Raw genomic sequence first — 129,234 nt, 5'->3', positions numbered from 1 at the left:
TCTTCGTGTCCTTTCTCGAGGACCTGGAAAAATGGGAGAGAAGAAGAAACATGTCTTGCTACACGGAGCTCCGTTCCTCTCATCCGTGCTTCCTGTCAGTTACTGGAGAAGTGCTGGCTCTGCTTCACAAACTAGCTCGGGCTCCCACCAACCACGACGGTATGAGCTCTTCCAGGGTCTTCCATTCCTACCCAGGAATTTAGCCAAATCCCACAAAGTCAGGGAGCGCCCCCGCAAGTCCCCTCACTGGGCCATTGTGAACCCTGGGCCAGGGAGATCAGGAGCAGGCAAGAGTTGCAGGGCGTGGCTTCCCTGTGCTTCAGAGTGTCTCTTGGGCTGGGGAGGTGGAAGGTCGCCAGACAGCCTCAGCCAGGCCTCAGCGACCTCCTTCCCCCATGTTCTGAGAGCAATGCTGCCTCTGACAGCGGTCAGCAACTTGACCCAATAGCTGGCTAAGGTTCTATTCCCACCTACCCTGGCTAGGTGTCCATTCAGCTCAGTCTCCATTACCTGCTGGGCCCTGTGACAAAGAAGCGGTGGTGGCCCCACTGGGCCACCTTTCAGTGAACTCTGGGAGCACAGTGGGAGGAAGGGGAATAAACTGAAGGCTGAGACGGCTGTGAACCTGCCTTGCACACTCATTTCCGCATTGACCCAGGTGCTGTGGATGCTGGTTCATGAAAAGGAGGCCTGTCTCTGCGGGTGGGTGTCCATTTGCTGCCCCCGCCCCTGGCTCCCTTCTTTGCCCTTCTTGGCTTTGTCCTGCATCCTGGAAGGCTCCAGGCTCTCTTGCCCTCTGACTTTCCAGTTGGACTTGGTTGGTGGGAGGTGCTGGCAGGAGATGGGGGTGTGTGGAGAGTGGCTGGGGTATTCCTCCCCCGCCTCCTTCTCTCCTGCGGTGCTCCTTGCGGCTCCCCTCATGGGGCTCTGTTGACACCCAGCAAAAGGGGTACTTTTGGCCTCAGGGTGATGACAGCTTCCTGATGTCGCCAGTCTCTGCGTGCCTCAACAGCCCCGGTTTGTACACTTAACCCCACCCACCCTCTTTAATGAAGTGTCTCCTTTATTAAAGCCTCTTCATTTAAATGTGGGGTGAACTCTGTCTCCTGTCCTGCCCCTGACGGATACAATGCCAGGCCCCCTCCTCTGATGGGGAAGCTGGCGAGGCCTATAAGTGAGGGTCTGGGCTGCCAGCCCACGCTGCACAAGGAGAAACAGTGTCCACTTTTGGCCATCAGACTCGCATTAACATTTGGCCTCTCCTGGACTCCCGTGGAACCACAGGCCCTGTCCCTTCACCTGCAGTGACCCAAAATAGGATGAATGAAAGATGCGCTGGGGGCGAGAGGTCTGCTTTTTCCTCGTGGCTGTCTGGCCTGGGCTGATCACACCCACCTTGTGAGCCTCAGCTTCCTGCTGAGGATGCCGCAGGCAGAAGAGGTGACTGGATGGGTTCTAAGGAGACAGGTCCAGGTGCCAAAGGGGAGGACAGGACAGGAGCAGACTGGCCGGGCCCACAGGGGAACAGACAGACTCCAGGGGCCAACCCAGAGGCAGGAGACTTATTCATGGCAGACGGTGAGCAGAAGTGGCACACCTGATGGGTGCTGGGCATCTTGGCAGGGGTGAGGGGCTGGAAGCCAGCATAGTTCACCTGTGAAAGAGCCAGAAATATCCTCCCCACCCTACTCCCCGCACCTCCACGCTTCAGTTCCAGATGTCAGCCTCCCACTGGGTTCCCACGGGAGCAAGCATCCAGGCCATCAGGAGACGACGCAGCCTGGAGGACAGAGAGCCGGGGTTTGGGAGCTGGCAGGGCTGGGGTCAAACCCTGTCCGTGCCCTTGCACTAGTCGCTGTCCTTGTTACAGACGGGTCTAATGGTGGGGGCAGGGGTCTTTGTGAAGCACTTTCCACGAATCCTCATGGAATCCGCATGCACCACGTCATAGAGGGAGAGACCTGGCCCAGAGAGGTTAAGCAACCTGCCCAAATCACCTGGCTAATGAGCCGTGGGACTAGGATTGGGCTCCCAGTCACTACCCACAACCAGGCTCTGTGGGCTCCCAGGGCTGGTTGGAGCGTTGAACCAATGTCATACTTGGAATTTCCTTAGCCTAGTGCCTAGCCTAGTGCACAGCTTCTCTCTCCTTCTCCATGCCTCCCGTGCACTTAGATCACTCGCCTGCCACAAAACCTTCAACTCTCTCACTTACCACGTAAAACCAATAGCCACGGGTCCTGGCTAGGCCTATCAGTCCAGTGCAGTTTCTTGCCATCCCTGCCCTCACTCCCTCCTCTCCGGAGCCAGCTATGGTCTCTCAGGCCTCCGGGATGCCCCCAATCCCTGCTGGGCTCACCAACTCCCACTGAGCCTTCGCTACTCAGCTCTGTTTCACTGAGCCTTCCTGCCAGCCCACCCAGCCTCCTGTTCTTGGCTCCCTCCGCCTCCTGGGCTCACCCCCGCCACATCCACGGTACGCTGGCCGGTCACGGTCCACTCGTCCAGCTGCCCCACTAGATGCAGAGCTTCTTCAGGCCAGGGCTGCCCCTCATCCCTCTCTACATGCCATTCTTGGAACCAGACAGGGCCTGCCACCAGCAAGTACCCCACACACAGAAAGACCCCACAAACAGCTCTGAAGAAAATGAATGAGTGGTCAAGCCTAAGAGCCCTTTTCCTTCCCGCGGGTCTCAGTGCTGGGCTTTCTGCCTGGGACTGTCTTCTGCAGAGCAGGGGGACGCCTTCAAGGGCCCCAGGTGCAGTAAGCAGCCGGGGCTGGTGAGGACCCAGAGAGGGGGAAACCTCCTCAAGCTGATAATGAGTCTGGCCCTAGAGCTTTGGGAGGAAAGGCAGAGAAAGGGAGAGAATTTCCATCCTAGGGCGGCCAATTCTGTGGGCAACGCTCTGCTCACCCATACCCCAGTCGCAGCGCCTCCCTGCCCGCTGGAGAACCCTAGGCTAACTTTTGCAACCTCCCTTGATGACGCCACTTCTAAGCTTTCATTGTTGACATCGGAGCTGTGCAGAAGTGCTTTTTTAAAGAGATTTTTGTTGTTGGGTGGGGGTTTTTTTTAGGCGTTTTTTTACCCCTGTCAGTGCATCTAGAGAGTTTTTGACAAGTCTTTGCAAGAATAAAATTGTTTTGGAAAGGAGGAGAAGAAGGAGAAAGAGTGAGAGAGAGGGAGAGGAAGGGGGGGGGGACGAGTCATAAACTGCTGCAACTTCAAGGCTCTGAAAAATTGTCCAATCCAGTTTCTTTTTTCTTTTTTTGGCAAATAAAAAACTGAGGCTCTTAAACAGGAAATAACTGGCCAGCTTCTCCTCAGTCAGCTGGTGACAGAGCCAAGGCCCCAACCCAGCCTTCAGGATACACAGGGCGCTTGACCGTTCGGCCAGATGGTCAGGTGGGCTGATGGGGGCGTGTTGGAGTCACACAGCCCTTGAGTCCACCCCTCCCTCTGGAGTTTGCAGCAGGTGAGGGCAGGAGGCGAGGACATCATGTCCCTCCACACCAATAACCAGGTCAGGGTCAACAGCGTGCAGCGAAAATCATACTTCTCCCTCTCTGTCCCGCCTCCCCACTTTACGAGTCCCTCCTCATCAAGAAGGGCCCACCCTATGGCACAGAGCCTGAGGTGCACCTGCTCTCTGAGGAAAGAAAGAAGGTTAAGAACAGAGAGCTCTCAAGTTTCAGCCAAGGTGTGGGCTGTAATGGGAGCTGTCTTTTGCCAGGAGGTAATGGCTGTGAATCAGACCGCGCTGGATGGAAATTCTGCTGCGTTTTGTAGTCCATTTGGTCTTATTGCTTGTTCAGCTTCTTAATGCATTAATGATAAAACATCAGGGTGAATATGTATTCCAAAAAAAATTACAATTAATCAATACTGCACTTATTCTATTTGGCTGCTGCTAAGTAGTAAACAGGAGTTAGGCAGGCTCCACAGGCAAGAGGCTCGCCTCCATCTCAAGGCCTTTCCCAGCAGAGGGAGGATCCCAGGAAGGAAGCAGCCAGCCCCAAGGCCATGTGGCCAGGTGGCCAGGTACATGCTCAGGTCTTCTAGGGAGGACCAACATGGTGGGCTGGTGCGAAAGGCCAGGCCCTGCCTCAGCTGCCTGCCCTCTACACTCTCCGGCCTTAGGTGAATGCCCCTCCCTGTCTGCCTGCAATTTCCTCACCTGTGAAATGGGGCTAGGGCGTGCCTCACACTGCCAGGGGAGGGGTTAACAAAAACTCTGGGATGCGGGAGGTGTTTGATTAATATGGGTGTCATTGTAAGAATTAAGCGGGTTAATAGGTGTCCAGCGCTCACACAGTGCTGGCCGTGGTTAACGCTCCATGTATGTTGGTTATTACCATTTTCATTCACACCCCTGCCACCCCAGCCTCTTAGGATCCCAAAGCATTGTCTTCAGCAAGAGTTGCTTGCCTGGTTTCAGCAAGGACTTCTAGTCCAAGTCTTAGCTCTTCATTTTACAGATAATGAAATTAAAGCCCAGAGAGGTAAAGTGATTCGCCCAAAGTCACACAGTTGACTAGAGTCAGAGTCCAGTCTTCCCATCCCTGAACTTCAATTTCTGACCACCCCTGACCTAAGTGATCTGGGGTGGCAAAAAATGGGTCTCCGTGAATAGGATATTCTGCCAATATTTGTTCAACTTTGATTCAGGGGAGGGGTTGGGCTCTGTGGTGAGAAAGAAGATCATTAGCAGGAACCCAGTTTGCACCTCCCACGCAGCTAAACCAGAGCCCTCTGTTTAAGGAGACCCGCCTGCCTTGGGAGGCAGTTTAGAGACCTTCAGCGTTTCTCCAGCATTTCCTCAACAGGTTCTTACAGAGTGACCACCTGTGTCAGCACCAGGCCGCTGCCCCACGTCCCGGGGGAGCACACCTTTACCCCAAGCAGCTTCTCAAAAGATTCTTTTCACACACATGCTGCTTGGTGTCTTCGCTCCCTGAAAATCCTGTGAATGCAACTTATTTACCCATTCCGCTCCACCTCAAGCACCTCTTACAGCCTGGCTCCCGGCCTTGCTGGCATGATCTGTCTCTTCACCCCGCCCGACCCCTGGGCAGCTGCTCCTCCCTATTACATAAGACAAAAGCACATGATCCAATGACACTTCCATTGACCAGGCTGTTCTCAGGTCAATACAAGGTGTTCTGGAACATTCAGTGAAGTCAGCAGCCCCAGGGGGTGTCCCAGTTACAGTGGTGGACACTTGATAGCTGTTCAACAAACCCTTCTTGCTAGATGTCCCTCAAATGGCTAGAGGCTGGATCCGTGTCCCTCTGTCCCTTCTTCTTGTTTCCTCCTTCACGTGACACACTGTGTTGTCTTAGTTCTCTCTTCACAACAGTCCCCAGTTGGTCCATGTCCAACCAAGGGTCTTTCATCTCCCTTCCCACTGCTGTCCACAACGGGGGTGAGGGGACGAGAGTGTCACAGCATCAAGTTCCCCAACGCCACCAGCCAAGGGCCAGAGGAGGAGTGAGTGGGGGACCAGTCAGACTGGCGTGCATTCCACACTAAGCCCAGCTGTGACCACTATATTGGCCACTTCCCTCTGTACCTGCCAGGGCCCAGCTCCTCACCTCGCCTACAAGATGGACCGTGGGTCCCAGCCACTCTGGAACTGGTCGCAAGACCAGGATGGAGTTTTTTTGTTTTTTTTTTTTTAAGATTTTATTTTTCCTTTTTCTCCCCAAAGCCCCCCAGCATATAGTTGTGTATTTTTTTAGTTGTGGGTCCTTCTAGTTCTGGCATGTGGGATGCCGCCTCAGCGTGGCTTGATAAGCGGTGCCTTGTCTGCGCCCAGGATTCGAACTGGCGAAACCCTGGGCCACCCGCAGCAGGAGCGCACGAACTTAACCACTTGGCCATGGGGCCAGCCCCAAGGATGGAGTTTAAACTGCCCATGGGCCTTATGAGAAAACTTGGTGCTTGGTGGCTGGGTGCTGCCCTCAGGGCTCAGCAGTGTTCTCTTCTGGGTGTGGCCACGCCCTCCCAGGGGTGAGCCACCCAGCTCAGCCACAGGGCTCAGTCTTGCCGTGCTGCAAGGGCCCAGCTCACTGCAGCCAAATCCATTTGCAGAGGAGGGGCTGTCAGAGGCCCGATTCGTCTTCTCACTGCCGCGCAGCCTCCTGCATCAAAGTCTCCGCTCCCTTCCAGAGGAGTTTTGCTTTTAGCTTTATTGTGGTGGTTGAACAACTTGGGAAATCTGAATTCCGTTGACACATTTATGATCCTCTTGCCTTTCAGGCCGTGGAGAAAATCCATCTCATAGAAGCAGGTTCCTCCTGAGCTCTGGGCCTCTTGAAGGACAAAGACTCCACCTTGCTGGATGGGAAAGGGGAGAGTCACTGGCAAAAGGGTACCGATGAGGAGTGCACTGGTCTTTGGGCTCCTCTTCCTCTTGGCTCTTCACTGAGAGAGCGACTGCCCAGTAAGGTCCCTCATCACGGAGGGAGCAACTGCCCAGTACTGTCCCCTCTCACTGAGGGAGTTACTGCCCCGTCCGGCCCCTGCAGTTGCTCTTTGGGGCACTTTGTTCCCCTCAGTCACCACCATCAAAGGCGTTTTTTCCAAGAGCTTTCTAAGGGTTGCAAAAATGTTCCAAGGGCTGGAAAAAACCATTGGCTACCCAATGCAAAAAAGAAAACTTTATCTGAAATTAAAATTAAACAGCTACAAAATCTACCATTTTGTTGGCTAGTCAACCGCAACTCAACTCGTGTAGTATTTTCCCATGTAAAATATGTGGGGTGCGGACATGTTGTATATAATGTGGGTTGAGCCCCTAAGATCAGGAGGCTGTGTTAGCCAGTGTCTTTTGAGGAAACAGAACCCAGGCCAAGTAGTTGAAGTGAGAGGCTGAATGTGGGGAGGGGCTGTGCAAAGGCCAGAAGGGCTGCAGGGGAACAGGAGAGGGGCAGGCCACCCAGAGTGTAGCTGCAGCTGGAAGCCACCACCCACCCTTGGGCTGGAGGGGTCAAAAGAGGAGAGGATGTTCCCAGACCTGGGTCTAGGGGCCACCTGACAGGACCTGGAACCACAGTGGGAGGGCCCATAGTAGGTCGGGGCTTAAATCATGAAGGAAATGCAGCCATTGCCCGAGACGCCCCTGAAAGCAGGGGAGGTGGAGAGAAGTCCCCTGCCTTCTCCTTTTTCTCCCCCTCCAGTCTCTCACCAGGGCCTCCCATTTAGCTCCGCCTTGTTGGAACCAGTACCAGGAGCTCCTGGGACACGAATTTGCAGGGCTCATCCCCTATGGTACAGAGAAGAACGGGCAGGGAATGACTGGAGAACAAACAGGCAAATGGCCCTGACCATTGTTTGAGGGAGGTTGACAAGCAGGAGCGCGCTTGTAAGAGGGTGACGAAGGTCATCGGGGACTCACGTGCTGGTTCTATACGGAGAGGAAAGGAGCTGTGAACGGTAGCTGAGCATAGATCTTCAGGGCTCAGTCTTGGGAAGACTTCCTTTGGGAGTGTGCAGAGAGGAAGTGGGCTGCCTTAGGAGGCAGTGAAGGATGGAGCCCAGAGGAGGGGCCAGGTCAGATGACCTCACAGGCCCATTTCCTCCCTGAGGTCATGGTCCTGTGCTCTTCTGTCATAATGCTGAGAGCCGAGCCATGCAGCGCTGGCTAGACTGGAATGATATCACATGCAATGGTGAGAGGTTTCTGCTGTGATAACGGTACATAACGAACAGCCAGTGACTCAGTGGCTTTGACAACAACCACTGACTGTGCCCACAGTGTGCTGGTCAGCCGTGGTTTGGCTGCCCTTGGCTGGGCTCAGCTGTATCTGGATAGATCAGGCTGAACTCTAGGCCTCAGGTGGGGATCAGGTCTCCTCCATGGGTCTTTATGCTGAGGCTCAAGCTGAGAGTCAACGGCTTCATGAGCATGCTTTCTGTGTGGCAGAGAGTGGAAGCTCCAAGAGGACTGGCAGAAATGTGCCCTGCCACTTAGGGCTTCAGCTCAGAACAGCACATCTTTCCTTCCATCCTCACTCCATGGGCCAACGCAAGTCACATGGCCAAGGCCAAAGTCAAGCGTAGAAGATCCGCCCATAGAAAGGTTACATCGAGGGAAGGAAGGGACAATTTCAGGGAAAATAATACAATCTATCACAGATAATGAGAATCTCTCACAGTAATGTGACAGTATAGCGTAGTGGTTAAAGACATAAACTGATATGGGTTTCAGTTCCAGCTCTGCTACTCCTTGGCAAAACGACCTTGGACAAACTCTCTGGGCCTCAGTTTCCCCATCCAGAAAATGGAAACAGTAATATGCAGACCTTCCAGTGTGCTTGTGAGGGTGGGCTGAGAAGACAGATATAAGATGCTAAGCTGGATGCCTGGCATCTAGGAAGAACCTAAGAGATGCTGGCTGCTGTGTTGTTAGGAAGAATCTATTGAAAATTGTGCCTTCTGGGGACAAAGCATGCAGCAAGGTGAGGGAAGAAACATTTCAGGGAAATAATTTGAAAATCTCTGCATGGTAGGCTCATGGAAAAAGGAAATAGCTCTGTAACTGAGTCATCCACTGAGCTCTGGGAACAGAAAGCCTGCAGGCTGGCACTGTTCTCCACTGCAGGGTTGACAGCTTGTTGGAGAGGGGATGGCACAGGGCGGGGGGGAGATTTCCTCTCCCAATCGCTTGCTCTGGCTCACCTGCAGCCCCATGCATGCAAAGGTCCAATTTCTCAAACAGCTTCGGCTGGCTTGTGGAAATGTTGGGTCCCAGGAACTGGGCCACTCTGCAATTTGAGGATTTAAATATATGTAGAGGCTTCGTCTTTTCTTCTAAAGAATGATACAAAGCCCTCCAAAAATGCATCATCCTGCATCATTTGTTATTGTCGTGTCTACCCAAATAAAGCCCTAAGCTATTGAAAGGGAGAAAATAAATAATAGGAAAAGAGATTAGCAAAAACCAGATGATTCAGTCAGCAGTTCCACCGGTTATGAGATGCCGTTGGTTGGGTGCTGGAGACAGGGTATGGGTTTGTGAGTGCCCACGTGGCCCAGCGGTTAGGGCATATCTTTTGGAGTCAGATTGCCTGAGTTCAAATCCCATCTCTGCTTCCCGGATATGTGACTCTGAATAAATGAGCCCCAAGGATTCAGAACCCTCATCAGTTAAAAAGGGCGATGATAGCTCCTAACTCACAGGTTACTGCAAGATTGGCGTGAAATACTGTGGCTCCTGAAGCACTTGCTATGCTGTAGCCGCACGGGTTGTTTTTCTTTGTGAGTGCTCAACAAGGGTGATAAGCACTCCATCAGCCAAGGTCAAGAATTTTATTCCCACTTGGGAAACAGTGTTTGCTTTGAGCGGGGACCAGGAAGGATGGGGGAGGCACGCAGAGGAAAACACCACTGCAAGGCAAATTGCCTGGCGGCACTGGTCTACAGACCCTCAGCTTTGGAGGCTCAGCACTTCAATTTGTGAATGGATCTGTTGCAGGTTGGGTTCCTCAAAAGCAGACTCTGAGATGAGGATTCATATGGAAGCAATTTATTAGGGACTGATTTATTAGCAAGTGTTTCCTGGAAAAACTGGTGGGGGAGTGGGGATGTGGGACTAAGAAGCAAGACTGAGCCAGGAGGGTGAGTGTGGCTCAGTCCCCATAGAGACAAGGCATGTCATACCTCAGAGTATCTCCATCAAGTTGAAAGGAAGTGCAGCATTTAACAGTCTTTGGTCAAGGTGTCCCCAAGATGATGCGAATTCCCAGGCATTTCCAGCTCTTCATGCACACAGGCAAAGTGGGTTTTGGCAGCCTGAGATCCGTCCTCAGGTGCTGGCTGTTGGAGAGAAAGCACAAGGGGTGCCAGTGCACACAGACATGGTAGGGGGATCCAAGGGGTTTGGGAAGAGCATTAACAGCAACTAGTACAACATCCAAAGGGGTTCGGGTGCCGGAGACGGCTCATGCAAATCAAACTCCCAACAGATGGCCACGTCTGCAGAGAGAACCAGAACCAGCAGGTGCTCCAGGTTCTCATGTCCGAGGATCAACCCATGTTGTCCGGGGATGAAAGCCTGTCATAAACAGTGCAGGGGGAGGATGCACTCAGCTAGGGAGGGAGGGGGTGGTTTGGCTGCATTCATAATGGCTGAGTCCTGGAGTTTCACGGGCGGTAAGAAAAGGATGGGGGTTTCATGGGTCAGGATCCCGCCTTGCCCTCACAGAGCGGGGAAATGAACTCTCCCGGCATCGCCAGCCGCGGTGGCGGGGAGGAAGAAGCATCCTGCACTTGGAAGCCGGAGGAGTCAAATCCTGGCTCTTTCAGGTACCAGCCGTGTAACTTTGAGCAAAGTACCCAGCCTCTCAGAGCCTCATCAGCTACGATCTGGCTGAAATGACTGTCATCCCACTCTTTGTGGAGTGGTTTCAGAACCAGCGTCCCAGACCTCTCCCTTCCAGAGCTGAGAGATTACTGCTCTCTCCAAGGGGACTGTCACTCAGAAAAGAATGTGTAACTATTACTATTGCCCATGTTTTCTTCAGGGCTAGCCTCCCCTATTTTGAGGCTCGCCGTCCCCTTTCTTTTTGAGGAAACGGGGTCTGTCTCAAGCAGCTCCTAAGTGAGTCCTCCTTGAATCACCACTGCTCTGAGCCAGGCTGCTGGCCCCTCTCCTCGGCCGTCTCCCTAATGCAACCACCAGCTCTCTGCCTTCGTTCCCTGAGTGCCACCAACAGGAGGCTGCTGTGTGTCACGGAATTTTGCTCAAGGCTCGGGACCATTGAAGGGGGATCAGGACAGAGCACAGGACAGGTGACAACTTTCAAGGCGGTCCTAGAGATCCTGTGCTGAAAGCTGCCAGCCTCCTCCCCTGGGGCTTTCCCTGGCCCTCTGTCTCCCCAGGACTCTCCCCGCTCAGCCCTGCTGAGCCCCTCTTTTGAGAGCGTGTCTCCAGGGACACTCCCCAGCCTGCTGCCTGCCACGCTGGCTGTCCCAGGACAGGTCTCAGGGCCTGCCACCTGCCATGTGGCCTCTGCAGCTCCCCTGCTGCACTGTGTCTACCCCTGTCCTTCTGGTCTGGGCACAGGGCCCTCATTTTCCTCAACCATAAAGAAAGAAAAATAGAGAGCTCCCCCAATTTTTCCTTTTTGTTTTTGTTTTTTAACAAAAACGCAGCACAGCCCAAGAGGCTGAGGGACTTTTTTCCAAGAAATCTGGCTCAAACAGCAGCTTGGTTTTAGCAAAATCGTTCTTTCCTGTCCCTCGATCATTTCTACCATCCCCACCAGCCCCCATGGGTCCCACTTCCCAGCTCCCACCGCTCTCCCCACCCCCACCACACACACACTGACTCGTCCTCCTCCAGCTCTTGAATTCCTCCAATCGAATCAAGTCTGGGCTGGAGGCCTCCTGCCTCTTTAAGGTGACTTGGCATTTCTCTGTGTGGATCCATTTTGCTGGCTTTATGGTTTAACTGGCAGAGGGATGTCTTATTTCCTTATCTCTGAATTCTTCCAGGCACATCTCTGTGGCCTCGCCCTCACCCCACCCCACCCATGGGTACCTGCAGAGCTTATCCGCAGAATCAGCAGCCGTGCTCCCCACTCCCACTGCTCTCCTGCTTTCGGATGCTGCCCCTACGCTTTCCCCCGTCCATCACCTGCAAGGCTCCGGGATGCTCTGAGATATTTTTAAACATTTGTGTTACAGTAAGCGTGCATGTTCATTGCAGAAGAAAAATAGAAAATATAGATGAGCAAATACAAAAATCAGTCTTAATCCGCCATGCAGAAATTGCCTCTGCTAACATTTTGGTAAATATTCTCCCAGGTTTTATTTTCCATGAATATACATGCATATTAATCGGGACTCTGTTGGTTGCAGTGATAGAAACTCAACTCAAACCCCTTGTCACGGGCTGAATTTTGTCCACCTCCACCTCCCAATTCATATGTCGAAGTCCTAACTGCCAGTAGCTGGGATGTGACAATATTTGGAGACAGGACCTTTAGAGAGGTAATTAGGGTGGGCCCTAATCCAAACGACTGGTGTCCTTGTAAAAAGAGACCAGGACACAGACAAGCAGAGGAAGAAGACGATGTGAAGACACAGCCGGGAGAAGGGCGTCAGAGGAACCAACCCTGCCGACACCTGGATCTCAGACTTCCGGCCTCCGGAATTGTAAGAAAGTAAATTTCTGTTGTTGAATGCCCCCAGTCCGCAGTACTTTGTTATGGCAGCCCTAACGGACGAGTGCTCCCCTCACACCAGCTGCAGCCCAAGGGGCAATTTGTTTGAAGGATGGCACAGCTGCAGGAATAGCTTGGGTGATGCTGGGGAGCAGCTGGGCCGCATGGGACAACTGGAACCAGGGATTTGAAAGCCACCAGGAGCTCACGTCCTGTCTTCCCTCCTCCTTCCCTCTGGCTCTGTCCTCCCAGAGCCAGCTTCTTATACCCGGCGGGAAACTGCACCCCCGGCCCAGCTTACAGCTTCCCCACAAGGAGGGCTTTTGTCTCACTGCTGTTTACAGAATCCTAGGGAAGGGTTTTGACTCGCCTGGTCATTGCCTCCCCCCAACCCCCAAGGACAATAATAGGGACACAGCAATTAATTTGTTGAGCAACAACTCTGTGTTGGGCGCGGTGCTAAACTCTCTATTCATTTTGCCATTTAACTTGCTAAATTTGTGGGGTTATTATCATTATGATTACCACCTTCCAAGTGAGGAAACTGAGTCACAGAGCGGTCAGGGCATTTGCCTCAGGTCACTGTGATATTGCTGAGTCTGGAGTGGGGGTGGACAGTGAGGACAGCTAGAAGGCCCTCTCTAAACCAGGTCTACCCCAATTCCTGTAAATCTTGCCACACCCTTCAAGTGTTGTCCATGATGCAGCCACCTCGCCCAACAAAGTGTGCCTTCCAAGGTCTTGAGGAAAGGCCACAATGAATTCTGGCTGGGTGACTCCATTGTGCCTTTTATTTGAAGGTCACAGAGGTCAATACAAGAGAGGCCAGTAGGGTGGCAGCCGAACCCTGAATCGAGAGCGTGGAAACTCGGAGAGTCCAATCCACGTGCCGTCCCAAGCTGGCCTGCTCTGTGCTCCCACAAAGCTGGGTCCCCGAGTCCTCCGTGGGCTTTCCAGGAGGGAGAGGAACAGGCAGGAGCCTGCAGGTGATGCAGTGGGCTTGTTTTCCACCCCACCTTTCTCCTCTCCTCTCCTAGAGCTTATGGACTGGGGCGCTTGCTCAAAGGCTGGTGCCTGCTGTCCCACAGCCCAAGAGGCAGGCTCTCCCGGGGCCCTTTGCACACCCCGCTAGAAATGGCACCACCCGTAAGGATGCCCAGGCCTCCTGTGTTGGGCTGGCTGGAGCAAGGGGCATGGCTCCAGCTTGGGAAATGACACAGTGAACTGGCATCTCATGGATTCACTATGCCTGTCTTGGAGGTCATCCCATGCAGGATGCCACCAAGGGAAGACTTGCTTTGTTCATGTTTTCTTTCCAGCATTCAGGTTTAGGCCCATGGGATTTTGAGAGCCATTCAAGGTTGTACAGGACAGCAGGATCATCTTCCCAGCACTTCCATGCCACATTCGGGTTCTGCTGGTTGACCTCTGTCCCCAAAGGAATTATTCAGATTGTGTGACTGAGGAGCCGGGCTGAGTCGAGGGTGAGGCAGTGAGGCACTCCCCTTCAGTGCAGAATTTATGGGGTGCCCAAAACTCCGTAATCAAGAGAAACAGTATTCTTATGCAAAAAAATAAATAAATAAAATCAGCAAAGTATGGCCCACAGGCGTCTGCCTGTTTTAACATATAGTTTTATTAGGACACTGTGAGCTTACCCAGCGTGCAGCACTTGGAATCTATAATAATCGAGTCCACCAAAGAGAGAGGGAACTTCCCTGGGAAACCTCTGACTTGGGTGCTGTGTTAGTCAGGATTCCACAGAGAAACAGAACTACCAGGATTATAGATATGTAGAGAGACAGAAAGAGAGCTTATTTTAAGGAATTGGCTCACACCATCGTGGAGACTTGGCAAGTCCAAAATCTGCAGGGCAGGCTGGCAGGCTGGAGGCCCAGGGAGGAGTTGTCATTCAAGTCCAAAAGTGGTCCACTGGCAGAATTCCTCCTTCTTCTGGGGAGATCAGTCTTTTTCTATCAAGGTCTTCAACTGATTGAATGAGGCCCACCCACATTATGGAGGGCAATCTGCTTTACTCAAAGTCTGCTGATTTAAATGTTAATCTTGTCCATATCTGGAATAATGTTTGACCAAATATCTGGGTACTGTGGCCTGGCCAAATTGTCACAGAAAATTAACCATCACAGGTGCCTTCTAGTATTATTGAATTCGTGATTGCCACTGTATTTTCTCTAGGCATGCATTCTTTTTCTCCACAACAAGAGAAGAAAGCCCTGTATTTGAAGAGAAGAGGCTGTCTTTATACCTCTTTGCATGCTCTGGTGTTTTCTAGCACAGTACTTTGCACAAGGTAGACGCTAAACGTTTGTTATTTGAGGGGTAGCTATTAATACGGCTACTTTTTTGTCCTCAATATAACTTTTTCTTGGGGGGGGGGGCGGTCAAAGATTTGCAGGACTTTAGCAGGAAACTGGTTACTTTTCAAAATCCAAGCACAAAATACTTCAGATTCAAATATCAGAAAAAAATAGTCCTTTCAAGAATATTTTCTCTTGTTCTTCCAACTCGTGCTTTAAAATCAGCCCCCAGCCCTTGACCTTTGACGGACTCCGTAGACGAGGGATCCCAGCCCAGCGGTCTTCCTCCGTGGAGAGGAGGCACGATTCCTCTTACAATTGCTTTCTCGGAACCTTCGTTCTAATAGTAATGAAAATGATTGTTGTCAGATTAAGACACAAATTAATCCTGTCTGAACAACTTGATGTTATCATGTTTAATTTCAAATTTAATTATTTTGGTATTTAATTACAAAACAGTTAATTACTTTATTGTAATTATGTGTCTCTTTAAAGTAGAAAGAGGCCAAAAATCCCTGATAAGCGGCTACCCTGAGGCAGAGCCACTTGCCAGCTTATCTCCAACGTGTATCAGCCCTGCTTCTTGATTTTCCTGTGGTTTAAGCTTCTCTTTCAAGTCCTTTTCAATTTCTCACTTCCTATTTGTTCTCGGGCTCTTCTTCCCGGTCCTAGACCCAATATCCAAAGTCACTGCTTACATGGGTTTCTAGGACCCGGACTTCCGGAGCCTTTTTGTTTGACAATACCACCTTAAAGCAGCCACATCTACCCACCTCCACCTTCCCGGAACCAGGAGCTTGCACGTGATACTCTTCAGTCAGGGGCTGCAAACTTCAGTATTTTGAGCATCTCCCTGCCCATAGGCATCTAACGCTAGAATGGGGCCGGTCCCATCTGTTCAGGGTGGATGCTGCTCCTAGCTCTGCCACAGGCCCCAGCGGTGTCCTAGGGAAGATGTCAGCACGGCTGGTGTGGTGGAGGTTCTCTGGAGGCTCAGGGAACTAGCTATTTGTCTGGCATTTTAACCTTCTCACAACTGGTGCAACTTTACCAGACAGCCGGGCTCAGTCTGGTCCCTGCCCACAGGGCCAGGCAGGTTAGGAAGATGCAGGAAACAGGCCAAGGGTCACATGTGCCCGGGGATGATACGGCCAGGGAAGCAGCTTGGTGACTATCACAACCGGCAAGTTTTTTCCAGAGAAACCAAAAATCCAGATTTTTTTTTTTTAGTGAGAAAATCTCAGATTTTAAAATGTTGGGGGCCAACTCATTTTTTCTTTTTCAAACACCTGTGGATCAACCAAAATATAACCAGAGGCTGGAGCTGACCCCTGGGAAGCCCTCTCCCCGACTTGAAGTCATTGCCTCTCTATCCAGCATGGGGGTCCTATCTTCCCATCTTCTGTTTAAGGTGAGAATGGACTTCTGGCTTCCACTCAGGATGTAGAAAGTTGGGAAAACATCCCTCCCATCCTTACAACAAGAAAAAACTGAACATTATGCAAATTCACAACCTCCCTTGAACCCAGAAGAGAACTGAGGCCACAGAGTAAACAACTAACCCCAAATCTAAAGAAAGACAGGCCTCTCCAAGGAAAGACAGGAGGCGAGCACTTGCTTTCCTAGAACAGACAAAGCCAGACATCACACTAGCCAGAAGGAATGCCCCTGAAATTTGTATGACTTGCTAGAGATTAAGTGTGGGTCACGTGAGACTGTGGAGCCCCTGGGAGCCGCACACACAGGCACTCTGCACCCACTGGCATGCTTTTCTCCACCGACCTCGCAGGCGCTCATAAGAAACATAAGGAGCAGAGCAACAGTCCTGAGAGAGTGTCGCCCATGGTGCAGCTCTCAGGGAGGGGACAGCAGCTGCTGCAGGAAAGGCAAGCAGTCCTTCTTCCCTATGGAACAGCATGAAGCTGCTGGGGGAAGGGCAGCAATCTACTGAGCTCAGAGCACCATTGCAGCTGGAGGGAGAGGACAGGAAAAAATCTCTGCCCCTGAGGAAGAGGCAGAGAAACATCCCAGACACAGACTGTGAAAGGCTCCTACAGCTGGGGGCAGTGCGGAGTCACTAAGACGGCCTCACTCCTGAGGGGCAGGGACACAGTGCCAGCCTAAGGCTGAGGCTGATCCAAAAAAAACGCCCCTTCCCCCACCCACATGCTATGACTGGGCCAAGAAGTGTCAAGTACAAAGTGACAGCATCCATTGCAAAGAGAGGGGCAAAAGCATGGAGAGACATCGTCTCTGAGGTGCCGGTGCAAAGGAAATACTGCAGCTGAAGGTGGAGCAGACAGTCAGAAAAAGCTTCTGGAAACAATTCAAACACCCTGCAACTGGGGAATGGATAAACAAACTGTGGTACATTGTACAATAGGATACTAAACAGCAATATAAAGGACTGGACTACTGACCCACTGGATAACGTGGAAGAATCTCACGCACACAGGGCTAATTCCTACACACTGTAGGATTCCATTCATACGACATTTGTGCAGAGGCAAAACTATAGGAATAGAAAACGGATCAGTGGTTGCCAGAAGCTGGGGGTGGGGGTGGGGATTAACAACAGGAACAGGGAAATTCCGGGGGCCATAGACTTCTTTATGGTGACTGTGGTAGAGGTTCCAGGACTCTACTTTTCTCAAGACTTGCAGACCTGTACATTAGAAAGGGAGAATTTTACTCTGCATAAATTATACCTTAATAAAATAAATGGGAAAGAATGAGGATCATAAAACTATCAGATCAAGCATCAATCCATTTTTTTGGATCATCTTTTAAGTTGGCTATCCTATCCTAAGAAAAGGACAACTTGGGGCTGACCTGGTGGTGAGTGGTTAAGTCCATGTGCTCCACTTCAGGGGCCTGGGGTTCGCCAGTTCAGATCCTGGGTGGGGACCTAGCACTGCTCATCAAGCCATGCTGAGGTGGCGTCCCACACAGAAGAACCAGAAGAACCTACAGCTAGGGTATACAACTATGTACTGGGCTGCTGTGGGGAGGGAAAAAAAAAGTAAAACAATAGCAAAGGATGGGCTCATGAACTGGTCAGTCTCCTTGTAACTAAACCACAGGAACTCAACTCACCCTAGCTCAGGGCCAAGGGGGAATTTGATGAGAGGACTGTCTGTATCTCTCAAAGACTGGCAGCTGTGTACCAGGGACAAAGGGAACCAGGGTCTCATTTCTGTCCCTCATCTCCCTCTCACCTTTGGGACATTCTCTCTCGCTGCACACTGGCTTCCAAACATGGCCACCAGCAGCTCCCGGCCTCACTTTTCACAGCTTCACCAACAAAGAGGAACGACATCCCTTATTCTAATTCCTGTTTAAAAAATCCCAGGAGGCACTCTGATTGGCCCAGCTGAGGTCAGTCAACAGTGGCCCAGGGGAAGAGATCCTGTGACTGTCAACTTCCATTCCACATGGTTGGAGTGGAGAAGGACCAGATGCTCCCTCCAAAAGGGGAAGTGCTAAGCAGACAAAATAATTGCCCATTGCAGCTCATTGCCATTTTATTGCAATAATTTTTTTGTTGTTGTTCTCCAAATGAGGTTGGAGTTCCCCTTCTGGCTTTAGTTCATTTTAGTTTTGTCAAATGAACAAGTGACTGTTGTGAGTCTGCTCTGGGCTGAGAGGAAGAGGAACGAACCTCATCCCAAGCTAATGGGGGAGACGGAACACATAAACAGCTCATTGCAGAATCCTGTGATAAGCACTCAAAGAGCACAGTGGAGGGGGCCGCCTAACCAAGCCTGGGGTCTCAGACAAGATTTCCTGTAGGAGGCGATTCCATGGCACTTTGAAGGTCTAGTAAGAAGAGGAAGGGCCTTCCAAACAGAAGTGTAAGACCTGAATGAATACAAGGGAACTGCTCTCACCGTTGGTGTATTGTGAATCCCTCAATGGGGGATGTCAGGTCTTTTATGATAAAGATACAACACTTTACCTTTTTTTAAAGCACTTTATAGTTTTCAGAACACTTATAAATACACTTTTTTTTCCTCTCCAGAAGCCTTACCTGACAGAAACATTCCCAAGAATAGGGAAATAAGAACAAAACAAACTTCTGAGAAAAGGATGGATGAGTTTCTTCAACAGTGCTCAGCCCACACTGGAGCCCCCAGCTCCAGAGATAGGGTTGGCCTGTAGGTAAGGTGATCGCTCCAAGGTGGGGGTTTTGTAAGATGGTGGTGGAAACAGAAAGTGGCCGGGAACTTCCAACTTGCTAAGCAATGCCTCGTGGGACCTAGACTGGGCAGGGAAGGTAGAGGAGAAACTATAAGAAAAAGGAGGGTCAAGGAACTGGAGTTCTAATGAAGTTGAAGAACCAAAACCCTGGGAATAAGGGCACAAAGAGTTGGAGGGGTAGACATTGAAGTCTGAGATTGAGAGATTTCTGAGATTGTGTAGGTCTGAGAGGTGGCACACTCCACAGTATGGAGCCATGTCAGTGGTTTGCCAAAGGGGGGAGAGGATAGTAGTTATTGGAGGCGAAGAGGTCAAGGAGCTTTGAGACAAGACATTGGATGTACTTCAACATGAAAGCTGAAGCCATGAGGTTTATGGATTAGCTTGGACTGGAGGAAAAAAACAAGCTGCAGGTGCCATAGTCTTTAGGGAAAGAGAGGGAATGATCAGGCAGTTGGTGAAAGATGGCCACTGGGAGGGGAGAGCGAGGTAGAGCTCAATGACAGGAGTTTCAAGAAGGAGGCATTTGCTTGGGAATGGAAGAGCGCTGTCCAAGAGCAGCTGCAGAGTCAGTGGGAGACAGCCACCACTCCACTGGCCCCAAGGCCAGGTTGGATGGTGCCAACACAGAGAACATTTACTGAAGACCAGATACTGCCTGAATGTGCAGATTAGCTCAATGTCCATCAAAGTTGATAAATAAATGAAAAGCAATAGGATATATTGGAGTAAATGAGGAAGCCATTTGGTTTAAAACTAATTTGGCCTGACCTTGTTTTTCCAAAAGGGCCTGATGTGGCCTGTTGAGCATGCATTATACACCTGCTTTAAACATTTACAATGTCCCAAAGACAAGAATGATGCCTTTCAGGACAGGGATTGTATCTTCCCCATATCAGCATTTCCTTAAGGATAAGCACCTCTTCTTAGAAACTAAGGATTAATTACTGACCTGCTGTGCTCCCCTTGTGACCACTGTTCTGCTATGCTAGCAAAGCAAGCTCATGACTACTATAAAAGGGACATTCCTATCATATGCGATGTATGCTCTTTGTTTCAAGATGGTATATACCCATTCTGTACACCCCACTTCTTTGGTGCCCTTCCCTCCTTGGGGAAGGAAGGCGTTAGGCTGTAGTCCTCAGATGGGGCTCATAATAAACTCGCCCCAATTTTGATTTACAGATTGATTATAGATTATATGCAGCAACAAAGTGTAGCATTGTACCACTTTCCATGGATGAGATGGTATCAGGTAGTCCATAATAATCATTTTCTCAATTTAAGACTAACAATTTAAGACTTATTCTAATGTGTATTATATAAAGTATGTAACCAGCATATCAACATGGAGAATTCGTGGATATTATTGCTTAGAAGAGGCTAAAGTTTCAAATGGAGTCAATTTAAAGAAAAATATCAACTAAATAATAAAACAGACGGCACACAGGTACGGGGCAAAGTGTGAAGGTGGTGTGCAAATGCCCCAAATGTGGAAAAACCTGGAGTCTCTCACCTCCTCTCTCTGCACAACAACTCTGTGGGTTAGATACAGCCGTCCTTCTCACCTGTGTATTGGGACATCAAGGCTTGGGGTGGTGAAGTGACTTTCTTAAGAGCCAGAAAGCAGTACAGCTGGGGAAGCTGTGGCCTCATCCAACAGCCCTGGTGTCTAACCACTGTGACACTGTAGCTCCAGCTCACACTAAGAAAAGAAGTCCCAGGTCTCTGCTATAGAAGTTTCCCACAGTGTCTTCACAGCCTGTAATGAAACAAACAGAATCCTGGGCATTCCAAAGGGAGACTCCTGTCCTAGTCACACATCCTGTATCTTTTACACTGAAGTATTTTAGATGTCAGTTCAGTCTGATTTCTTCTAGAAAATATAAAAGAAAAGAAATCAACATCATTATATCAGACAGCTCATGTGCAGCCTCAGATTCTCTCAAGTGGCCACCAACACGCCCAGCCTCCGCCATGACAGACTCGGTAAGCAACTCAGTTCTGCCACCCGAGGCCTCTGTGCAAGTCTCTGGCTGCTCCCACTCTTCCCAACATGCCACTGAGAATGGGATCTGGCTTCCCCAGGCAATGCAACCCAGAAGCACCAGGGGATTAACTCCCTGCAGGGAGAACCTTGGCCGGTGAAAGACAAGAGATGAGAGGGAGCCAGCAGATAAATCCCCCCTCCATTCCTCCAGAATGGACTGTTTTGAGCCATGGTGTAAAGTCTGTTCAGAGACATCCCACATGGCAAAGTGACCAGCTGTGTCTCTTCTTGAAGCAAGGCCTGCCCAGCAATGTACCAGCTTGTATTTTCTCCCCATCCTTCCCGGTGCCACTTCCTCGCCCCTCACTCCTGCTGCCCTGGGATTGCACCTTCTAATAAAGCACGAGCACTTACGCCTTGCCTCACGCTCTCTATTCAAGGGAGTCTGGGCTATGTGAAACTAAGTAGGGTTTTTTCCCCCAGTTCTCATCCATAGCAATTTTAAAAGTCTATTTCAAAAGTACAGTGGGCTACTCCCCTCACCTCAAAAGACTGCCGAGGGGAACAGAATAACTCACTGGCAGAGGCTGGGAGGTGGACTGCCTGCTTGGGTAAAGGCAATAGGAGCAACCACTATGCTTCTGTGGATGCTCAGCATGTGGGTGAGGGATCCAGCTGGGAAGCCCACAGCCATCAAAAGTGCATAGAGATGGCAGCCGAACATGACCGTGCCAAGAGGAAAACAGCAGCCATGAACGCCACACAGCCTAGCCACCACTGGGTTCTGGCTTGCCCCGCCCTGCTTGCTAGGCTGTGGGCTAGCAGGAAGCCCCTGGGATATTCCCATCAGATGGAGGAGGGGCAGCACCTAGAGGAGAGGGAACTTTGAACTGCATCGTGATTGAATTCCTGGACTAGACTAACATTTTTATTTGATTAGACTGGTCTTTGCTGGAGTGGACTGAACTCAGTGTTCATGCTGCCAAGTGGGAATGAAAGCTCATTAAAGAAAGTACATGCAATTATTATTATTTTTTAAGTGCAGTTGGACTCTCCCAGGCCCCACTTTAATTTGGCCAGGAGCACTGTCCTTGAGTGGAAACCCTGAGGAGAGCCAACCAGACTCCAGCACTAGGACAAATGGGGTTTATGTTTCTGTGACTGGCATAACAAGGCTTGGGGTAAACTACCAAGAGGCTGTGCAATGGTCCAGCTGCAGAACCTGTCTACACGAGAGGCCAGCTGGCAGCTCCCAGCCACAGAGAGCATGGGAATGAAAGAAATGTCAGCACTTCAAGTATGTTTTTTAAATGTGCTTTACTGTTTATATTCATTGTGAACACAGTCTCAGTATCACATTTTGCTGGGTGTTGTATAAGTGGCATGTGTGTGCATGGTGTTTATGGGTACAAAGTAATGGTTAAGAGCTCAGGCTCTATGATCGGACAGAGCTGGCTGGAGACCCAGCTCTGTCACTCCCCAGCAATGTAAGTTTGGGCGAGTCTTCACCTTTCTAAGGCATGGCTTTCTCATCTGGAGAGTGAGGGTAAACATACCAACCTTACTGCGCTATTGTGAGAATCCACACTCCATCCTCAAGGTACCACCTTTACAATGCCTGCCACACCCACACCCTCCTTAGGCTGGGTATTCTCTGCTTCAGCCCTGCCCCAACTTAGATCCAGTCTCTGCCCAGCTCTGTACCCTCAGGGGTCTGTCCTTGTGGACTCTGTGTGGGCTGCTAGCCCGCTGGCCTCCCAGTGTCTTGGCCCATGGAAGGCACTGGCAGGAGATGAGACCTCGGGGGAGAGAGGCTAGGGAATTTCTCTCCTGTCCCTCCTCACTTTGGTGCCCTGACTCTGTCCCCACCTGGGTCCCCTTGGTGGCTCCAGCTGTCAGGGGGGCCTGGTTTCCTCCTTTAATCCTCCAGCTTTGGGTGGTAACAGCTGCCCCTGGGGCTCCTCTAGGGGGCTTCAGCATTCTTTAGGGCCCCATTTACCCTGTCACTGAGATCTGCGAGTGGTCCCTTCATCAAGTCTTGCCGTGGGGACCATCGAGGAAAATTCTTTTTCCTACCTAACCCTGAGTGATGCACTCCTGAATTACTGTTTAACTGGTGTTTTCTTCAGCAAACTCACATTTTAAGAATCTAATGGTTTGTTTATAAGAATTTTGTGTCTCCATGTCATTGTGGACTTGACATGCTGGTTTTACCCTTTCTAATACATGTTAAAATAAACACATAACTTTTAAAATAAAAGCGTTCATGTTCCGCCTAAAATAACCTCTGGTACCCCCATGGCCTGTGGAGTCCCCCTTGGGAAGGCCTGATCACTGGATGTGACTCTCTCAGCTCAGGGACACACGCTTTCTTGTCTGAATGCTGCCCTTAAAATAAGGACCCACGTCGGCACATGGCAGCAACTCCAGAATGGCAAACGCACACCATGTAGGAACATGTTCCCTCTTAAACTATCTATGCTTTTCACATAAAATACGACATATTATCCTGGTGCTAATAAAGGATGAATGCCTCCCATTGTGACAGCTCTCTTCACGAGAACGTCTTCTCTACCCCACAGAGAAAGGGCAAGGAGTTCACTTCGAAAAAGAAATGATCTGCAATCACTCCCAGTGCAAATGTAGTCTTTCTGAAGTCCGTCTGCAAATTGCAAGTATTTTAAAAATAAATTTGGTGGAATCTTGCTGGGATTTTGATACCAAGAGGCTGAATAGTTAAGACAGAGCATATCCCGCTTTGTTGAAAAATAGAATATGCCCAGAAAGCTGGGTTCAATGACTCAAGCACCCTTTCTCCTTCCTCCTGCCCCAGCTCCACCCCCCACACCTCCTGGCCATACACACACACACACACACGCACACTCCCACTTGCACCCTCACACACATGTGCCCACACAGGCACATTCGCACCCCCATGCTGCAGGCCCCACCTGCCCCTCCCGGCCCTCTGGCTTCTGGGAGCTTACTGCTCTCTGCACAAATTGCCTCGGGAACAAAGCAAGCTGGCCTGGGAGAGGATTCTGCCACATCTGCTGGAGCAGCGCCACTCGGGATCAAGCAAGGCTGACGACAAAACTTATTTTTAAAATTTCTTTTTACTATTTAAGTCACAGCGGATGAGGGGCTGAACTGAGATGCACAGGGGGTGCCCTATTGGGTGCCCTGTAATGTCAGCTTGGTTCTGGGAACAGAGGGAGGGAAAATGGCTTTAAGAAAAGAAACACACTTTGGTCATTGTAAATTTCTTTTTTTTTTTTTTTTCTGGTCTGAAGCAAGCCTGTCTTGTGTCCAAATGCCAGTCCCCACTATTCTCTGCAGTAGTGAAGACAGCCGTGCGGTGTGCTAATGCAGGAGAGACACGAGAAGCTCCTAGAAGCCCCGATGTCAGCTGGGCTTCCCTGGCCCTGCCAGACGGAGGTGAGAGGACCTCAGACCCCAAGTCCGCAGTAAGGGGGCAAGTGCCAGGTCCTCCATAGATCTCTGCACATTCACAGCACTTACCACCGGACCTTGCTCCTTCCCGCAGACCCTTCTGCCTCTGGAATCGAGGGTGCTGTTCCCTTCACCCCTCAGCTGCCAGATGCAAAACATCAGCCCTTTCACTAATTTCCGTAAAATAATCCACTCTTACCAGGTACGACTCTCCCCCACGTAATGTCCTCAATTTGCCCCCCACAGGGCATCAGGCAAAGGAGTGTTTTGCAGAAAGGCCCCAACTATTTATTACAACGGGAACCCTCAAGCCATCCATTCCAGTACCCCCAAAAAATACTGATTTTTCACATAAATAAAATCCTTAGAACAGAAATCCCTAGTTATATATAAAGTGAAAAGTGTAGATTCCTTATTGAAAACACCAGTCATTTATTTCAATAACCAAAGCAGCACCAAAAACATTCTCTATCAGTTTCCTGTGCCCTGTGAGTTTCTCCAGCAAAGTAGAGAGTTAAAGTGCCTTCTCTTTGAGGACAAAACACAGCAAAAGAATAAAAACAAACCAGCCACAACAACAATGCTTTGGACTGAATATGTATGGCCCCCTGAATTCAAATGTCGAAGCCCAAATGTGATGGTATTTGGAGGCGAGGCCTTTGGGAGGAAAGTACGTCACGTCACGAGGGGGGAGCCCTCATGATGGGATTAGTGTCCTTCTAAGAAGAGGAAGAGAATTTGCCCTTTCTCTCTCTGCCATGGGCGGACATAATGATAAGACGGCCATCTACACACCAAGAAGAGGTCCAAGAACCAAATCTGCCAGCATCACCTGGGTCTGGACTTCTCAGCCTCCAGAACCATGAGAAACAAATGTTCGTTGTTTAAGCCACTCAGTCTGTGGCAATTTGCTACAGCAGCCTGAGCTGCTGAGACAAATGACAACCCAAGCAGATGCTGTAGCGGGCACTCTTGAGTGCCTGAGCGAGTGATCAAGTTACAAAGAGTCAAAATGGCCAACTTTTGTGACTCACCTCTCAGGGTTTGCTGAGAAAAGCCTAGGGACTGGAGACAGAGACGGGAAGAACAGCTCCCCCACACAGGCCAGGACTTACCAGGCACCCTGCTCAGTCTTGTTTTAAAATGTAATCTATTTCCACCAAAGTAACACATACTCGTGTTTTAAAAGCCAAATAGTACCAGAAGGCCAGGAAGAAAAATTGTTTTCCCATTCCCGTGCCTCCTATCCCAAGTCCCAACTCTTTAGCAAATAGTTTCTTTATTTCCTCCATTTTTCTGAGCAAAAGGCTTATACTATTGTGTTGATTTTTCTGTTTTAGACACAATCTCACGCCTTCCTGCTTTGGGGGATGAGGGTTTTGGCACATACACCTTCTCCATACGTCTTTCCCTCCTGTGTCCTCCCCAAGCAATCATATCACATTTTTTGTTAAATCAATATTCAATGAATATATTATTTTTACTAAGTAAACGTGGGTCAAGCTGCTCCATGAAAGTACTATATTTCCTTTCACATATGACTTTTTTTTTTCCCTGGACTTATAATAATTGACCTTTTTTTCACTTGCATAATTTCACTAATTATCCCCACAAACCCTCCAGAAGAGATGTAAAATTCTCCTCAGTATATTCGAACACATCAGTTCCACCTCTATTTTGGAGATGTCCTTCCTGGGACCGTCCTTCCTCATGTTCCAGTCTGGGCTGCTGGCTCCCCATCCTTGCTGCTCAGTGGTCATCCCAGGGCTTCCCTCACCAAACCTTGAATTCCCTTTGTCTTTCTTCTGTGTTGAATCCATTTTCCGGATCCTATGGCTTCCTCTTTCTTTGTTAATTCCCTTATTTTGGTGTATCTCTACTAGCATCCAGACACTACCCTTGGTTCCTTGACTGGATATAGAGTTCTAAGCAGGAAATATGTTTTCTTCAGCATTTTTTGCAAGTCTTGTTCCCTTATCTTCTAGATTCCGACGTTGCTGAGATGATTAATCACTCTGACTCCCAATCCTTTGTGTGTGACCCTTAATCTGTTATTCCTGCTCCCACTCACCCAGAGGGGTTCTTCGGATCTGTTCTCTATCCCTGAAATATACAAATTTCATGAAAATGCGCTTTAGGTGGGGTCCTCTTCCCTTTCTAAAAAATTCAGTGTGCTGGGCAATTTCTGGGCTTGTTCAGCCTGGAAAATCATATACTTTAGTTCTGGGATATTTTAAAATATTGATTTCTCTGATAATTTTCTCTCCGTTTTCTTTGCTTTCCACGGAATACCTTTTATTTTCTATTGGGCCTCTTACATTGGCCTAGGGTTCCTTATTCCTCTTTCTGAGAGATTTCCTTGACTTTAGCCCCATCCCTTTTATTGCTTTTTTATTTACTTTTTTTTTAACTTTCAGCACCTCTACTGCCCTCTGAAGACTCTTGTCTTATGGATGCAGTGCCTTCTATCCCCTCAAGGGTGGGACATCATCTCTGTTTACTCAGTTCCTTTTCTTCTCCTGTTTGTTTTGATATTTACTTTCCTTGTTGAAGGTTCTTCTTGTGATCTCTGCATGTCCCTTTATATTAGGAAGGTGGCATCAAAGTTTGGCTGGAAGCTGTTTATGTGGGGATGGACTTACCAACTGGGGTTTCAGTGAGGATGATCAGGCAGAGGCCCTGCTGTACCTTTAGAAGACTCTCCAAAATTCAGCATTCTGGGTTTTTCTCTAGTTTCTGGCTGGGTAATGTATGCCTGGCAACCAGCATTCTGGGAGCCTATCTGAGAAAGAGAACTGAAGTGGAGGTGAGGCCTCACAATTTTACCGAATCTCATTTCTGTCCAGAGGCCCAGCTGGGCCTGGCATCTCAGAGTTGGGAGCTGCCCTGGATCAGTTTCTCCAGAGGGTAAACTCCAGGCTTCTCCTGGGGCGGGGAAGGGCGTGGGGTCAGGTTGTATGGGGCAGGGACTTCACTGCTCTTCAGACATACTTATCAGTTCTCTATTCTTCAGCTCCCCACCTACCCCACTTTCAGGGATAAATGGTCTTTTGATTCCCGAGGTTTTCCAGGTGTCTGCAGTGCGATGGGCTGGTTTCTTGTCAGCATCCCCCTTTGCATGCTTTTAACCGTAAAGTTGAGCACCAGTTAGGTTTTACGCTTCTCTTAGTCCTCACGCATGTGTATCCTATTTATTGTTTGACTGAAAGTCTGGTAGTTTCCCTGAATTGTCTCTCTGATCCATCCGCACAACCCTGGGAGGTAGGTACTAATGTTAACCACATTTAAAGAGCGACAAGGGAGCCTTCAAGTGGGTAGGCGATCTGTCAGGACACCCTGCTGTGGTCTGAACCCAGGCTGTCTGACCCCAGAGCCCTTGCCCTGAAGCACCATGTTAGGCAGCCTCCTGGGGGAGCAAAAGCAGAAGATGGGGGACAAGGCGTGACAGAACAGTGATCCTGGAAACTCCTCTGATGCCTGCCATTGGCTTAAGTCTTCTATTGGGTCTGGCGGTGAAAATTTGTTACACAGAAGTTTCCAAGGGGCAGCAGTGCCTCTGGAGGAGAGCTGTGGTTGATGAAGGCAGCAAACTTTGTGGCTAGTCCGGGCACTTCACGAGGTCTCTGGGTTTAAACACGACTTGAAAAAGGAAGTGTTCCAAGATCAGGGGTTTTCAAACTTACTCTACATTATAATCACCAGGGAGCCCTTAAAACTCTGGATGCCCAGGGCCCTCCCTCCCCAAACCGGTTAAATCAGAATCCCTAGGAGGGGCCTCAGGAATCTGCGGTTTGTAAAGCTCTCCAGGTGACTCCAAGGTGCAGCAAGTGTAGAACCAGTGCTGTCTTCACTAGGTCTATCCAGCTCCCAGGTGACGCTGCCGGTCCTGGGACCACTTCACATATATGCAGGACGTCAATGGCCCTGAGCAGGTTCAACCATAAAAAGTTCCTTCCTGGGAGGCAGCATCCAAGGTTGGCATTAAGGTGTGAATTTCAACTTCATGGTTAACTTCTTTTTCATAATTTCTATAAAAAATCATGTATTGCAAAAAGGGATATAAATTCTGCAACAGTTCTTCTAAATAGCATAAGGGGAATATTAATTAGCAAAGGTTTTATGCTTTTGGAGAGTGTAGATGTCACTGAAGACTTCACAAGGGAGGTGGGGGGGTGGTTTACACCTCACCTTAGGTTTACAACCTAAATAACCACTGAGCACCCCAGGTGTCCCCACTCTCAGAACATCCAGGGGCCACCACATCTCTCTGTGGCTCTGTGTCCACTCGACTCCCCCAGTCTCTTTCCTGCTGAGGCTCCTTCAAGAGCAACACAAAAATCCCTTCCCTCGGATAAGAAAGAATCATCTACTCTCTCCCCTAAAAGCACCTTCCTAATGCCCCAAACACAGATGTTCCCAAACAAAGACAGTACTGTTTCTTAAAGGAATTTTGATACGTTAAATATTCCTTCTTCATTAGACCATGAGGAGAAATCTAGATTTACAAAAATAATTATGTTTTTGTGAATTTCTATATGACGATTAATGAATTCCAAATGCACCCCAACGGGTTCAAGCATTCAGAGAATTTCTGAGGCTCTAAAATGACCTTTATTTACTTGTACCACCTTCCTTCCACCCCCACCTGGCCTCTCATATTCTCTCTGCTTTTCTCCACTAGCAGACACGGGTTTCACATATCAAAGAGAAAGAATAGTTCAAGAGGAAATCTGTACTGTTCTTATTTTATAAATTGGGTTTAATAATTCATCTAAAAGAGAATTTTTAGCAACAAGGTTTGCATATAAAAAGGGAACATGCCTTCCCTAAATAGGCGTCTGTTACTCTTGCTGCTGTGCTGAGTGGGGAGAAAAAAGGCCAGTCAAGTCCAAGCACATCTCTCAGATTTGCTAAGGACATCATGGTCTCTAGCCCGTCAGGCAAAGTGATTTTAGAGCAAGCTTTGCAAGGAGAGGAATTTAAACCACACCCTAAAAGTCTTCTCTTTGTCACTGCAGAAATCCACCTAGAGGTCATTGGGAGAAGTATGCACATTTCAAAAACTCTGCAGACTGTGGGTTTGTCCATTTCCTAGTCATAAAACGTCACCTGCCCAGACCCCCACTATTGCCTCAAATTCCAAACCAACAGCCTCTTGTAAGTCAGACAGTGTTGGGTTTAGGGGTCCGCAGGTCTCTACACGCACACACAAAGCTGTTTAGAATGTCAAGAAAATCAGTCATTCACACAACCGGGCTGCTCATGCGTGACAGGCTGACTTTAAATATTTGTCACCCCAACTTCCTGATATGGGGGGAGGGGAAGCTGGTAGAATGAAAGAGGAAGAAAATTAACAGAAACCTCTAATTGCCCAGGTTTGCTGCCTTGACTACGTCTGCAGTAGCTCTGCGGCAGGCAGCACCATCAATGTTTTCAGACCTGACAGTGGGTAAGTTGCCAGGGAGCGAAGGCGCAGCAAAAGAAGCAATTAATACCTCCTTTTTCATTGTATAGGCAGCATCTGTCTCCCTGCCTTAGAAAAAATAGTTTGAGAATTAACTTTCCTAGTTTCATTTTCCAAAATGCCCCTATTTTCCCACGTCCTCTGCAGAGTCCTGTTCAGGCAGGGGAGCATTTGAATAAATGGAATTTCCCAAATATTTCAAAAGTCTGCAATCATATAAAGTCTTTCTCCTGAAACCCAGCATATTCCAACAATGTTACCTCTGCCTTTTTGCTCTAAGGATGTAATTTGTTAATAAAGATTCTTTTGAGCAATGACACTCATAATTGGGAAAGAAATGGGCACATTCTCTCTACCTGGAGGTGTGCGGACCGAGCCCACCTTTCTTGAGGATATTTGATCCTTTGAAAAGCATGACATTCTTCTACCTGGCAATTTCACTGCTAGCCATTTGTCCTAAGAGAAGAGTCCTGGTGTGTTATTGCTGCATTTTGGTGTTCATAATTTATAATAGCAAAAATTAGGGAGCAACCTAAATGTCAAAAAAGTGATTAGTTGAATTATGGCAAATTCATACAATGAAATACTGTGCTGTTACGAAAAGGAGCTGCAGAAAAATATTTGATGATATAGGGAAATGTTTGCGATGTATCATTAGAGAATAAAACAGAATGCATATTATGATAGTTTTTAATTCTTTAAACAAATCAATTTTATTATAACATATATGCTTAGAAAAAATGGATTTTCAACAACGTATGGCATATGGTGCTGAGATCATGGAGGACTTAGTTTCTTCTTTGTGTTCTCCTGTATTTTCCTAATATAACACATCACTTACAGTCAGCAAAATAATAAACCGGAAACAAAGAATCAAATGTGTTCTCAAAATGTATGTATTGTTACATTCAAAATAAAAGATGCTACGACTCAGGGTAAAATGCAGGTGCTCTTTATTTGATAAAGTACCGTTTGAGAGATTCCACCTTGCCAGGCCAAAGTCAATGACTTTGATGCTTTCCGTGCCTTTGTGAGCTGCCTCTGGATTTTAAATGAACTGAAATGACGGTGTTTTAGATGGAGGGAGATGAAAAGGGTCCCTTAACCTGTGACTTTCAAACAAGGGCCTATGGGCTCTCACGTTTAAGAAATAGGGAGTGGTGGGGTTAAGATGGAGATTCTGGAGTCACACTGTCTCAGTTCAATAGCTGGGCGACTTAATCTCCCTCTGCTTCACTTCCTCATCCGGAAATTGAAGATAATAATAGAACCTACTTTCCTGGGTTGTCGTTGAGGGTGACCCGAGTGAATCCGCGTAAAGTGCTTACACTGGTGCCTGGGCACAGAGTAAACACTCAGTAAACGTTAGCTCTCATTACGAGCTGAAAGTCTCACCTCCTGCCTGGCAGAGGCGCCTGAAACCCCACAGCACGCTTTGCTCGGTTCAAGTTACTCAGCACCCCACGAAACGCAGAAGCGCTCCAACCCAAGCGCCGCGTGCGGACCCCGTTTGAAGCAGAAACAATGCGCGCGAGCACGCACGCAACCCGCTCCACGTGCACGCACGCGCGCACACTCGCTCCACGCGTGCGCCCACGCAGGTCTGTAGACCGCCCAGCCAGGCATCTCCTGTTGCCGTTCCTGCTTCGTCTCCACGAGCTGATATGAAATACTTCTTGCTCACGCAGCCGCTCGCTTCCCAAACCCTTTCTCAGGGTCACTGCCCAGCCTGGTAAAAGCCAGAAAAGATGGAGAGGAGCAAGGCGGGCAATGAGAGAGGAGGGGGTTAAGAAAGGGGCAGTGAGAGACGAAGTATCCTCCTTATATTGTCCCCACCCTCGCGATCCTTGCGCCAGCCCCTGTCCCCGGGCCAGCGCGCGCGAGCCGCCTCCGGGCCGCCCGTGCGCTCTGCCAGGGCGCCGCGCCTGTGCTTGGGAAGCCGGGGGCCAGACACCCGGCGTGCGACCTTCAGGAGCGACTGCATCGAATGACGCCGGTCCTCCTGCTTCCCGCCAGTGCGCAGCCACACCCGCAGGGGACCGCAATGGCAACCCGGTGCTCCATTTCCTGTCTCCCCCTGGACAGCAAAGTCAGCCCCAGGCACCATCCCCTAGGTCCTGGTCTCACTCGCGTGATTCAAGAAGGCCTTTTGGAAAGAGAACAGAATTCACCATTGAGAACGCTTATATGACAAAGCGATAATCGTTTTTGTTTTCCTGATGGAACTGTCAGGCACAAAAAAATTTTATGTAAGCTCAAGATGGCTTTCTCTCAGCAACCCAGAGCTCTTCAAGGTAAAACCAAAAATAATCTTAAAAGTTTTCTCTTGTGCATCTCATGGAAAATGTATTAAAATCCTGAACGCTAAAACTCCATTTTAGTTGTCATTATTAGGTGAATTTGACCAACTGGACAAACTTTGAAAAAAATAAAGATAACAGAAAAATCATCACTTAAGAATGTTAAAAGCCCTCTAAGTTTTTTGTAGCTGTTAGTCCTGAGTTTGAAATCCATTTTTTACCCTTTTTCTTCATCTTGGTTTTTTTTTTTTTTTAAATGCACACATTAGAGTCTCACAGATAATATGCTTTCCCTTTGGAGCTGATTTGACCCACTCTGCCTTTGACAAAACTTTTCTTTGCATTTCCCTTGTGTTCCCAACAGGTCTGTATATTAACAACATGCCTCATTTGGGGCACAGCAGCCTCATTAATTATGTCGGCAGAGAGCTGGCACTAGGACTCCTCAGAGCCTGATAATAATTCTTTCCTCCCTGCTGCCCTTGTTGCCTCTGAACCACCAGCCTACCATCGGCAGCCCCCTTTCCCTCTGCCTTACCCCCACCTCCACACCCCCCACAACTCCTGTGCTCCAGTCTGCCCACTTCTCAACTCTGCAAAGAACAGAATATGAGGTCCTAGAAGGATGACACAGTACAACTCTCCTAGTGTTGTTATTATTTGGCCTGAAAGAGATTTTCTGGGCCTACATCCCATCTCCTTCTGGCTCTCTTTGATCAATGTATGATGATGATGATGATAACAATGGTTACCACGTATTGAGTGCTTACTGTGTATCCTGTGCCTTAAAAAATGAGTGGGTTACCTCATTTAGTCCCTAAAACAACCCTAAAGGCAGCTATCATTACTAATACCATTTAACAGATGAGAAAAACTGAGGCTCAGTGAGTTACGGTCACAGGCCTGGGACTGGCAGGCCCGGTGATTGGACGTTGAAATGTCTGCTCTTGTAGGGCAGGCCATGGCATGGGGTGGCCCCCTCCCTCACCACACCCGGCAATATTGGCAAAAAGTGCCTGGGGCTCAGAGGTGTAAAATTTGTAGATCACTCTGAAAAGTTAGATAGCCAGTAATGTGGCTAAACGGAAGGTGGGGAAGCCATCTCTGAGAGTGTCAATTTGGCTGACACGGCCCAACAAATATCATTGTCAAAAGCAAAACGAAAGCCGTGATTATGTTTTTATTTTTAGTTTCCCAAGCTACCGTGAAAGTCTGCGATTCTAGCCCACAATTTCTCCTTCAAGCCTAACGTGCCTTGCCCGGTGACTAGGTACGTAGGGCACGATCAGTTGTTTTGGCAGATACTGCTCCTAATTTTAGTATTACACCGTGGTTCAGGCCATCGCGTTCCTTTCCCGACCACGTCTGGCATCTGGGTCGACATCCCCGGGAAAGCCCTTCACAGATTTGAGGGCATGTGGTGGCCGCCATATTGAAAGAACTCAGTGGTCGTGAGGAGTTCCTCGACCAACAGGAGGGCTCAGTCATTACTCAAAAACACTTAAAAAGTCTCAGCTTTATACCAAGCACTGAGCCGAGGCACTGCAGGTAAATATAGGTGGTCTCCATTCTAATTTTACTTAAAATTTGGTTTTTAAATAAATCAGAACATCTGGCTCGTGAAGCTGACCAAAACCAGGGATGAGGGACAATTTATATCCTGTTAAAGGAAGCTGACAGCAGGAAGGATCCAAATGCATTCCCAAGAGAGACGAGGAGACCCTAAGGATTGGATTTGTCATCAGTTACTAAAGATGAAGAAACTGTCTTGGGAGCAGATAGAACAGGTGGCTTGTCCATACCGCAGGGCAAGGCAAATGGCTTATCATCAATTACATTATTTTTTAGAGTTACCAATACTTGATATGGTTGATACGAAAAATTCAGACCCTCTAGAAATATAAAAAAGTGGCACTGGCCCTTTCACCGTACCCTACCCCACAGTCCCTCGAGGGATGACCACTGTCAGCAGTTTAGTGCTGCATCAAAGGAACCTAGTGCTTCTTTCCTGAATGTGACAAGAAAAAAAATCTCAAGGAATGTGGCCCAAAGGAAAACGGAGACCACAGAGCTCATGGAGTCTCAGCCAGGTGGGTTATAGGATCCTTCTGGTGGGGTAACTTATGCCTTATCCTTGACTTTTGCTGTCTGCATTGGAAGAAAAGCCTAAGAGGGCTACTACTTGCTTGTCGTATAGAATCCAGGACTCAGTGGCAGTCACCAGGCAAACTGTCATTCCATCTTCTGGACGATGTGTTAACAGGTTCTTGTTAGAAGCCAATTGTATTCATCCGGTTGCTGCCACGGTCAAGTCTTAGCCAACATTAATGTCTTTATGTTAAATGAACTTATCAAATTAGTGATGTGCAGAACCTTGGGGAATGGAACAGGTATGTTTTAAAGCGAGGAGGAGAAACTTGTGCTGGTGAATCAATGCCTGGGTAGAGACCTTGTAATAGGGGCTCTGGGCGGCTGGAATCCTGGAGGGGATTTGAAAAGGCAAGAAGGGGCCACGGTTCAAGAAATGGGCTGGGTTCAGGGCATAAACTTCACTCACTTTACAATTTGCCTTGGAGCTGACACAATAATTATAGAACGAAGTTAGATTTGGGTTAATTTTGATTGATTTATATGAGCACAGGTTTCTCCAGGAACTCCACCTCTACATACCCTGCTCCAGAACCTTGACCTTGAAGGAATTTGAACAGGGCTTGAAGGCTGGAGTAAGGAGGAGTGGCCATGCTGCCAGCAGACCCCCAATATCCATTTTGCCCTGCGTGGTCTGTTGTAGATGAGACTACATGCCCAGCCTCCCTTGTTCAGTGAGGCCACGTGACTAGATTCTGCCCAAGGGTCATGAGTGGGAGGGACGTGTGCAGTTTCTCTGTAGTGACCTCTGTTTTAGGCTGGCTTCCCCAGAAACAGACACTGACACCAAGATTGAAGTGCAAGTTGTTTAGTTGGGAAGGTGATTTCAGGAAGCATGAGGGGGAAGTGGGGAAATGTGTCAGTTGGGTCTTCTGAGAAGTAGGTGCCAAGGTGGCATTAAACATGCAAGGATGTTGTTAGAGGAACTGTCTCTGTGAGGGACAACGTGAAGGGAGCCAGACAAGACTGGGGGAGCCATCAGACCATCACGCAGGTCTGATCTTGAGTGAAGGAGAGAGAATGAGTTTTAGACAGTCAGCCAGTCTCAAGAAGGGTAGGCCAAGCCACCTGGGAATCCTTGAGCGAAGCCAGGGTAAATTGATAGTCCCTGATGCACCAAGTCATCGGCTGGGGGCAGCCCATGGGAGGCACGGCGTTGGCACAGATGCAGCCGGGGGCTTCAAAGGCAGCAGTCGGCCCTTGGTAACTGCACCCGCTCCAGCTGGAGGCGGGTCTGCTGGGCACATTCTCACACCACCACCGGCAGTGAGGTAGAGAGGAAGGAGGCATTGGAGTGCCCTGGGGAGCAGTGGGCAACTGAGGCGCACTCCTGCTGGGGCCCTCTGGGAGACTACAGAACCCTCCCCGCCCGAGGGGCATGGAAGGTAGGACATACCTGCCCACCCTCTCAGAACCGCTCATTTGCTGACTTTTGCTACAGCAGCTAAATAAGCATCATAACTAGCTGGGGTTTGACACCAAGCATGAATGTGCTAGAGACATTTTTAAAATTTCATTTTGAGAAAGCATATCCACTCACGTCTCATTGGAAGCTTTTCACCAGAGCTGCTAACAAACTGAATATATAACTGATTGGGGTTATGCTTCCCACCTCCCTACCTGCTGGAGAACTGGGAAAAGTGTGAAATGCTCCAAAAGTGAGAAATGCAGAGCAAGGGATTCTGGGAATAAACAGAACAATCCACCCCTCCCGCCTCTAAGCACACACTACTGAGCCCCTGATTATAATCGTTTCTCTTCTTTACAACTCTGTGAGAACTTATGGCCAAGAAAAAAAGACTAGAAGGAAATATACCATAGCAATAACTGGCTTTACTGTGGTGGTAGAATTATGGATATTTTCTTTTATTCCTTTTAACATTTTTCCATAATGAAATGAGATTTCACTTCTTTGAGTTAAATATTTATCTTAGGCTATTTTTTCTGCTTTTCTGTATACTTAAATACTTCCATAATAAAAATTATGTTTTAAATTTAAAAACAATTGTTCCTCTTACCCCTCCCACCTTTGTTACCTTAATATCCTCTGCTTTCTGGTCTTCCCTTCACTGCCTCATTCTCCTTGCCATCAAAAAATAAAAGATACCATCAGCTCCAAATCCTTCGTGGTTTGTTAGGACACTTATGATCTTGGGCAGGTGGCGAGCCTTGGTTGTTCCTGGCTAGGCAGTTCACTGAATCTAAGGGGTGATGGTGGTGCGGTCTCTCCTGGCAGATGAAATCTGGTCCGAGTTTACGGTCTGTCCTCTGAAAAAATGTCACTTCCTGCAGCAAAACCAACTAGCTAGTCATCAGATCTGCATCCTTTTCTCCCTGGGAACAGCAGCAGGGCGACATTTCCCAGATTCACTCGAAGTTCATCACATCCATGTAACAACTGCAGCCCGTGGAATCTGGGCGGATGTGGCGGCCCCCTATCCTGAGCTCAGGATGGAAAGAGCCTGAGTGTCTAATCACCACTTAGAAGGGAGGTGGCCACCCAGCAGGAATATCTATTCTGGACTTTACTTGGCAGAGAAATAACCTTCAACTGTGTTAAGCCACAGAAATGTGTATTTGTTATAGCAACAAGCCTACCACAATTAATATACTGTTAATCTCTCATCTGCTAAGCTGGCCTTATAACCATGCTCTGAATCCACATAAACCAAGGTGAATTTGACTGCAGAGAGCAGTGGAGCTCCGCTTTTTTCAAGACTTGCAACCTGGCTTCTCTTGCAATCATGCTACAATAGGAAGATGTTGTCCTTGATGTCCCCTATGAAATCTCATAACCTCCTCCAGGTCACTGTAACTTTCTCTAGTGGAAGCAGCTTTAGACAGGAGCCTAGGTTATTTGTCCCTAATTATCAGCAGGAGGATGCATGAATCCCTCAACCGCTATGGGCCTCAGAAAATATCCACTTCATTTTAGAGACAGGCAATCATAACAATACTAGTAGCTAACAGTGGTTGAGTGAGAGGCTGAGCACTTTGAACAGATTAACTCATTTAATCTGCACAGGTACCAAGGATGTGGGTGATATTATCACCATTTTGGAAATAAGAGAAACTGAGGCACAGAGAGATTAAAACATTGCCTAAGGCCACTGCTAGTAAATATCAGGTTCAAACATAAGCCATCTAATTCCAGGGCCAGAAACTAAATTCTCAGGATTCTAAAATGCTGATTTGCAGCAGAATGAAATCTTTCTGTGATTGCAATGCTCTTGGTCCTGGCCTTGTGATATGCCTGGACTTGGTCATTTCTTCATCCCCCAAGTGTGCCCCCATCCTGCTCTTGACATCCAACTTTCTCCTGTTGATGGCTCCTGCTATGGAAATGTACAACCTTGCAAGGGATGACACGATCTCCCTCTTCCTTGATCTCCCTAATCTGATTAGACACAAATTGTAATCTGCCTTGATTCAGAGAACTTCCCTTTGCCAGATTTACGTCCCCTGAGATCTCCCACACACAGGCCTTGATTTATGAGCACCAGACTCTTTCAGTCTTCTATAATTTTCTTTATTAAAACCATGCAATGCCAGCTCTCAAGCAAAAGAGAGCTGATGATAAAATCTTGCTTTCCTATGAATTCAGGGAACATCAGAGGTCGTGTGTTTCAAAGGCATAGTAAATCACCGTGACTTTACTCACCAGAATGACAATTAGAACATGACAACCAGACAAACCCTGGGCTTTGATAGGACACTTGGTTTAGTATTGAAATAAAATTATCCATTATGACTATTTTCCGTAATTCAGCATTTCTCTTACAAAATGCCTCATCTGCTCTGAATTTCTCCACCTGTAGTATGACCCACCTTCCTGGAACATAATGAGGATAAAAACATCTACCATTTATTAAGCACTCACTATGTTCCCAACGCTGTGTTGAACAAACACCGTCTACTTACCATTTCATCCCCATTTTAGAGATAAGGAAACTGATTCTCAGGGAAGTGAGGTTACCTGTCCAAGATGTGGCAGCAGGATAATGGCCCCCACGGATGTCTGTGTCCTAATTGCCAGAACCGTTGGCTATGTTCCCCTGCAGGGAAGAAGGGATATGGCGGATGTGATTAAGTTAAGGCCCTTGAGATGGGGAGATTATCTCGTGTGATCTAGTGGGCCCATTATCATCACAAGAGTCCTTATGAGGGAAAGAGCTAGGCAGAAGCATCAGAAAAGGAGGTGTGACAAGGGAGGCAGACGTCAGAGTGATGAAGGACCACGAGTCAAGGAATAGATGGGCGGCCTCTAGAAGCTGGAAAAGGCAAGGAAATGGATTCTTCCCTAGAGCTTCCAGAAGGAACACAGCCCTGTCAACCCATTTTAACTTATGACCTCCAGACTGTAAGATAATAAATTTCCATTGCTTGAAGCCACAGAGTTTGTGGTGACTTGTTACAGCAGCCGTCGGAAACTGCTGCACACGGTCCCGTGGATGCTGAGTGGCAGAGGCAGGAAGTGAGCGCTGCTCCCTGTGACTGCAGAGACCATGCTCTTTATTTGTAGGTTAAACAGGCTTGGAACTTAAATATAAGACTTTTAAAATATGATTTGCAAATCATATTTTATGATATTAAGAAACAAATATTAAGAAACAAAAATATGATATTAAGAAACAAAACGTAAAACCCAAAAGATTTTTTTAAAGCTAAAATATGAGATGTCCAAAATAATTCAATAGACCAAAGGAATAGACTGGAGGGCATAGAACTGGGGGCATCTTTATATGGTAAACTGGTACAATGATGAAGGTGCTACCACAAGGCATGGGAAAGGTTGGATTGTTTAGTTGAAGGTGACTAGAAACTGGAGTTTAAAAAAACAGTAATAAAGTATGTGCAATAAAGTAAAGCTGGAGCGTTACCTTACACCCTGAAAAGGAAGACTCCAGACTGATCAAAGTTCTAAATGTGAAAGGGAAGATAATAAAGCCAGTGGAGGAAAATGTATGTGGATATCTTCACGACCAAGAGATGTGCAACCATAAGACAAAAAAAAAATCAATAGATTGATTATATTAAGTAAAAAGATTTCTGTTCAATAGACAAATATGATAAACAGGTGTCATTCCGGGAAAATATATTTGCAACAATTAAAAAAGATAAAGAATTAATATTTGTATTCTATGAAGAATTCCTGCAAGTTAACAGGAAAAAGACAGAAACCTAATGGAGAATGAGCAAAGGATATGTATAGTCAATTCATAGATGAACTTCTCAAACTTATTAATAATCAGATAAATGCAATTAAAACAAGGGACATAAAATCATATTACACCCATCAGAATAGAGGAAAAATAGAAAGGTAATTAAGAATAAGGCTCAATGATGTTGTGAGGAGATGGGAAATTTTGTGCACAGCTGGTGGGAGGGGGAACTGGGATAATCATTCAGGAAACCTATCTGGTATATGCCCCAGGACCAGTGACCCCCCTCCTAGATAAATACCCCAAAGACCTGCTCATACAGGACTGCAAGGGGGCATTTATAAAGATGTGCACGTCTGTGTTGATTTGGTAGTACAGAGTTGGAGGCAATCTAAGGGCCCATCCTCAGGGGGAATGGATGAAGTGGTGTGGACGCACACCAGGGCAAGCTCTGCAAAAGTTAGCAACACACCAGCTGTATAGCCATGTGGATATATCTTAAAACATAGTGTTGAGTGAAAAAAGAAAGAAACACTGCCCAATATCATATACACAAATTAAAACGCAAAATGACACTATATATACTACAAGGGAACAGACTTATCCGAGGGCTTTTTTCAAACACAGTGAAGTGGATGCCCGGGGGAAGAAGGGGATAGAAGAAATCAGAGATAAAAATGAAAATAAATCAATGGAACAGGAGTGATGACTCCTACAGAGCAATGATGCTAATGTGCTACAACTTCAGATCTCTCCGCACCTAAAATAATACAAGTAATAGTTTAAAACAGGAGGACCCTTTTCTGCAATAAGCCGCGCCATCCTGCAGGAGCAGGTCCCCGTGGGGAACCACTTTTCCCTGTCAAGTTGGTTAGAAAATGTGAAGTGTTGACAGGTAGCTAATGTCATCTGATTCTCTAAAATACTCTGAGAGTTAGAAAGAAGAGAAACAGGGTAACTTGTATCTGGAAAAGTCCTCTTAAAGTAAATCCACTTAAAATTAAAACCAAAATGTCATTTCAAGGAGTGAAAAAAATTAGAATGGCATCCTTTTCAGCTTGAAAAGTGAAAAACTAAAAATTATGAAGGTATGCTTTGTCTCATATTTTACAAAATTGCATTTTCAATGCAATGCTGGTCTGCTTTATTACCAATGCTCAGAGCCAGCAGCTGTGCAATAAATATTTGTTGAATAAATGAATGAACAGATGATGACCAGCTCTTAGATAAAACAAAGAATGAATCTTTTTTCCCCAAGCTTTTCATTATTCTTTTTCTCAACTTTTAACTGATATAACTCTGTGAGATTTTTTGTTTTTACTGACTTTGCATGTGACGTTAGCAATTCTCCAACTTCACTTTTATCAACTTTGTGAAATCCTGCATCTTTGCAGATATTGTGATTTCTCTTCGCAATTGATCTGCGTTGTATTTGGCATAGACAGCGACATTTCAATGGGAATCAGTTTTGTAAGTGGTCTCTCAGAAGTGACTCTTTGATCATTGTGTTCCCTTCTGCTCGCCATGCAACCCTGTTCCTCTGAGAACTCAAATAAAGAATGCTTTGGTTACAAAGATGCTCTCTACTACGTCCACTTTGCAAATAAGAAATCTGAGGCTCACAGAGATTAAATGGCAGCCCAGGGTCTCATGGCTTGAAAGTGGCCAACCACAGAGAGCACGATGGGAGGGAGCAGGAAATGCTTTCACTGGTATGACCTTCAAGCATCTCTATCGGGGGTTTCTGTCATTGGTCCCATGTTCCAGAAGTGGTGCCATTGAGGCTCAGAGGGATTCATTGCCCATCCAGAATTTTAGTAAATAGAGTGAGATTTGAACCCAGGTCAATTTTGGATTTTCATTTCTGGCTGCTTCTTCCTCTGCCCTCTTCCCTGGTTTCTCAGTTCTTAATTCTCCACACACACCCCCCCCCCCCGCCCCCATTTTTTTTATTGTGGCAAAGTATATGTAACACAAAATTTACCATCTTAATTATTTTAAAGTGTTCAGTGGTATTAAATACATTAATAATGTATAACCATTACCACCATCTATCTCCATAAATCTTGTAAAACTGAAATTCTGTACCCATTAAATAACAACTTTCCATTCCTCCTCCTGTCCCATCCCCCAGCAACCACCATTCTACTTTCTGTCTCCATGATTTTGACTACTCTAAGTACCTCATAGTGGAACCATACAGTATTTGTCTTGTGACTGGCTTATTTCACTCAGCGTAATGTTCCCAAGGTTCACCCATGTTGTGGCATATGCCAGAATTTCCTTCCCTTTTAAGGCTGAATAATATCCCATTGTACGTTTATACCACATTTTGCTTATTCATTCATCCGTCAGTGGACACTTGGGTTGCCTCTACCTTGTGGCTATTGTGAATAACGCTGCTATGAACATGGGTGCACACATATCTCCTTAAGACTCTGCTCTCAATTATTTTGGGTCTATATCCAGAAGTGGAATTGCTGGGTCATATGGTAACCTTATTTTTAATTTTTTGAGGAACCTTCATAATGTTTTCCACAATGGCTGTACCATTTTACATTCCCACCAACAGTGCACAAGCATTTCAATTTCTCCACATCCTCACCAGCACTTGTTATTTTCTGATTTCTTTATAGCAGTCATCCTAATGGGTGTGAAGTGGTATCTCACTGTAGCTTTGATTTGTGTTTCCCGAATGATCAGTGATGTTGAGCATCTTCTCATGCACTTATTGGTCATTTGTGTATCTTCTTTGGAGAAATGTCTATTCAAGCCCTTTGTCCGTTTTTTGTTTTTTTGTTTTTTGGGTTTTTTTTAGGATTTTTTTTTTTCCTTTTTCTCCCCAAAGCCTCCCGGTACATAGTTGTATATTCTTCGTTGTGGGTCCTTCTAGTTGTGGCAAGTGGGATGCCGCCTCAGTGTGGTTTTGATGAGCAGTGCCATGTCCGCACCCAGGACCCGAACCAACGAAACACTGGGCCACCTGCAGTGGAGCGCGAGAACTTAACCACTCGGCCACGGGGCCAGCCCCCTTTGTCCACTTTTTAATCAGATTGTTTGGGGTTCTTTTTGTTGTCATTGAGTTTTAAGAATTCTCTATATATTCTAGATATTTGTCAGATATATGATTTATAAATATTTTCTTTCATTCTGTGGGCTGCCTTTTACTTTATTGATAATGACTTTTGATGCACAAAATTTTTAAATTTTCCTGAAATCCAGTTGTCTTCAACTCTTAATTCTTGTTCATGATCTCATTCCTGTCCTCTTCTCACCACCATTTCCTTTTCAGCTTTTTGGAAAGTTTGATTCAAGAAATCACGTGGTTGTAATCATCTCTCTGATGATCAGTCCTAGGCTGGTGTTTACAGAAAGTCATAAACTGTAACCACTATTATTACTAAGTCTTTTTATTTTGTTTAATTATTTTATTTTATTTTTTTTTTTTGAGGAAGATTAGCCCTGAGCTAACATCTGCTGCCAGTCCTCCTCTTTTTGCTGAGGAAGACTGGCCCTGAGCTAACATCCGTGCCCATCTTCCTCTACTTTATATGTGGGACGCCTGCCACAGCATGGCTTGATAAGTGGTGCATAGGTCCACACCTGGGATCTAAACCAGCAAACCTTGGGCTGCCAAAGTGGAACATGCAAAACTTAACCTCTATGCCACCGGGCTGGCCCACTAAGTCTTTACTAACCTTTGCGTGTGTTGTAGCCTGGGTCCTCCCCGCTCCAAAAGCAGACCCTGAGTTGACAACTTGGGTCCTGGTGGTTTATATGGGAGGTGACTCCAGGGAGCAGGAGTGAGGGAGAGTGAGACAGGGAAAGAGGAAAAACCACTAGGAAATTGTCATATTGAGGTCATCACTATGAGCAACTGGAGTTAGAGACTCCACTGGGACATTCTTAGGAGCTTTGAGGATGCTTCTCAGAATTGTCCCCATAGGTAGAAGCATTTATCCATTAGCTCCCACCCCTGTGGATGGCAACTCTCCTGCATGTCTGGGCTGTGCATGGTGGGTGCTGTGAGACGACCTCCAGATTCCCCCGCAGAGATGAAGGTTTATACCCCCAGCTGCTGAGAGGGCTGCCTGAAGCTGGCCCTCAGCTATCAACCCTCCTGGAGATGCCTCGGGGGAAGAAAACTGCCTCATCCAAGGACGTGCTTCCTTCCGAGGAAGCCCACACACTGTCAACACTGGGATATACAGACCTGATCCATCTCCCTAAATCGGGCAACTCTGCAGGGCCGTCCCAGTTCCAGAGCATCTGGAGGAGTCAGCTCAGGGCTTCCTTGGGACTGCATCACAGCCAACTTCTTCCCCTGCCCACACCTGCCTCCGTAACCTCCCTTCCTCAGGAGTTGATGCCCAAAGCAGTCCCTAATAAGCATCCTGCATGCTACTCTACTTCCAGGGAGGCAGGCCTATCATAGCATGTGTACATGCCACATTTGCACCCCTTCCCCTTGGGATAAGGAAAGCCACAGAGAAGGAATTAGAGAACATGTGGCTTGTGGAGAAATGCTAGAAGCCCAAAGTACCAAGGGGACTTGAAGCTCACCCAGGTCTGTTCACCACGGCTGTGACTGCAGGCGAGGCTGGGAGGGCGAGAGGCAGGGCCATCTGATATCACATGAACGGAGCTGATTCCAAACCCATTAGACAAATCTGGGCCTTGCCCTACTGAAGCTTAGTGATGGTGATAATCTATTATCATTATTTTTGAGCACCTCAATGTGCCCAGATGAAATGATGTTGATGGAAAAGAAAAGTGGAAAGTTATGATTTCAAGAACAGTCATGATGAGAACAGACATATGCTAAGAACATATTGGCCACTGAACCAAAAAAAAAAGGAAAAGTCCTGTGCCTTTTGTAAATCCAACAGCTGACTTCTGGTCTGTGCCTTCAGTCCTGCAGCTCAGCCCCCTGCAGTGATGCTGGTAAGAGCCGGAAATCATCAACATTCCACTCACTATCTTCCAAGTGCAACATGAAAAATGCCTTGTCACCAAGGAGGGCCTGCTTCCAGTTCTTTTTCTTCCAAGTCGCTGAGAGGAGCTGAGGCCCAAAATCAGAGGAAGCAAAAATGCTTCTCTCCATACTGCCAAGGGAATCCTACCAGAGGATGCAAAGTGGCTCCAGGAGGAAGGTTATGCGGAGCTGGAGGAAGGGCTGAGAACAGCATTACTGAACTCAAATGTGCTCACCCAGGCCTTTGCCTACGCACAATGCTCTGTGTTTTGTTTGTTTTAATAACCATTTCAGGTTATTCAACAATTCACTTAAAGGAACTCTCCTAACAGATGAAAAGCCAGAAGAGAAGAAGACAGCAAATTAGAAATTCTAATAGGGGACATAGGAATTTTCTTTTATTTACCTGACTAAGAACAAAATACAAGGTAAGATCATAATAATGAGGAAAATAATTGCAGCAAAGATAGTGGAAATGCTGACTGGACCAAAAAGATACTGGAGGACCCTCAGAGTAACTGAATTGCATTCAAGGTACTTAGTGGCTTGACTGTGGGCCGGTGGCTCCTTCCTAATGAAATGAGTATTTATGAAGTCTAGGGTCTGAGAATCCAGAGGTGCTCCAAATTACATCTGGGGAAAGAAAGATTCACTTAATAAGACAATAAAGGTGAATAATTGGGGAGGGGCATGCAAAATATCGAGTAGCATCTTCAGTTCTATTTGTTTGGCATAGAGCCAAGCAGAGTGGAATTTTCAACCTCTTTCTTCCCTTCCAAATGGAAATTAAGGTAACAGTATTCAGGAGAAGGAACTTTTGCAGACCCCTGAGTACCTGACTTGGCAAAAGTAAGACTCGGAATTACCTACAGCAAGGGGTTCCTCAAAAAAATTAAAAATAGAACTATCATATGATCTAGCAATCCACTTCTGGGTATATCTCCAAAGAATTGAAACAAGATCTCAAAGAGACATCTGTACTCCCATGTTCATCGCAGCAATATTCACAGTAGCCAAGATGTGGAATCAACCTAAATGTCCATCAATAGATGAAGGGATAAAGCAAATGTGGTACATACACACAGTGGAATACTACTCAGCCTTAAAAAAAGAAAGGAAATTCTGCAATATATGGCAATATAGATAAATCTAGACAGCATTATGATATTATGACAAGTGAAATAAGCCAGTCATGGAAAGACAAATACTGTATGATTCCACTTATATAAGAACCAAATTCATAGAACCAAAGAGTGGAAGGGTGGTTGTCAGGGGCTGGGGAAAGCAGAAATGAGGAGTTACTAATCAACAGGCGCAAATGTTCAGTCAAGTAAAATGAATAACCTCTGAAGATCTGCCGTACAACACCGTGCCCACAGGCAGCACTAATGTACCGTCACTTAAAAAATTGCTAAGATGGTAGGTCTCATTTGAAGTGCTCTTACCACAATAAAATAAAATTAAAAAAATAAAATTCATGTAGATGAGAAAAAAAAAAAAAGAATTACCCACAGCAAAATTTGTGGTGGTGGAAGCTTCTGGCAACGTAAACATTGGGTTTGACAAAGTTAGGTACCCACTGTTAAAGGAAAGCATTGTTGAGAATTCTCCAGCTCATTCAGAAGAAAAAGGCAAAATTATGTGATTGTCATGTCACTGCCGATTGCCTTTAACCTAGTCTCCAATTTACCCAATTGGGAGAGGCTTTGATTGGAATAATCAAACCATGCCATCACTGCCAGATCCTCCTTCATTGAAGGAAATTAACCTGCCATAAATTCCCATGAAATTGTGAGTTTCTGGAGGGCAAGGACTGGGTCCCATTCTCTTGTGACTGTGCTGTGCTTAGCATATAACATGCTCAGGGGCGGCTGGCTGAATGGTCAAGGAAAGTGGAGGTTGCTGATGGAATCTCCAACCTTCCTAATTCTCCCTCTTGCCCATCCTTCCTTCTTCCCACTCCCTACCCACAAACAACTCTGGAGGCGGGTTTCTCAAGACCTTGTTGATTACTGTTGGGATTTGCTTTTGGCCTGGACTTTCCGGATAATCATATTCAAGAGATCTCCACAATAAAAGGTTAGTGGGAAATAAAGATCAGAAGTGAGCGGTGCTGATATTCCAGCAGAAGAAACCCTAAGCAGTTAGAATAAAAACTCAGGAGGCAAGGCAGGGGGAGTGTGGAGCAGAGGGGGATCTGAAACACTGGTTTTGTAAAATTTAATAAAACGTATAATTGACCCTCATTAGATTTATTCACATTGCAAAGAGAAAGCTGTTTGCTAATGAGAAAAGCTTTATTCCCCAAATTTCAGCTCACGAATTCATTTCCCCTCTTCCTTGCTGGTTTGGCACATTTTTAAATGGCTTGCTTAAAACAATTATTAATCCTAAATTAAATATCCATGACAATTAATCCCCCAAGAGCCAAGGAAAGTTGCTACTGCTTCCTACCTCTATGACCAAGTTGTTCTTTTCTCTCTCTACAGCTACTTGTGAGCTATATTAAAGCAGAAGAAGAATACTGTAGGTTAAAGGGAAGAAATAAATAAAAATAAAATAGAGACAGTGAAAATGTGTGTTAATTGGACTACACGCTGGCAATTTTAGCTTTGTTCCTGTGCACTTCCCATTAAGAATTGTATTTAAAAATGAAAGGGCAAAACTCTTATTATTAGCTGTGTACCTCATCTGTAAAATACAAATAAGAATTGTACCTCATAAATTGTTGCAAGGTTTAAATGAGTTCAGCTGTGTAAATAAAGTGCTTAAGCAGTGCAGAGCGCCCTGCAAGGGCTGGCCCGTGCCCGCTGTTAGCATCATTCTGCCCGTTAAGTTTTTTCAGGGCATTTAGGCTATTATTTCAGCACTAGGTCAAATAATATTTTTAAAAATATCTGTTCAATATTTAATTTGTAGAGGCTCTGAGAAACTAATTTCCTATTCATAAACGTATATTTTCTTCTGTTTGAAATAAAAGTAATTATACACATTTGTTATATACAATTTTCTGGACTAGAAAAACTGGGCAGCATTTTAAGTGGCTTAAATATTTAGATTGTAAACCATTCCTTCTATTACACATTTTCCATTTCAAAATTTCAGCAACAGTGGCTGCTAAATTCAGCTATGGCCAGCTGGCTAGACTTGCAGTTGACGCTCCTGCCCCTGGGATGTCCACCTCTCACAAGAAAGTGACAGAAGTACACAGCAGAGTGCAGCTGGGTTTGGCCTGTGTTTCTGCTCAAGGCCTTGCTTTCCTGGGAAGGAACAGGGCCAATTACTTTTTGTCAACTGTAACAAACCTCAACAGAGATAAATTGGGATTAGGGTATCTTATTTCCATTTGAGGACAGTCCCCGCCGCACCCCCCAGAAGTAAGGTGAATTTACATTTCACCCGCCATGCATAGTGCCATGTTTGGAAACCCGCATCATCCGACGGCTCGCTTTCGGAGGTGTGTTTAAGGATTCCTTACTAATTACGCTGCTAATCAGTTGCCCTAATGGCCCTCAAACCTACTCCTACCTCATTAACACTCCTTTCAAAGTCTCCTTCTAATTAAGGCTTATTATTTTTGCAGAACCCTCACGTAGTTTCAACGTAGGGCCAATGCAACCTGTAGGGCAGCAGGGAGCAGAGGCCGTGACTCAGAGGGCCCAAGAGTAGGAGATCAGGATTTCTGGATGCAGATTTCCCTGTGAGCTGGGAATGATTTGCCCTTTGGGTTCCAGTAAAATCTGCGTCATTTATCCGCCAACCTCTCAAAGGTAAAACCGGAGCATCTCCCGGTGGGTACTCACCTTGACCGTGAAATGGGCGATTTCTCCCCTTGTCTCATTTCGTCCTCACAGCCACTTTGTGAGGTAGGTATCTGTACAGCTCAGAGAAACCCAAGTAGAGTGGTTTAACCAAAATAAGAGTTTTCTTTTCCTCACGTGACAAGAAGTTCAGAGAAGTAGCAGCCCAGGGTTGGTACAGCTGCTTGAGGAAGCCTCAAGAACTCAGGACTCTGCTCCACCTTTCCTGAGCATGCGGCTTCGATCCTCATTGTCACAAGATGGCTGCCTCTCCTCCAAGAAGAGCATTTGTGCCCCAGGCAAGAAGAAAGGCAAGGAAGTAAAAGGCAGGTGCCAGCTGAGTCTGTCCCTATATATAAGGAAAACAATAACTCTCCTGGAAGCCACCCTAGCAGGCTTCTGGTCACCTCTCATTGACAGGAACTGGCCATATGATCACTGGGTGCAAGGGAGCTTTTTAACTGGGACATTGGCTCTCCAAACAAGGTCAGGGTTCCACAGGTAGAATGAAGTGGGGAATGAAGGTAGAGGGGGAGCCGTGTCTGCCACAGGACAGCTATTCCTGTTGTACTGATGAGAAATAGCTTTGGAGAGATTGCAAGACCTACTCAAGCTCATGCACTTGGCCAGTGGAAGAGGCTGACTTAGCCTCCAGAAGCCTCACCTGCGCATCGGCTTATAAGGTCAGCAGGATCACAAAGAACCCCGTCAGCGTTCCTCCTCCGCCGTTACATAGACACAGCCGAAATGCAAATGGCAGGAACTATTTATTGTTTGTGTCCCTTGGTAATCCCTCATTTATTTGACAGCAACATGGATGTAATTTGTGCTTCACCTGTTTTATCGATGGAGAAAGTTCAAGTGACTTAATCCAATGATTTGCTTAGTCTGTGGTGGAACTGGGAACAGAGCCAGCCTTCTGATGAGGTGAAGGGAGAGGAGCACTGGACCCTGCTGGAGGCACGACCCTGCTCCATGGAAGAAATCCCAGAAAAATCAAAGAAGTGGAACACCTGCAGGGTCAATAAACATGTCCATCACGAGTCTTTAATGCAGTTGACTCAAGAATTAAAAATTAAGTCCGGGGGCTGCTGGACATGGTTCTTTGATCACTCAGGGGTCAAGGAGGTGCCCCGGCAGAATGGCCTGGCGTGTTACTTGGTTCCCTCTGGGAATAACATACTGGGTGAAAGGAGGATGCTGCCATCCTTTTTGGTCATCTATACTTACGAGTTCATTGCTGTCTCCCCTTCGCCTTGCACTCTATATGTTAATAGCCTTGGATCCTACATCAGGTCAGAGAGTCACAAAACCCAAACACGAATCTACACTGGTTATGAAAACATAAAGGTGGACCCATGGCCCAAAACGCTGCTTGCTCTGCATTAGACTCCACTGCATGCCTCAGTCCCTGACTGTCCCAGCCACCTCCAACCCCTTGCCTCTCTTTTGCCTCCTGACCTTTCTTTTCACCAGAACCTCCACCAGATTAGCTCCTGCTCATCCTTCCAGTCTCCATCTGGCTATCCCCAGTTCTCAGGAACAGGATTAGGATCCCTTCCAAAGGGCCCAAAGTCAGAATCAGCCACAGTGTGATTATATCATTTATCCCCTAAACTAGAACCTTTAAGAAGGACAGGTAATGCTATTAATAATGTCACAAGAACAATGCACATAAACAAGGACATGCACTTAACCCACTGATTTCAGAGATGTTAAAATGTGAGCATAAAAAAGGATAGATCTCAGAATCAGTAAAATATGGCATTTAACCTTTCACATTCTGTTTGGACAAGTGGAAAACGTGCCTTACATGGCCTCTGTGAGCATTCTGTCATTATTGTTTGTTTTGCGTTTTTGTTAAATGATAGAACCCAGAGTGGGTGAAAGCAACCACTTTGATGCACTGCCTGTAGGAGTGGAACTTGGGTCCCTGTATCTGGAAGGTATCTGACACTGCATCAAAGGCCTTACAATCATCCATGCCCTTCCACTCAGCAATTCTCTCTCTGGGAATCTGTCCTATGGAGATAATCAAAGTCTTGCAAAAAGATTTTTTTATGTTCATGCATCATAGCATTAGTGAAAAGCAGGAAATAATTTAAATATTCAACCTATAAAATAAGTCAAATAAATGATGGTATAAACCTTTGCGTAGACTGCAAAGAGCCATTCGAAAATTATGTCGTGAAGTTGGCTTGATATCTTGTTAAACAGAAAAAGTTACAAATGTTAGTGATAATTTGTTTTTTCCTTTATGCTTTTTAATAATTTCCAATTAAAAATGTAAGCTTAAAATTACATTTTTGATGATGTTTCTGTGTTTCTGTTTTTCATCTGACTCTCAGAAAAGAGAGGTATTTTTGAAAAACATTCCTCCCAAGGCTGGGAGCTGGTTTGGGGTAAAAAAGCAATGTCTTCTCTGGCCAAACATGTTTTCTTTTTGGCGTACAAAAATCAATTTTGTACATAAGATCATACTTTTATACTGTTCTTCTAAAGAGTTTGTTTTTAAGAGAAATAGTAGGTTTTCCTATTTGTCTTTTTTATGGAGCTGTACTAAACTGGCTTCAGCGCCACCTTAATAAATACCTAGAAAACTTGTGTGCACTTTCCAGCAGAAAAGCTGAGTCCCTCCAGACCTTAGGGCCCAAGATTCCAGCTGCCCTGCAGGATGACGCTGTCACATATGGTCAGTGGCAGCAACGAGAGCAGCTTTTGCAGTGCAGGTCCCAGTGCCTTAGCATCAAGCTTCTTAAACATCAGAGAATCTGTGCTGAACAGCACAGATCAGAATTTAGGGTGAGTGTCTCTGTGTTTGAGCTATTTCCTGCTGTCTTTCCACCCCACCCTTCTATATGCTGCTCCATGGTTCAGGGCTCAAGACTGTAAACTGTATTCGCAGTCTCCCTGCTGGCGGGCGCTCTGTTAGTCTCAGCCATCGGCGACATCAGCTGGAGATCAGATAGGAGGAAAAAGAGAGAGGCTGCCAGCTTCTGGTTCCCCTACTGTGACAGTAGCTGGTGGTGTTATTGTGGTGTCACGACAGGTGATTCCCAGTTCTACAGTGGAGCCCGAACAGCCCTTTTCTGCAGTTCCGGCCCAGGTCTAGGAATACTCAGCATTTTCCCAGCACAGCAGCAGGTGCAGGCTCGTGGGCGCCAGGGTATGGGGCCCAGGATACCAGCTGCCCTGCAGGATGATGCTGTCACATTATGGTCAGTGGGGTCACCTCCGAGGGGTATAGTTTCTGGTCTCTGGGTATCACTCTTTCTTTTCCCCATTGCCCTTTTAGCCTTTCCAATGCCTTTCTAATCAAACTTCTGTATTAAATTCTCTCTGTTTGAAATACCTAGATGGTTTCTATTTTCTTGATTGGACCCTGAGTGATATACCATAATAGTTTAGATGATCAGATTCAAGGTGTTTATATTTTGACATTCTAGATACTGACCCTTCACTTCCAACACCCTTCCCAGAAGTTGGAAACCCTCCCTCCCCCATGCTCTGAATGCGCTTTGCTCTTTAGATGGGAGAAAACCTTGTTGTGGCAGCTGTTTGGGCGCATCAGGGCCCGCAGGCCATGAAGTGTCTGGGTAGCTGTGTCCAGGATATAGCCATCTGTAGTCAGGACCCCTGTCTCCTCCTCAAGACCTGGACAGAAGAAACACCATTGACATCCACAGGAAAGGTGCCTGAGGCACCACTGGGAGCTGCCACTGGGACATTACATTGAGTGAAGAAGGGAGGGGGTGTCCTCGGGGATGGAGAAAGAAAGAAAGGAGAAAAATGTGGAAGTCGAGGAGGTTTGAGCAGTGAGAATGGGAAATGAAGGAGCATCTATGTGGGACCCCCTGAAGGCCTAGTCTCCCTGACTAGGAAAGTTAGCTAAACAGATCCTCTGGGTCTATATGATTTGGGAGGCTTTGGAACTCCTCCGACAGGCATTGTTAAAATACCATCAGAGGTCACTTTGTATTTAGGATACAGAAAACTAGCAAAGCCGTATTTTACAAGGGGTAACCACCCCTGGCGCCAGCACACACACTCCGTTGACTCTGGTGGACTCCGTCCCACTTCTGTCAGACTTAGAAGAAATCTCAAGCTGGAGAGATTGGTCAGTCCCTTTATTTTTCCCTCCTGCCCAGAGGGCAATGTGGGTCTCCTCCAGTATTGGGGGACAGAAAGGAGGGACCTGGGACAAAAGCTATGATTCAATATTGGGATAACCAAGGACCAGTCCCAGGCTTAAGCCATTTCTACATCCCAGCAGAATAGCATATGGTCGGCACTCAATAAATATTTATTGAATCAAATTTGGTCTGCACTTCTGTGCATGCCATCCCCTTTGCATCTTCTCTGCAAGTCTACCAACTGGAAAGCACTTTGCAATTCTGTTTCTGAGCCAACATACACACCATCATTTCTTTTAGAAACCTTCTGGGACTTGGATTAGTTTTGAGAAATCCACTAGCACTAGGCAGTCCTCTGAAAGGGTGTGAGGATAAAGAAAGACAGTCGGTGATCAATATATTTCTGCTGACTGGTGTGCAGCTCCGATGTTAACCAGGACCAAGCGAGCAGGTCTCATCAGATGTGTAATGGCAATGACGTGGCTCAATTCTTGGGCGAGACTAACTTGAAATCTCTTTAGAAGAAAGAGGGTCTGAGATGAGCTTCCCCTTCCGAGAAGTAAGTTGTTGGCAGGGCTTCCTCATTAAAGTTAAAAGCAAATGTCTGAGTCACACTTCCTGGCTTTCTGGCTCCCTCCTTTTGGTCTCCCACTTACTGCTGAAACATGTGCTGCTCCACTGGAAAACACTGCGGATAACACGTTTGACACTAATGTAGACACTAATGATTTTAAGTTTCTCCAACCAAATCTGAAGATTTGTCTGTGATACAAATAAATATGTGCTGTGGGCTGTGATTTTTCCAGTTAGCTATTTGGAGTCCCACACACTTGTTTTCTCCTTTTTTTTTTTTTTTTCTAAAGCATAAAGCTTTTCACAAATGCGAGGTGTGTGTACTGGGCAAGAGGATGATGTGGGTACTAACTGAACCCCAGGTTGATAAAATCCTGTGGGACTATGAATGTCATTGTCACTTTTCTCACAGGTAAATGGAGTGGAAACTTTCAGTTCTTGGTTTCATAGCACACATTTCAAAACAGTTTTGTAATTGATTTTCAATTTTTTTTAAGTGAAATAACACAGCAAGTCTGGCAATAAAAAGCATCAGTTCCTTCCTTCTCCCTTACAAACCTGCAGGTCCGCTTCCCAGAGGCATCCACTTGGTTCAGGTGTTTTCCTGGTACTCACCCTCCTACTTCTAAATAACATGATTAGGGTGCATTTTCTTGATTTATCAGCATTGGAAAGAATCTGTTGACTTCCTGTTAGGTTAGATAAGGATTTAGCACTCTTACTGATCACCACCCTCCTTTTCCATTTTACCCATTGTCCTAATACGCTGTTTCAGGAATTAAAGCAGTAGCCAGAGTTTACAGTATTATGACTACATAAATTATGACTACAGTATTATGACTACATAAATATTGATCACTGCTGAAGCAGGGAGGCACTTTCATCTTTTCATCTCTTGAATGAGTTTTTGTTTTTCCTGGAGTTAATCATTGCCTCCATTTTTTCTATTGACTTCATTTTCTATTTCTGTTTTTTCCCCATATCTTCCAATGGATCTGTCAAGTGTCTACAAATAATATTTTCTAAATGACCAAGCATTTCAGATGCTTTATGACTTCCTAAAGACCTCTCTTCCACAGCTCTCTGTCCTTCTCCTTTATTCTGGACTGGGGGTGGAGTACATCCCACATTTTCCCTCATGATCCATCTGGGTTGTTTCTCTGGTTTGCTGGATGTAGAATTTTCCTCTTTTTTCCTCCTCTTTCTGTTTTCTCCTGTGTTGTGCTTAAGCGCATCCTCCAGGAGCTTCCCCATATCAGTTGCTTGAGAAGCAAATTTTCTGAGATTGTATTCATCTAAAAAGATTTGCTTTCAAATTAGACTGATAAGCTAGAAACATAGATTCTTTGATTCAAAATTATTTCTCCTCATACTTTTAAATTCATCACTTCTGTTATGCTCTTGAGAAATTCAATGCCATTATGCAGCCCGATCCTTTGTGTGGGAACTATTTTTTCCCTCCCTGGAGCTTTCAGAATCTTTTCTTTATTCCTGATGTGTCTTGGTGTGGATCTCTTTTCTATTTCCTGAATAGATGATTTTTGTGCCCTTTCAAGTTCAATTTTCTTTTTTTTGTCTTTTGTTTTTTGGGGTTTTTTGCTGAGGAAGATTCACTCTGAGCTAACATACATTGCCAATCCTTCTTTTTTTTTTGATGGAGGAAGATTAGTCCTGAGCTTACATCTGTGCCAGTCTTCCTCTATTTTTCTTGTTTTTGTGTGTGGGACACTGCCACAGCACGGCTGATGAGTGGAGCAGGTCCACATGTGGGATCCAAACCCGCGAACCTGGGCCACCAGACCATGCAGGACTTTAACCGCTGGGCCACGGGGCCAGGCCCTGAAAAATTTTTTAATAATGTTTATTTCATAATTTCCTTTTTTCACTTTTCTCTCATTTCTCTTTTTGGAATTCTGAATCAATTGTGTAACTTTCTTATTTTCTCTGGCCTATCATCCATATTTTTGACTTTTTGTTCTATTCTTCAGGAGAGTCCCTATACTTTATCCTCTAGTGCTGCTATTTAACTTTTTAAAATTTTAGTAACGTTTTTAATTTTCAAGGCTGCTTTCAAATTCTCTGTTGCTCCTGTCCCATGGTATTCTGTCCTTATTTGTGTGTGTGTAAATACATTTTCTTCTCTTCCTAAGGGGATTAATTTAGTGAGTAAGTACATTCCTGCAGTGGGGGACAGGGCCTAGGGGTGACTTTCTCCACTCTGAGCATAGGCAGTGCTGGTGGACTGGCCAGTGTCAGTAGGGCGAGCCATGTGGTGGGCGTCAGGTGGCATTCAGACCTGGCCTTGCCCCCAGTGCCAGGATCAGGAGTCTGTTCTTTGAGGCTGTGCAGATTCTCTAGAGAAGAACCTTCCAGTTTCCTGCCTGGAGTAGAGGTGCCTACATGTCCACATTTGGGGACAAGATAAGGACACAACAGGAGGCCCCACTCAGGATGCCGACTTTTGTGTTATCTGCCTGCTGTGAACTCACCTCCGCTGTGCCCATGCCCATGAGTCTGAAAGGTTCAAAGGGAATCTTTCTTTCCAGAAAAGAAATCTCTCATCTCCTGTGGGTGACGATGGGTGAGGCCCAGGGTCCATCCACTCTGCGTATAGACAGAGCTAGAGTTGTACCCCCTGCTTGCCCTCCAACTCCTGCAGTTGTGGTGTTTGAAGACTCTAGACTTTTCCAGAACTCTGCAGGGTGGGCTGTCTCATTCCTTCTCAGCATGTGGGATGTGACTGCCTCCACGTACAGAGTCAGAGACACGTCTCCAAATGCTTTCTCCTCCCAAAGATTTCTAGAAATCTCTTGGCTACGTCTTTTTGCTTCTTGTTCTTTCTGTCTAAAACAAATCTAATTTTATTCCTTTGCTGTCATTTTAAGGAAGTTTCAAGAGGGGGAAAAGAGAAATACTTCTCTAAAATGTTTGCCACTCATGTTAACTCACCAGTCATTGGGGAAATGCGAATCAAAGTCACAATGAGATACCACTTCACACCCACTAGGATGGAGATGTATAGAAAATGACAAGTGTTGGTGAGAACATGGAGAAATTGGAGCCCTCATGCATTGCTGGTTCTAGTGGGACATGTAAAATGGTGTGGCATTTTCCCTCAACAGAAAAAAGAAAAATCTAGGCTCTGACTGTTGATCATCCATCCATCCACTCAGTCATCCCTTCATTTTTCAAGAAGTGTTTATTGAGCACCTACTATGTGCCACACAGAGTGTTTTAGATACTGAGATTCAGTTGGGAGCAAAAACAGAGCCAGTCCATGTGCTCATGTGATTTTCACTCAAGATGAGGCAATGGACCCTAAGTAAAGGTGCACAAATATGGAAATATAACTGTGATAAGTGCTGCAAAGGCAAAGCACCATGCTGCCACAGGAGAGGGTGATAGGAACACCCTGCGGGGCTTTGTGGGGACTGGGAAGGCTTCTCTGAGCAGTGACTTTTGAACTGAAATGCGAAGTTTGAGTAGGAACTCATGGAGGTGATGAGGATGTGGGAGGTGGAAGAGAATGTTCTGGACAGGAGCGTAGACCCCAAGGAAAGAGTGCACAGAGAGTGTTTGAGGAACTCCAAGCAGACATGGTGGCTGCTTCTTCGAAAGCACAACTCAGAGAGGAGTGGTTGAGGCTGAAGGGGTGACCCAGGGCAGAAAGATCCTTGAGGCCGTAGTGGTGATTTTTGTCTTTATTTGGGGGTAATAGCAGGTACTGGGGTGGTTTGAAGCAAAGAAGAGATAGGAGCCAAGTTCTTTTGTTTGGAAAACTACCTTGGGCTTCTGCATGCAGAAAAGGTTGACGGGGAGCAGGCATCAGTGAGCAGTAACTGTTGGAGTGATCCGAGTGGGAAAGCCAGCAGGCGGGCAAAAGCTTTCAGTGGAGATGGAGGGAAGCGGCCCCGTGGTGTGTTAACGGTCTCTAGCAATGGATGGGATATGAGGGCAAGGGGGGAGTCCAGAGTAAGTGTTGGTGCCACTTGGGGAAATCTGTGGAAGAAAGTTCATGGGGGAGCGGGGCGAGCACAAGTTTGGTCCTTGACATGTGGTGTGTGAGGTGCTTTGAGCCATGGGAGAGGAGGTGCTGAGGACGGTGGGGCAACGGGATAGAGGGGCCAGACATGGAGGCAAAGCAGGTAGAGGTGAATATTTGGATGTCACGGCCACACCGACAGTTGGCATTTGCTTCCTGTGCACCTGTCACATGCCTCAACAAGGACAAGGTGACAACGATTTAAACAACAGCCAGAAACCTCAACCCAAATCTACTTTCCTCAAATGAAATCAGTACACACGCTGACAGCACCCTGCCTGCCAGATTCTGTCCTGGAGGCTGAGAGGGAGGTAAGGAGTGCAGGACAGACACTCCAGCCAGAGAAACAGGCGAGAGGAGCCCAAGTAATACGGAAGCCAAGGAGCAGAGCACCGAGAGCCGCCCTGCCTGTGAGTCAGCACGCGGCGAGAGTGCGGAGCGCGGAGGAGAAACACGAGCCTCGGGATTTTCCTGAAAGGCTGGAAATGCTAACGCCCCAGCGTCCACCCTCCTGCCTCAACAGGAAGTCTGTGGCCTTATTTCCATCACCACTCCTCTCACTGCACAAAACGGCAGAAGTCTGTCTTCTGTCCTGACACCCCTGCAAACAGCCAGCGCTCTCGCTCTGGCAGGCCCCTCTCCACTCCTCCCTCCCTCCCTCTGTGTCTCATTCTCTCTCTTCCCGCAAGGCCAGGCATCCAGAAGCAGAGGTCTTCACTTCCTCTGTCCAGGAGGGAGCAGGACCCCCAGAAGGTGAAAGTCACACACTCTTGAAGAGCATGTAATCCAGCTCTTCGTTAAAGTGGGGAAGAGGGGAGCCCCAGGGGGAGTCAGTCGAAGCCCTCTCAGCACACACACCCAGACCACAACTCTGGGCATCTGGACACTCCTATGACCTTCTGCAACTTCTCTCTAAGGTCACCAGTGTCCCCGTGGCCACCTCAGAGCTCCCCCAGGGTTCCATGACACTGGATTTTCCTGCTTATCCTCCCACCTCCTTGACTTCTCCTCTTATGTCTAAGGTCAACCTTCAGGCCAATACCCAAATATTGCTGTCCTTGGCCCTTCTCTGTTCCCACGTGAGCCTTCCCTGGGCAGTGTGGGTAGAGCATGACGTCCTAGTCCAATGACCCACTCCTCAGGGAAAGTCTCCATTTCCTCCTCTGAGCTCACAGGGTTAGACTGAAGATTAAATGAGATAGCATCTGTTGGCAAATACTGACAAAAGTGACAACAAATTTAACATCTCTTAAACTAAACTACTTATCTTTTCTTAACCTGCAGATATAAATGGAACTAACAAACTGGAGTGATTTCAGACTTCATAACCCTTGGAAACATCTCTCAAAGTTATGACTCTATCAATTAGGAATGTTTTCAGAGTATATAATAGAAATCTCAATTTACAGGGGGCTTATTAGATGCAATTAATTTTTTCTTATATAACAAAAAGATCAGAGGTAGGTGGTTGTACTAATTGGTTCAGCTCAAGCAATTGTGGACCGGGGTTCTGTCTTTCTGTTCTGCCATCCTTATCGTGTTGGCTTTTTCCCTTTGGGTTGAAAAGGATTCCCCTCATGGGCACAGTATGACTGCCACAGCTCCAAGCATCACACCTACATCCAAGGCAAAGCTGAAGAAGGAAGGGGCAGTGCAAACAACATCTGTCTTTTCAGTAGGAAAATCAGAATCCTTCCCAATAGTCTCCAAGAGACTTCTGCTTACATCCTATTGATCAGAACTCTGTCATGTGGTTTTCTGTAGCTGTAAAATATTCAGATTCTACCACCTGTATACTGGAAACTGGCAGGGGAGAAGAGAATTGGGATTGGTGTTGGGTTATCCAACCAGCAGCATCTGCTGTTTCCTCTTCTTTCTTTGTCTAACATATAGAAAGGATCGTGAAAGCATACCTATAAGTGGATGATAGATTGATCCAATAAATCAACATATATCATGCATATATAAATACATATGTTTATCTTTACATGCATGTGGGTGTATATATATGCACATAAATAATATATAATAATTATATATAATATATATAATAAGGTCAGTGAGTTGACGTTTCCACTTTACATTTATTTATCTATTTTTTATTTTTTCTTTTTTGGTGAGGAAGATTGTCGCTGAGCTAACGTCTGTGCCAATCTTCCTCTACTTTGCATGTGGGATGCCACCACAGCATGGTCTGATGAACAGCGTGCAGGTCTGTGCCTGGGCTCCAAACGGGCAAACCCAGGGCTGCCCAAGTGGAGTGTGCAACTTAACAACTATGCCACTGGGCTGGCCCGTACATTTATTTTTTAAGAAAAAAACTATTTTAAGAAAAAAGGAACAAAAATATTTTTATTTTTAAGAAAAAAGTATTTTCCCTGAGAGCATGTGTATCCCCAGATTTTGTGGCACTAACTTGAATTCCTACAAACTGGCAATGCAGGTGTTATTGCCCCATTTCATGGCTAGGGACTAGCGAGGCACTGTTGCTTAGCCACGGACAGCAAGGTTTGGCCTTACACCTCTTTGATTTCAAAGCCAGAGGGAGGTAGCAACCGGGACAAAGATTTCCCAGAGGAGAATGTGCAACCCTGCGGAGAGCTCCTGGAACTCCTCAGAGAACTCGCCCCACCCAGCGGTAGGAGAGATGCTGTGAAATCAGGATGCCAATGGGTTCACTGCAAATTGTGGTCCCACTGAGTGGAGACTCAGAGCAAGAATCTTCCTTCCCTGCTGGGCGCCAGCCTCTCTCTGGAGAGTTGTCCCAGGCCCTTGGATTTCTCAGAGTCCCTGAGCGTAGGGTGTGTCTCATCCAAGGCACATTGGAAGCTTTTTATCTCTGGTGGGAAATAGCTGCTCCCCTGCCGTCCAGAACCAGTGAGCTGAGGCCTGACCCTCAGGTAACTCAGTACCAACCCAAAGGCCCCAGATTGACATCTAAGCCCCAGGTGTGATGCTGGATTGGGCCCTGAATTGGGTGGAATAAACATTGCTATAAAGGATGGTATTGGGGCTGTTAGCAATTGTAACAACATTAATTCCCCAAATTTTATCCTTGAACTGTGGTTATGTAAGAAAACAGCCTTTTTCTTAGGAAGTCCATGTAAAGTATTTAGGGATTTAGGGTCTTGGTCCATGCAATTTACTGTCAGATGTTCAGCAAAAATAAAAATGGGAATAAATAATATGTATATTTCATATGACTCAACCTTATAAATTGAAAGAAAGAAAAAAAAAGAGATAAAGCAAAAATGGCAAAATGTGAACAATAGGTGATTCTATGCCAAAGACATGTTGGAGTCCAGTGAAATAGTCTTGCAACTTTCCAGTAGGTCTGAGATTTTTTCCTAAATAAAAGTGTTGGTTTTTTAAGGCTCTAAGGGGAGAGACCGTGCTGGTTTGATGCGGTGGCACACAGGTAGTGAGAGGGTGATGTGGTGGCCATAATGTTCAAGCTCTGCATAGCTGTGGCCTCTCCTTCTCCACAAAGCATGTCTCCAAGCAGATACTTGGATCACATCCAGATCATCTCAAAATCACCCGCGAGGTTCTCAAAACCTGCCTGTCTCAAAAGTATTGCTAATGGGCTCATCTACTAGAAGTTTCCTTGACATTTGACTTACAACTTTCCCTTTCTCAGTTTGCTTTGAAAGACTAAGTGGTTTTCCAAGCTTGGCAGAGTCCAAGCGGCGTTTCAAGGCAGAGTCTTTAACGTAGGGCCCCCTGGCCTTGCACTTTGCATCTGAAACTTCCATTACGTTTCTCAAGCTTCATTCCTAGGAGCTGCTCCACCTATACTACCATTAATATTACATATCTTGGCAAAGGGTCTCAGAGTAAGTGCTTCTAGACGTTGGCACATCGGGGGGGTCTTCCCTCAGGCCTTCCTCCAGAGTGCATCTTCCTGAGCCTGCTAAACCGACAACACTGAGAAGGGGTTCACTCAGCTAGAGCTCTAGGACCCATCAGCCCAACTGGGGGGAAGCCACAATTCCCAGAGGCTGTGGCTGCCCCTATTTGTGGAGGGGTCTGGGGAGAGTGAAGTCACCAGAACCAGGAAGGAGAGAGAGTCTCGTAGAGCACGCGGCTCTGAGAGGAGCTGTGACCTTCAGGGAGGGTCAAGGCCAGCCAGAGACACCCTCACTGAGAGGGAACCAGGGAACGAACGCCCTGACCTCACACACCCCGCCCCCCGAACTCCTGCAGGGGCTCCCCTGCCAAACCCAACAAGAAACCGGCGGGCGAAGAGTACGTGGAGGCAAGGACACGCCGGCCAGCCTCTAGAGCTCAGAGTGTGCGTCCGGAGGGGCAGTGGGAACAGATCTGGCGTGGTCCATTTCCTCATCCTTAAAATGGAAATAAGGTTGTTGTTGGGATTAAATGAGACGATATAAGTGGATGGCCTCACTCAGTGCCTGTTAGTTTTATTAAGCTCTGAAAAGGAAGGCTCTACGGGAGGGCTCTTCCGCGGGGCCCTCTGCGCTTTCGCTTTGCTTCGCCAGGAAGGAGAGGGGTCGAGAAAACCCCACTAGTGTTGCTAATGTTGCTAGTTGAGATACTTGCTGATTTCAAAACTTACTACAAAGCTACAGTAATCAAGACAGTAAGGTATTGAAGGAAGGACAGATATAGCTCAATGGGATAAAATTAAGAGTCCAGAAATAGATCTTTATGTTTTTTAGTCAGTTGATTTCAACAAAGGTGCCAAGACAATTCACTGGGGGCAAGAATAGTCTTTTCAATAAATGGTGCTGAGACAACTCGATATCCACATACAAAAGAATGAATTTGGACCCTTGTCTCATACTATATACAGAAATTAACCCAAAATGAATCTAAGAGTTAAAACTATAAACTCTAAGAAGAAAACATAGGTGTAAATCTTCATCACCTTGAATTAGGCAATGATTTCTTAGAAATAACATTTAAAGCACAAGCAAGCAAAGAAAAAATGTATTAATTTGACTTCATCAAAATTTAAAACTTTTGTGTTTCAAAGAACACCATCAGGAAATTGAAAAGATGACCTGGAATGGGAAAATATTTTTGTAAATTATATATCAAAAGCAGACTTGCATCCAGAATATATAAAGAATTCTTACAACTCAACAAAAAACAGATAACCCACTTTAAAAGTGAGCAAAGAATTTGAATAGACATTTCTACACAGCAAATATATAGTCAATAAAAAACACATGGAAAGATGTTCAACACCATGAGTCATTAGGAAACGGAAATCAAAACCACAACGGGACACCACTTCACCCCCACCATGATGGCCAGAATCAAAAAGATGGACAGTATCAAGTGTTGACGATGATGTGGAGAAATTGGAACTCTTACCCCCTGCTGATGGAACGTAAAATGGTACAGATTCTGTGGGGAAAAGTTCAGCAATTCCTCACAAAGTTTAGCATAGAATCACCACATGACACAGCAATTCCACTCCTGGGTATATACCCAAGAGAATTGAAAACATATGTTCACACAAAAATTTGTACACAAATAGTCATAGCATCATTATTCGTAATAGCCAAAAAGTAGAAACAACCAAATGTCCATCAATTGACAAACTGATAAACAAATGTGGTCTATCCATCCGGTGGAATATTTCTTAGGGTTTAAAAGAAGCAAAGCACTAATACACACTACAACATAGATGAACCCTGAAAACATCATGCTAAGTGAAAGAAGCCAGACACAAAAGGCCACATATTATAAGATTCCATTTATATGAAATGTCAAGAACAGGCAAATGTATAGAGACAAAAAGTAGATTAGTGGTTGTCAGAGGATGGAGGGAGGAGTGAGTCCTAATGGGTACAGGGCTTCCTTCTGGGGGGATGAAAATGGTCTGAAATTAGGTAGTGATGATGATTGTGCAACCTTGTAAATATACTAAAAACTACTGAATTGAACACTTCAAAATGGTGACCTTTATGGCATGGGAATTCTATCTCAATAAAAACATTTTTTTGAAAACCCAATGGACAAGTTGATTTGGGGAAGCGAGACTTAGTAGATAGAAATATAGAGCTGAGATAACCACCCAGAAACTTCACAGAGAGAAGAAGGGATGGAAAATATGAAAGAAAAGTTAAGAGACATGAACAAAGGCGTGAGGAGGACCAACTTCTCTAAGGAGAATGCAGAGCAAATGGCAAAAGCCACACTCAAAGATGTAAAGAATGAAAGGACGTGAGCTCTTAGATTGAAATTTATATCTCAAACAGATTAAATAAAAATAAATTCACATCTTGTTATAACATAAGGAAAGGGTAGTGCATCAAATGCAAATACAATATCCTAAAAGCTACTAGGGAGAAAAGAAAGATTGCAATCCATATGATGGTGGTTGTTGTGGAAGCAGACTTCTTAGGAGCAGCTACAGATGCCCAAAGACAAAGGAATACCTTCAAAATGCTGAAGGAAAAGAACTCCCCATCAGAATTCTCTCCCAGCTAAACTGTTCATTCAAGAGTGCCAGCAAGATCATAGACGCGTGCTGAGAGAACAACCAAAGCATGTGCCTCAGCAGGAAAACAAAAGTGAGTCTGGAATAGTGGGATGGAAGAACCATTGAGGAGCACAGAAACTGGTTAAATGTTCGCAAATCTAGACCAGTGTTTGCAAACTTGGCCTGTTTGTGATCCCTGTGGGGTGAGGAACTGCCCCCTCTATGCACACTCGCAATAAGAATTTGAGTATAGTTTCCATTGATTTTCTTTGTGGCCCATATATGTTATGAGACCTACAGTTTTGCAAACAGCATTGGTTTCTTTCTTCCTCAGTTTTGGACAGAGTATCTCCCAAAAGCCCCTGAGTTTCATGAGAATGGAAATTGTGTCCACCTTACTCACTTCTGCCTCCCCCATTCCTGGGTCTGGAACTTGGTACATGTGCCATCATTTTTGTTGAAGGAACAAATGAACTTGATCAATATGTACAATCTTGAGTTTGTTTGTGCATTTTTAAAATGAACTCTGTCTCCCTTCTCCTACTCTCCTGGCTTCCTCGCTCTGCAAGCTCTGACTCCCCGAGCCTGCCCCCTCTGTGGATATGCCACCTCCATGCCGGGGTTCCTGGCTGCTCCCCCTGTGGACGTCCTCCCACCCGGCCTGGGCTGTGACGCTCCTCTGGGCTGTCCTGGCTTCCTCGGGCGTGGATGCCTGCTTGCTCTGCCCCCGCTAACAGCTTTAGGAGACATTGTTCAGGAAGGGAAGGGGAAAACAGGGGGAAAAAAAGTGAAAGGAGAAGAGGAAGAAGACAAGCTGTATTTTGATTTTTAATCAATCCTGTGTCTGTCGCAAAAACTCTTTTTCGGCTTGAATCTCAATCTGTTTTATCGCTGCAGTTCCCTCTGTCTGGAATTGCCCCTGCCCTCGCCTTTTGAAATTCTAGTCATTCTTCAACACAGAGGACAAGTGTCTCTCTGTGGAGCCTTCTCTGATCACACACATGCACATGCAGACACATACACACCCACATCAGACACATACACACATGCACACAAGCAGAAAGCTGTTCACGAGCTCTCCTGGGTCCCCAGAGCCCTGTGCACACGCTTCTGTCACAACACTTGGGAAATGATGTGACAGGTGACTGGTTATAGTCTGTCAGCCGCCACTAGATTGTGAGTTCTGAAAAGGCAGGAGTCTCTTGTGTGAGCACAAGGCTGGCGCACAGCGAGTGGTGCCGAGTGAACCACCTGGCCGCCTCGGCAGGGACGAGCAATCTTAGTGTTGGAGAGCCGGTGGTGGAGTTTTGGGTACTACTTGGATAGTAGGTGGTTTGGTTTGGTTTGGTTTTGAACTTAAACTGAGCTGGATGGTTTACAGGTAACAGCCGTGTTAATTCTGGACTCAGATATGTTCTACAGGCCAGTAGGGTGCTCATTTAACCCAGTCTTAGGGCAACTACCGACAACCACCAGAAATGCGCCCCCAGCGTTCTCACGTGCGCTCCAGCACTCAGCAGCAGACCAATCACTATGGCTCGTTGGTAAAAATCTGTGCATTTTCAGCCTCCGTTAGAAGACAAATAAATTAACATGACAAGATTTTCAATTCAGAAAACAATGCCAAAATATAAAGAACTGCATTAAAAAATCCCAATGCAATTAAAAAGGAAGAATCCAAAACAGCCTATAGGAATCCTCCTAACCCTGCATTCCCAGGGAGAAAAGATCCCCAAGTGTTCGACACTGGGGCTAATTTAAATCTCTATCCTGTAATTTTAAATCCAGAGGCTCAGGTTGCCTTGGCATTCATTGCATAGCAGGCTCAGAGAACTTGGCGTCTTTTGACATTTGTGTTTAGTTTCACAGAGAAGTATACCCACCAGAAGCAGCCCCGCTGCCCTCTTTCATTTTCCTCTTCTCCCTCCTTTCCTTCCCTTCTCCTCGCCCTTTCTCAGACAGCAGTGGGCTACACGGATCTGGCTCTGTTCCAAGTTTCGCTGAACATCTGGAACAATTTTTCTATTGTTCTTGATCTGAGTTTGAAAAACCACAAATAACTTTGCCAAGCACCATTTCCCCTTAATTTTTAAACCTACCTAGATTTCAGATGTATTTATTTCTCATGCTTCTGCTTCATGTATACCTTACTCATCAAAGAGCACTTTTTTTTTTTTGCCCAGCTTTTTATGAGCCATTTGCTACCCAAGATGCTCGGGCAATCTTTGCAGTCTTTGTCAGCATCTTTCAACCTTTTTTTCTTCCAGGAAGGCAGATCGTTGACAGAATAAAGGAATAGGCATCGGGAACACACAGCTCTCTCACCCCCTCCCCACGACACTCCTCCAGAAAAGCTGATGAGCAGTTCAGAATCCTGAAACCACGTGGGGAATGAATCTGCCCGCTTGGTAAGAGGCCCCCGGACACACAACAGAGGATAATTAGTGCACTGTGGTAGTGTATGCAGAAAAACCAGAGTGTTTAAGTAAAAAGATTTTTGTACACGTGATAAAAGTATACATCTCAAACACTCTCACTGAGTGACTTTTTAAAACTGTTTTTGTCGTGGTAAAATATGCATAACATAAAATTTCCCATTTTAGCCATTCCTAAGTGTACAATTCAGTGACATTAAGTACATTCACATCATTGTGCAACCATCACCACTCTCCAAACTTTTCATTGTCCCAAATTGAAACTCTGGACACATCAAACAATAACTCCCCAGCCCCTGGGAAGCATTCTTCTAGTTTCTGTCTCTATGAATTTGACTCTTCCAAGTACCTCAAACGAGTGGGATCATATGATATTTGTCCTTTTGTGTCTGGCTTATTTTACTTAGCATAATTTCAAGTTTCAACCTTGTTTTAGAACTTCATTCCTTTTTAAGGCTGAATAGTATTCCACTGTGCATCTATGGCACATTTTGTTTACCCATTTATCCGTCAATGGACATTTGGGTTGTTTACACCTTTTCACTACTATAAATAACGTGCTGTGAACATTGGTGCACAAGTATCTGTTCAAGTCCCAGCTTTCAGTTCTTTCGGGTGTGTATCTGGGAGTGGAATTGCTGGGCTGTATGACAATTCTACTTTTCATTTTTTGAGGAACCACCACACTGTTTTCCATAGCAGCTGCACCATTTTGCGTTTCTACCAGCAATGCTGAATGATTTTTTTAATGCCTAGATTATTAACGCCAATGTAACCCACCCAACAAGAATATAATGGATGATCTACTTGGTCAGGAGAAGGGACAGGGGCTGAGGTGGCTGCCGCATTTCCCTTGTATGCAGGACATTTGTCATCAAAGAAATAGCCCTATCAGTGAAAATAGGATTTGAGGTTTCAGAAAGCTTTAGAGAAACTAAGGAATCCATTAAATTTTCAGCAAGTATGAATTCATGGGCACCCAGAGCCCTCTTTCTAATATACTCTCTTGTCAGACAGTTATTCACAGCTGAACACAGAGGTGTTCTGGCTTGATTGTATTTTTATCATATTTGTATATCCAGCAATCATATCCCAACCAAATTCCCCTGTTTGGGACTCTGCTGTCTGCCAGCTCAGCCACCTGGTGAACTTCTGTACCCAGTTAGGAAGCATCTCATTCCTCAAACAGCAAGTAGCGCTTGGCCTCACACCAGGCTCTCATCCAGGTTTTCCCGGTGCTCCTCACCTGTGGGAGGGGCCGTGCTAGTGCCCTGCCCTCCAGCAGCCCCCGGGTTGGCCCACGTGATCGTTGTCTCTGACCTGGACCCTCTCAGTGGGACCAGCTGACAAGTGGGAAGAGCTTACCAAACTTTCTGGTAAAGCTTCGCATGGGTTTGCTAAGCAAAGCCCACACAGAGGCCGTGCTGTACAAGGTCGTCGCTGCATCCGGCCCTTTGGTTCTCTCCATCCTCGCTACTGACCCCATATCATACCTCACGGCCAGCCAGCTTCTCTGGCCCAGGAACAGACTTCTGTATGATCAGGGACAGAGAGGGTGTAGGAAGTGTCCTATGGCAGAGAGAGCCTCTGGGAGGGACCCCACACAGTCAAACAGTGTGTGAACCAGGGACAAGCCCCAGTCACCTTGCATGACATCAGAGTGTCCCTGATCCATACGCCATTTGGCTGCACTGGTGAGCTGCACAGGGCCTGCCAAAAATATGATGGACTCCCCTCCTCAGGAATGCGGAGTTCTAGTTTTGATTAGTTTTTCTCATGAGGGGAGTCGGGGGAAAGCTTGTGTAACCACAGACAGATGAGCCTTGCAGACTGTAAACGGGGCCAGGGTGGCCCATTTCAAAGGCATTGAGGAGGAAGCCAAGAAAACAAAGAGGCAATTTCCTACGGCCACATCACAGCAATGCTGGGCAGGTTGCATCTAAACGATTGCAAGGAGCTTGGAAAACTCCAGGCCACAGGCAAACCACAGCCACGAATAATTACACCCCCACAGTCTCAGGGTGGGGAGGAGTTCCCACGGTCTCAGGACGAAAGCTCTCAGCTCAGCGTGTGGTCCCCAAGCAAGGCCAGAAACTCAGGGTGGAGGGGGATGACTGGAAACTAGATAGGACCCTGGGAGAAAGGGGACAGTCAGTCAGGAACTGAACAGCATCACGAGTATCAGGAGAGGCTGGCAACCAGACGACAGGCAGAAACACCTGGGAGACCTGGTCAGGGCCACTCGTGGTATGCTGGAAAGAGCAATACTTTGGGGTTAGCCAGACGTGGGTTCAAATTCAAGCTCTGTGACTGTCTTCTTTTGAGATGCCCCACACACAGACTCTGAGATGAGGCAGGTAGTCAATTTGAGAGATGACCCCAAGAAACACTACTTGGGGTGGGGAAGTGAGGGAAGGCACAGATCCAGTGAGTCATCCAGCAGTTAGCACTGTGAGAAATGAGGCGCAGAGTTGTTCCCAACCTGAGGCGAGGGAACCGGGGTATGTGTCCACCAACACCCTTCCATCATCATCAGAGTTATGAACTCTTTGGCACTTCAGCTTGTCCTCTGTGTCTTGGAGGGGGCTGGTGCTTAGGCAGAAACTTCAGGGGGTTGCCATAGGCAGTTTTCAGTGTGGAAAGGTAAGTGTTGAGGGCATATGGGTGGGCTCCAATAGCATCTCATACACCCACCTACTAGCCCTGTAACCTTGGGAAACTCGTGTCACATCTCTAAGCTTTGGTCTCCTAACATGTAAAGTACAGTCAAAACGCACCTTCTTCTGAGGAAAGTGGGTCCTGTTCAATGGGAGGCCCTTTTTTCTGCCAACAGCCCCACAGATTTGGTTTAGCTCCTCGGGTGTGCAGGCAGCAGTGTCCAGGCTGGCCTGCTCTGCAGCGTGGAGGGAGGAGAGCGGAGAGCTCCCAGGGCCGTCTGGAGGGATCGGGCGGGTGTGGGAGCAGGGGTGAAAGGAAGAGGGAGGGGAAGCCAGAGAGAGGGCGAGGGCATGTGATTCCTGCAACCCAGAAGTCTGCAGTGAAGTCTGCAAAACTGGAGGGGAGCTCCGTGGGAGTGGGTCTGCTGGAATCGCTGCAGGGGCTGTGTTATGTGACCGGGCCGATGCCGAGGACAAGAAGGACAGCAAGTCTTCTGGACGGTGAGCCAAGAGCAGAGGAAGACTGAATGCTCCTAGGAATAGTGGTGATTCTGGGTCGGGCTGTGGCTCTCTCTAGGCTGTGGAGTTGATGGAGCCCAATTCCCCCAAAAGCCGCCTCTGAGATAAGGGCTTGGATGCATGTGGTTTGCTTGGGGAGGTGATCCCGGGACGGGACTGTGGCGATGAGGAACTGAGGAGAACGCACCTTAGGATTGTCCCACAGGGAAGAAAGCCGACTGCATCTGCAGCTCCCCCAGCTGAGACGGGAACTACCCTTTGGGTGTGAAATCCCGGCATTTGCAGGCTGCCACGCCCAGGCTGAGCAAACTCCTGTGCTGCCAGGGAAGGCCTCAGGCAGGGAGGAGCACGCAGGCCCTGGGAGCGGCAGCTGTCACAGAGGGGCGGCCCCTGGCAGCATGTGAAGTCTGAGGTGGGCAGGGAAACACGGCAGCTTCTGCTACCCCTCCTGGAGCTCTGGGGGCAAGGTCATCTCAAAGATAATGATCCCTCCAGACAGTGAATGTGTCTGCAGCTTGTGGCTATCAGTGACCGGTGAGGCTATAGCCCCCCGTGAGCCCAAAGAGTTCAAGCATTCCAGAAGGGGCTGCGTGGAAGTCTGGTCATCATGGGAAGGGGGCTGCAGCCCCCCAGACAGGGGCAGGGAAGACCAGCAGGGATTCCTGATCCTTTTCCTTAGTTATTTTTAAAGAAAAAAACATTGAATTCAGGGGGAAAAAACAGTGAGGGACCATATGAGTTAGGATTCAGTCAGTCTGTGAGGAATAAGAGCCTCAAAACCTCATGGCTCAGAAGAGAGAGATGATTATTACTCTCTCAGGTCAAAGGCTGGAGCTTTCTACTTGGGGCCAAGGTGGCGAGCTCTGCCACAGAGTCTGCAGGGACCCAGGCTCCTTCCAGCTCTGTGCATGCCACCCCAGTGTAGTCCAAGCTAGTGACCCTCACACCCCATCCCAGCTGCAATATGGAGGAGGGGACCAAGAGAAAAGGGAGGACAAAGGGCACGCATGAGCTGTTTTGAAGGAAGATTTCCAGAAATTGCCATGCCACACTTCTAGTTAGGTCCTGTTGGCTCAGTCTGAATCCCGTGACCACTCCCATCTTCAGGAGAGGCTGGAAACTGTAGTCTGTTTCTGTGTGACCATGTGCCCAGCTAGAAATCCTACTCCTGAGGAAGAAGGGGAGAATGGATGTTGAATTCAAGCAGCTGCCTGGGCTGCAGCAAACTTGCTGATCACCTTTCAATTGAGGATGCTTAGCCAAAGGTGGTTAATTTCATGTGGAGAACATAAAGTGTATCCCGTGTATGTGCCGAGCAATAAACTACCTTTCAACCCACTCACGTGTCCCTCCATCTCCCACAATGGGCTTGCCCTTGCAGCTGATGCTGTTGATGCCCCACCCCATGCCCTCTGCCCTCCTGAGCTCACCTGCAGCTATGGGGGACAGTTCCCGCATGACGCCTGTCACCCGGGTGCCCACATGCCTCCTTCTCTCTAGCTGACTTTGCCCAGCACCACAAGTAGGCACAACAGAAGCTTGCAGGAACAGCCCTCAGAAGAGGGGCTGAAGGGCAGTGGGTTTGCGCCCCAGGCTCCCAGCCCGCAGTGGGAGAAACCCAGGGATGTTCAGTGTGGTTTCCCAGCAGGATTGAGCCCTGCGGTTATCACACCCATTGCGGTATTCCTCCATCCCTGTCTCATTCACCCCACTCCCTTACCCAGACAAACTCCCTGCACCCCGTCCCCATCTCAGGGTTGGCTTTGGGGGGAGCCCAAATGAAGACACCTTTGGATGCCTTCCCTGTGGTCCCTCAGATAGTTAATGGCTAAATCAGAATTCAAACTCAGATCTCTAGACTTTTAGGCCAAGTGCTCTTTCCAAAGTTGCCAAAGCAAGAACATGGGAACATTTTTTAAAGCATTCCTTTGTCAACAACAATCCTAAAATTGCTGACCTGATTTCTGAATCAAATCCTGGGCCCGAAAAGAGTGAATGAAGTAGATTAAAATGCAATAAAGGCTCAGTCCATGTATTAAAGATAATAACCAGGACTGGTTTTGCTAATGAATGGAGCCTGTGCCTGCTCCTGCCCCAGCAATTCTGGGAGCGGCTGTTTGATTTGGCTTATTGTTTTGTCTTTATTAGGATGCTGTGCACAGTGGTGGGAGCTGCTGGGCTGAGAGGGCCGAGGCTCCACTCGGGTGCACACGAGACACGACCCACTAGAAGACCAGGACAGAGAGACATACTTCGGGGAACTGCCAAGAGTCATCCATGACCTCAAGGTCATCAGCTGACCCTCTGGCACAGGGGGTGGGCACAGCCAACCTCCCACAGCCAAATGCTGCCATCCGTTCCCTGTCAGACACATGCACAGGGAAACTGAGGCAAATGACTGCGAACGTGCTGGGAATCTGGGATAGGGTTTCCTGTACAGGAAGAGGACAGAAGGGGGTGATAATCAGGTGGGGCCAGATGGAGAGCCTGGTAAAGCATGGCCCTTGTCCAGAGCAGGCTTCCCCTTAGCGCCTGCATCCCTCGCTCTGCATTACTGCTCATGGGCTCAGCTTACACTCTTGCCCCAATGAGATTTGGTGTCTCTGGCATTAATAATACTAATATTATTAATCATAATTTTATTATAAGCATAATAATATCGACAGCATCAACTGCTTCTGCTTTCTTTGTCTGTGTTTATATGACAACTGCTTTACTTTTAATATTCCCTTTAAGCCTGACAACAATCCCCATTTTGCAGATGAGAAAACTGAGCCTCAGCAAGGTCAAGTAACTTGGCCAAGGTTACATAGCTAATAGTTTCAGCCTGTCTGCACCCAAGGCCAGTTTCTGACGCCATGCCACACGGCCTCTTGGTGAACTTAGGGGGCCATCAGCTACATCAGTGCTAAGGCCCAGCACAAATCTTGGTTTTTGACTCTCGCCAATGAAGGCCAGGTGACCTGATTCCTTGCCTGCCCTTCCAGGTTAGAGGCTCTGAAGGATGGTTCAGAGCATCCCACCTGCCGTGCGAAGGAGCCATACATGTTCTGACGCAGTGGCAGATGTGGCTGATGATGGGGTACTGAGGTGGGCGAGGTGAGTACCAGGCTCCACTCATCCTTTGCACCTTCCAGGGAAGCCTGCTCGCCGCTTCCCGCGTACCTTGGGCAAAAAACCACGGGAAGCCCTGCCCAGGATCATGGAGGGCCTTTGAAGGGCCGGATTCCCTTCATTCAGGCAGCCGTCCAGCTCCTCGAATGAGCAAGGTGGGCTTCATGCCTGGGCAGCTACAATCGTCCCAGCTCTGGAGCACTCAGCATTACCTAGGTCCCGCCTAAAGCTTTCTTCAGAGCATGTTCCAGAAATAAGCCTCCTTGGTGAAAGGAGGGTTGATGAGAGAGAAGAGAGAAAGACAAAAGTGGGGGTGGAAGTAATAAAAAATGATCTGGGATTCATTTCTTTGAGATGGCAGACTCCTTAAATTTTTATATGTGGCAATGTGGTGATTAAGTGCTGCTGGTGCCAGAGGCTTACAGGAATGAGTGGACAGGGGGTGCTGGGGGCTGGAAGGGATGGAGGTGGGACCTAGGAAGTTCTCTTCCTACTGGTCTGAACTGCAAGGATACCTTGGTCCTCCTTTGGGCTCTCTCCTGCATTCCCAATCATCAGCTGTGTCTTCTGGCCCTGCCTACTTCCTATTGAGGCGTGTGTGTGTGTGTGTGTGTGTGTGTGTGTGTGTGTGTGTGGTGGGGGCAGGTGGAGAGTGCACTGCATCTTGGCAGTTTCCTCATAAAATGAAAAGGTTATTGAGTGTTGGTGAACAACAAGGACCAGAGTAGCGACGGGAGTCAGGGTTTTCGTAATGTTGTTAAAAGGCTGGTGCACAGAGGGCTGCTGCTGCAGCCGCCAGAAAACGGACACAGTAGCTAAAGGATGGATGTGAGCTGTGATGGATGACTGCCGATGCACTGGCAGCTGGCCTGCAGCCCCAGCAGGGCGGGTGGGCAGAAGAGGGGACTTTGCTGTAAGAACAACAGGTCTGAACTTCCCAGACCACAACCCAGCACATGCAAAAGGGAAGTTTCTTTGTTTCTTTGTAACAGAACTCAGCTTGGCTCTCAACAAGGACGATATTCAGCTTTAAAGCAAGCCCCAATGCACAGGCACTTCTCAAGTCCCTGTGGTCTTGCCAACGTTCCACTGGTCAAAGCATCACATGGCTAAACCCATATTCCAAGGGTGGAGAAATAAATGCTACCTCTGTCTGGATAAGGAGTGGCAAAGTCACATTGCAAAGGGATGGGTAGAATTATTTTAGCCATTTTTACAAACAATCTACCACATACCAGCTCTTGCCTCCAAGATTTCAAAGTCCGCCCAGATTATTTTGTCTCACTCCAGGTCATCATCCACATTGGTTCAGATTTACATTTTGAAAGTTCACTGTAAGTGAAATGAATGGCAGGAATGTTATAAGGGACGGGAGTGAGCAATTGGGAATACTCTGTCATGAGGTGCCCTTACCACCCGTGAAGCAGTGTAGTGTTATTTGAAAGAGTTGCCTTGGGGGGAACCCAGGGGGCATCACTGAATCAGTTGTAATTGAACATTGTAAACTCTAGGGCAACCACTAAAAAAAATTTTAAAGAAATGTAATTGATATGCTAAGAGAGGAGATAAAATGGAATCATATAAAATGCTCAATTAGGGGCTGGCCTGTGGCCGAGTGGTTGAGTTCGTGCACTCCACTTCAGAGGCCCAGGGTTTCGCTGGTTCGGATCCTGGGTGTGGACATAGCACGGCTCATCAGGCCATGCTGAGGCGGCGTCCCACATCCACAACTAGAAGGACCCACAACTAAAAATATACAACTATGTACTGGGGGGCTTTGGGGAGAAGGAAAAAAAGAAAGATTGGCAACAGATGTTAGCTTAGGGCCAATGTTTAAAAAAATAAAATAAAATAACATAAAATGCTCAATTAAAACCAGAGAAGGCAGAAAAAGTGGGGGAAGAAAAAGCACTAAAGATTAAGAACAACAAATAGAAAATAGTCACAAATATGGTAGTTATTAATCCAACGATGTCAATAATCACTTTAAATGTGAGTTATCTAAATACACCAATTAAAACAAGAGTTTTATCCACTGACAGAGTGGGTGAAAAAACAAGACCCAACAATACATATATTGTCTACAAGAAACCCACTTTAAATGGTTTGAAAGATCACTCGAGGGCCTTCACTCCTGTGCTCACTGAGCTCGGTGGCTGCCATAAGCTCAAAGGACAAGGTCCAAACTCCCTGGAATGACCTTTAGTGGGTGTCACAATCTGGCCTCCACCTGCCTGCTTAGCACCACTCACCCTACCCCAGAGACCTAACTAATTGCCACACACATCTGTGCCTCCACACCATTTCACCTTCTCTCTCCACCTGGAAATCCTTGCCCTCACTTTGTTCATTTGATAAATATCAGTGGACTCATATCATGTAAGAATTTAATTGACAAAAATTGTCTTGCTGAAAGAGAGAAAATTTTAGATGCTGTCAGTGATGCTCGGCTGAGAGGGATTCTAGTACCAAAAGTGTACTTTCCACTGTGTATAAGTTTTCACATTTTATGACAACTTTGGAGCCTCCCTCTTCCAGGAAGGTGTCATTCCATGGTGCTCGTCCTTCAAGACGGGCAGACAAGTTGCCTGCCGCCCCACCCCCACCCCAAGCCTCCCTGGACGCCCCAGGCTGAGTTGGCTGATCTCTCCTCGGTGTCCTTACAGCAATTTGCGTCTCTGTCTGTTCTAGCACTGCCCCTCAGGTGGTGATTATCTGTTTTGCTACCTGAGAGACCCCTGGGAGGAGGGAGACTATCTTATTCAGCTTTGTACTTTCTTGATTCCGTCTCCTCCCCCCGTGCCCAGTACAGTAGCCAGAACCTAAGAGGGGATCTTAATAGGATGGGTGGATGGATGGGGGACGGATGAGTGAATGCATACATGTTATCTTGTTTGGGTTCCCCAAAAGCAGACCCAATGTGAGGACTTGGGTGCAGGTAGTTTTTCTTGAGATGATCTCAGGGAACAGAAATAACTGGGGAAAATAAGAGAGGGAAGGGAGAAAAGTCAATAAAGGGTACATAAATGAGCAAGTTGCCTTGGGGAGTAACCGGGGGCTTAATCCCACCCACTGGGGACTCCTCAAGGAGGAACCTATTGGACAGGGCTCATGGGGGTCTCACAGCAGCATGAAGAGCTGGCATTTATGCACCTGTTCCCATGCCCCTTTGGTTGGAGGTAGCTGCCCTGCTTTCTCCTGCAATTTCCAGTTTCTCCTGCTATCAGCTGAGCAACTTACTGTGGTGTGGGAAAAAGCCCTCAGGCAAGACCTCCACAGCATCTGCTACAAATGTAAGTACCAGAAGATGGAGCCATCAGTAATATTGGCCTTTAGAGTGAAAAGATTTTCCCAAGCCCATTTCAACCTAGGCACATTGTTTTCACTGCTGATGGTGAACAATTATTTCCCTATCTGCTATCTAAAGTTCCGCGCTCAGCCCACTGCAGAGTTGGAGTGGGTGGTCCTCTAGTTGCACACCCCCTCCCTGTGAGGGATCAATGTGTGTCTCTCACTCTGACCCAGATGGTCTAAGCCACTGATATTTTCCTAGTGTAGCTGCATGCTCCCGTATTATTACAGGAGTCTGCTCTACTGAGCAAATTAAAAGTATGGTCTCCAGGTCCTTCCCACCCACATAAAAATTCCAAGAACTTGATGGAGTGTCCAACCGGGAATCACACCCCCGGCACCATCATACAAATGGCAAAACAGCTTAAGTGGACGTCCGGGAAGGAAGTGCCATTTTATTGCAACAAAACTGCATGGTTTTGCTGATTTTCCTCCTAGATTCAATGGTCTTTCCAGCTGTGTGGAAGACATATAAAGGCGAAATGAAAAGCAATTTCGGGTGGGGGAAGGGAGAGAGAAAGAGCCATCTAAGAGCTGATAATAGAATTGCTGGGTTGAGGCATTTTCTATTGTTTTGTTTTTCTTTGCATTTTAGGATAGTGAGGGGAGTTGGAAGTGTTACTTGAAAAGGAATTCTTTTTAGCTCAGGAAGAAATCCAGTGTTGCTTTGACTTTGTATTGTTCTTGTTAGTAACTGGAAACATCTACTCAGCTGGAGCCCTCTAGACATGGAAGATCTCTCCATGGTGGGTTCACAGGCACCAATCCCAGAGAGCAGGGTTAATTTGCTAAACTAAACACTCTTCTCAGGAACATAACGTGAAGATATTGGACCGGAATTCAGCAGAGCACATCTGAACTGGATAGGACTTCTTCAGAAGACAGTAGGCTCCTGAGCTAAAAAGTATTGGAAGAAAGCAGAGCCCAAAATGGGGGTTCTCGTGTGGGAGTGTTCTCAGGATGGAGCAGGGGAAGGAGCTAAGTGAGGATGTGGCTTGGGCTGGAGACTATCTCAGCCTGTCCCCAAGGGGAGCTCCAGAATGTGAATTCCACCAGAGTTGCCCACCTTCAGGCAAAGGGGCTGACCGTTGTCATCCCATGTCAGTGAGTCACGGGTGAGGTTTGTGGGGTCGGGGTGACTTGTAACTTCAGGGGAGGTGGGAGTTGAGGGGCAGATGGTTCCTGTCCCTCAGGCTGAGGCCAGTGTCGGGAGGGGGCAGCCGAGCACCGTTAGCAGCCGACGCTCCCGGCAGCCGACGACAGCTGCACTTGTGCTGTACAGGGGTCGAGTGGGGCACCAACAGCATCCAGCACTAAAGGAGATACCAACTTCAGCCTGCTTTCATCCCCATGACCAGCCGACACCAATAAACATCTAAAATCACTGTGAAGTAAGACTGATTGTGTTATCTTGGCGTTAACACTGCTGGTTCCCAGCCTGTTATAAAAGATTGGTTCCTGCACTGTCTTCTCTCAGATCCCTGTGGGTGTATACAAGCTCCTCTAGATACTTCCCAGCCATTAGATCCTGATATTTTAATTATTCTAATCAATAACGAGACTATTTGGCTCCTCTGAGCTTTCCAGGTTCAAATGTGTGTTTCTGAGCTAGTGTGTCTGGGCCTTCAATTTAACCCAACTGAGAAGCAAACCCGGAAAAAAAAAAATGTTAGTTTGCAACTCTAAGTGGAACGAAACCCAAATTCTTTTACCTGCAACATGAATCAGAAACATAAATCAGAAGCAAATTTATGTACTTTCTGAAACTACTGAAACAAAGAAAATCCCGTATGTCAAAATAGTCTCAAAACAGAAAGTGATTTTCGGTACAATTTCATTTGGTTTGTCACTTGTGGACATTTATCCCCAATAAGCAGCTGACTCAGTTCGGTCGTGAAGTTCTCATCTCAGCTCTCTTCATTCACTATTCACTGAAAATCTGCTTGTTGACCTTTTCAATTTGCCCCTTGAAGGTGGAGGAGGAAGGGGGCGGGGGGCCTAGTTTTAGAATCTGCTGAGTGTGTAGACAGGAAAAGAGTTGACGGGAAGAAATAACTCTTGTTTAGCTGCAAACTTTCCTGATTGTTTTTCCTGCGTATTAAAGAACAAAATCCACTCCTCAGCTTTACTATTTCCCTTCCTGCCTCTCTTCTCATCATCCTTTGTTCCGGTAAGGAAATCATACGAAGTCTTTTTGGCTTCGCCATAAGCGTGTTATTGTAGGGCCTCATCCTGCAGAGCACAATCGTCTTCTGCAGCGTGGCCCCAGCGCAGCGTCACGGCGCGCTGATCATGTCCAGCAGGTGAGAGGGGGCTGAGACTGACTTCACTTCCCTGAGGACTTCCAGGCTGTGCTGAGACTGTAGTTGGCAATCATCGCCGTCTCCCCCGGCTATAAAGATCAGTGTCTACCCCGGCTACAAAGGGACACGGGGCCTGCTGTTCATTTTGGGGTCTGGCAGGATCTCGTCAATTATTTTATAATGCTGTTTAAAGATGAGCTTCCCCCTCTTTTCTCTGGAATATTTGCTTACATACATTTTCTCACTTTTCTTTCTGTCTTCCCACCCTTCCCACATACACACTCAGAAATAGCTCCCTGCTCGGGAGTGGCAGGCTGGGACTCCAAGCTCTCCGGGTGGGGCTGTGGAAGCCTGTGGTCGCTTCCTTGAGCTGGCAAGCAGCCAGACGGGGAGAGGGGGCAGGGAGAGGGGGTTCTGGCCTCAAATCAAGGACATAATTATTGACATGCTTAGCATCCATCAACTCTTCTCCTGTGAGGGCTCTGCTAATGAGATAATCCGCCACACAAGGCTTTTGCTGTATTCATTTTGCAAAGAGAGAGACAGAGCCAGAGAGACAGCAAGTGGGGCCCAAAGATTCAAAGCCCCAGGAATGGGTTCAGATAGTCCTCGGGAAGCTTGGTGAGGAGTGTGAGCCCCTTGAGCCAGCTGGAATGCAGACCTAAGTACCTATACTCCAGCACACGTTTATGTCACAAAAATCTCTCCTAGCAAAAAAGAAGATGAAATATTTCACTCTAAGATTAAGCACTCAGATAGTTCTAAGCCGTGGCCAGAGACCTGTGCTCAGAGGGGAGAGATGTGCTAAATGACGTCTGAGGTCCCGTAACCCCCTGGGAGACGTTTGGGGCCACCAGATGTGTCCTTGGCACATCACCAGTGTAAGAGCAGACGTTCACAGGGTCCAGCCGCATGATACAGTGAGTGATGTGGGCTGGGTGGGGACCACGGTGAATGGAGAACCCGCGCCAGGTAAAGGAGGCGCCTGCTACGCTGCTCCGGGTAAGCGGCTGCATGTAGAAACAGCCAGGGCTGCCCAAAGGCACTTATTTCAAGAGAAGCCAGAAATTCAAAATTTTATGGGAAATCTCTGATTTTTAAATAGCACTTCTAAATATTTATTAAACACTGTACAGGCCAAATGACATACTAGTTATGAGCTACATCTGGCCTGAGGCCTTTGAGACAACGCCCATATGCAAATAAAAGCTTCACAGAGAAAGTCCTGATGTTCAAGAACTTTGCAGAGCCTCGCAGTGATTGTCCACATCCCTCCAGAGGGATGCTGGGGACCATGTTGACTTTACTGCCATTGCGATTCTCCAGTGATGCTGCTGGACTCACAGACACTAAAGGAAGCAAGGCCTGTAACGGGAGGCTGTGTTTCTCCATTAGGTCAGGACGACTCAGGGGGCCTGCTGTGGCTGAGCCAGGACCCTGAAGACTCGCTCACTCAGGCAACTGGGACACGACAGGGGACAGTGCTCCACCCACAGCCACCCACTGCCAGAGCTTGTTCAGGGAACCTGAGCAGTGTGACCCTCCAGCCAGTGGATTCCAGGTGGAACCCCAACATCAAACAGGTCCATGCCAGGCTGCTTTGGTTGAAGCAGGAGTGGAAGAGCTGGGGCACCCCCAGTAGGACCCTCCCACTGCCCCGCAGACACCTGGTCTGAGTCTCGCAACCGAAAGTCACTCAACATGCAGAGAGCTAAGCAAACTTGCCTCAGCTCCGCAGTCCCTTTGAAAGCCCTCAGACCTCCCCTGCAGTTTCTTTGAATTCCTCAGTCCCACATTCTCAACACCCTTCCGGGCTGCCTCTGATTTACTTCATCTCTACCGGTTGCTGAGTGGTTTTTTGTTTTTGTTTTTGTTTTTGTTTTTGGTGAGGAAGATTCTCCCTGAACTAACATCTGTGCCAATCTTCCTCTACTTTGTACGTGGGATGGCTCCACAGCCTGGCCAATGAGCAGAGTAGGTCCATGCTCAGCATTCGAACCCACAAACCAGGGCCACTGAAGTGGAGCATGCAAAACTTTAACCACTCGGCCACGGGGCCAGCCCCATTGCTGAGTGTTTTAATAGACTCTACTGAAGACGTGATCATGGTCAACACCTTCCTCTGCCTCCCAGGCACCCTTCTTTTTCCTCTGCCATGAGGAGCAAAGCAAGCCCCTCTCCATGGGGTACAAACAGCAACATGGCAGGCATCCATGGGTGTTTACATCTGCCCTTGGGCCTCACCTGCTCCCCGCAGCTACTTATCCAAGGACCATACTCAGGGCCAGCCTCATGGGCCTGCGACAGTTACAGGACCCCGTGTGCAAAAGGGTCCTGCCCTTGGTTTAACGCTCGGCTGCCATCATCTCAAAATTCTTAATGAGTTTTGAATAAGGTGCTCCACATCTTGCTGCATCGGGACCTGACAGTTGTGGAGCCCCCAGCCATACTTCTTTAAATTACACAGCGCCCTAAGAGGAATTTGCATGAATAACAATTATCTATCCCCATACATCTCTCTGGGCCTCAGTTTCTTCACCTATAAAATGGTAATAGCATTCCCAAAGGGTACTTGCAGGGTTTAGCTGTGACCATGAGTAGAAGAAGCTTTGACACAAGGCTGACCGCTCCTTGTACCATGAAGGCAGGGCAGAAAGGAGCTCTGACGGGGAAGATGTGGTGCCCAGCCCCATGCAGATGAACACCCGTATACTCTTTATTCACATTCACCAGTTTTTAACATTTGGAACGTTTCGTCGCTTTCGTTCTCCGCCTCTCTTTCTGTCTCTCCCCCACCTCCCCACCCCCCCCCACCCCCGTACACATGCGCACATGCAGGAAGCTTACTAGGAGGTAACACCTGTGAGCAACAAAAAAAGAGAGGAAGCAGAATCGGGCAGGAAGAACATCCACTGGCCAAGCAAGTATGCCAAAGTTTTGGCCAAACCAAAGGAGAGTTCCAGAGCAAAGATTGTCGGTTAGGAGAGTTCTGAGTCGGGCAAAATGGTCAGGCCCTAGGGCACCCCGCCCCATGCTCAGTCATCAGGTCGGGGCTGCCAGGCGAGCATGTGGCCGTAAGTGGACGCCGAGGCAGACGTAGGCATTAGCAGCTGGGGGTCATGGGCTCACTGCTCTTCTCCCAGCTGAATGGCATGTCTTTTCTGGAAGGGACATCCAAGTGCCACACCTCCACGAGGGCCACGAAAGGTACCTTTTTCCTTTTGCGCTTTGTAATTAAAAGCTTCCAGTTTCCTGAGGGACTGGTGGGGGAGTGGGGTGCAGTCTTCCCACTGCCCCAGCCACCGTGTGAATGGGACAGAGACAAAAAGAGGGAATATGCTTCTCTCCTCTTCTCTGTTCTGAGCATGGAAGGAAAGGCAAGGGTGCTCCACTGGCCAGAGTGTCCCCCACAACAGGCTCGGTGTGCATCACGGGGTGCTTTTCTGCCTTCGTGCTCATTCTCGCAGAACCAGACACAGCTGTACCAGAATCTCAGCAATGCCTGCAGCTTTTCCTATTTGCACACAGCCCCAGATGTCCCTCACACGGGTAGCAGACATGGTTGGTGCCCACCCATATCACATGGGGCTCACCTCTACCTGTAAGTTACCCAGTAAACACCCACAACTCTGCCTGAAGGCATTTTGCAGTCATGGGAGCATGTTCCGTGCATATACAGGGAAGACTGGAAATGCTGGAGAGTCAATGTCATGAACCAGCCCTCCACCGAAGACAAATGGGAGTTGGTGGACGACTGTCCTGGCTTCCTTGTCGGCTAGGGTGAGACAACTCCAAGGTACGTTCTGCATAGTCTCTGAGAGACCCCAGTGAGACTGAGCCCCAGGTGCTCTCAGTGGAGATCTGCTCAAAAAAGCAAGCTGTTTGAGCCTCTTTCCCTTCTCTGAGCCACTCCCTGACTCCCCTCAAGGGGCTTCCTGGAACCTCCTCCCAGTACACCAGTTGCACTTGCCTTCCTGTCTCTGGGTCTGTCTCTGGGGGAACCCAACTCACAACAAGGCCTGTGCATTCGCCAGTTTGCTGCCATGGAAGGTGAACTGTTGCACAGTAGACTAAGCAGGAGCGCATCGCTGAGCTGGTGCGCGGACTAGCAGAGCACATGGCTCCTCATCCCCGAGGCCTTGTCGCTTCTATACAAGGTCTGAAGGAGGCACTTACACTTGTCAGTTTTACTCTGTTTCATCCTATAGGTACCAGGGCGTTAACACACAGGAGTGACCTTAACCAATGAAGGAGGGGAGTTTGTAGAATGAAACTCAGAATCCCCATACTGAGGGGCTAGTTATAGTAATAAATACTGGGGTACTGACTCCCGCTCTCTCCTAGAGTTCCCAGTGGAATTTACCCCCGTGGCCACTCAGGCTCTGTTTTGGCCTCTTTCCCCGTTTTACTCTCCCTATTCCCTCTTCCTGGGATCACCTCCCAAATAAACTACTTTCACTCAAATCTTTGTCTCTAGGTTTGCTTTGGGAAAAATAGAAACTAAGACCCCTCCATTTTTCAGATGAGGAAACTGAGGCCCGAGGCATTAAAGAACCTATTCAAGGTCAGAAGGTGTGATGGTAGCCCAGGCAGCCTGGCTCCAGAGCCTGAGTTCTCAACCTCTAGTAGATGGGTTCTCAAACTTAATTGTGCACTGGAATCACCCAGAGGGCACGTTAAAACCCAGATTTCTCGGCCCCACTCCCCAGAGTTTCTAGGGTCTGGAGGCTCTAGAATTTGCATTTCTAAGCAGTTTTCAGTAATGTTATTGCTGGTCCGGGCACCGCACTTTGAGAACCACTGCAGCAGTACTTAGTGCTCAGCAGTTGGAGCCCCCACCATCATGCTGTAGAAGACATCTGCGAGAATGGATTCATCTTCTCACAATAAGAGGGCCTGTTCTTCTGCAGGTGCGTGCCCAAGGGTTGCTGAGCCCTGGTGTGTCGACTATACTCTGTAGTATGCCCACATACCCTCCTGCTATGCTCTGTAATATGCCACGTACACCCCCACTACACTCTGTAGTATGCCACATACACTCCTACTGTACTCTGTAGTATGCCACATACACTCCTGCTGTACTCTGCAGTATGCCCACAGACACTCCTGCTATACTCTGCAGTATGCCCACATACACTCCTGCTATACTCTGTGGTATACCACATACATTCCTGCTCTACTCTGTAGTATTCTCACATACACTCCTGCTACACTCTGTAGTATGCTACATACACTCCTGCCATACTCTGTAGTATGCTCGCATATACTATACTTGCCCTCCAGCCTGTATTTTCTGAGTATCTGCTGTGTCAGGCATTGTGCAGGATGCTGCATGGATTCAGAAACCTATTGGTCTCATTAGACCAAATGTCTACCCTTAGGGAATTGGGTCCAGCATAGGGTGAAGCATTCAAGACCAAGCCCAAAGCATGAGACCAGACAGCTGATTGCAAAAACAATGGAAAGCCTGCTGCCTGGATTAGTATCTCAGAGTGGAGAGGCCAAGGTCCAGAAACTCACCAAACACATCATCAGAGGAAGTGGGAAGTCAAGCCCTGGCTTCCAGAGGTGAACTGTGGACACTGCTTTCGATTCTGTGATTCCTATTGTATCTGTAGTTAATTAATACAGCTCATGGGCTGCGTCGGAATGAGACTCCCATCAGAAAGCCTGAGCCGATTGCACTTTTGATTCCTGACATTGGAACTTGTTACCCTACAGTCTTTATTGTGCTGGCAAAAGGAGATTAATTCATGGGATGAAAAGAAACCATATTAATGGAAGGGACGATATAAATTTGTATGCAGTGAGGCAAATCTGCAGTGCTCTGCAACCACGGGAGCGGGAGGCAGAGAATGGCAGGTTAAATTACTCCTGTCTTGGGCTGTCAATTTAAAACACCTTTTGTGCATTCCTTTCTTTGTCCAAATACATGTGCATTTCACGCACAGCGTGAAGGCAATACACGCTGACCTGCAGCACTAGCCCCTCCCCCAAACACAAAGGGTTCAGTAGCAAAGGCTTGTAAGTTTAACTAGAGTTGCTTTTCTTGGAAGCATTTTCAAGCATTTTCTGTGTATAAATATGAGGTAGCTATTAATGTGTGTGTTGTGTGTGTGTTCGTGACTTAGCTGCAATTTAAAAAAATAAAGACTGCAGTGGTTTGAATCATAATGATTTGCAACTAAAAATCCATTAGCCCTGTCTATGGATGATGCTAAATATACCAAATGTCAGGATGTGGTGGACTGGAAGGACAGCCTTAAAATAGCTCCTTTGAAAACAGCCCCTCCGGATGGGTTTTCTCCACAGATCTGTCTCCTTGACGTAGATTCCTGGGGAAATAAAGCCAGTGATCAGGGTGCAGGGCAGATTCTGTGGAGGGAGGAACAGACCTGATGGTTCCACAATGCAAAAGCCCAGGGACCCCGGGCCAGGGGTCCCCACATCCCATTTGGGTTGGCTCTCCAATCCTGGGTCACAGGACACCTGGATCACTTCTCCCCTCATTCTGCTGAGAGACAGCTGGCCTCACTGTCAGGTGCCGACTTGTTGTGGTCCCTCTCTGAAGCTGTTAAAATGCAGCATCTAATGTGCAGATAGGGTCAAGGAAGAGGAAACAGGCTTCAGGCGCTGGTCTGAAGGATACCCCGCTGAGGGAGCTGTTTGAAATGGTTGGAGGTTGTGGCCACACTTCCAGCTGTCTGCACCCACATTGCTTTTCCTGGGGGCTCTCTCTGGCTGCCAGAGCCCACTTGGCTGCCTACACAGCAGGCTCTGAGTGCCAGGGAATTCACTTCCCCTCAGAGCAACCCTCTTCCAAGGAGGTGTTGCATAAACACCCCAGCTCCCTCGCCCTTAGGTGGGGCAGATCTGAGGTGCGTGTTTTGCATTTCTGCCCAGAGTTGCTCAAAGAGATTAAGTTCCAGGTACCCACAGTGGTAACCTACTTCCTCCACATCCTTTATGGACTGCCTTCCCTTCCCTGTCTCACTTCACCACTGTCCCCTGGAGTTTCCTGGGATCACCTCCCAAATAAACTATTTGTCTTTATCCCTCATCTCAGGGTCTGCTCTTGGGGGAACCAAACTAAGACAAATGTATGACTTCTAGTATGGCTATTCAGAGTCCTTATTTACTTATTTTTCCAGAATACAAGTGAAAACCATAAGAGACAGTGCCAGATATCTGGACTTTTGATATGTTGTAATTGTGGACCATGACCTAATGGTAGCAGCTGGGAGCTAGGTTGATGGAGAGGAAAGAGATTTAGCGGATGCAGCAGGAGAACAGCGCCTGCCTCTACACAGTGTGTCTGTTTTCCAAACGCTGCAAGAGTTGCCTTGGGACTTATTCTGCACCTAGGCAACTGGAGTGAGTCAAACCAGCCCACCAGGAAGGTTTTCATATGAAGATTCCTTTGCCAGGGGTTGAAGAGAATGAAGACTTTGGGACTGTTGGTCCAGATGAAGAACCAGGCTTGGGAAGGACAGAGGCTGCCCACTCACCCTCCCTGTCCTGCTGGCCCAGTCCCTAAGGCAGGACTTGGGCCTCCCATTCCCAGTCTGAAACTCAGTCCCCAGTGGAACTAAAATTCTGCCTCAAAACCCAAGCCCATATGACTAGGGACCGTTTGCCAGCCCCTGCCGGTCTTTTCTGTGGCCCACGGTCTAGCAGCACTAGCATCACCTGTGAACCTGTTAGAAATGCAGATTCTTGGTCCCACTTGCAGACCGACTAATCAGGATTTGCATTTCAGTAGATGCCCCGGTGCTTCCTGTGCCCATCTGGCATTTAGAAGTGGTTGCCTCTGGCAAGGGGATTAAGGTGGGAACTGGAAGGTGGGAAGGACTGGGCTATTGCTTTTAAATGGGTAGACATATGACTTTGATAAAAATGTAAAAGCCACTATAAATAAAGGCGATAGACGTTTTAGAATATTATTTAAAGCTATAAAGTATAAAAACAAAAAACCCAAACATTTTAAAAGACACAATTTGTGTGAAGGCAGGGTGAGGGCAGAGGGGTGGAATGCCATATCTTTCATATACAAATCAAGAAATAGAGGGATAAACATGTTGTTCAGAGAAGTGCAGATAACTACCAGGAAAAAAATCAAAGCAGAGTCATTTTAAAGCTATCAGTTCTGGGGAGCAGTAGTAGTGGTGAGGTGGTGGGCAGGAAAGAAGGCCTTTATTTTTTATGTTGGGCTTTCTGTACTGTTTGAATTTTTATTGGCATGTGCATGCATTAATTCCTTTGCTATTTATAAAATTAAGTTTAAAAAAAGAAAGGAGAGAGCTAAATTAAAGCTAAACAAGGTTACAAGGGCAAAGAGGATTTTTCGGAATACAAAAGACTTGGACTTATTTATCAGCAAAGGATAAAGGAAAAACAGATATTAAAGATAGAAGTGGAAAGAGAAGGCAAACAGACCTTGGTCCTTTACTTCTGTCCCTGCCTCTGCCTGACCTTCCAATGTACCTGACCAGAATTTATATTTTCTGAATCCCAGACATCACTACACAATTTTTCTTGGTTAACATTTATTCTTTTCAATTGCAAAAGCCACCCCCATTCCTCTCCCTTTCTCAGAGATAATCAATGTTATCAGTTGGGTGTGTTTTGTTTCCGTATCAGTTAGCGAATGCTACATAGCAATGCTTTGGTGGCACACAAGAGTAGACATTTATTGCTTACATGTCTTGAGAGGTCGATTCGGCAGCTCTACTCATTTTGATTGGGTTTACCTACAGGTTTAGGGGCGGCTGACTATCAGCCAATCTAAGTGGCCTCAGCTGGGACAGCTGTGGAGCCTGGACTCTCCTCCACATGTGCCTCCTCCTCCAGCAGGCTAGCCTATGCGTGTTCTCTGAGAATGGATGAGGCACAAGAGTAAGCAAGCCCCATTGCACCAGAGTCTCACCAGGGTAAGGATTTTCTACTTGTGTCACACTTAGCAACATCCCATTGATTCAAAGCAAATCACATGGCTGAGTCAGGAGGAGAAGGGGAAACAAAGAAACACAGCAAAGGGTACAGATACCGGAAAGGGAGAAGAATTGGGACCATCGCTGCAATCAATCACACTACTAGATCAGGAATTGGCAAGTTATGGACCACAGGCTGAATCTGGCTCACCACCTGAAATTATAAATCAAGTTTTATTGGAACACAGCCATACTCATCCATTTATATATTGTCCATGGCTACTTTCACATTACAATGGCAGAGTTAAGTAATTGCAACAGAAATGGTATTGCCTGAAATATTTACTCTCTGGACCTTTACAGAAAAATATGCCGACTCTTGTTCTAGACCTTTTCCTAATCATTGGTATAGATATATATTTATACGAATGTCATGTTAACTGTTGATTTTTCAAATTTTACATAAAGGGAAACATATTATACATATTATACTTTTTTTATTATACTTTTTCTACTTTAAAACATGCCTCGGAGATCTTTCCCATCAGTACCTATGGATCTACCCCATTCTTTTTTTTAATACTTCAATGACTAGCCTTATATATGCCTCTTGGTACGCATGTGAAGTGTATTTCTCTAGGATAAATAACTAGACATAAGTGGAGCGAGGCAAAAGTTGTGCCTATTTTTTCCAACACTTTATTACGAAACTTTCAAACAGCAAAGATGAAATAAATTTAAGTATCAGTATATCAGTATCTATCATTCTACCATTAACATTTGGAACACTTGTTTTATGATGTGTCTGTCCATTCCTCTATCAATTAGTCCATCTAATTTTCTGATGCATTTCCAAGTAAATTTGAGAAATCAGTACACTTCCCCCTAAATATTTCAACTTGCAAATAGTTGACTAGTATCAAATATTTTTAAGAGTTTTAATTTCTTCTGATGTAAAATTTATTTACAATAAAATGTTCAGATCTTAAATGAACATTCGTGGAGTTCCGACAAATTGTATGCCTGTGTTATACTGAACTTCATCAAAATATATAACATTAGCATCACCCTAGTAAGCTTCCTCATGCCCCTTCCTGGTCAATTCTCACCCTCCCACACAGAAGCCCCTACTTTTCTGATTGTTTTTCATCCTTTTGTCTGTTTTAGATCTTCATTCAAGTGGAATCATATAGTATATACTCTTTCTGTTAGGATTTTCATTGCTCCACATCCTCACCAACATTTAGTATTGTTACTCTTTTTAATTTGAGCTCATTTGAGAGGGGAGTAGTGGGATCTTACTGTGGTTTTAAACTCTATTTCTCTGATGACAGTTGACATCTAATATTTTCAAGTGCTTATTGGATAGTCATGTATTTTCTTTTGTAAGGTATCTGTTCAAATATTTTGCCCATTTTTCTCAAGTATTTGTCTTTTAATTGTTGTCAAATTTCTTCATATATGCTGAATATCAGACCTTTGTCAGATTACGTTTTGCAAATATTTTCTCCCACTCCATGGCTTGCCTATTTATTTCCTCAATGATATCTTTTGGTGAGCAGATGTTTTTAATTTCGATGAAATTTAATTTGTCAATTTTTTAATGGCTAATACTTTCTGTGACCTGTCCAAGAAGCCTTTTCCTACTCCGATTCACAAATATAGTCTTCAGAGTTTTCGCTTTTATGTTTCAGTCTAGCAGCCATCTTGAATTAATTTTGAAGTATGGAATGAGGTAGGAACAGAATTTCATTTTTTTTCCCATCTGCCTATTCAGTTATTCTTGCTCCATTTGTTAAAAAAAAATTCTTTTCTACATTGGATTATTTTAGCACGTTTGTTAAAAATTAAATGCATAAGCTTGACTGTATTTCTGGGCTGTCTGTGCTACTCATCTATTTGCTGACCTTTATTCCGATATCACTCCATCTTGATTATTGTAGCATTTTTGTAAATCTTACAGTCAGGGTGTATAAGTCCTCTGACTTTGTTTTTTTTTTTCAGGATTTCTTTGGATATTCAAGGTCATTTGCGTTTCTATATACATTTTAAAATCTAATCATCAATTTCTTTTCTTCTTTTGAAGTCTGCTGGGATTAAGATTAAGATGGAGAGAAATCTGGAGATTAATTTGGGGATAATTAGTATTTTAGCAATAGTGGATTTCCCAATCATTAACATAATATATTTTCCATTTATTTAGGTGTTCTTTAATTTATCTCAACATGTTTTGCAGTTTTCAGTATAAAGTTCTTGTATACCTTTTGTTAAAATTTATCCTAAATATTTTACTTTAATATTTTTTAAAAGAATGGAATTAGTTTTTTAAAAATTCCTTTCCAATTATTTGCTGCTGGTACAAAACTATGATTCATTTTGGTATATTAACCATGTATCCTGTGACCTTAATAAAGTAACTTCTGAGTTCAATAGTTATTTTATAGAATCCATAGAATTTCCCTTAAAAATTTTTTTCATAAAAAATTATGTCATCTGCAAATAGAGACAGTTTTATGTCTTTCTTTCCAATCTTTATGCCTTTTATTTCTTTTTCTTCCCTTATTCAATGGCTAGCATCTCCAGTACAATGTTGAAAAGAAGCAGTAAAGGTAGGCATCCTTGCCTCATTCCCAGTCTTGGGAGAAATATGTTCAAAATTTTACCATTAAGCTTGATGTTAGCTATAGGTTTTTAATAGATTTGTTTTATCAGATTGAGGAATACCCTTCTATTCCTAGCTTGCTGTAAATTGTTATTATGGATAAATTTTGACTATTGTCAAATGCTCTATCTGTATCTATTCAGATGATCATATGGGCTTTCTCCATTATTTTGTTAATGTGGTGAATTACATTGATTGGTTTTTCTTTGATGTTAAACTAATCTTGCATTCCTCAGATAAACATTACTTGGTCATGATACGTTTTTCTTTTAATATAATGTTGGACCCAATTTGTTAATATTTTATTAAGGATATCTATATATATATATTCATGAGAGATATTGGCCTGTAATTTTTAAAAATAATATCTATGTCAGATTTTGGTATGAGGGTTATTAGCCTCACAAAATAAGTTGGAAATTATTACTCCTCTATTTTTTGAAAGAGTTTTATGATTGGTGTTATTTCTTACATGTTTGATATAATTCATCAGTAAAACCAGCTGGGCCTAGAACTTTATGTACTGGAAGGTTTTTGATGATGAATTCAATTTCTGTATAGTTAAAGGACTATTCATATTTTCTCCTTCATTTTGAGTTTATTTTGGTAACTTGTATTTGTTAAGGAGTTTGAAAGAATTTATCCACTTCATCTAATTTATCAAATATGTTAGCATAAAATTACTTATAATATTCTTTTATTATGTTTTTAGTGCCTGTAGACTCTGTAGCAATGTCCTTTCTTGCATTCCTGATATTGATAACTTGTTTTCTCTCTTCTAAAAAGATTTCTTGATCTGTCTACCTGTTTGGTTGATCTCTTCAAATAACCACCTTTTAGCTTTGTTAATTTATTCTAGTCTTTGTCAGTTTCTATTTCTACTCTTTTAAATTTTAAAACATAATACCAAATAGACTTGCAAAAAAGCTCTCAATATTGATTCACAACAACAATGTACAAGAGTCTGCAATTTCCCTTTATGCTCTTCAATTCAGGATGTTTATCGACATATAACATATAAATAATTGGAAAGGTTAAGACTGATACTTCCTTGTAATTTTTATTTTCCCAATTACTGTTGAGATTCAGCATTTTTACATGTTTGTTGGTCATTGGTCTTGCCTTTTCTGTGAACTGTCAGTGTTATTTTTCCCAATTTTAATTGGATAGTTTTGATTTTGTTTCTTGATTTGGTAATATTTTTATATGTCCTTATATACATTTATTGTTATATATGTTGCAAACTTTTTTCAGGTCAGTAACATACAATTTAATTTTCTTTATAACATCTTTTTATCATACTGTAGTTTTTAATGTGGACAATTTTTCAATATTTTACACTTTATGTCTTGCTTAACAATGCTAAATGTACTCCTAAACTAAATTGTTGTACAGTAAATGCTAAATTTACTGTAAACATTCTAATTCATAGCTCCTTACATATCTAATAATTGCTCCATAATCCATCTGAAATATTTTGGTTATGATGAGATATAAAAATCTAAGTTTCTTTCTCTCCAAATAGACAGCAAATTATCTTAACCACCTTTACTGGGTAGTCCATACCTTCTTCACTGAATTAAACATGCTGCCTTTCTCTTATACAAAATTCTCATATATGTGAATTTGTATCTGAACTCCCTTTTCTGTTCCATTAATTAGTTCATTTTGGGGCCAATATCACCCTTTTAATTACCAAAGCTTTACAGTATGTTTTGATATTTGGGATGCTTCATTGCTTTTCTTTTTCAAAGATATGTCTTGACTATTCTTATTCATTTTCCATTCCAGATTAACTTTAGAATCAGCTTGTCAACTTCCAAGACATATCCTGTTGGGGTTTTGTTTGAGTTTATATGAAACTTACAGACTAATTCATTAAAAACAAACATCTCTATTATACTAAAGCTTCCTAGCCAATCAATGGTATGTCTCCTCATTAATTCACATCTTTTAAATATTTCAGTGAAGTTTTACAATTTTCTACATATAGGTTTTATACATCTCCTGTTGGATTTATTTCAAAACATTTTATTGTTTATATTGCTATTGTTACTGAGATTTTTCTCTATTTTATTCTTTAGTTTGTTATTGCTAGTGTAAAAGAAAGCTATAATAATTTTTGCTCCTATTCTATCTGGAAAATTTGCTAGACTCTCTTGTTAATTTAAATAAGGTTTGAAAGACGACATTGTGAATAAAATAACTGAACAGCTAACTTCTAATACCCATAAATATAATTTTAATTGTGGCAAAAATAGCAAATAATTAACGATTTTATTTCACTTCCCTGGAATTGACATTAACTAGATTAAGATACAAAGATATACACACTTATCATCCATATTTGTGGGTTAGTTTTTCCCGATCTTGTTTTAAGTTAAATTTAGGATTAGGCGCCTTTAGTAACGTATTATAAGACCTAAAACTTCAAGCGCTGCCTTGACATCTTTGAGCTGCACAGGGCTCCTGAGTCCCCTTGCTTTTCCTGGGTATGCCCCTGCACCCAAGAGGGAAAGTCTCCCTCTAGGCCAGTTCCCCCATCAGCCAGACCATCTGCAACTCATCCAGTCCTCAACCTCATGGGTTCACCCCCCTGCCACACGTGGAATTATTCAAACAAAACAATCCCATCCTTCTGCAGGAACTAGGTGGCATCCCAACCTCTGGCTACTATAAAGCCTGACTCCCACAGCCTCTTTTGGTTCTTCTGGTTCACTTGCTCCCGCATGCAACCCCTGTGTGGCCCTACACGGTGTGCAGTATCCTCCTCCCCTGGGCTGTGAGTTTATGCGACCAATAAACTGCTTCCAGTTTCACTTGTCCAGTGTCAGATGTTGGGTGTTCAGCCATCTTATACTATTCAGGGCAGAAAATCTCTCCTTCACCAACAGGATGAATAGGAGGTGATCAGAACGAGTAATCAAATCATTTTTGTTCTAAGGATGTCTCTCTTCTGGCTTAACTGAATGATGATGGTGAAATAGATATAATTCTTGTGATTCCTAAAGGTAGAGGAGCAAAGTTCTCTTTGGACCTAACTTGCCCTTAATTCTGACTCGCCAGACATAGCGCCTATGTGCTCCAAGGCAATTAGAGTAATTTGTTCCAGAGGCAGACTCGGGCATGCCTACATTCTCTGCTCAAAGAGGATATTGATTAATATGTTTTGGGTGACAGGCCACCTAAACACCAGTGCTCACAAACTGCAGGCCTCAGCAGGCTCAGTTCTGTCTTGGTGCTCTCTGTAATTCAATACCTCCCATCTCTCTTTCCTTCTAAGATTCTTTTATTCCGAAGAGAAGAATCTTAGTGTATTAGTTTTCCTTTCCTGTATACCAAATTACCACAAATTTAGTGGCTTAAAACAACATAAATTTAACATCTCACAGTTTCTGTGGGTCAAGAGTCCAGGCACAGTTCTGCTATGTCCTCTGTTTAAGGTATGCAATCAAGGTGTTGACCAGCGCTGTGGTCCCATTTGGAGCTGGGTGTCCTCTTCCAGGCTCATTGAGCTTGTTGGTAGAATTCAGTTCCTTGCAGCAGTGGAACTCATGGTGGCTTCCATCTTCTTCAAGGCCAGCAGGAAAGCATTTGCTGTAGATTGAATCTTTCTAACTTCTGTCTCTGACTCCAGCCCCAGATTTAAAGGGCTCACATGATTAGACCAGCCCACCCAAGAGAATCTCCCTGTTGATTAACTCAAAGGCAACTGATTAGAGACCTAAATTATATCTTTGCTATATAGCAGGACCTAGTCATGGGAATGATATCCCATCATGTTCATAAGTTCTGCTCAGAACCAAGGGAAGAGGACTATATAGGGTGTGTACTCCAGCGAGTGGGAATCATCTTCACTGTGCCTGTTCTCTCTCCTTATGTCCTCAGTCCGGCTTCCTCTCCCATTCTTTCCAAAGCTTCTCTGCCAAAGATCACTTGACCTTATTACCACCGATTAGCATCCTTTGACCAGGAGGGAAACAGAGCTGTTGTCCCTCTTCCTTCTGGAGCTTGTTGTTTTGTTTTCCTTGAATTTCACTCTTTTTCTACCTTTTTATGATAAGCTTTGGATTGTTGATCTTATTCTCTTTACTGCCAACTTTTCCATGTCATTTTAAGTGTATCTCACAAACGTTATCTACCTAGTTTTGATTTTTTTAAGCTAACTAATCTTTAAGCAGATGAATAAAGCCATTCACAGTTGTTTTGATTACTATGTTTGAATTCATTTCATCTTATTTTGTGTTTTCACTTTATCATGCATTTTTTTGTTGTTCCAGTTTCCCTACTTTTTTATTGACTTGATTGCATCTTCTTTGTTCCATCTTTTCTCTTCTAGTAGTCTGGTAGATATATTCTATTTTTCTAGTTATTGTTCTTAAATTGTAATACACACACTTAAACTGGATTTGTCTAATAATTTTTAGAAAGGTTCACTATATCCTCGCCCTAAGGAGATAAAAACCTTGCATAATTTCACTTTCTGACCCTCACTCTCATCTTTTGGCTTACCTCCTCTATTGAATTTTTTTACAACCAATCATTACTTAGACTGAACAATAAATTTTACTATGGGTTTTTATTCACCAATGCTTTTCAGATCCTACTTCTTCCTCTTAGATTATTTTTTTTTTCTTATGCAAGAGTCCAGCCTTCAGCACTTCTCTCACAGAGCACCAGAGGCTGGTATACTGAGTCCTTGGGTCTCTAAAAATATCATTTTGATCACACACTTGAGAGTCTGGCATTCTAGCCTTAGAACTTCAAAGATGTTACTTCATTGTCTTCTTGTGACTCTGGTGGTCTATAAATATGATCTTTATTCCTTTGTAGGTAATATCTCTGGAAGTTTTAGGGTTTACTTTCTCTTTTGTTCTCTGAAACAAAATTTGTCTAGATATGTCTAGATATGTGTGAGTGTGTATGTGTATTTCAGTAATCCTGCTCTAGACTTGATGGGCCCTTTTTATTATATTAGAATCTCATCTTTTTAGAGTTCCGGGAATGTTTTTCTTCTCTTGTTTTACGTGTTCCATTTATTCCCTCTTTCTAGAAATCCTCTTAGAGGAAATTTTTTGAAGTTTTTGGATATATCTTTTTTTTTCATGCTTTCAGTTTCTTGGCCCTTTTATGTTGTGTTCAGGGAGAATTCCTAGATTTCCTCTTTCACCTCCATTCATTCTGTTATTCAGTCTAGCAGTTGACTGTTTCTTTTTGATAAATTTCAATAATTGATATATTTTATTTCCAGGATTCTGCTTCTTTCTGCTTTATGGATGTAACGAACTTTAAAAACTTACTCTGTTTGCTCTATTAACTCCATTTCCTTGGGTGTAAGTTTTTTAATTGGTGGAACTTTTAGGGTATCATAACTTCTTTGATCCTCTTCTCACTTGCCTTTTATATTTTGAGGATCCTCACAGTTTCTGACTCAACAGGAGTGTTGCTTGTTATTATCCAGTGCAGTTAGAGATTTAATAGTTTTTCCATCAATTTTCTTTCATATTTAATTATTTGGGGCAGGAAGAAGAGGTTAGAACAGGAGCTGAGTCCACAAGCCATGTGAGAAGGTTGGATTCTATGCTGCAGAAAGTCTAGTCCCAGGTGACCCTCCCATCTCCTCTCCCACCTCATCACCCAGTCTCTGCACTGGAGCCACACCAAAGCACTGGGGAGTCCCCATTTCTCCCAGGTATCTTCAGGCCCTCATGCCTTTATGCCTCTATACCCTCTGCATTAAAATTTCTTCTGAGGGAACCACACCAGGACAAAATGTTACCAAAGGAAAACAAAAAGATCAAAAATGGAATTTTGTTCCAAGTCAATGACCTGACCTGGCTATTGCCCAAGAGAGTATCTCCCAAATTCCTTTAGTTCCCACTTATGTTATCATTTTCCTAGTCCTGAGAGTCAACATCCATAGTGTTCTCTACCAGTGTAGACAAGATACTTCTGTCAGCCATTAAGGCTTAGATGAAGTCATAAAGAAGGATAAGATCTCCAAACAGAAAAAAAAAAAACAAAGGGAAAAGCCCACCTCTCTCAGGTTCCAGTAGATTGTGGGAAGGAGAAGAGGCTAAGAGCAAAGCAGGAGAGTGAGACAAGCAGGTACCCATCACACATACAGCCAGATACACTGGACAGGCATTAGCATTGTATAAGGGATGCAGCACCAAAGACAGAGCAGAGGCTCCATGTTAGGTTGGGTCAGGCTTGTAAATCAGTGGTTCTGAAATCTGACTGTGCATTGAAATCAGAACTGCTCAGGAAGGGAATTGGACTAATGAATCTGAGGTGGGGGACTCAGAATCTGTGTATCTCTTAATAGCTACCTGGCTGATTCTTGTGTAGCCTGTTCCAGTTCGAAAGCCACGGGCTGGATGACTGTGAACATCCATGCCACATCAGCTCACCCAGCTGACTAAAACTCTGAGGTTAATTGATATTAGTTGCTATTCTTCACAGTATGTTTCCTGAAAAGTGCTCCCATTGTCACATCAGTGTTGATCCCATCAAAGGCTCTGGGTTCTATTGTCTTCTTCTGCTTAAGAAAACACTTTTCATTCAGGTAGGAAATGGATTATGAACATTTGTAAAGAATGCTGATATCCTCCTACCCTTTCTACCTCTTCCTTCCACCCGCACATCCTCCGGGCTGAAAAGGAAGAGGAGGAGCCATTGTGCAGTCTAAATGGGCTCCCATTTGCACAGTCACAAAACTCTAGGTGCTTAAGCCTGAGTTTTCACATCAAGCAAATTAGGGATAATTTTTTGCTTTATAAAAATTATTATTTGTTATACAAAAGGATTCATTGCAGGTTTCTTTTAATATCCAAGTTCTCTAGGGTATTTCAAATATGTCAGTTTCCAACAGTTCAGTTGACTCACTTTTTTTAGGAATACATCAACTGTGTAAAACCAAGTACAGTCATGCACTGCATAACAATGTTTCAGTCAACACCAGACCACAAATACAACAGTGGTCCCATAAGATTAGTACCATATAGCCTAGATGTGTAGTGGACTATACCATATAGGCTTGTGTAAGTACCCGCTATGATGTTCATACAGCAACAAAATAGTATAAGGATGTCTTTCTCAGAACGTATCCCTCCCGCTAAGTGATGCACGACTGTATGCCAGAAAGTTTCTTGTTATTGGCTTTTATATCTTTGAAGTGCAAGGATGAAATTCTATACATTCATAAAAGATACTGGAGGATCTTGTTATGGTTTCTGAAAATGGAATCTCCCAATGAGTTGTTCAGATGAAAGAAAGCTAAGAAAGAAAAATCACAAGCTACCCTCAGACCCTATCTACACTCATTCTATATTTTTGATAACATCATTTTTTAGCAGATATTGTCATTAAAATTTTTGCAAAACAATAACTATAACTGGTATTTCAACTTTAACTTCCGGAGTCATCTTACTTCCTAAAGGTTTTCAGGTGAGCAATATTTTTGTTCCCATCTAACAACCCAGGAAACCAAGACATGGAAGATTGACTGAAATGCCCAAGGTGACAGATTTATCTGCCCCCTATGGAACACTTAGCCCAGGGCTAAGTTCATTAGTTGGTGCTCAATAAATATTTCTTAAATGAAGAAGCTTGGTCTTTTATCTGGCCTGTTTTGCAAACTTTTCACTTTATTATGCTGCCTCCCAGCTCATCAGGCATTGTTCAGGCACACATCCTGCTCATGAGAGACTAACTATATGGCAGGTGGGAAGATTTGCCTCCTGTTTGTATTATTTATGTATAAAAATGCAGCCTCCATGTAACTTCTCAACGTTCTGAGGATGCTCAGTCAACTTAAATGTTTCCCCAAGGGTGGAGTGGGGATAGAGGCTGACTTTTTACATATGGATAGACAGCGTGTAACCTGTGCAGATGTGCTCAGAAGGGCCTCATCCTTGGTTTAATACTCTGCTTTTTCTACTCGGAATTCTTAATAATTTTTGAACAAGGAGCCTGCATTTTCATCTTGCGCTGGGACCTGTAAATATGTAGCCAATCCTGTGGATAGGGTACAGTCATGAAAAATAAAAATGGATCTCTAAAATATTAAGCCTTTTAATATGAGTGATACTAAAATACATGAGATTTTCAAATGTCATGTAAAGAATATCTTTGTTACAAAATATGGTATAGTCTCTGTAGTAAGAGGGGAGAGTGAATATTTGTCGTGGGCAGCACAACATTTCAGGACTTTTTATCTTCTCATTTTAAGTGTGAAAGAACCTTTGGGGTCCTCTACTCCAACCTGCAAAGATTACAGATAGTCAACCTTGCGAGGTGGCTCAACAAGCCCATGCCCACATGGTTAGGGGCAGATTCCCAGGACTCCTTGGTCCTAACGATGCTCATACTGCATCATGGTCTCAGTATCAGAAGGTAGTAGGTCAAAGAATATGGTATCTGCCTTTCTGACGGACTAGGCATAGACATTAAAAATTTGTTTTTGAATAATTTCATTTTATCTCTCTGATGATACAGCCATAACAACAGTGAAAGCTAAAAAGGCTCAGAGAGCCAAAAAAAAAAAAAACTTTAAGTAAAAATAAGAAGTCAGGCAGTTTTCACTTTGTTCACATATTTGTCTTTGAAGAAGCAAGTCAATGGAACTGGCAAGGTGACTGTTGTCAAGGTCAGTATTGTCTTCAGTGACCACACAAGTGAGGAGATGAGGAGAAGATACTTCCTGAGCCAGAGGTATTGATATGCCTTGGCTATCTTCATTCCTATCATTATATGGTGGAAGAAAATATCTTCTAATTGAGGAAGCAGGAAACCTGATTGAGGTAGAGTAAGGTCACCAAAAGTAAAAAAAACAAAATTGGGGTGGGGACAGCAGTGAGGGAGGAACTCTTGACAGGAAGCCATTGCAAGCTGTATGGAAACCCTTTTTGTGTACTGCATGGTAAATACTTTTGAAAAACCAAGACATAAGCTTTTGTGCATAATTTTTATTATGGCAAAATACACATAACACTTACCACTTAAACCATTCTTAAGTGTACAGTTCAGTGGCATTAAGTACATTCACAATATTGTGCAACCATCACCACTGTCCATTTCCACAAATTTTTCATCATCCCAAACAGAAACTCTATCCATTAAAAAATAACTCCGTATTCCCTCCTCTCCCAGCCCATGATAACCGCTATTCTACTTTCTGTCTCTATAAGTTTGCCTATTCTAGGTATCTCATTTCAGTGGAGTCATATAATATTTGTCCTTTTGTATCTGGCTTCTTCCACTTAGCATAATGTTTTCAAGGTGCATCCATGTTGTAGCATGTATCAGAATTTTACTCCTTTTTAAAGCTAAATAATATTCCATTTATTTATATGCCACATTTTGTTTATCCATTCACCTATTCATAGACATTTGAGTTGTTTCCATCTTTTGGCTGCTGTGAATAATGCTGCTATGAACACTGGTGTACAAGTATCTGAGTTCCCACTTTCAATTCTTTTGGGTATATACCTAGAGGTGGATCATATAGTAATTCTATGTTTCACTTTTGGAGGAACTACAAAATTGTTTTCCACAGCAGCTGCACCATTTTACATTTTCACCAGCAATGCACAGGGTTAAATTTCTCCCTATCTTCACAAACACTTGTTATTTTCTGTTTGTTTTTTTAATAGCCATCCTAATGGGTGTGAAGTGGTATCTCATTATGTTTTTGACTTGCATTTCTCTTATAACTAGGGATGTTGAACAACTTTTCATGTGCTTATTGGTCATTTTAATTTCTTCTTTGGAGAAATTTCAAGTCATTTGCCAATTTTTGGATTGGGTTCCTTGTGGGTTTTTTTGTTGAATTATAGTTCCTTATACAATCCCTTATCACATATATGATTTAAAAATATGATTGCCTACATAGAAAAATCCTAGAATTGATAAGTAAAGTCAGCAAGGTTGCAGCATATAAGATCAATACAGGAATATTAAGTTTATTTTTATATGTTAACAATGATTACATGGAAAACAAAATTTAAAATACAATGTTACTTATAACTGATCCAAAGAAAATGGAAACCTTAGTTATAAATCTAAAAAAACATGAACAGAATCTGTATGCAGAAAATTGCAAAATGCAGATGAAAGAAATCAATGAAGACCTAAATAAAGAAATAGATATACCACGTTTATGGATCAGAAGATTCAACATAGAAAAGATATCAGCCTTCCCTCCAAATTGATCTATAGACTTAATGCAATTCCTATCAAAACCATATCAAGGTTTTTATTGTAGATATAGAAAGTCCATTCTAAAATTTATATGGAATGGCACAAGATCTCTAACAGCTAAAACAATCTTTAGTGTTGTATGAAAGGAGAGAGGGTTAGAATAGCTAAAACAATCTTTAAAAAGGAGGAATAAAGTGAGAGGGATTATTCTACTTGATATGAAAGCTTATTATATAGCTACATTAGTCAAGACAGTATGGTACTGGTGAAGGGATAGATACATAGAGCAATAGAACTAAATAGTGAACACAGAAATGGAACCACACAATTATGCCAATCAACTTTTCATAGACATGACAAAGCAATTCAATGGAGGAATGATAGCTTTTTCAACAAATGATGCTAGAACAACTGGGTATCCATAGACAAAAAATGCACCTCAATCTACACTTTCACACCTGATAGAAAAATTGACTGAAAATGGATCACAGACTTAAAAATAAAATGTAAAAACTATAAAATTCATTTTAAAAATTATGGAAAATATTCAGAATCTAGGGCTAGAAAAAAATCCTTAGGCTTGATACCAAAAGAAAAATCCATAAAACAAAAGATTGATAAATTGGATCTTATCAAAATTAGAAACTTTTGCTCTGCAAAAGCCCATGTGAAGAGGATGAAAAGACAATCTATGGACTGGGAGAAAATATTTTCAAATCACATATCTGAAGGACGACTTTTTCTAGAATATACAAAGAATTCTCAAAAGAGTGACAATAGCAAGATGGCAGAATTGGAGGTGTCAGCCCTCATTCCCCCACAGAAATACTGATTTAACAACCATCCCTGGACAAAAAACTTCATGAGAGCTTGAAATCAAGGTCAAGGGTTACAGCACACCAGTGGAACACAGAAACAAGAAAAGACGCATTGAAAAGGGTAAGAAGAAGGGTTTCACTTTTCCTGCATCACGTTTCCCCCAAGTGAGTACAGTGCAATGCTGAGAAAGATCCCCTCAGCCCACAAGTTCTCCCATGAGGGAAAGAAAGAGCAAGCCCACATACAAACCCTGGCACCAGGCACCCCCATGGTATCCACTAACTGGCCTGCCCAGAATCTCTGGCTGTTTTGACTGGTGAAGGGCTTTTCCTGCTGAAGGCAGTCTGTAAAGACTGGAAGAGGTGACTGCTTGCTCAAATGCTCAGAAACCAATGCAAGGCTATAAGAATCATGAAGAATCAAGGAAACATGACACTACCAAAGGAATGAAATAAAGGTCCAGTAACCAACCCTAAAGAAATGGAGATCTATGAACTGCCTGACAAAGAATTCAAAGTAATCATCTTTAAAGAAGCCTAGTGAGCTACAAGAGAACACAGATAGACAACTAAATGAAATCAGGAAAACAATGCAAGAACAAAATGAGAAGTTCAACAAAGAGCTAGAAATCATGAAAAAGAATCAAACAGAAATTCTGGAGGAGAAGAATACAATGACTGAAATGAAAAATTCCATAGAGAGCTTCAGTGGCAGACTCAGTAAGCAGAAGAAGAATTAGTGAACTGAAAGACAAGTCATTTGAAATCATCCAGTCAGAGAATAAAAAGAAAAAAAAATGAAAAAGAGTGAAAAAAGCCTACAAGATTTATGAGAACCATAAGAAAACCAATGTAGACATTATGGAAGTCCTAGAAGGAGAAGAGAAAAAAGGAGGTGAGGGGAAGAAAGCTTACCTGAAGAAATAATGGTTGAAAACTTCCCAGATCTGCAGAGGGAAATGGACAGCCAGATTCATGAAGCCAAAATGACCTCAAAAAAGTTGAACCTAAAGAGGTCAACACCAAGACCCACTATAATTAAAATGTGAAAAGTCAAAGACAAAGAGAGAGTTTTGAAAGCAGCAAGAGAAAAGTGACTTGTCATGTACAAGGGAACCCCCATAAGACTATCAGTGGATTTCTCAGCAGAAACTGCAGGCCAGGAAAGAGTGGGATGATATATTCAAAGTGCTGAAAGACAAAAACTGTCAACCAAGAATGTTATACCCAGAAAAACTGCCCTTTAAAACTGAAGGAGAGAGAAGACTTTCCAAGACTAACAAAACTCAAGGATTTCATCACCACTAGACTACCTTACGAGAAGTACTAAAGGGAGTTCTTCAAGTTGAAACAAAAGGATGTTAAACAGTAACACCAAAGCATATGAAAGTATAAATATCACTAATAAAGGTAAATACATAGACAAATACAGAATAATGTAATACTATAATGGTGGTACATAAATTGTTTTAAATTCTAGTATAAAAGTTAAAAGACAAAAGCATTAAGAATAACTACAACCACAGAAATTTGTTAATGGATATACAATGTAAAAAGCAGTAAATTCCGACATAAATAAAACAAAGGAGGGGAGACTAAAAGTGTAGAGTTTTTTTATGCAGTTGACCTTAAGTTGTTATCAGCTTAAAATAGACTATTATAATAATAAACTGTATGCAATCCTCATGGTAACCACAAAGAAAAAACCAACAGTAGATACAAAAAACATAAGGAGAAAAGAATGAAAGTATATCATTATAAAAAAACAGCAACATCAGATTATAGTGGAAGAAAGCAACAGAGGAAGAGAGGAATGATGGACTACAAAAAAGACAGAAAACAAGTAACAAAACACAACAGTAAGTCCTTAACTATCAACAATTATCTTAAATGTAAGTTGATTAAACTCACTAATCAAAAGATATAGAGCAGCTGAACGGATAAAACACAAAATCCAACTATATGCTATTTACAAGAGACTCACTTTAGATATAAGGACATACATAGCTGAAAGTGAAGTGATGGAAAAAGATATTCTATGCAAATGGTATCCAAAAGAGAGCAAGGGTGGCTATATTTATACAATATGAAAAAAGACTTTCAGTCAAAAACTGTCACAAGAGACAAAGAAGGTCATTACTTAATGATAAAAATGTCAATTCAACAGGAATATATAACAACTATAAGTATATATGCCCTCAACATAAGAACACTTAAACATATAAAGTAAACATTGACAGATCTGAAGGGAGAAATAGACAACAATACAATAATATTATGTGACTTTAATATCCCATTTTCCATAATGATAGGTCACCCAGACAGAAAATCAATAAGGAAACAGCAGACTTGATTAACGCTATGGACCAAATGTACCTAACATCCATATACAGAACATTCCATCCAACAGCAGCAGAATATACATTCTTCTCAAGTGCATACAGAACATTCTCCAGGATAGATCACATGGTAGGTCATTAAACAAGTCTTTACAAATTTAAGAAAACTGAAATCGTTCCAAGTATCTTTTCTGAAAACAATGGAATAAAACTAGAAATCAGTAACAAAAGGAAAACAGGAAAAGTCACAAATACATGGAAATTAAACAACACATTCTTGAGCAACCGTTGGGTCAAAGAGGAAATCAAAAGGGAATTTAAAAAATACCTTGAGACAAATGAAAACAAAAACACAACATACCAAAACTTAAAGGATTCAGCAAAAGCAATACTAAGAGTAAAATTAATAGCAATAAATGCATACATTAAAAAAGAAGAAAGATCTCAAATTAACAACTCAACTTTATATGTGAAGGAACTAGAAAAAGAAGAACAAACTAAGCCCACAGTTAGCAGAAGGAAAAAAATAATAAAGATTAGAGCATAAATAAATGAAATAAAAATAGAAAAACAATAAAAAAATTTTATGAAATTAGGAGTTGGTTTTTGAGAAGATAAGCAAAATTGACAAACCCTTAGCTACACTAAGGAAAAAGAGAGAAAACTCAAATAAATAAAATCATAAATGAAAGAAGAGACATTACATCTGATGTCACAGAAATAAAAAAGATCATAAAGGACAATTATGAACAATTATATGCCAAAGATATGGACAACCCAGAAGAAAATGGATAAATTTCTAGAAACAAAACCTACCATGACTGAATCAAGAAGAAATAGAAAGCCTGAACAGAGCAGTAAAAAAATAAAGAGATTGAATCAGTAATCAAAAACCTCTCAAGAAAGGAAAGCCCAGGACCAGATGGTTTCACAGGTGAATTCTACCAAACATTTAAAGCAGAATTAATACCAACCCTTTTAAAATTCTTCCAAAAAATAGAAGAGGAAACACTTCCAAACTCATTTTATAAGGCCAGCATCACCCTGATACCAAAATCAGACAAAGACACCACAAGAAAAGAAAACTACAAGCCAATAACCCTGATGAACCTAGATGCAAAAATCCTCAAGAAAATATTAGCAAACCAAATTAAACAGCACACTGAAAATATTATACATGACTAAGAGGGATTTATCCCTGGCATACAAGGATGGTTCAACGTATGCAAATCATGCAGTATGATATACCACGTTAACAGAATGAAGGATAAAAATCACACAATCACCTCAATAGATGCAGAAAAAGCATTTGACAAAATTCAACATCTTTTCATGATAAAAACTCTCAGCAATTTAGGTATAGAAGGAACTCACCTCAATACAATAAAGGCCATATACAAAAAGCCCACATCTAACAGCATACTTAATGATAAAAACTGAAAGTTTTTCCTCTAAGATCTGGAATAAGGCAAGGATGCCACTTCCATTCAGTATAGTACTGGAAGTCTTAGCCAGAGCAATTAGGCAAGAAAAAAGAAATAAAAGTCATCTGAATCAGAAAGGAAGAAGTAAAATGGTCTCTGATTGCAAGTGACATGATCTTATATGTAGGAAACTCTAAAGACTCCACACACAAAAAAATCAACCTGTTAGAACTAATAAATACATTTAATAAAGTTTCAGGATACAAAATCAACAAACAAAAATCAGTTGCATTTCTATACACCAACAACAAACTATCTGAGAAAGAAATTAAGAAAATAATTTCATTTATAATAGCATCAAATATAATACTTAGCAGTAAACTTAACCAAGGAGGTGAAAGACTTGTACACTGATGTACATCATTATAAAACACTGATGAAAGAAATTGAAGTAGACACAAATAAATGGAAAGACATCCCATGTTCATGGATTGGAAGAATTAATATTATTAAAATGCCCATACTACCCAAAGAGATCTATAAATTCAATGCAATCCCTATCAAAATCCTAATTGCCTGCCTTACAGAAATAGGAAAAAAAAATCCTAAAATTCATAAGGAACCACAAAGATCCTGGATAGCCAAAGAAATTTTGAGCAAGAAGAAAAGCTGGAGGCATCACTTCCTGATTTTAAAATAAATTACAAAGCAACAGTAATCAAAATAGTATGGTACTGCATAAAAATAGACCAACAAAACAGAATAAAGAGAACAGAAATACACCCACACATATACAATCAACCGATCTTCAACAAAGGTGCCAAGAATATACAATGAGGAAAGGATAGTCTCTTCAATAAATAGTGCTGGGAAAACTGGATATCCACACAAAAAGAATGAAATTGGATCCTTATCTTACACTATACACAAAAATTAACTCAAAAAGGATTAAAGAAATGAAGAAGTGAAACTCTCACTGTTTGCAGATGACATGATTTTATAGATAGCAAACCCTAAAGAATCCATCGGAAAACTATTAGAAAAATCAACAATTACAGCAAAGTTGTAGGGTACAAAATCAACTTACAAAAATGAGTTGCATTTCTATACTCTAATAATGAACTAACAGAAAGAGAACTCAAGAATACAATCCCTTTTACAATCACAACAAAAAGAATAAAATATGTAGGAATAAATTTAACCAAGGAGGTGAAAGACCCATACAATGAAAACTATAAGACGTTACTGAAAGAAGTTGATGATGACATAAAGAAATGGAAAGATACTCCATGCACATGGATTGGAAGAATTAATATAGTTAAAATGTCCATATTACCTAAAGCAACCTATAGATTCAATGCAATCCCAATCAGAATCCCAATGACTTTCTTCATGGAAATAGAACAAAGAATCCTAAAATTCATACGGGGCAACAAAAGATTCTGAATAGCTAAAGCAATCCTGAGAAAAAAGTGCAAAGCTGGAGGCATCACAATCCCTGACTTCAAAACATACGACAAAACTATAGTAATCAAGACAGCAGGGTACTGGTACAAAAACAGGCACACAGGTCAATGGAACAGAATTGAAAGGCTAGAAATAAAAGCACACATCCACGGTCAGCTAATCTTCAACAAAGGTGCTAAGAACATACAATGGAGAAAGTCTCTTCAATAAATGGTGTTGGGAAAACGGGACAGCACATGCAAAAGAATGAAAGTAGACCATTATCTTTCACCATACACAAAAATAAACTCAAAACAGATCAAAGACTTGAGGGTAAGATCTGAAACCATAAAATTTCTAGAAGAAAATATAGGTAGTATACTCTTTGACATCAGTCTTAAAAAGATCTTTTCGAATACCATGTCTACTTGGACAAGGCAAACAAAAGAAAAAATAAACAAGTAGGACTTCATCAGACTAAAGAGCTTCTGCAAGGCAAAGGAAACCAGGATCAAAATGAAAAGACAACCCACCAATTGGGAGAAAATATTTGCAAATCATATATCCAATAAAGGGTTAATCTCCATACTATATAAGGAACTCACACCACTGAACAACACAAACACAAACAACCCAATCAAAAAATGGGCAGAGGATATGAACAGACATTTCCCCAAAGAAGATTACAGATGGCCACTAGGCACCTGAAAAGATGTTCAACATCACTAATTATTAGGCAAATGCAAATCAAAACTACACTAAGATACCACCTTACACCTGTTAGAATGGCTATAATCACCAAGACAAAAAATAACAAATGTTGGAGAGGTTGTGGAGAGAGGGGAACCCTCATACACTGCTGGTGGGAACACAAACTGGTGCAGCCGCTATGGAAAACAGTATGGAGACTTCTCAAAAAATTAAAAATAGAAATACCATATGACCCAGCTATCCCACTACTGGGTATTTATCCAAAGAACTTGAAATCAACAACACAAAGAGACCTATGCACCTCTATGTTCACTGCAGCATTATTCATAATAGCCAAGACGTGGAAGCAACCCAAATGCCCATCAGCAGATGAGTGGATAAAGAATATGTGGCATATATACACAATGGAATACTACTCAGCCATAAAAAAAAAACACAAAGTCTTCCCAATTGCACCAACATGAGTGGATCTTGAGGGTGTTATGTTAAGCGAAATAAGCCAGAGAAAGACAAACACCATACGATTTCACTCATGTGTGGAAGATAAACAAACACACAGACAAAGAGAACAGTTAAGTGGTTACCAGGCGGAAGGGGCTTGGGGGGTGGGCATAAGGGGTAAAGGGGTACATTTATATGGTTACTGATAAATGATAATGTACAACTGAAATTTCACAATGTTGTAAACAATTATGACCTCAATAACAAAAAATAAAGTATTAGGGAAAATTCTGGAAAAAAGAAAGGATTAAAGACTTAAACATGAGACCTGAAACCATAAAACTCCTGGAAGAAAACATAGGAGAAAGCTACTTGACATTGGTCTTGGCAATGATTTCTTGGATATGACGCCAAAAGCAAAAGTAGACAAGTGGGACTATGTCAAACTAAAGAATTTCTGTGCAACAAAGCAAACAATCAACAAAACGAAAAAGGCAACCCACACAATGGGAGAAAATATTTGCAAAACATATATCTGATAAGGGGTTAATATCTAAAATATATAAGGAACTCCTACAGTTCAACAGCAAAAAGCACCCCCAAATAACCCTATGAAAAATTGGCAAAGGGGGCCAGCCCCAGTGGCCTAATGGTTAAGTTCAGCATGCTCCACTTCGGTGGCCCAGGTTCGGTTCCAAGGCATGGACCTACACTGCTCTGTTAGCAGCCATGCTGTGCTCGTGGTCCACATACTAAAAAATAGAGGAAGATTGGCACAGATGTTAGCTCAGGGTGAATCTTCCTCAGCAAAAAAAAAAAAAAAAAAAAAAAAGGCAAAAGAATTGAATAGACATTCTCAAAAGAAGACATACAAATGGGGAACAGGTACACGAAAAGGTGTTCAACATCACTAATCATCAGGGAAATGCAAATCAAAGCCACAATGAGCTATCACCTCACACCTGTTAAGATAGCTATTAACAAAATAAACCCCCAAAAGATAACAAGTATTGGCCAGGATGTGGAGAAAAGGGAACCCTTATACACTGTTGGTGGGAATGTAAATTGATGCAGCCACTATGAAAAACAGTACAGTGATCCCTAAAAACAATTTAAAATACAACTACCATATGATGCATCACACTTCTAGGTATATATCTAAAGGAATTGAAATCAGGATCTCAAAGAGACATCTGTGCTCCCATGTTCACTGCAGCATTATTCACAGTAGCAACACACAGAAGTAACTTAAATGTCCATTGATGGATGAATGGATAAAGATAATGTGGTATATACATACAATGGAATATTATTCAGCCTTAAAAAAAGAAGGAAATCCTGGCATTCGTGACAACATGGACGAACCTGAAGAAAATTATGCTAAATAAAATAGACATAGAAGGATATGATACCACTCTGTACAGAGTTCACTAACCTCCCCACCTTCCGGGGACGCAGGGATCTGGGGCCTACATGAAAGAATGTGTCTGGGATCGGGGCCAAAGATGGCCACTTCGACCCTGACCCCAAGGCACAAGTTACTAAGACAATGTCCTGCGTCATGTTCCTTGTCTGGGCTGGCCACCCCGACAGGCACCTGACTGGATTATAGAAACATCCCATCTGTGGGAACAAAAAGATAAAAACATCCCATCCATGGGAACAAGAAGAAATAACTCAAAGTATCTAAATGTCTGAAGCCCCGAGTTAGAACCCAGAAAACATTAGAATAAAAGGGAGTCACAGGCATAGAACAATTTGGAGTCTCACTGAGGAGAGGACGCTCTGCCCCAGACCCGGACAATCAGCACTCCCGCCCGCCGTGCAAACTATTGGGACTTCCCGGGCTAACTGTGGTGTGGATGTCGTAAGTACCGATTTGTTGTTTGCTTCCCCGCTCCTTGTTCTGTTCCCCTTTATCAATAAACTCTGATTGCTTAAACAACAAGTAGCCTTGGTGTACCCGTCATTCCTTGCCCTTTACGGCTGCGGAAAACACACCCATCTGAAGAATCTAAACTAGTCAAACTCATAGAAGGAGAGAGTGGAATGGTGGTTGCCAGGGTCTAGGGGGAGAGAGAAATGGGGAGGTATTATTCAAAGGGTATAAATTTTCAGTTAGCAAGATGAATAAGTCCTAGAGATCTACTATACAGCATAGTGCCTATAGGTTTTTTTGGTATAATAGTTTTTAATTGTATTTTACCATAAAAATTTGCTAAGAGGGTAGATCTTAACTGTTCTTATCATGAAAAATAGTAAGAGGGCAGGAGGGAACTTTCAGAGATGATGGACACGTTTATGGCATAGGTTGTGGAGATGGTTTCATAGGTGTATACTTATCTCCAAACTCGTCAAGTTGTATACATTAATTATACACAGCTTTTTGTATGTCAATCACACCTCAACAAAGTGCTTTGAAGAAAAAAAAAATTCCCAAAACAACAGGAAGAACAAAAACAACTCTAGAAAATGGGCAAAAGATATGAACAAACGTTTCAGAGAAAAAGAGTATAGAGATGGCAAATCAGCATATAAGAACATATTCAACATCATTAGCCATCAAAGAAACACAAATTAAAACCACAATGTGATATTACCATACCTTTCAAAATCCCTAAAATAAAAAACAGTGACAACACCAAATGCTGCCAAGGATGAGGAGAAACTGGATCACTCATCCATTGCTGTTGGGCATGGAAAATGGTCAGGGCCCTCTGGAAAAGAGCACGGCAGTCTCTTACAAAACTGCAAATGTGCTTACCATATGACCCAGCAATTGCCCTCTGGGGCATTTATCTCAGAGAAATGAAAACTTATGTTCACACAATGACCTGTCCACAAATGTTCATAGCAGCTTTATTTGTAATGGCCAAAATCTAGAGACAAGCCAGATGCCCCTCAATGAGTGAATGGTTAAACAAACTGTTTACCCTTCTCTACCTCCATACCATGGAATACTACCCAGCAATAAAAAGAATGAACTATTGATACACATAATGACTTCGATGAATGTCAAAGGAATTATGCTGAGTGAATAAAGCCAGTCCAAAAAGACTAGTTTACCGTATAATTCTATTTATATAACATTCTTGAAACGACCAAATTATAGAAAAACAGATTAGTGGTTGTCAGCCGCCCCTCCCACCCCCACCCAGGTGTGGTTATAAAGGGCAAGAGGGATGCTGTGGTGATGGAACAGTTCTGTATCTTGACTGTGGTGGTGGATATGTACCTACACATATGATACAATTGTATAGAACTAAATATGCACCACACACATACACACTCACAAACGAGTACAAGAAAAACCAGCACAATCTGAATAAGATGGGTGGATTGTATCAATGCCAATGTCCTGGTTGTGATAGTGTACTAGTTTTAGGAATTGTGACCATTGTGGCAAACCGGGCAAAGGGTGCGCAAGATCTCTCTGTATTGTTTCTTAACAACTGCATGTGAGTCTACGATTATCTCCGAATATTTTAACATTACCTTAGATGTGCAAATGCTCCTGGGGGATTTATTTTTTTAAATGAAGTAGAATCCTCTTAAAAATGCAATGGCCCAGGGCCGAGGACTATTTCATAAATTTTAAGAAACCACCTAGTGCATAAGTGCCACTCTCTCACCTTGCTGTCAGGGACGTGATGTGTGCTGCATCGTGTTAGAATTAGGAGTTCGAGAGGGAGATACTGGCCGTGGCCTCGCGGTGGTCAGGTGTGTATGTACATAGGTGGGCACCGGTTTGAGAGTGAGAAAGAGAAAGCAGAGGGAGCGAGAGCTATGCCTCTCCTACTGTCAGGGAGGGTAGCGGGCTGATGAAGGTGCTGAGCTGAAAGCCTGGGAAGGGTTTAAGGAGGGTGCTGGCGCCTCGGGAACGCCCTCCTGCTGCACCCTCCAGGCGGCCGTGGGCGGTGGCTGAACAGTCCGGGTGCAGTGACTGAACCCCACCGTCCACAAGAAAAGGTGAGCGAGGGATGGGGACCAGAGATGCGGCCCTTGGGCAGCGGCCCGCAGGCGTGCTAAGCAGCCCGGCTCGCAGAGGCGGCGCCTGGTCTTGGATGCTGCAGTAGAGACGCCAAGGAGACCCCGAATGCAGGGAGCGAAGCGTTGCGGCCCGGGAGGGTGGGGCTGCCCGGAAATCCCGGTGGCGCCAGCCGGGTAGCATCTGCAGACCGGGGGCGCGCACACGAGGGGCACGTGGGTGTGGAGGAACCGGCGCCGCGGGGCCTCCTGCCTGCAGCGCCGCGGCAGCCGGGTGCAGGCGCTGGAGGAACAGTGGGTGGGGGGCCTGCCCCGCGCAGGCGGCACCTGCAGCCCCAGCCCGGCGCCCAGTGGGCAGGCCAGGGGCGGGGACCGCACCGAGGCCCAGCGCCTGGAGGCGCTCTCTGCGCGCGTCTCTTCCCTGGTGCCTCCTTCCTGCTCCGGTGCGGGAAGCCGGCGGCTTTGTCCGGGGATGGCTGGGGGTGCAGGCGGGAGACGAAGGGGCTTCCCTACTGGCCAAAACGCTAGCAAAGGGTGAAGACAGGGACGGATAGAGACCAGTGGGAGCGCCCAGGGGCTTCGAGGGAACTGCACCCGCAGCCGAGCTCTGGAGACTGGCGCCGGGGACCAGTGAGGACCGGCGGGTTCCACGTGGGTGGACCCCGAGCTGGGGGCAGCGGTAGGGTTGCGGGTCGCCGTCGTGTGCGCTCCCCTACGCCAGCACACGAACCCGGCACACGGACCCCTGCTTCCACCCGCCCTAGCAGGGTTGGCGCCTGGGAGGGAAGGCGGCCGAGTATGGGGACAAGGGGGGGGGGGGCGGGGGCCGGTATGCGACTGAGGTGTGGCCGCGGGGGAGGGGACGGGAGGCACGAAGGCTGTGGTCCGGTTGCCGCAGCAGTCCCGCAGTCGGCGCCCCGCGAAGAGGAGGCGGTGAGGGGCGGCGAGGTGCCCGCTGGTCGCACTGCGGTCCCTGCCGGCGTTAAGCCGTCCTCTGAATGAAAGGGAAAGGATCCATTTAAAGGAGAGAGGGCGGGCGAAGACTTTTGCCGGTTCCAGCCGGAGCGGAGGGGTTTGGCCGCCGGGACGTGGGAGTTGCAGGGCCACGCCAGGCGTCATAATGCGGGGAGGTGACCGCGAGCGCAACGGCGCCTCCACCTGGGTTGAGCTACCAAGAGCGCGATCCGAGAGGGGAGATGCTTTAAACTGGGTATTTCCCATAGTGGTCCTAAACCTTGCCATAACCCCTTCCACCCTCACCCCCACACACCTCCAAATTCCTAGTAGAGAGCGTTTTAAGCAAGCGCTCAGTACTAACCAGCTTCATTTCCTGGTTTAAAAAAAAAAAAAAAAAAACAGGACAAATTCTTCACTTTGTTAACCTGTCCGTCCCCAAGTCCCCACGAGGCAGCTTTTCACAGCCCTAAGACGCAATCGCTCCAAACCCACAGCGAGTTGCTCGTGCGCTCGGCTTTTGCTCCGCAAGCCCCGAAGTGTGCCACCGGAGGACGCTGAAGGCAAAGTCTGGGCGGCCGCCCTGGTTTAGAAAGCGGTGGCCTCCCGGTGCCGGCGATTCTGCCGCGCGAGCCGAGTGTAGACGAGCCTCTCGTCCCCCTCCCACGGCGAGCGGGTCGGCCCTGCACCGACACTTGGTCAGTGTCCCTCTCTCCCTCTCCGGTATCGCGCATTTTGTCTAGAGAGCGTGACCCGGCAGACAATGAACTCGGAATCCCGAGCACCCGCCAGCGTTTGTCCAGTCTCTGCCTCCCGACACCTCTGCCCTTCCCCGGGGCCGGCGCTGTGTGCGCACCTGGACCGCCCAAGTCCCTCCGTCCCCAGCTCCCCACTTCCCACGCCAAAGCAGCGAGAGGAGGGCCTTTTCGAGTTACCTGTCTCATGGTGGCAGCCACATCGAGGCCGTCCCCCTCGCTCTGCTTCCCAAGGGCAGAGCCCAGGAAAGTCCGAGGCACCTGTGCCACTCACCTCCCCCCATGCAGGGCGACCCCCTGCGTGTGTGTGCGCGCGCGCGCGCGCGTGCGGCACGCATTTAACCGCACAGAGTAATTCCCAGATGTGCAAGACAAAGCATTTCAAAAAGATGGTCCAGAGTTCAAGTAAAACACACACACACACACACACACACACACACATCTGCTGGAGGCACTGAGCCGGGGCTCGCCGCCTGCCTGGGCTTCTGGAGCGTACTCATCAGGGAGAAGGGGTTTTAATTCTGAATCTCCGCCAGATCCGCTTGGTGGTGCCGCAACAAGTGGCCCCGCCGCCTACCCCGGGCTACAGCCTCCGGGTCTCCAGTCCTTGCTGGAATAGCTGAAGGAGGGTGAGGGGAAGGGGGGAGGGGAAGAAGACTATTTATTTATTTTTAATTGTGGAAATTCTATCTGCGTTGTCACAATCAACTTCCAATTTTAATGTGGCGGTATCATCAAGATTAACACCTGGAAATGCAAAATTTACCCACCTTCCTATTAAAGAGGTGTGTTTTTTTAACCGAGCATTTTTCCTCCAGACGGACTTACACTTTATTCATGCAATTTCCCCGACCTTTGCGGTTTGGAGAAAGGCGGGGTGCTAACGGTAGCAAGGTGTTTCTTTTTATATCAGATGCTTCTCCCCCTCCCCCTATCCAATTTATAATGGCTAGATTCTCAGCTTCCTCAAAGGTTCCCTATCTAGCATTTGTGCCAGAAACTTTACGAGTAAACTATCTTTTCGGGTCGACCTCCTTGTCACTTGTCCCGCGCCCAGAGAAACCCAAGTATCAATGGGCCAAGTCTCCCAGCTTCAACACTGAGTCACATCCCGGCTAGAAAGGCCCTCAGGGGCGAAGGACGCGTTACCCGGCTGATCAGAATGGGGAACAGAGGTTGGAGCGCCCAGAGTCCAGGGGCCTCCGTCTTCCTCCTCACGGTGTCCTGGGACTGAGCTGAGGGCCGCGGCGACCTCGACTGGAAACCGCGTCCCTGCCCAAACCAAGTACAAAACTCCCTTGAACAAAAGTTTGAAAGAATCAGTGTAGCGACAGACTTCTTCTAATCTGGTTATAGTAAGTAGTCATATAGGTATACCCACATAACCCAAGTGGAGAGCAGACGCCCAGATTCGCTGTCCCCATGTGTTGCTGGAGTTGGCGCAGACGCGTCCGCGGGCACAGTGGCGAAAGTGACACCGCATTTTCCCCGAATTCCTGCCTTCTAGGGTGGTGCAGCCGGGAGAGAGGGCCACGGGGACGTGGGGGAAGAGGCTGCGGAATCCGTTCGTTCTGCGGTAGCACCGGGGCTTCTGAACAGCGCGCAACTCCAGGGGGCTCTCGCACGGCCCCTTCTCCCGCTTGAGAAAAGCGATGCTCGTTATGGAAGATTAATAGCCGAGCTTCTCACGACCGCGCGGCGCGTGCCTACCGGCACCACTAGCTTAGTTGTTTTAACTTGACCTTTATTATTAGCAACGTGCTCCCAGAGTCTAGAACTGGATTCGCACCCCGATGGCCGCCCTCTCCCCACCCCCCCTCCACCCGGCCTGCTTCCTGGGGAGGTTCAGAGACTTGCGCCCCCTCCTCCTCCGGAGGTGGCAGGCCTGAGGCCCTAGGCGACTTGACCCAGGAGCCGGCAGACATCCCCGGGCGTGGTCGGAGGTCTCCCGGGCCTCGCAGCTGGGCGGTGTCTGCAATGCATCGTCGTGGGTTCTCTATGGCACAGTGTGCCGGTGTGCAGAGAGAGAAATAAAAAAAACAAAAAAACACACTCCTAAGTGCCACTTGTATCTATGGAGTGGCGGTGGTCTACACAGAGTGCCTGTGCCTGGAGGTGTTGGGGGAGGGTACTGCGGCCAAGGGGAGGGTACCGCGGCCAAGGGCAGGGCGGGAGGACAGTGAAGGCCGGCTGGCCGCAGGAGAACCCTTCTTCTCCGGGTTCAGCGGCCAGGAGCACCCCGAGCTGCGGCTATAGGGGCTGGTAGGCTCTCCTGCACCCCGCGTGCTCCCCCACCTTCCCTGTGTCCCCCGGCTTTTCCAGGAGGAAGATGGGGTGCCCAGCGGGGGTGGGGCGCGCCCGGCCGCGGGGCCGGGCTGTCACGTGCCCCCCTCCCCCGCCACTGCGGCGGGAGTTCCAATCAGAGCGCGCCAGGGGGCTCCTCCTGGGCAGGAACCACCCGGCTCGGCGGCGGAGGGTGGGCCGCCGTCACCTGACCGCCCGCCCCCGCCCCCCGCGAGTAAGGGGCGGTGGTAGCGTCTGCTCGGTTACAAATGGCCCCTCCCGCCCCGCTCGCCCGCTCGCTCGGGCTCGGCGCGGACCCGCCCGGGCGCACTCCTTCCGCTGGCGTCCGGCGTCCTGCCGCCCTGCCCGGAGCCGGCCAGCGGTCTCCGCCACCCCTGAGGGCGCTCCCGGCCCCCAGCGCGGAGGCTCGCGGGCGGAGGTCGCAACGAGAGGCTGGACCGCGGTGGCGCGCGGCTCGCCTTCCCGCAGGTGAGCGTGCAGTGAGGGCGTGGGATGCTGCGGGCACAGTGCGGGGGACTTGCGGGTTTTCGGATGCGGACGCGGGTCCGTGCGGTGCGCAGGTTAAGTTTGCAGAGCAAGTCCGAGGTGTCTCTCCATCTCTGCCTGCTCTTGCTCCTCCCGCGGGTTGGCGGCTCCCGCAAAAGCCTTGACTTGGGGGAAGGGCTTCGGGGAAATTCTTGTCTTGAGATACTTGACAAAGGTTGAAAAGGCACGTCAGGTGGAGCGTGTAGCTGCAGCTGATGAGGGTTAGACAGGTAGGTGCATTTGAGTGTGCCTGCGTGTATGTGGCTTCCAGGCGAGGAGGATGAGCCCGAGAAGAGGTGAAGCCTCTGCGGCGGGTCATTCCGTCCCCAAAAGCCACTTAGATGCTGGAGATGGGAAATTGCGCTGCTCCAAGGTGGTCACTGGATGTTAAGGCAGCAAACCAGAGACCCCCGTGGTTTTGATCTGCCCATGTAGTAAGGAGAGCAGGCGGTTCGGTAAAGTGTGTGAGGTTTCAAGGTACCCAGAAAATATTCCTTTTACCTTTTAACTTCTTGACAGAAATTTAAAGTGCTGAATCATGCAAAAAGATGTGGAAAATAATTTACTTTATTTTTTAGTAAAGTTTTTCAAAGCTGGTAATATCTGCATTTTTGGATGAATGCTTTAAACTTAAAGTGTAGGCACCAAGTATTTAAAATTGTATTTTGAGACTGTGTCTTTGGCTTTATGGCTATCGGTTGCTTTTCTTTCTTTAGGGTGAGTTGTATTCATTCATTATGTCTTACCACTCTCCCCCCTCAAAACAAACAAACCAACCAGCAAAAAATACCAAGACATGTTTTTTTGGTGTGTCCGTGATTGTAAAAGGAGGGGAGGAAATAGTCCTCGGATATAGAAAACATCCTCCTCTGATGAATGCAATGATGGCCAATTTGATTTGTCATATGCCACTGAAGGGAATGTCAAGCTGATAACACGCAGACTGGAGAGAAAAAGAAACAGGAGTTGCCCATGGAGGAAGAAATAAGCCATAATCCAGTTGTGCTCAGAGAGCTGAAGGGAAGTACGTCCACACTGGAGCCTGAGTCCTCTTTGGTATTTGATACAAGTTCTGAGGTCAGACACCATAAAGTAGCATAAAGATGATTTTTTAAAAAAAAGCAGAGTCAAGATTAGTAAATGGGTGTGTCCAAAGACTGCTCTTGCCATGTACTCTGGGCTTCACTGTCTGAACTGCTCAGTGGCCTGCTGACTCATAAGGGAACCAGCATGGTTTACAGGGTTGCCTTTTACTTGTAGATTCTAAAGAACTGTATCTATAGAAAAGAGGGAAGGAAAAAAGCTTCAACCGAGACATCCATACACAGAGACGCTCATCTCCTCCTCTCATCTCTTCTTCAGGGAGATTTTTCCCCAATTCCTTGACTTGTCACCTTCATTTCAATACCTGTCATCCATGCTTGTGCACAGAACATTTGGTTTGACACAAAGATTTTAGTCTAAATCTTAACATTAGAAATAGTGGCACTCCTAACAGCATGATTATTTCAAAGGCTTTTGTGAAGGATATGGAAAACTGGAATATGAACGATTAATTGAGTTTTCTTTGCAGCACAGACTCCCTTAACATTGCATGCAAGACCAGAGAGCCCCACCCTGTTTCTGAGCATCTGCATGAAAGGCCAGGAAAGGAATTCGACAATTGCAGTGGTGCAGAGAGGCAGTTTCTAGGTTTGGGTGTTACGTTTATTCAGACAATTACTAAAATTTTGGAGGGGAGGCTTTAATCCATAGGAAAGTGTTAAAAGCACAGTGTTATTCCGTTTCACCTGTCAGCTTGTTCAAATGTGCATTTAACTTGGAGACGTTGATTTTGATAGAAAAGGGATGTGAAGTGGGAGCTGCTTCCAAATTTTAAGATCCTGGGGCTAAAAGACGTGATTGGAAGGACAAATATCAAAGTGTTTAGTGAAGCCAAAAAGAACTATTTCGTTCTGGTATTCTTAATAAAATTTCTTTGTAAAAGTAAGGTTTTTTTAGAAAGAGGGGCTCATCTTCAGGCAATAAACTTGCTTGTGGAATATACAAGCACCTGGCATCTCAGAACCGAGATGCATAATTGGAGCAGGAAACAGATGAATGAGCCTACCTTTTACTGCTTGGTCTTTCAATCAGAACCCAGTCATGTCACGTCAGATTAGAGGAAGGCCATTTCTGCAACATGGCAAGGAGGTTTCAAATCTGTGGGAAAGAAAATGTTTTGAGCTGCTCTGAAGAAAGAGATATGCAGTATAAATTCACAATTCATTGTTATTATAGCCATGCTTACCCGCATCGTCTACTGCAGATAGCGGGTCTGGCCATGAGAGAGAGAGATACTAAGACTTTTTTCTGTCCTTTTTAAATTTTTTTTTTAATTGAGGTAACGTTGGTTTATAACTCTTTCGTTTTTTAGAAAATAAAAAAATTTTCAAAAGGACGCCCTCTTGATGTTACCATTCATTTTTTAAGGCAAATAAATGATTTAAAGAAGAGAAAAGGGTACTTTTCCCATGATGGCTAGAGTGGATTAATGCATTTCTAAATCTGGATGTAGTGACCACTTGGCTGCATCTCAGCACTCCTCCAGTCTGAAGTGAGGCTCCAGGTGAAAATTGCATGTTCTGTTCCAAACTCATGTACGTTTAAAGCTGCTGAAGCCACCTTCGGCTTTTTTCCTTCATTCTTATACTATCTTTTCCCTCCTTTAAATCCACAAACCACACTTAAAAATCCTAGCGCCTAGAAGGTTTGAGACTTCACCAGGAACACACGATCAGGTAAATTGTCTGTGATTGTGGGTCGTTCTAAAATCAAAATAGATTTCGGCTTCGGCTTCGAGCATCCCATCGCTAGGCTGTCTCCAGTGCTTTGCTCAGACACCAGCGCCCTGGCAGCCTGGTTTCAAAGAGGGTCTTTTCCTAAGATTTGCAGTGATTATTTTGTGGAAGTTAGCTCTGCCCACTTGCATACTTAATTACAGCGTAAGAAGGTTCCAGAACAGTACCTCCTTGAGTTCCAACAGTAAATATGTACATGGCATTTATGAGGAGCATTCCAGAATACCCTCCTCCCGGTGAAGTGAATGTGCTGGCTGAATAAACACCTAAGCAGCTTTAACCAGACAACAAATCTCATTTTTTACCATAGGAGATGGTGTTAATGTACACTGAGCTTTTTTAAGATAGTGGAGAGCTTTGCTGCATGAGGAGGGGCGTCTGATGTCTTTCTTCTTTTAGAGTTGGCCTCCAAGCATCTACCTTTTTCCATTTGAGGATGCGTATATTTTATTGTTGTGTATATTTTGCAGGGAAACTGAAGAAAACACACTTTCCTAATCCACTTATTACAGGGAGTTGTGAGGCTTGTAATATTAGTGATATCGTCGGCTTTGAGCATTTTGGGTGTGTGAGGATTGGATTGAGGCAGTAGGGAGTAGCCTTTAAAAACCCATTTGGAAATTGCTGCTCCTTTAAAATTGTGTGACACTAAATACTTGCACACACATCTCTGCAAAATTACAGAATGTGCTTTGGTGCACACCTTTTGCCACATACATGTGCATCCTATACAAATGAGAATTGCTATTTAGGATTACTCAGGTTTTTATTTTGAGGTGATTTGGGGTAGTGGGGAGGGTTTTTATTTGTTTCCTGGTGGATGTGGACTCTGATTCTGCTGTGCTTGGGTGTCTTAATACTTAGGACCCTCAAGAAGTGGCAGTGAACAAATACAATAGTTCATGTTATAAGTAAAGTATATTTTTTGCAATGTGTTTTCTTTTAGGTTGCCAATTTAAAAGTAGTCATGCTCTAGGTTTTAGAACCAAAATGTCATGAGAAATCGCTTCTGTCCAGATGTAGCTCAGGATGCATCTCCTTTGGTCAGATCGCTATCAATCCTCTTTCCTACTCGTGGAATTTGGAAACTCTCCAGACTGCTAATGATCTAAATCTTTTGGTTTTACAGGTGTTCCTTTGATACAGCGGAAGGTGCCTCTGCTCTTCTGCCTGAGAGTGGTTCAAAATGTAAGTTCAGCAAACCAAATAATCAAATATTGATAATTCTGGAGCTCTATGCAGAATGGTTCTTCCCACTTTCATTCCTTCTACTCAAGACTCTAGCCTCATAAATAAGAGTCTAGAAGGAGATGATATCATCCCCTTGGGTTGGGGGAGGGGTGCCTCACTTAGACCAACATTTCTTCACTGCACAGCACTGGAACTTTACATACGGTCGCCAGCACAGCCATCGATTGGCATTCTTCTCTACCCCTCCCTACCACATTATTTTTCTGGTAATAGGATATGAACCTTTGGTGTCTGGGTAATGCTGAACTGACACTTCCCCAGATGTCACGTCTTTCTGGGTGGCCCTGCCTATTCTAATCTTCTCCTAGCTCCAGCAGATGGATTCCAATACATAGACACATGCAGCCTCACAGCAGAGTTCTTTTGTGCCACGAAATCCTATGCCCACTCCCGAGCTACCTTTCCTACCACGTACGTTCACTAAATGCTCCTTTAGCTCAGCTGATGAAGGTCATGCTGCTGGGATCTGGTCCACTTCAGTTATAAAATGGAAAGTGTTAGAATATGCAGGAGGCCGCTGCTGTTTCACACAAAGATGATGGATGGTGTGGGATCCCACAGATTTCCCGGGGATGGGTCCACCTTCTCCACTTTGTGGCTATCGAATGCTTCAAAGTATGGCTCTTTACGGAGGGAACTGTCTGTTCTCGGAAAGGAACCCAGTGCTGGTTTAGACCCCTCCCTACTTCGTTAGAGATCTCAACATATATTTTAAGATATTTTTGAAAAATCCTTAGGCATTTAATGCATTTCATCAGTGGTCAGGCTCTAGAAAGCTGATTTTTGTTAGGAAAAACGTCTCTCCTACCTTCTCTTGCCCTTTCTTTTCTGCCTTCCTGTTTCTGCCCTCTTGCCCAAAACATGGATTTCCATGTAATTCAGCTCACTAAAGATCTCTCCATTTTTGTTTCACTGCAGAGTTTATTGCTAGAGCGACTAATAGACTTTCAGCACAAATAGTATATTGATCACTTGAAATCTTGTTTGAGCTTCACTGAATATACATAATGGGGTGTCAATCAGGGAAAAAAATCTCATAATAAATGGCAGGCGACTTATATTCATGAGAAAATATGTCTTGGGCAGCACACAAAATATCATGTTTACTGTAGCATGACAGACTGATTTCGCTGGTCTCCATCACATTCATCGAGTGGATATTTAATAGCAAAGGCAAGGTTAGAGTATGAAGATCCTGGAACCTTTCTTTCTTTGTTTGTATGGGGGAGCATTTTTGCACACTCTCTAGAGTATAAACATCTTCGAGAACCACAGCCAGCAAGAAAGATCTTTTCTACCTGAGGAATTCAGAAATTGCAAACAAATCTGTTTAAGTTGGTGTATATTTAAAAGCAGCTACTGATTTATGCAGTCCATATTTTTTAAGTTTTTACCATGTGTATCAGTGCATACACTCGCTGTATGCAAATATCATATTCAATGTGTATATGGGAGAGCACAGTATATTTAGAGAAAATCCTGCTTTACATAAATTATTTTTAAGAACCACCGAGCAGAGGAGTACCCATGCGTTAGGAAAGCTAAATTTTTTTTTTCTTTTTAAATTTCACATTGAATGGATAAGTAAAGGAATATCAATTCTGAAGTCTTATGTGTAATTCTTTAAAATCTGTTATCTTGATAGAGTGGTGATTATTTCTGGGAAAGTGATATTTTTGGTTGCTTTCTGTAGCTGACTTATAACTGACTCTGTTGCTGCTGGCTGGCTGTGTGGGGTCTGGCCACAGAGGGAACATGGGCTATTGTAGTAGCTGTAATCCTGCATTACCCCAGGACAGTGTGGGGGTTCTTCAGACTTTCCCCGTCCGCTGGATGGGGTGCGCCTAGCTTCCCTCAGGAATTCTTCGTCTCCTGTAAGTGGCTCTTGGCTAATCAGGTTTTAATTTGCTTTTTTTATGGTAAAAAAAAAAAAAAAAAGATCACACTCCAGACTATTGTCTCTTCCAGTTCCTGTACAGCAGTCAAGATTTTTAAAAGTGTATTATGGCAGAGTTAAATCTCAGGTTGTATTTGATAATCAGAAAAATCTACTTATCATAAACAGTGTAAAATAGGACAAGTGAGGCTATTAAGATATAAAAGAGGTGACATTAGGCCCCAATCATGTCTGTTTTTACGTAGGGTTTCAGGAACTTTTGTCTGTTTCGTCTACTTCATTAAAGTGCTTCTGATTTGTTTTTTAAAGATTTTGGTTAGCAGTAAGAGAAAATGAAAAATTTGCTGAGAAAATGGGATTATTTGAGAACTAGCCAGTTGCAGAAATTCAACAGTCTATGATTATAGGAGAGCTACATATTTTAGTAATATTTTTTACAGTAAAATCTTATATCTGTATATTACTTTACATATGTATACTGTTTTGTAACAATTAGATACTATTTGTAGTATGTAGCTTTTTGCAAGAAGAGAGGCAATCAAATTTGATAATTTGAGCTTGGGGAATTATGCTGTTGATATTTTAGCAAAAGCTAGGTTATAAGAGAGGTTTATAAGCTAGGTTAAGCTCAGAGAATTCGCTATTTGAATAAACTTCATTGCTTTTAACCTACAGAGAAATGTATGTCTGCAAATGTTAAAACTGAGACTTCTTTGATGTCATCCATAAAAGGGAAAAATTAAATCCTGGGGCAAAGAATTTTGTAAAGAAAAAATTTCCCAGAGAAATTTGAGTCTGAAACATGCATTTACAGGCCTTGCTGTTATCTTAAATTTTGGATAGTTTTACTAATTTATTTTAATAAAGAGAGAAAAATTAATAGGAACTAAGTAGACGTTACATGAACTATTTTCTGATTAAAAGATATTCACAATTATGTGTTGGTAATATAAATACCCAGTTTTAATAGATTGCTTTCTTACCAGTCCTTAACATTTTACAGTGAGAATATTTAAAGATAAATACGACAAGTTTAAGCACATATCTTTTATAGATCTTGTCGGTAGAACTAAAAACATCAGTATACTCACCAGGTTCTTGGTAAAGCTTTTAAATTGTTTTAAAAGTATATTTATTCAACATAAATTTCAAAAAGAAGAGTTGAATTTGCAGCTGTTCCACGGAAATGGATGTTATAATTTCTGAGGTTTGATTTTTATATATGCTAAATGAAGGTTAGGAAGTAGCTAGAATTCTTGTATTTTTGTTTTCTTGCAACGACTACATTTTCGGAACCCACAGAGTCAGAGGTCCCTTCCATTAGATGCGGCACACTTCAAGTTTTATTCCTTTAATAAAAGAACAGGAATGGGGCTACTTTTCCTCCTAACAATGATTTAAATAATAACTAGGTTGATGCAATAGATTAAGGATAATATGCTTTTAAAAAATTGGTGTTTTTCTCACTTTAATAAAAAAACACATTCAGGCAAAGAAGAGAAAAATTACAACGTCCTAATTCATTGATCAGTGAAGTAGTCGTTTGGTATATATTACTTTTAATAAATGTAGAGCTTTACATTTAATAAAAAGTTTATTTTCAGTTTTCATTGCTCATAGTAAGAGAGAATCAACAGACAGTTTGCTTAGGGTATGTAACTGCTGGGCTTTCCGTAGGTTAGTTCCCCTAAGAGAAGCGCTGTAACTCAGAGGAACCTTTTATTCACCCCCATGTGCCCCTCAAGAATCCACATCCCCCATATAAGAAGAGAGTAGTCATCAGCCGGTGACTTCTTATACTTACTGATGTATTAATAATATGTGTGTTTTATGTAAGCATATAATAGACTTATGACAAGTCTATTGTTATGTTATACTTATAAATACTTAAATGTATTATACCATTTAAAATGAGCCTAAACCATTCTAGTTTAATTCGAAAACTAATACTGATAAATAGACATAACCAGGTGTCCTATAACATTAAAGAAAACAAGCTTGATTCTCTCCAGCTCAGTTTTTGTTTGAGATACGTGCTGTGGCAAAAGTGATTTTCTCACTGGTAGGCTGATCCACCATGGTTACATAGGAATTTGGTGAAAAAGTAATGCATGGTGGGTTTTTTGGTTTGTTTTGTTTTGGGCTGTATGTGTGTGTGAGTACAGGGGGGCACTCTGAAGAGTCAGAGTCTCACTTTTAAAAATAAAAAAATCCGGTGAAACCAGTGAATCCCACTTTTGGGTTAAATTTCTTCCTCTCGCTGTGGGCTCGGCCCCTTTCAGACTGTGCTCTGGTCACCCTGACAAGTGTAGACACGCAAACCCCTCATCTGAGGGACTTGATTTGGTCTCAGCCAAGCAGAGGGGGTGGCCAGTCTATGAATTCTGTGCCCAAACTAAGATTTTGAAAACCCAGCGTCATAGCCGATGTTATTCTCCAGCAAGGCGGCCACACCCTCTTCAGAGTCATCGTTTGGTTGCTGTGCTTTTTATCCTCCTGCAAACACCTATGCCTTTTCACGAGTTCTTCAAAATCATTTTTCTCTCACGTTAGAGATAAAGGATAAGAGTTCAAGATAAGACTTAAAAATATGAAACCTGCCATAGACCCACATTATCAGGCTCTTCCACTCTCAGAGAACCTCTGGTGTAATTTGGGGGCATGAATTTTCAGCCTGGACAAAGCTCTGACTCAGGCCTTCATGAACGCCCCTTAGGAGATGTATCTTAGCCAGGTGTCTGTAGAGCCGAGATGCGAGGTGCAGACAGACAGACAGACAAACACTCTCTAATGCAAGGACTTAAATTGACAGTTAAATAAAAAACAAAACAGCACAAGGTGAACCTTGGTAGAGATGAAAACTGCTGCTGTTTCTTTGAAGATGTTAGTAAATGCAGCCAAATTCCAGAGTTTTCTTCTTCTTTTTTTTTCCTTTTGTTGTAGCCTAGGATTGCCACTGCCGGTGGCCATGATGACTAAACATTCTTGATTTTTCTAGATCTAAACATGAGACTGTGGGGTTCCTTATAGAGCCTGTTTCTTGAGCAGCATTGTCCCATGGAACTTTCTGGGGTGACAGAAATGCTCTAAGTCTGTAGCGTCCAATGCAGAGTCAGTAGCCACATGTAGCCACTGAGCACGGGAGGTGTGGCTAGTATGACGGAGAAACTGAATTTCAAGAATCTTATTTAATTTTAGTTAAAATTTAAAAAGCCGCATGTAGTTAGTGGCTACGTGTTGGACCGCGTGGCCTCCGAGAACGGGGAAGTGAGTCAGGGTTGCCGTGAAGTTCCCCTTGTGGGCGATGCGAGCGAAGGGCCGTGCACACTGCAGGCGCTGGAGACTGGTCAGTGCTAACCACAGTACTTTCTCAGCCCGGTGGGCCCTGCCCGGCTGCCTTGCAAATCATGCTTGTGCTTGTTGCGTTCTGGTTTTTACATTTTTGAATAGAATTGAATCCTCCCAATCGAGGCACAGTGCATGATATTGTTACTGCTCTTTTTTTAAAAAAAATTTTATTGTGGTAAGAATGCTTAAAATGAGATCTACCCTCTTAACGGATTTTTAAGTGTACAATACAGTATTGTTATCTATAGGCACAATGTCGTGCAGCAGACTCTCGAACGGATTCATCTCGCATAACTGAAATTTTATACCCGTTGATTAGCAGCTCCCCGTTTCCCCTCCCCCAGCCCCTGGCAACCACCATTCTATTCTCTGCTTCCATGAGTTTGACTATTGTTGCTGCTCTGAGACCCAGCTGGGCTGTCTTGGTTGTCCCAGAACCTCTCCGGCTCCTGGCTAGTTTGTTTGGCTTTGAGTATATGTCTGAGGTGTTCTCAGAGAGAATTCTGGCTTTGGGTTAAGGGGTTTAGGGACAGAAGTCTGGACTTGCCCTTCCAGAAGGTGTTTGCCCCACTTCTTCCTTCTTTGTTGTCACCATGCCCTCTCATACATGGTTGGGGCTTCACCATCTCGTTTACATGTGGACCCTGTGTCTGAAAGGATTTTACCTCGAATGTGCTTAAAAAAATAAGTACTGACCCCTCAGCCAAGGCAAGACCCGTTACACAGTTGTGACACCTCTTTCATCCCACAGATACAGGCTTCTTGCTATAACCAGCTAAAGCTTTCCCATGGATGTAGAGCGTCTCTGAGTCCACTGAGACGTTTTCAGAGCCTGTTCCGAACACGCGTCCTTGGCCAAGTGGGCTTGTTCCTGGTGGAGCTTGGTTTCTTCAGCTCCCTGCATCCTAAGACTTGACAAACAGGTGTGTGGGGAGGGAGAGGGGGTCAAGAATGCCTTGCAGCTGTGACCATCCCCTTTGTGACCCCAGTACACACACGGGAGGCTTCCATCTGAGTGGGGAGAGACAGACAGCGCCCCGGGCACAGATGGGTGAGGCAGCGCTGTCCTCAGGGAGCTCACGGCCTACACCCCTCCTCCCACCCCCGACCTGAGGTCCCCTAAACGGGCCCTACCTCAGAGAGGCTTCAGAAAAAATATTAGTAAGCTAGCTCCTGGGCCCTACCCCTTGTTTGTAGAATTAGAACATTTGTTTCAGTTCTCTTGACCCTGTCTTCGTGCTTAGGGGGTTTTCCAAACATGCTGATGTCATGGTCCCATGCAGACGGAATCAGAGTGTCTGGGGCGGGGCCTGGACCCTGACGGATTTCAAGTCCCCCAGGCACTTCTGACGCAGCCCACATCTGGCCACATCAACAGAGGAGTTTTAGGATGTGCGATAAGAGTTCTGGCTGGGATATCCGCCCCACTCAGCTTGTATTCACTTGTTGGGCACCTGCTATGAGTCAGGCCCTCCCCGGCATGATGCTGGGTTTCAGCGTTCTCAGCCTCAACCCTTTTCTACCTCCTTTGCAGTCTCATCAGTTCTGCTCTGCCCACTGAGCAAGTGACACCTGGGCCTGTGTCTCAGCAGTGACCCTTCCAGACGCAGCTTTCCAGCATAGGTGAAACTGGGCCAGTCCCCTTCCCCGTGCCACCCGGCTCCCTGGGAATCGGGCTACAAACCTCAGCTGCTCCCACAACCCAACCTGGTCCCCGAGTCCTGCTGCCTCCACAGCGTGGTCCCCTGCAATGCCCTGTTTCTCAGTCACTCAGATGCTGACCTAGTTCAGGCCTGTACCGTCTCGTGCCTGGGGTGATTAAAAACGCTCTGAGCTGGTCTCTGCCTCCTTGGGTCTCTCCTCTCTCCAGTTATCCTCCCCCAGCTGCTGAAACGTAGGTCACTTCATAGAACTCGCACCACTGAAAGCGCAGAAGGGCTTCTTGTGAGGACAGGACCATCCACATCTCCATCACCTGCCCAACCCTGCCTTCCAGGCCCCCCGCCACAGGGCTGCTCACTGGGCCCTCCATGTCCTGCAGCACAGGCCTCACCGTGTGGTCCAACTGCTCTTCTGCCTTCCTCCTCTGCATTTCCTGATCTGTATCTCCCTCAAGGCCTGGTTCACAGATCACCCACAAGCCTCCTCCAATGCCTTTGACCAAAACCCTCATTCCCAAGGCCCCGCACCTTCTTTTGCACCTGTAGTCCTTGGCGCTCTTTCCTCATCTGTCCTGGTTCACATGCAAGTGCTCATAGGGCCCTGCCCCCACCCCGCAACTCCATCCTGCAGGCGGGAGCCACGGTCAGTGCTTTTGCAAAGGCTCTACTGGCATCACACACTGCCACCGATGTGCCTGTGGTACTGTGTTTAAATGCCTTTGACTGGATGCTCTTGGCAGTGACCCAAGCCTTTGGTCTTCCCCCGAGTGTGGATGCGCAGGGACTTTGTCTTGGGCCCCCCAGCCTGAAGCTTCTGCTCCTCTCACTGCCCCCACCTAACACACAGACACAGAGACACATGCACACACGTGCACCCCTGCATCGGCTTTCCCCTGGTGAACTCTGTTCCTTCCTGCTGTCACCTCCTGCCTCCTCCGTCCCTCCCCCGTCAGAGCTGCTCACCGGTACTTGCGTTCTCAGAGCAGCTTCCCATCACTTTGGTGGTGCTTTTGGAAAGCACTTGCCTCCATCTCCTTCTTCTTTGAAGGAAGGAGAATTTTGAGACGCAGCTGGTAAGTATTTGCAGTGTTGGGGGAAGGACACCAGGAGCCCTCCCCCTGTTGCCCTCTCCCCGGCCTCCAGTCTCCAGCTCAGCCGACCTGCCGAACAAGTCGTGAAGCACAGTCCAGCCAGCATAGCGTGTCCGTTTTGAATCACTCCTGGCTGTCCCTGGTGAGGCTCCTTCTTAGGCTGCTGCTTCAAGGGTAGCCTCAAAGGACTGAGCCAGACCCTCAAAGCCACCCCCCTTCCTTCCTGGGAGGTCCCTCAGGGAACATGGTGATGGCCAGGTCCCTGCTCTGGACAGGTGCATGGAGATGAAGGGTGCTGGCTCCGCCCTCCCATTCCCATGGGGAGGAGGCCCGGAAGCGCATCAGGAGAGGGAGAAACGCTGGGAGGGCATTGATCCAGGGTGCCGAGGGCCTCTCCACCTGGGCTGAGTTGGAGAAGCTTCCAGAGCTCAATCTTGGAGAAGGAGGAGGAGGAAAAAGGCATGAGAGGCTGAGGGACCCCTTTGTGGAGATACGCAGAGGCCCGAGGGAAGGCAAGAAGGCAGAGCTCATTAGAGGAACTGCAAGCATGTCAAGTATTTTAGCGTGGGGTAGAAATGGAGGTGGGAGAGGCAGAGACCAAGCGCCGGTTCTTGGGCCTGCCTTGCCCTGCGTAGACTCTTAGATTCCATCATCAGGGCAGAGAGGAGCAGCCGATTGGCAGGGAACTGCAAATCCCCAGTGGGCCAGCATCATCCACTTTCCTCATTCCACTTCTGTCGGGAACTGTCTCCTTTTGGTGCCATCACCCTGATGCTCCAGGTTGGCTGGGCCAGGGCATGGTTCCCCCTTGGCTGTGTCGTCACCCCACACCTGAGCCACACCACCCACCGTGTGAAGAGCCTTCGCTGATGTGCCCGCAATCGGATGAGGGGACTGCAGGGACTCACCCCATGGGGCCAGGGTTGGCACTTGCTCCAACTCCTGTAGATGGTTGTTGACACACTGACAGCCTCATGTGGGAAAGGAGAACTAATCTCAGAGGGGTAACAGCCACAAAGCCCCAATGGCCGGTGGCTCTGAGGGTGGCTGTAGCACATTCCAAACTTGTCCTTCAGCCAAGAGGCCCTTTGTCAACTTTTGAGGGAGAGAGCATGACCAGTCTCCCTGGCTCCACTCGGATTTCCGTCCTGCCACAGCCCCATCCAGCGTCAGGAGCATGTCAGGCTCTGGACTGTGGCATACACCTTCCCAGGCCCCATTTCTTGGCCACCCCATGGGCCCTACAGCCTGAAGGGATGCAGACGACTCTGGGTGGCCCCCTAGGAGCACCTCCCCACCAACATGGCCAGCGACTTCTCCGCTCTGCTGTCAATCTCTCATCTGACAATTAAGCCACTGAAAAAGGACAATTCACAACATGCCTACACAGAGAAGCCCTTTTATTGGGCTTTTAGAAGTTCTTTTATTGGGCAAGAATGGCCCAGTCGTCCACATTAGCACCATTTATATCTTTATTTATAGGAGTTACTGTTCTTGAGAATGGTCAAGCAGCATTGCTTTAAGAAGGGTGTTCCATCATTCAATTTAAAGCACGCTGAGAGGGTTCGTTGTCCCCAGGCAGCATGGTGGCCTGGGCCAATGGCTGGGATTTGATCAGAGTTTGCTGAGTGGGTGGCGGAGCACACACTGACACAGACGGCAGGGTCGTGCTGGCAGAGCCTTTGTCATGGAGTCTGTGGGTTGGGGGAGGTGGGGAAGCTGCCTCACGGATGCAGGCCTGTGACAGGCCCAGCCTGGCCCAGGAGCCCTCTGCAGGATGACACAGCAGCCCGTGTGGGCAGTGGGAGCTATTCTCGCAGACTCACACAAACGTGAGAGAAGCTTGGGTTCATTATTGATTTAAGGGTACAGCATGAGAAACTAGAGCGCCACGTGGGAAGGATGGTTATTTGTAACTCCAGTTTGGGCATGAATGTTCCGTCACATGTGGGAGAGCCCACAGACACCCTCTGAACTTTTGACAGATAGGTTGGCCTGAAGGAGTTGTCTTGACAGAGACCCAGTGTGGTTTTAGAGATAGTCCAACGTGCAGGAGGATCCAAAGGACTCAGGAACCTTCA

The 129,234-nt window shown here is 45.4% G+C and overlaps 1 long non-coding RNA gene across 1 annotated transcript; it reads right to left on the bottom strand.

Annotated features, from left to right (window-relative positions):
- Window positions 1-13,796: 13,796 nt before the first annotated feature.
- Window positions 13,797-112,538, bottom strand: LOC138918053 (uncharacterized). Its single transcript, XR_011426944.1, has 3 exons — window positions 112,417-112,538; window positions 20,259-20,452; window positions 13,797-14,830 (listed from the first exon to the last, which is right to left on the bottom strand). It is a non-coding gene; the product is annotated as an uncharacterized lncRNA (long non-coding RNA).
- Between the last annotated feature and the right edge of the window lie 16,696 nt (window positions 112,539-129,234).

Source organism: Equus caballus, chromosome 16, assembly GCF_041296265.1.
Source record: "Equus caballus isolate H_3958 breed thoroughbred chromosome 16, TB-T2T, whole genome shotgun sequence".
Classification (NCBI taxonomy): Eukaryota; Metazoa; Chordata; class Mammalia; order Perissodactyla; family Equidae; genus Equus; species Equus caballus.
This window is presented reverse-complemented; position numbering and strand designations above follow the sequence as displayed.